This window comes from Scyliorhinus torazame, chromosome 12, assembly GCF_047496885.1.
Source record: "Scyliorhinus torazame isolate Kashiwa2021f chromosome 12, sScyTor2.1, whole genome shotgun sequence".
NCBI classification, from domain to species: Eukaryota; Metazoa; Chordata; class Chondrichthyes; order Carcharhiniformes; family Scyliorhinidae; genus Scyliorhinus; species Scyliorhinus torazame.
In genome coordinates, this window is record NC_092718.1 from 73,665,310 (window position 1) to 73,809,488 (window position 144,179).

General features: G+C 49.8%; 2 protein-coding genes across 3 annotated transcripts in view; one reads left to right on the forward strand and one right to left on the reverse strand.

Moving 5' to 3' along the window:
- The first annotated feature begins 55,514 nt into the window (after nt 1-55,514).
- Nucleotides 55,515-119,334, forward strand: LOC140386482 (TYRO protein tyrosine kinase-binding protein-like). 2 transcript variants are annotated; one of them, XM_072468867.1, is made up of 5 exons: nt 55,515-55,674; nt 75,079-75,099; nt 80,325-80,456; nt 100,423-100,481; nt 119,103-119,334. In XM_072468867.1, the coding sequence occupies exons 1-5, from the start codon at nt 55,608-55,610 to the stop codon at nt 119,160-119,162; spliced, it is 339 nt and encodes a 112-aa protein (XP_072324968.1). In that variant the 5' UTR covers nt 55,515-55,607; the 3' UTR covers nt 119,163-119,334. The 2 variants fall into 2 exon arrangements, with proteins under 2 accessions (XP_072324968.1, XP_072324969.1); XM_072468868.1 differs by lacking the exon at nt 119,103-119,334 and adding an exon at nt 108,603-109,628.
- Nucleotides 119,335-136,697: 17,363 nt separating this feature from the next.
- Nucleotides 136,698-144,179, reverse strand: part of gapdhs (glyceraldehyde-3-phosphate dehydrogenase, spermatogenic) — an 18,959-nt gene continuing 11,477 nt past the window's right edge. Inside the window, exons 6-9 of the mRNA XM_072470070.1 lie at nt 143,516-143,667; nt 142,952-143,114; nt 137,803-137,900; nt 136,698-137,102 (exon numbers count right to left, since the gene is read on the reverse strand). Coding sequence (XP_072326171.1) covers nt 137,030-137,102; nt 137,803-137,900; nt 142,952-143,114; nt 143,516-143,667 — 486 coding nt within the window. The 3' untranslated portion in view covers nt 136,698-137,029. The remainder of the gene's footprint in view (nt 137,103-137,802; nt 137,901-142,951; nt 143,115-143,515; nt 143,668-144,179) is intronic.

A 144,179-nucleotide genomic window follows, 5' to 3' on the forward strand; every position in this document is an offset into this window, starting at 1 on the left:
GACAAGGGAAACACCAATGTTTGAGGAGACTCCTCATTGCATCCACACCTTCTGGCCTTTCCAATGAAACCTGTGAAGAGGGAAGAAAGAACATTCGGAGAATGTCATTCAAACAAACAAAGAACAAAGAAATGTACAGCACAGGAACAGGCCCTTCGGCCCTCCAAGCCCGTGCCGACCATACTGCCCGACTAAACTACAATCTTCTACACTTCCTGGGTCCGTATCCTTCTATTCCCATCCTATTCATATATTTGTCAAGATGCCCCTTAAATGTCCCTATCGTCCCTGCCTCCACTACCTCCTCCGGTAGTGAGTTCCAGGCACCCACTACCCTCTGCGTAAAAAACTTGCCTCGTACATCTACTCTAAACTTTGCCCCTCTCACCTTAAACCTATGCCCCCTAGTAATTGACCCCTCTACCCTGGGGAAAAGCCTCTGACTATCCAAGTCACGGAACTTGTCAACCATGCCAGGTTATTATTTGTGAAAGGGGATTGAATGCGCAAGAACGGTCCCTCAATACAATGAATGCTTGTTGACTTTCATCGCTCACCACCTGTGTGAACACCTTATAACAACATATTGATAGTTATCAAGATCTGAAATCTATTTATAACTGGATTCCATCACATGTCAACTCACAACTCATCACTGCCAGTTAACCCTCAGGTCAACGTTTCAGTGGCAAGGTTTCAACAGCATTCATAACACGCGGAAACAACCCCGATGGGCTGTGTAACTGCATAATTGCCAGGGTACACAAAACAGGGTTAGATACTGAACTCCCTCTACACTGTCCCCAGCAAAGAGTCCCAGGACAGGTACAGCACGGGGTTAGATACAGAGTAAAGCTCCCTCGACACTGTTCCCTTCAAAAACTCCCAGGGCAAGTACAGCACAGGGTTAGATACAGAGTAAAGCTCCCTCAACACTGTCCCCATCAAACACTCCCAGGACAGGTACAGCACGGGGATAGATACAGAGTAAAGCTCCCTCCACACTGTCCCCATCGAACACTCCCAGGACAGGTACAGCACGGGGTTAGATACAGAGTAAAGCTCCCTCTACACCATCCCCATCAAACACTCCCAGGACATGTACAGCACGGGGTTAGATACAGAGTAAAGCTCCCTCCACACTGTCCCTATCAAACACTCTCAGGACAGGTACAGCACAGGGCTAGATACAGAGTAAAGCTCCCTCTACACTGTCCCCATCAAACACTCCCAGGACAGGTACAGCACGGGGCTAGATACCGAGTAAAGCTCCCACCACACTGTCCCCACCTAACACTGGCAGGACAGGTACAGCACGGGACTAGATACAGAGTAAAGCTCCCTCTACACTGTCCCCACCTAACACTCCCAGGATAGGTACAGCACGGGGTTAGATACAGAGTAAAGCTCCCTCTACTCTGTCCCCACCTAACACTCCCAGGACAGGTACAGCACGGGGTTAGATACAGAGTAAAGCTCCTTCTGCACTGTGGCCATCAAACACTCCCAGGACAGGTACAGCACGGGGTTAGATACAGAGTAAAGCTCCCTCTACACTGTCCCCATTAAACTCTCCCAGGACAGGAACAGCACGGGGTTAGATACAGAGTAAAGCTCCCTCTACACTGTCCCCATTAAACTCTCCCAGGACAGGTACAGCACGGGGTTAGATACAGAGTAAAGCTCCCTCTACACTGTCGCCATCAAACACTCCCAGGACAGGTACAGCACGGGGTTAGATACAGAGTAAAGCTCCCTCTGCACTGTCGCCATCAAACACTCCCAGGACAGGTACAGCACGGGGTTAGATACAGAGTAAAGCTCCCTCCACACTGTCCCCATTAACACTCCCAGGACAGGTACAGCACGGGGTTAGATACAGAGTCACGCTCCCTCTACACTGTCCCCATCAAACACTCCCAGGACAGGTATAGCACGGGGTTAGATACAGAGTAAAGCTCCCTCTACACTGTCCCCATTAACACTCCCAGGACAGGTACAGCATGGGGCTAGATACAGAGTCACGCTCCCTCTACACAGTCCCCATCAAACACTCCCAGGACAGGTACAGCACGGGGCTAGATACCGAGTAAAGCTCCCACCACACTGTCCCCACCTAACACTGGCAGGACAGGTACAGCACGGGACTAGATACAGAGTAAAGCTCCCTCTACACTGTCCCCACCTAACACTCCCAGGATAGGTACAGCACGGGGTTAGATACAGAGTAAAGCTCCCTCTACTCTGTCCCCACCTAACACTCCCAGGACAGGTACAGCACGGGGTTAGATACAGAGTAAAGCTCCTTCTGCACTGTCGCCATCAAACACTCCCAGGACAGGTACAGCACGGGGTTAGATACAGAGTAAAGCTCCCTCTACACTGTCCCCATTAAACTCTCCCAGGACAGGAACAGCACGGGGTTAGATACAGAGTAAAGCTCCCTCTACACTGTCCCCATTAAACTCTCCCAGGACAGGTACAGCACGGGGTTAGATACAGAGTAAAGCTCCCTCTACACTGTCGCCATCAAACACTCCCAGGACAGGTACAGCACGGGGTTAGATACAGAGTAAAGCTCCCTCTGCACTGTCGCCATCAAACACTCCCAGGACAGGTACAGCACGGGGTTAGATACAGAGTAAAGCTCCCTCCACACTGTCCCCATTAACACTCCCAGGACAGGTACAGCACGGGGTTAGATACAGAGTCACGCTCCCTCTACACTGTCCCCATCAAACACTCCCAGGACAGGTATAGCACGGGGTTAGATACAGAGTAAAGCTCCCTCTACACTGTCCCCATTAACACTCCCAGGACAGGTACAGCATGGGGCTAGATACAGAGTCACGCTCCCTCTACACAGTCCCCATCAAACACTCCCAGGGCAGGTACAGCACGGGGTTAGATACAGAGTAAAGCTCCCTCTACACTGTCCCCATCAAACACTCCCAGGACAGCTACAGCACGGGGTTAGATACAGAGTAAAGCTCCCTCTGCACTGTCCCCATCAAACACTCCCAGGACAGGTACAGCATGGGGTTAGATACAGAGTAAAGCTCCTTCTACACTGTCGCCATCAAACACTCCCAGGACAGGTACAGCACGGGGTTAGATACAGAGTAAAGCTCCCTCTACACTGCCCCCATCAAACTCTCCCAGGCAGGTACAGCACGGGGTTAGATACAGAGTAAAGCTCCCTCTGCACTGTCGCCATCAAACACTCCCAGGACAGGTACAGCACGGGGTTAGATACAGAGTAAAGCTCCTTCTACACTGTCGCCATCAAACACTCCCAGGACAGGTACAGCACGGGGTTAGATACAGAGTAAAGCTCCTTCTACACTGTCGCCATCAAACACTCCCAGGACAGGTACAGCACGGGGTTAGATACAGAGTAAAGCTCCCTCTACACTGTCCCCATCAAACACTCCCAGGACAGGTACAGCACGGGGTTAGATACAGAGTAAAGCTCCTTCTACACTGTCGCCATCAAACACTCCCAGGACAGGTACAGCACGGGGTTAGATACAGAGTAAAGCTCCCTCTGCACTGTCCCCATCAAACACTCCCAGGACAGGTACAGCATGGGGATGAAACCCCCTCTCCCCCTTTCTCCCGCTTTGCCTCTGGCTGTCCTGTGCACCCTGTCAGATGACCCCCGGAGGCCTCTCTGTGTTGACGTGGGTGTGTTGATTTGTTGGCGCCGGACACTGAGTCTGCGGAGGTCAGGTTGAGCACAGTCTGCCTGTTGGGTTTGACATGGAGAAATCAATGTGTTTATCTGAGGCGGGTTAGTTTTGGCCAATTTGACTGCCCTGATGACGCACCGGCTGGGCTCGCGGCTGAGCAACCCGGGAGTCAGTCAGCATTGCGGAGACAGCGCGCAGGCGCGTCACCTCTCCCGCCATTCCCCCCGACCCAGAGCACAGCTGCTGCTTAGCAACCAAGCACAGAGCGCAAGTCACCGTTTAGCTTCTCCTCGCCTGCAATGCGTACAACAGGTTTACCAGGCGGAGCAGGAAAATTTTAATTTTACACGGCGAGTTGTTGTGATTTGATCTCTCACTTGGCTGACGCTGCTGTTTCTCCGAAAGTAAAGTTTAAAATCTGACAGTTTGTTCAGGAGATGTCACTCCCCTCGCCACCGCCGCCCCACCTGCTGGGCCCAATCTCTCAGAAACTCCCCCAAACCCAGCCCAGAAGCCTCGACTGAGCCAACGTCCTCATCAATCACCTCGGTGGCTGCCTCGGGGGATGGGTCCTGGGCCTCCGAGATCAAGAGGGCTTCAGTTCACACTGAAAACTTGCACTTGAGCACAAGGCCCTTTGCAGGAATGTTAATCAGACAGAAACTGTCACTGAGTCGCATAGAATCATAGAAGTTGCAGTGCTGAAGGAGGCCATTCGGCCCATCGGGTCTGCACCGGCCTTTGGAAAGAGCACCCTACTTATGCTTATGCACCACCCTATCCCTGCAGCCCAGTAACCCCACCTAACCTTTTTGGACATTACGAGGCAATTTAGCATGGCCAATCCACCTAACCTGCACATCTTTGGACTGTGGGAGGAAACTAGAGTACCCGGAGGAAACCCCACACAGGCACCCGAGGTCGGTATCAAACCTGAGTCTCTGGCGCTGTGAGGCAGCCGTGCTAACCACTGTGCCACCATGCAGCCCTCACATCAGGTGAAAGTCAAGGACTGGTGACCCAGGTCGAAGAGGTTGGGTTGAAGGAGCGCCTTGAAGAATGAAAACCAGAGGGAGACAGAGAGGGGACGAGGGCATTCGGGAAGGCACAGGTGACAGGGATAGGCAGGATTGTAGGGGCTGGAGGAGGTTACAGATATGGATGGTCTTAGGGGCTGGAGGAGGTTACAGAGATAGAGGGCTGTAGTAGTTGGAAGAAGTTACAGAGACAGGGAGGGTTGTAGGGGCTGGAGGAGGTTACAGAGATGGGGAGGTTTGTTGGGGTTGAGGAAGTAACACAGATAGGGAGGATTGTATGGCCTGGAGGAGGTTTCAGGGTTAGGGAGTGTTGAAGGCGCTGGAGAAGGTTACAGAGGTGGAGGCCGTTGTAGGGCTGGAGGAGGTTACAGAGATAGAGAGGGTTGTAGGCCCCCATCAAACACTCCCAGGACAGGTACAGCACAGGGTTAGATACAGAGTAAAACTCCCTCTACACTGTCCTCATCATACACTCCCAGGACAGGTACAGCACGGGGTTAGATACAGAGTAAAGCTCCCTCTACACTGTCCCCATTAACACTCCCAGGACAGGTACAGCACGGGGTTAGATACAGAGTCACGCTCCCTCTACACTGTCCCCATCAAACACTCCCAGGACAGGTATAGCACGGGGTTAGATACAGAGTAAAGCTCCCTCTACACTGTCCCCATTAACACTCCCAGGACAGGTACAGCACGGGGCTAGATACAGAGTCACGCTCCCTCTACACAGTCCCCATCAAACACTCCCAGGGCAGGTACAACACGGGGTTAGATACAGAGTAAAGCTCCCTCTACACTGTCCCCATCAAACACTCCCAGGACAGCTACAGCACGGGGTTAGATACAGAGTAAAGCTTCCTCTACACTCTCCCCATCAAACACACCCAGGACAGGTACAGCACGGGGTTAGATACAGAGTAAAGCTCCTTCTACACTGTCGCCATCAAACTCTCCCAGGCAGGTACAGCATGGGGATGAAACCCCCTCTCCCCCTTTCTCCCGCTTTGCCTCTGGCTGTCCTGTGCACCCTGTCAGATGACCCCCGGAGGCCTCTCTGTGTTGACGTGGGTGTGTTGATTTGTTGGCGCCGGACACTGAGTCTGCGGAGGTCAGGTTGAGCACAGTCTGCCTGTTGGGTTTGACATGGAGAAATCAATGTGTTTATCTGAGGCGGGTTAGTTTTGGCCAATTTGACTGCCCTGATGACGCACCGGCTGGGCTCGCGGCTGAGCAACCCGGGAGTCAGTCAGCATTGCGGAGACAGCGCGCAGGCGCGTCACCTCTCCCGCCATTCCCCCCGACCCAGAGCACAGCTGCTGCTTAGCAACCAAGCACAGAGCGCAAGTCACCGTTTAGCTTCTCCTCGCCTGCAATGCGTACAACAGGTTTACCAGGCGGAGCAGGAAAATTTTAATTTTACACGGCGAGTTGTTGTGATTTGATCTCTCACTTGGCTGACGCTGCTGTTTCTCCGAAAGTAAAGTTTAAAATCTGACAGTTTGTTCAGGAGATGTCACTCCCCTCGCCACCGCCGCCCCACCTGCTGGGCCCAATCTCTCAGAAACTCCCCCAAACCCAGCCCAGAAGCCTCGACTGAGCCAACGTCCTCATCAATCACCTCGGTGGCTGCCTCGGGGGATGGGTCCTGGGCCTCCGAGATCAAGAGGGCTTCAGTTCATACTTGAAAACTTGCACTTGAGCACAAGGCCCTTTGCAGGAATGTTAATCAGACAGAAACTGTCACTGAGTCGCATAGAATCATAGAAGTTGCAGTGCTGAAGGAGGCCATTCGGCCCATCGGGTCTGCACCGGCCTTTGGAAAGAGCACCCTACTTATGCTTATGCACCACCCTATCCCTGCAGCCCAGTAACCCCACCTAACCTTTTTGGACATTACGAGGCAATTTAGCATGGCCAATCCACCTAACCTGCACATCTTTGGACTGTGGGAGGAAACTAGAGTACCCGGAGGAAACCCCACACAGGCACCCGAGGTCGGTATCAAACCTGAGTCTCTGGCGCTGTGAGGCAGCCGTGCTAACCACTGTGCCACCATGCAGCCCTCACATCAGGTGAAAGTCAAGGACTGGTGACCCAGGTCGAAGAGGTTGGGTTGAAGGAGTGCCTTGAAGAATGAAAACCAGAGGGAGACAGAGAGGGGACGAGGGCATTCGGGAAGGCACAGGTGACAGGGATAGGCAGGATTGTAGGGGCTGGAGGAGGTTACAGATATGGATGGTCTTAGGGGCTGGAGGAGGTTACAGAGATAGAGGGCTGTAGTAGTTGGAAGAAGTTACAGAGACAGGGAGGGTTGTAGGGGCTGGAGGAGGTTACAGAGATGGGGAGGTTTGTTGGGGTTGAGGAAGTAACACAGATAGGGAGGATTGTATGGCCTGGAGGAGGTTTCAGGGTTAGGGAGTGTTGAAGGCGCTGGAGAAGGTTACAGAGGTGGAGGCCGTTGTAGGGCTGGAGGAGGTTACAGAGATAGAGAGGGTTGTAGGCCTCCATCAAACACTCCCAGGACAGGTACAGCACAGGGTTAGATACAGAGTCACGCTCCCTCTACACTGTCCCCATCAAACACTCCCAGGACAGGTACAGCACGGGGTTAGATACAGAGTAAAGCTCCCTCTACACTGTCCCCATTAACACTCCCAGGACAGGTACAGCACGGGGTTAGATACAGAGTCACGCTCCCTCTACACTGTCCCCATCAAACACTCCCAGGACAGGTATAGCACGGGGTTAGATACAGAGTAAAGCTCCCTCTACACTGTCCCCATTAACACTCCCAGGACAGGTACAGCACGGGGCTAGATACAGAGTCACGCTCCCTCTACACAGTCCCCATCAAACACTCCCAGGGCAGGTACAGCACGGGGTTAGATACAGAGTAAAGCTCCCTCTACACTGTCCCCATCAAACACTCCCAGGACAGGTACAGCATGGGGTTAGAGACAGTGTAAAGCTCCCTCTGCACTGTCCCCATCGAACACTCCCAGGACAGGTACAGCACGGGGTTAGATACAGAGTCAAGCTCCCTCTACACTGTCCCCATTAACACACCCAGGACAGGTACAGCACGGGGTTAGATACAGAGTAAAGCTCCTTCTACACTGTCCCCATCAAACTCTCCCAGGCAGGTTCAGCATGGGGATGAAACCCCCTCTCCCCCTTTCTCCCGCTTTGCCTCTGGCTGTCCTGTGCACCCTGTCAGATGACCCCCGGAGGCCTCTCTGTGTTGACGTGGGTGTGTTGATTTGTTGGCGCCGGACACTGAGTCTGCGGAGGTCAGGTTGAGCACAGTCTGCCTGTTGGGTTTGACATGGAGAAATCAATGTGTTTATCTGAGGCGGGTTAGTTTTGGCCAATTTGACTGCCCTGATGACGCACCGGCTGGGCTCGCGGCTGAGCAACCCGGGAGTCAGTCAGCATTGCGGAGACAGCGCGCAGGCGCGTCACCTCTCCCGCCATTCCCCCCGACCCAGAGCACAGCTGCTGCTTAGCAACCAAGCACAGAGCGCAAGTCACCGTTTAGCTTCTCCTCGCCTGCAATGCGTACAACAGGTTTACCAGGCGGAGCAGGAAAATTTTAATTTTACACGGCGAGTTGTTGTGATTTGATCTCTCACTTGGCTGACGCTGCTGTTTCTCCGAAAGTAAAGTTTAAAATCTGACAGTTTGTTCAGGAGATGTCACTCCCCTCGCCACCGCCGCCCCACCTGCTGGGCCCAATCTCTCAGAAACTCCCCCAAACCCAGCCCAGAAGCCTCGACTGAGCCAACGTCCTCATCAATCACCTCGGTGGCTGCCTCGGGGGATGGGTCCTGGGCCTCCGAGATCAAGAGGGCTTCAGTTCACACTGAAAACTTGCACTTGAGCACAAGGCCCTTTGCAGGAATGTTAATCAGACAGAAACTGTCACTGAGTCGCATAGAATCATAGAAAAATAGGGAGAGATAGACAGAGAAGGGCGGAGAGGATTCGGGGCTGGAGGAGGCTACAGAGACAGGGAGGGTTGTAGGGTCTGGAGGAGGTTACACAGACAGGGAGGGTTGTAGGGTCTCTAGGAGGTTACACAGACAGGGAGGGTTGTAGGGTCTGGAGGAGGTTGCAGAGACGGAGGGTTGTAGGGTCTGGAGGAGGTTACACAGACAGGGAGGGTTGTAGGGTCTGGAGGAGGTTGCAAAGGCGGAGGGTTGTAGGGTCTGGAGGAGTTTACACAGACGGAGGGTTGTAGGGTCTGGAGGAGGTTACACAGACAGGGAGGGTTGTAGGGTCTGGAGGAGTTTACACAGATAGGGAGGGTTGTAGGGTCTGGAGGCGGTTGCAGAGACAGGGAGGTTTGTAGGGGCTGGAGGATGTTACAGAGATAGGAAGGGTTGAAGGGACTAGAGGTGTTACAGAGATAGGAAGATTTGGAGGGGCCGGTGTAGGTTACAGAGATAGGGAGAGTTGTAGGCACTGGAGGAGGTTACAGAGATAGGGAGGGTTGTAGGGGTTGGAGGAGGTTACAGAGATGGGGAGGGTTGGAGGAGGTGACAGAGATAGGGAGGGTTGTAGGGATGGGGAGGTTACAGAGATAGGGAGGTTTGTTGGGGCTGGAGCAGGCTACAGAGATAGGGAGGGTTGTAGGGGCTGGAGGAGGTTAAGACGACTGAGGATTGTAGGGGCTGTTGGAGGTTTTAGAGATAGGGAGGGTTGTATGGGCTGGAGGAGGTTACGGCGACAGGGAAGATTGTAGGGGCTGGAGGAGGTTACGGCGACCGGGTGGATTGTAGGGGCTGGAGGAGGTTTCAGAGATAGGGAGGGTTGTAGGGGCTGGAGTAGGTTACAGATATAGGGAGGGTTGTATGGGCTGGAGGCGGATGCAAAGATAGTGATACCAACCAAGGGGGAGTTGAAAACTGAGATAGAAGCGTTCATGGCCCGGAAATCAATGAAGGCTATTGAATGACAGGAGGTGGCGGGTGAAATTTATCAATCCGTTGAGTTCAGCGTTTCATCCCTCAATCAGAGTCTGTACAACCACAGAGAGATCGTGAAAATATAAGAATGATGTTTTGGTTTTAACGCAACTGTCAGGTGTCACTTTTTCTTGATTCATATGTGCGATGTGTGCATCACTGACTAGGCCCAGTATTTATTATTCATCCCTAATTGTCCCTCGAGAAGGTGGAGGGTGAGCGACCTTCTTGAACGGCTGAATTTCCCAGTGGCTGAGCCAGTTCAGTTTGTGGTCAATGGTAACCCCCTGGATGTGGATGGTGGGGAGATTCATAGATTCATAGAATTTACAGTGCAGAAGGAGGCCATTCAGCCCATCGAGTCTGCACCGGCTCTTGGAAAGAGCACCCTACCCAAAGTCAACACCTCCACCCTATCCCCATAACCCAGTAACCCCACCCAACACTAAGGGCAATTTTGGACACTAAGGGCAATTTATCACAGCCAATCCACCTAACCGGCACATCTTTGGACTGTGGGAGGAAACTGGAGCACCCGGAGGAAACCCACGCACACACGGGGAGGACGTGCAGACTCCGCACAGACAGTGACCCAAGCCGGGATCGAACCTGGGACCCTGGAGCTGTGAAGCAATTGTGCTATCCACAATGCTACCATGCTGCCCTCGATTCAGCGATGGTAATGACATTGAATGTCAAGGGGCGATGGTTAGATCCCCTCATTTGCACAGATGTGCTGGGCTCCATCATTGAGGATGGGGATATTTGTGGAGCCTCCCCCTCCAGTGAGTTGTTTAATTGCCCACCACCATTGACAACTAGATGTGGCAGGACTGCAGAGCTTAGATCTGACGTGTTTGTTGTGGGATCACTTAGCTCTGTCTACTACTTGCTGCTTATGCTGTTTGACACACAATTAGTCCTGTGTTGAAGGCTCACCAGATTGGCTCTTCATTTTTTGCTTTGTTTGGTGCTGCTCCTGGCATGCCCTCCTGCACTCTTCATTGAAAGTGTGTTGTCTCTGTCATGCAGTCACTGGGCTAGCAGGCCAGAGTATAGTGGTCCAGAGCCTTTTGCCTGGGGACCCGGGTTCGAATCCCACCCCAGCAGGTGGTGCAATTTGAATTCAATCAAATCTGGAATGAAAAATCTAATGATGAGCATGCAACCATTGTCGATTGTCGTAAAAACCCACCTGCCAGCTGGTCTGGCCGATATGTTTATTAGCTGAGGCACAGCTGAGGAACAATGTGATAGCACTGGAAAGGGTGCAGGGGAGACTTACCAGAATGTTTTCTGGGCTGGAGAGTTTTAGTTATTGTTACGACACCCTTTCCATTCTAGCCCTCACTTGACCCGGATTCACAACACAGGTGAATTAACCAATAAATCTTCGAAAAATACCCAAAGTCTTTGGCCCCTTGGGTGCACATTAATTACAGTCACCAGGTTTGTAAAAGTAAACACAATTACCATTTATTTACTACAAGAACTACAATGAAATATACAGTAACTACTATAACATTTCTAGTTCCCCACTTTAACTCCCCCCCCCCTTACATTCACACACAACAGCTGAACACAGAGGGGGAAGAAAGGTGTAAAAAAAAACATAAGTAAAAGGGAAGGGTCTTTCCAGCACCTTACTCCTCTTCAAACATTGTTTTAAGTTCGAGGGTTTTAGATTCATTCAGGCCTTGGTAGTTTCAGAAGCACAGAACTCACAGCCTTTCTAGAAAGAGAGAGCAGGTTCTGGTCTTTGTTTGCAGTCTGGATTGGTTTTCCTGTAGATTCATTCATTCAGGTTCTCTACAACTTCAGAAATACAGGTTTTGAGGAGAAAACATGGAGTAGAGAGAGCAAGTGGGAGCTTTTTGCTGTGTGTCTAGGACTCAACTGCTCCCTCAGGTCTCGGAGAAGCATCACACTGGATCCAATCACCACCTGTTAGCGGGCAGAGCACAGCTTTTTGGTCAATTCATTGGCTACCTGCCAATCAATCAAACTGAGTCCCACCCCATCTCTCTCTCTGATGCCAAAAAGTCTGAAGCTCTTGGTCAAACTAGCAGAGACTAGCAGAGTGTTCTCTCCTGTAACTTCTGAATTCCTCATTCACTGTGCTGCTTGGCCTGACTTGGAGATACATGTCCATTAATCATGCGTGGATCAAAAATGATAATTGCAATAAATAAAAGAAAGGGGATAATGGAATTGACAGGAAGGATTCTTACATAGTGAAGAGAGATTTGATAGACTGGGATTGTTTTCCTTGGAGCAGAGGGTGGACATGATTGAGATGTATAAAATTATGAGGGACATTGATAGAGTTAACACGAAGAAACTCTTCCCCTTGGTGGTGGGGTCAATGACCAAAGGGCATAGATTTAAAGTGAGGGGCAGGGGGTGGAGAGGGGATGTTAAGAAAACATTTACACCCAGAGGATGGTGGGAGTTTGGAACTCGCTGCCTGAAAGGGAGGTGGAGGAAGAAACCCTCATAAAATGGAAGAAGTATTTAGATGTGCACTTGGCAATGCCAAGGCCTACAAGGCTATGGGCCAAGTGCTGGAAAATTAGATTAGAATAGTTAGGTGGTTGTTTATGACTGGCACAGATGTGATGGGCTGGAGGACCTTTTCTGTGCTGTAGACCTGGTTTAGCTCAGTGGGCTAGACAGCTGGTTTGTGATTCAGAACGAGGCCAGCAGCGTGGGTTCAATTCCCGTACCAGCTGAGAATTCTGAATTCTCCCTCCGTGTACCCGAACAGGCGCTGGATTGTGGCGACTAGGGGCTTTGCACAGTAACTTCATTGCAGTATTAATGTAAGCCGACTTGTGACAATAAAGGTTATTTATTTATTGATTTTACCTCTATGACTCTATTACACATGACTCCAAATCCCACAGTGCTGTGGCTGACTCCTCACAGCCCCTCTCTGAAATAGCCGAGCGAGACACTGAACATTTGTTGGCCCAGCCGGCGATACCCACTTCGAACGAATGATAAAGTCGGAGCTCTGATTGAAATCTGTCTTGGCTATCCTAATCTGTTTGACTTTGCATTGTAGGAACGAGGGGGGATAGTTACTGAACACAGGAGCACAGGACTTCAGTAATAGCTTTTTAAGATATGGACAATTTAAATGCTTATCCCAAAAAAGGAACACATGCAATTAGAAATACCTTACAAAATAACCCCAAAATACTTTATCAAAGGTAGACAATGGACACTCCCATGGCAACAGCCCATAAAGAGCCATCAAATATTAAACACAGGGAATAGTAACCAATAGCTATAAATATATTTTCCTTTCAAGAGACGTACAATCCACACTGTCCTGGAACGAATCTACGCTGACGTGGCTTTTCCAAAGGGAGATTTAAAGCACTTGTTTCTCTCAGGACAAATATTCTCCTGGTACCAAGCAGAGTTTCTGTTCATAGGCTTTCACAGCTTATTAACGGTCTCCAAAATCCAGGAGGTGTTTTTTAATGCGACCTCCCGCACAGCAACTCCCTACAACAGAAAATCTTCTTGCCAGAAATATCCTCCTCTCCCACTTCACTTTAATCTTCCATTGTCCTTCAAATATCCCCTTTTGAAAACTCAGGTTCCCAAACATTCATCTCTCTCATTTTCCCCATTTTGCCTCTATATTGGGTCAATAAAATGTTAAACTCCTGCCCCCTTTAACTCTCCTGAATCTCATGTACAACGCAAATATTATTGGTGTGATGAATGTTTGAAATTGGTGTAGTATTTTATATCTGTTGCAATACTGTTAAAGAACCTAGCTTAAGGTATCCAGACTGTGTCTGTTAAAGATGTAATTAAGAGTTCATAAAGGTTGAGGTCGCGATTAATTTTAACCATTTACTTGGCTACAAAGAGATGCCGAATGGAACTTTGTTCAGATTCTGGAAATTTACATGGGCGGCACGGTGATGCAGTGGATAGCACTGCTGCCTCCTGGGGCCAAGGACCCGGGTTCGATCCTGGCCATGAGTCACTATCCGTGTGGAGTTTGCACATTCTCCCCATGTCTGCATCGGTCTCACCCCCACAATCCAAAGATGTGCAGGGTAGGTGGATTTGCCACACATATTGCTATTTTTTTTAAAATCTGGAATTTTACTGGAGAGCAGATAATTTCAGACATTGTGTTTAGTCCCAGCTAAGCAGTCATGCAACATAGTGGGATACAGCTGAGAGGAGCCAGGTCTGTAGCAAGCAGTTTTGGCTGTAGTATTCTTTTAGTCTGACAGGGACAGAAGGATTTGCAGGCTGTTCCTGGAAAGTTGTCTCTCTACTCTGCTGAAAGAAAATCTCTACACAATAGTACAGTAAATATCCCTGTGTGTGCTAACTTTATTTACCAGTGCCTTTTGACCTATAATGGGCTTTGATTGGAAATAGAGAAGGAAGATGGTAGTGGCTAAAGGGAGGGATTCTCCGGTCACACAGCAGCGTGTTTCTCAGCTGCGCGCCATTCGTTGCCGGCGGGATTCTTGCTTCCCACTGCTTATCAATAGGATTTCCCATTGTAGCCATCCCACGCTGTCGGGAAACCCAAGGGCGGGGGTGCGCTGGCGGCAGGAACAGAGATCCCGAACGGCTGGACAATTCCAGCCAAAATGTTTTCCTTTTTTTAAAGAACTTATTAATGTTAATTGTAGACCTGTTTTTCTGCGATGTTAATGTGGCTACTCCTGTGTTAATAATAAGATCTGTTTTAATATCAAAGAACCCAATACACCCGGGCGAAGAATCTTGGGTGGGATTCGCCGACCCCCCCGCCGGGTCGGAGAATCGGCGGGGGGCGGCGTGAATCCCGCCCCCGCTGGCTGCCGAATTCTCCAGTGCCGGGGCTTTGGCGGGGGCGGGAATCACGCTGCGCCAGTCGGCAGCTGCTGGCAGCCGCGCACCCGGCGATTCTCCGGCCCGTGATGGGCCGAGCGGCCGTCCGTTTTAGGCCGGTCCTGCCGGTGTAAATTAGACCTGGTACCTACCGGCGGGACCTAGCTCTGCGGGTGGTCTCCGGGGTCCTTGGGGGGTTGCAGGGGGATCTGGCCCTGGGGGGTGGCCCCACGGTGGCCTGGCCCGCGATCGGGGCCTACCGATCCGCGGGCAGGCCTGTGCCGTGGGGGCACTCTTTCCCTCCGCACTGGCTGCTGTGGACCTCCGTCTTGGCCGGTGCGGCGACGAACCCCCCTACGCATCTGCTGGGACGACGCCAGCACACGCTGGCGCTCCCGTGCATCCGCCAACTCGCACCGGCCGGCGGAGGCCCTTTGGCGCCGGTTGGCGTGGCGCCAAGCCCCTTCCGCACCAGTTTGCGCGGCGCCAACCCCGCCGCCGGCAGCCTAGCCCCTGAAGGTGTGGAGGATTCCGCACCTTCCGGGCGGCCCGAAGCCGGAGTGGTTCACGCCACACCTCGGCGCCGGGACCGCCCGCCTCGCCGGGTAGGGGAGAATCCCGCCCCCTGTTCTAAAAGTTTTACAAATTGAAAAAATGTCAGGGTCCAGTCCAGCTCCAAACATAAACTGGAGTCTCGTACGAGTATCGTAACATTTGTCAACTTTCACCTCCCTTGAGATGAAACAGCTACATTTTGATTTAAAATATTCTCCCCAAAGACAAATTGCCACTGTGTTTACTTGTCAGTTAAAACCCACCATAGAGGGATATCTAAGCCAGAGATCGGAGAGTACTATATTTAGCTTTCGCATTTCTATTAGAAATCTAGTGCTAGGAAACAGATAGTTAACAGTAACTTTGAAATTTAAAAAAAAATATTCAAAAAAAACCAAAACATTTTAATTTTAATTTGAATGAATTGACGCAATGTGAGTTAGAGGGGTGCTGTGCTCGGACTGTGAGATGTGGCAGGTCCGGGAGGCTTCCAGCGTCCCGGATGGCTTCATCTGCAGAAAGTGCACCCAACTGGAGCTCCGCACAGACCGCATGGTTCGGTTGGAGCAGCAATTGGATGCACTTAGGAGCATGCAGGTGGCGGAAAGCGTCATAGATCGCAGTTATGTAAATCTGGTCACACCCAAGGTGCAGGCAGAGAAATGGGTGACCACCAGAAAGGGCAGGCAGTCAGTGCAGGAATCCCCTGTGGTTGTCCCCCTCTCGAACAGATATACCCCTTTGGATACTGTCGGGGGGGGATAGCCTATCAGGGGAAAACAGCAGCAGCCAGAGCAGTGGCACCACGGCTGGCTCTGATGTTCAGAAGGGAGGGTCAAAGCGCAGAAGAGTAATAGTAATAGGGGACTCTATAGTCAGGGGCACAGATAGGCGCTTCTGTGGACGTGAAAGAGACTCCAGGATGGTATGTTGCCTCCCTGGTGCCAGGGTCCAGGATGTCTCCGAACGGGTAGAGGGCATCCTGAGGGGGGAGGGCAAACAGGCAGAGGTCGTTGTACATATTGGTACTAACGACATAGGCAGGAAGGGGCATGAGGTCCTGCAGCAGGAGTTCAGGGAGCTAGGCAGAAAGTTAAAAGACAGGACCTCGAGGGTCGTAATCTCGGGATTACTCCCTGTGCCACGTGCCAGTGAGGCTAGAAATAGGAAGATAGAGCAGCTAAACACGTGGCTAAACAGCTGGTGTAGGAGGGAGGGTTTCCATTATCTGGACCACTGGGAGCTCTTCCGGGGCAGGTGTGACCTGTATAAGAAGGACGGGTTGCATCTAAACCGGAGAGGCATAAATATCCTGGCCGCGAGGTTTGCTAGTGTCACACGGGAGGGTTTAAGCTAGTATGGCAGGGGGGTGGGCACGGGAGCAATAGGTCAGAAGGTGAGAGCATTGAGGGAGAACTAGGGAATAGGGACAGTGTGGCTCTGAGGCAGAGCAGACAGGGAGAAGTTGCTGAACACAGCGGGTCTGGTGGCCTGAAGTGCATATGTTTTAATGCAAGAAGTATTACGAGTAAGGCAGATGAACTTAGAGCTTGGATTAGTACTTGGAACTATGATGTTGTTGCCATTACAGAGACCTGGTTGAGGGAAGGGCAGGATTGGCAGCTAAACGTTCCAGGATTTAGATGTTTCAGGCGGGATAGAGGGGGATGTAAAAGGGGAGGCGGAGTTGTGCTACTGGTTCGGGAGAATATCACAGCTGTACTGCGAGAGGACACCTCAGAGGGCAGTGAGGCTATATGGGTAGAGATCAGGAATAAGAAGGGTGCAGTCACAATGTTGGGGGTTTACTACAGGCCTCCCAACAGCCAGCGGGAGATAGAGGAGCAGATAGGTAGACAGATTTTGGAAAAGAGTAAAAACAACAGGGTTGTGGTGATGGGAGACTTCAACTTCCCCAATATTGACTGGGACTCACTTAGTGCCAGGGGCTTAGACAGGGCGGAGTTTGTAAGGAGCATCCAGGAGGGCTTCTTAAAACAATATGTAGACAGTCCAACTAGGGAAGGGGCGGTACTGTACCTGGTATTGGGGAATGAGCCCGGCCAGGTGGTAGATGTTTCAGTAGGGGAGCATTTTGGTAACAGTGACCACAATTCAGTAAGTTTTAAAGTACTGGTGGACAAGGATAAGAGTGGTCCTAGGATGAATGTGCTAAATTGGGGCAAGGCTAATTATAACAATATTAGGCGGGAACTGAAGAACATAGATTGGGGGCGGATGTTTGAGGGCAAATCAACATCTGACATGTGGGAGGCTTTCAAGTGGCAGTTGACAGGAATTCAGGACCGGCATGTTCCTGTGAGGAAGAAGGATAAATACGGCAATTTTCAGGAACCTTGGATGACGAGAGATATTGTAGGCCTCGTCAAAAAGAAAAAGGAGGCATTTGTCAGGGCTAAAAGGCTGGGAACAGACGAAGCCTGCGTGGAATATAAGGAAAGTAGGAAGGAACTTAAGCAAGGAGTCAGGAGGGCTAGAAGGGGTCACGAAAAGTCATTGGCAAATAGGGTTAAGGAAAATCCCAAGGCTTTTTACACGTACATAAAAAGCAAGAGGGTAGCCAGGGAAAGGGTTGGCCCACTGAAGGATAGGCAAGGGAATCTATGTGTGGAGCCAGAGGAAATGGGCGAGGTACTAAATGAATACTTTGCATCAGTATTCACCAAAGAGAAGAAATTGGTAGATGTTGAGTCTGGAGAAGGGTGTGTAGATAGCCTGGGTCACATTGAGATCCAAAAAGACGAGGTGTTGGGTGTCTTAAAAAATATTAAGGTAGATAAGTCCCCAGGGTCTGATGGGATCTACCCCAGAATACTGAAGGAGGCTGGAGAGGAAATTGCTGAGGCCTTGACAGAAATCTTTGGATCCTCGCTGTCTTCACGGAATGTCCCGGAGGACTGGAGAATAGCCAATGTTGTTCCTCTGTTTAAGAAGGGTAGCAAGGATAATCCCGGGAACTACAGGCCGGTGAGCCTTACTTCAGTGGTAGGGAAATTACTGGAGAGAATTCTTCGAGACAGGATCTACTCCCATTTGGAAGCAAATGGACGTATTAGTGAGAGGCAGCACGGTTTTGTGACGGGGAGGTCGTGTCTCACTAACTTGATAGAGTTTTTCGAGGAGGTCACTAAGATGATTGATGCAGGTAGGGCAGTGGATGTTATCTATATGGACTTCAGTAAGGCCTTTGACAAGGTCTCTCATGGTAGACTAGTACAAAAGGTGAAGTCACACAGGATCAGGGGTGAGCTGGCAAGGTGGATACAGAACTGGCTAGGCCATAGATGGCAGAGAGTAGCAATGGAAGGATGCTTTTCTCATTGGAGGGCTGTGACCAGTGGTGTTCCACAGGGATCAGTGCTGGGACCTTTGCTCTTTGTAGTATATATAAATGATTTGGAGGAAAATGTAACTGGTCTGATTAGTAAGTTTGCAGACGACACAAAGGTTGGTGGAATTGCGGATAACGATGAGGACTGTCGGAGGATACAGCAGGATTTAGATTGTTTGGAGACTTGGGCGGAGAGATGGCAGATGGAGTTTAATCCGGACAAATGTGAGGTAATGCATTTTGGAAGGTCTAATGCAGGTAGGGAATATACAGTGAATGGTAGAACCCTCAAGAGTATTGAAAGCCAAAGAGATCTAGGAGTACAGGTCCACAGGTCATTGAAAGGGGCAACACAGGTGGAGAAGGTAGTCAAGAAGGCATACGGCATGCTTGCCTTCATTGGCCGGGGCATTGAGTATAAGAATTGGCAAGTCATGTTGCAGCTGTATAGAACCTTAGTTAGGCCACACTTGGAGTATAGTGTTCAATTCTGGTCGCCACACTACCAGAAGGATGTGGAGGCTTTAGAGAGGGTGCAGAAGAGATTTACCAGAATGTTGCCTGGTATGGAGGGCATTAGCTATGAGGAGCGGTTGAATAAACTCGGTTTGTTCTCACTGGAACGAAGGAGGTTGAGGGGAGACCTGATAGAGGTATACAAAATTATGAGGGGCATAGACAGAGTGGATAGTCAGAGGCTTTTCCCCAGGGTAGAGGGGTCAATTACTAGGGGGCATAGGTTTAAGGTGCGAGGGGCAAGGTTTAGAGTAGATGTACGAGGCAAGTTTTTTACGCAGAGGGTAGTGGGTGCCTGGAACTCGCTACTGGAGGAGGTAGTGGAAGCAGGGACGATAGTGACATTTAAGGGGCATCTTGACAAATACATGAATAGGATGGGAATAGAGGGATACGGACCCAGGAAGTGTAGAAGATTGTAGTTTAGTCGGGCAGCATGGTCGGCACGGGCTTGGAGGGCCGAAGGGCCTGTTCCTGTGCTGTACATTTCTTTGTTCTTTGTTGTAGGGCCTCATTGCAAAATGCAAGAAGATTACACATCTGGCCTTTCACCTCCAGCCTTTCACCTCAAGCCATTCATCCTTTAGATTCCACAGACTATCTGACTCCAAGAACCTGTCCTTTTATGAACACACACACACACAAATCTTCACCCTGAGTGACACAGAACAAGTACCTAAAAATTACTCCAGAAAAATGAATCCAGAGCCACTCTGGATATGATTCATTTGAAATTACAGGAAAGACAGGTTGGGTTGGAGGATGAGAAACAGAGGGGGAGGTACAGAGGGTTAGGCAACATTCATCTGAAACTGACATTCTCTCTGATTGTGGGAATCTGTCAGGTCACACTGACCCACCTCAGGCAAAAATAAAATTGTTGTCCTGAAGGCAGAGGCTCAGCGGGTAGGTCCTCTATCACGGTCTGGGCAGCACGGTAGCACAGTGGTTGGCACTTTTGCTTCACAGGGCCAGGTGCAATTCCCGGCTTGGGTCACTGTCTGTGTGGAGTCTGCACATTCTCCCCGTGCCTGCGTGGGTTTCCTCCGGGGGCTCCGGTTTCCTCCCACAAGTCCCCCAAAACGTTGTGTTGTTAGGTAATTCGGACATTCTGAATTCTCCCTCTGTGTACCCAAACAGGAGCCAGAATTGGCGACTTGGGGATTTTTACAATAACTTAATTGTAGTGTTAATGTAAGCCTACTTGTGGCAATAATAAAGATTATTATATTATAAAGCAAACGATCACCAGTCAGAGTCCAGGGTGTAGAGAAACCAACTGATTCTCAACTGAAAATATACTGCTGGGGGACCTCACTGTCAGAGGGTCAGAGCTGAGTGAGTGCTGCAGTGTCGGAGGGTCAGGACTGAGGGAGTGCTGCAGTGTCGGAGGGTCAGTACTGAGGGGGTGCTGCACTGTCAGAGGGTCAGTACTGAGGGAGCGCTGCAGTGTCGGAGGGTCAGGACTGAGGGAGTGCTGCACTGTCAGAGGGTCAGTACTGAGGGAGCGCTGCAGTGTCGGAGGGTCAGTACTGAGGGAGTGCTGCACTGTCAGAGGGTCAGTACTGAGGGAGTGCTGCAGTGTCGGAGGGTCAGTACTGAGGGAGTGCTGCACTGTCAGAGGGTCAGTACTGAGGGAGCGCTGCACTGTCGGAGGGTCAGCACCGAGGAAGGGCAGTACTGTCAGAAGGCAAGTACTGATGTATTGCTGCACTGTCAGGGGCAGTACTGTGGCAGTGCTGCACTGTTGGAGGGTTAGTACTGAGGGAGCGGTCCATTATCAGAGGGTCAGTATTAAGGGAGTGCTGTACTCAGAGGGTCAGTACTGAGTGCTGCATGGTCAGAGGGTCAGTACTGAGGGAGCACTGCCCTGTTAGAGGGGCAGTACTGAGGGAGTGCTGCACTCTCAGAGGGTTAGTACTGAGGGAATGTTGCACTTTTGGAGGGTCAGTACTGAGGGAATGTTGCACTTTTGGAGGGTCAGTACTGAGGGAGTGCTGCACTGTTGGAGGGTCAGTACTGAGGGAGTGCTGCACTGTTGGAGGGTCAGTACTGAGGGAGTGCTGCACTGTTGGAGGGTCAGTACTGAGGGCGTGCTGTTCTGTTGGAGGGTCAGTACTGAGGGAGTGTTGCACTGTTGGAGGGTCAGTACTGAGGGAGTGCTGCACTGTTGGAGGGTCAGTACTGAGGGAGTGCTGTTCTGTTGGAGGGTCAGTACTGAGGGAGTGCTGCACTGTTGGAGGGTCAGTACTGAGGGAGTGCTGCACTGTTGGAGGGTCAGTACTGAGGGAGTGCTGCACTGTTGGAGGGTCAGTACTGAGGGCGTGCTGTTCTGTTGGAGGGTCAGTACTGAGGGAGTGCTGCACTGTTGGAGGGTCAGTACTGAGGGAGTGCTGCACTGTTGGAGGGTCAGTACTGAGGGAGTGCTGTTCTGTTGGAGGGTCAGTACTGAGGGAGTGCTGTTCTGTTGGAGGGTCAGTACTGAGGGCGTGCTGTTCTGTTGGAGGGTCAGTACTGAGGGAGTGCTGCACTGTTGGAGGGTCAGTACTGAGGGAGTGCTGCACTGTTGGAGGGTCAGTACGGAGGGAGTGCTGCACTGTTGGAGGGTCAGTACTGAGGGAGTGCTGCACTGTCGGAGGGTCAGTACTGAGGGAGTGCTGCACTGTTGGAGAGTCAGTGCTGAGGGAGTGCTGCACTGTTGGAGGGTCAGTACTGAGGGAGTGCTGCACTGTTGGAGAGTCAGTGCTGAGGGAGTGCTGCACTGTTGGAGGGTCAGTACTGAGGGAGTGCTGCACTGTCGGAGGGTCAGTACTGAGGGAGTGCTGCACTGTTGGAGAGTCAGTGCTGAGGGAGTGCTGCACTGTTGGAGGGTCAGTACTGAGGGAGTGCTGCACTGTTGGAGGGTCAGTACTGAGGGCGTGCTGTTCTGTTGGAGGGTCAGTACTGAGGGAGTGCTGCACTGTTGGAGGGTCAGTACTGAGGGAGGGCTGCACTGTTGGAGAGTCAGTACTGAGGGAGTGCTGCACTGTCGGAGGGTCAGTACTGAGGGAGTGCTGCACTGTTGGAGCGTCAGTACTGAGGGCGTGCTGTTCTGTTGGAGGGTCAGTACTGAGGGAGTGCTGCACTGTTGGAGGGTCAGTACTGAGGGAGGGCTGCACTGTTGGAGGGTCAGTACTGAGGGAGGGCTGCACTGTTGGAGGGTCAGTACTGAGGGAGTGCTGCACTGTCAGAGGGTCAGTACTGAGGGAGTGCTGCACTGTCAGAGGGTCAGTACTGAGGGAGTGCTGCACTGTCAGAGGGTCAGTACTGAGGGAGTGCTGCACTGTCAGAGGGTCAGTACTGAGGGAGTGCTGCACTGTCAGAGAGTCAGTACTGAGGGAGTGCTGCACTGTCAGAGGGTCAGTACTGAGGGAGTGCTGCACTGTTGGAGAGTCAGTACTGAGGGAGTGCTGCACTGTTGGAGAGTGTACTTAAAGCACCGTACCGCCTGGCGCCTGAATTTTAAGATTTTAAGTTTGTTTTGGTTTCCATTCTCTATCCAGCCAGGAGTGCAGTGCCTTGAAGTGAATGAACATTACTTTGAACCTGGCATCATGTGGATCTGAGCAAAGCTGACCTCATAGAATCAAAGAATTTACAGTGTAGGAGAAGTCAATTCGGCCCATCGAGTCTGCACCGGTCCTTGGAAAGAGCACCCTACTTAAGCCCATGCCTCCACCCTATTCCCGTAATCCAGTAACCCCACCCAACTGTTTGAACATTAAGGGGCAATTTAGCGTGGCAAATCCACCTAACCTGCACATCTTTGGACTTTGGCATGTAGGAGACAATCAGAGCACCCGGAATAAACCCACACAGACATGGGGAGAAAGTGCAAACTCCACATAGATAGTCACTCTCATCGGTTGTGGCAAAGCTTAAACAACATAATGGGCTACAAACCAAAGCTGAGTAGAATAGAACATAGAACATAGAACAATACAGCGCAGTACAGGCCCTTCGGCCCACGATGTTGCACCGAAACAAAAGCCATCTAACCTACACTATGCCATTATCATCCATATGTTTATCCAATAAACTTTTAAATGCCCTCAATGTTGGCGAGTTCACTACTGTAGCAGGTAGGGCATTCCACGGCCTCACTACTCTTTGCGTAAAGAACCTACCTCTGACCTCTGTCCTATATCTATTACCCCTCAGTTTAAAGTTATGTCCCCTCGTGCCAGCCATATCCATCCGCGGGAGAAGGCTCTCACTGTCCACCCTATCCAACCCCCTGATCATTTTGTATGCCTCTATTAAGTCTCCTCTTAACCTTCTTCTCTCCAACGAAAACAACCTCAAGTCCATCAGCCTTTCCTCATAAGATTTTCCCTCCATACCAGGCAACATCCTGGTAAATCTCCTCTGCACCCGCTCCAAAGCCTCCACGTCCTTCCTATAATGCGGTGAACAGAACTGTACGCAATACTCCAAATGCGGCCGTACCAGAGTTCTGTACAGCTGCAACATGACCTCCCGACTCCGGAACTCAATCCCTCTACCAATAAAGGCCAACACTCCATAGGCCTTCTTCACAACCCTATCAACCTGGGTGGCAACTTTCAGGGATCTATGTACATGGACACCTAGATCCCTCTGCTCATCCACACTTTCAAGAACTTTACCATTAGCCAAATATTCCGCATTCCTGTTATTCCTTCCAAAGTGAATCACCTCACACTTCTCTACATTAAACTCCATTTGCCACCTCTCAGCCCAGCTCTGCAGCTTATCTATATCCCTCTGTAACCTGCTACATCCTTCCACACTATCGACAACACCACCGACTTTAGTATCGTCTGCAAATTTACTCACCCACCCTTCTGCGCCGTCCTCTAGGTCATTGATAAAAATGACAAACGGCAACTGGCCCAGAACAGATCCTTGTGGTACTCCACTTGTGACTGTACTCCATTCTGAACATTTCCCATCAACCACCACCCTCTGTCTTCTTTCAGCTAGCCAATTTCTGATCCACATCTCTAAATCACCCTCAATCCCCAGCCTCCGTATTTTTTGCAATAGCCTACCGTGGGGAACCTTATCAAACGCTTTGCTGAAATCCATATACACCACATCAACTGCTCTACCCTCGTCTACCTGTTCAGTCACCTTCTCAAAGAACTCAATAAGGTTTGTGAGGCATGACCTACCCTTCACAAAGCCATGCTGACTATCCCTGATCATATTATTCCTATCTAGATGATTATAAATCTTGTCTCTTATAATCCCCTCCAAGACTTTACCCACTACAGACGTGAGGCTCACCGGTCTATAGTTGCCGGGGTTGTCTCTGCTCCCCTTTTTGAACAAAGGGACCACATTTGCTGTCCTCCAGTCCTCTGGCACTATTCCTGTAGCCAATGATGACATAAAAATCAAAGCCAAAGGTCCAGCAATCTCTTCCCTGGCCTCCCAGAGAATCCTAGGATAAATCCCATCAGGTCCCGGGGACTTATCTATTTTCAGCCTGTCCAGAATATTTTCAGCCTGTCCAGAAGCTGGTGAGTCAGTTTCAGCGGGAGCACTGCGGAAGGAGGTTGCTGGGAGGTAAGTCAACCTTTAAAAGCACTTGTCTTTGCAGGGGCAGGCCAGTCGATTTCGGCCGCGCGAGAACAGCTGGCTGGTTAGTCAATTTCAGCAGGAGCTGAGAATTTTTCTTTTTTTTTAAAATTAGTTTTTTAGGCGGGATCAGGAAGTCGACCCGCGGACGTCTGAGAAGACCCCCACCGATAAATTCTGGTGGAGAGGAAACCCGAGACACTACACGTGTAGTGTCTCCCACCCGCCCTCCTCCTCTAACCTAACAACAAAACCCATTGGTCTGAGGTAAGCACCATATTTTATTATATTATATAATAAATCAAATAATTCAAAATCTCCGGCAGCAGCGCACCCCTCCCCAATGAACTCAATGCATTCTATGCTCAGTTCGAGCAGGAAACCATCAACCCATTGTCAACTGCCCCAACAGCCTCGGACATACCCATATCTACCGTCACAACTTCTGAAGTCAGATCGGCCTTCTTGAGAGTGAACCCTCGGAAAGCGATGGGACCTGATGGGGTCCCTGGTCGTGCACTCAAGTTCTGCGTGGACCATCTGGCGGGTGTGTACACGGATATCTCCAACCTCTCTCTACTCCGTTCCGAAGTTTCTACCTGCCTCAGGAATACCACCATCATAACAGTGCCAAAGAAGAACTAGGCAACGTACCTCAATGACTACCATCTGGTGGCCTTGACATCTATCATTATGAAGTGCTTTGAGAAGTTGGTTATGAGACACATCAACTGCATACTCCCAGAATGCCTTAATCCACTGCAATTCGCATACCGCCACAACCAATCCACAGACGCAATCTCCCTGGCCCTGCACTCATCCCTGGAGCATCTCGACAACAAAGGATCCTACGTCAGTCTCCTATTCATTGACTACAGCTCTGCCTTCAACACCATAATCCCAGCCAAGCTCATAACCAAACTCCAAAACATAAGACTCAGCTCCTCATAGAATTTACAGTGCAGAAGGAGGACATTAGGTCCATCGAGTCTGCACTGGCTCTTGGAAAGAACACCCTTCCCAACCGCACACCCTACCCCCATAACCCAGTTACCCCACCCAAGACTAAGGGCAATTTTGGGCACTGGGGGCAATTTAGCATGGCCAGTCCACCTAACCTGCACATCTTTGGACTGTGGGAGGAAACCGGAGCACCCAGAGGAAACCCACGCACACACGGGGAGAACGTGCAGACTCCGTACAGACAGTGACTGTGAAGCAATTGTGCTAATCACTATGCTACCGTGCTACCGTGCTCCTCGACTTCCTGATCCATAGACCGTAATCAGCAAGGATAAATGATAGACCTCAATACTGGGATCCAGCAAGCCCCTTAGTATGTTTCTATACATACACGACTTTGTCAAAATTTGGCTCCAACTCTATCGACAAGTTCTGATGACATGACCATAGTAGGTTGGATCTCAAACAATGATGAGTCAGAATATAGTAGGGAGATAGAGAATCTAGTGGAGTGGGGTAAAGACAACAATGTCTCTCTCAAGGGGCGGCATGGTTGGGCAGTGGTTAGCACTTCTGCCTCACGGCACCAAGGACCCGGGTTTGATCCCGGCCCCGGGTCACTGTCCGTGTGGAGTTGGCAAATCCTCCTGTGTCAGCATGGATCTCACCCCCACAACAAAAGGAGATTACAATGGGATGAGAGAAAAAGGTAGACTGGGAGCAAAGACTTTATGGTGAAACAGTTGAGGAACAGTGGAGAACCTTCCAAGCGATTTTTCACAGTGCTCAGCAAAGGTTTATACCAACAAAAAGGAAGGACGGTAGAAAGAGGGGAAATCGACCGTGGATATCTAAGGAAATAAGGGAGAGTATCAAATTGAAGGAAAAAGCATACAAAGTGGCAAAGATTAGTGGGAGACTAGAGGACTGGGAAATCTTGAGGGGCAACAGAAAGCTACTAAAAAAGCTATAAAGAAGAGTAAGATAGATTATGAGAGTAAACTTGCTCAGAATATAAAAACAGACAGTAAAAGTTTCTACAAATATATAAAACAAAAAAGAGTGGCTAAGGTAAATATTGGCCCTTTAGAGGATGAGAAGGGAGATTTAATAATGGGAGATGAGGAAATAGCTGAGGAACTGAACAGGTTTTTTGGGTCGGTCTTCACAGTGGAACACACAAATAACATGCCAGTGACTAATGGAAATGAGGCTATGACAGCTGAGGACCTTGAGATGTTTGTTATCACTAAGGAAGTAGTGATGGGTGTAAGGTTTTCGGGCAATTCGGCCCTTTTTGGACTGCCCAAGAATAAAACCCAGAGACTGTAAACTGACTTTTCAGCCAAGAGAACGTAACCAGATTTCCCAGCAGGCTTGGTCCGCTGAGCTGAGTAGGGGCATAGGTATTTACAAACCCCCCCCTAGGAGCTACAAGGAAGAAGGAGCCAGACAACGAGATAAGATTAAAACACAGACAAAGGGGCACGGGAATACACAGGGGGCCTGCCTGCAAGCAGGACAATGGGATGGTCATAGCCCCATGCAGATGTAAATGACCTGGCCTCCACCAGAGCAGAATCCAATTAACACCCCATCAACATAGCAAGGTGAGAATAGCAGCCATCTCCGGAGCAGCTGGAAGACCTTTTGAAAATCTTCACAAGAGAGCCTAACCTTGTTATCCTAAAAAGCAGACTGTCTGGGCTCAGTATATTGCGCTGGAAAAGCCCCTTGAAGATAAGCGGTAGAAAAAACCAAGTTGGAGGCGGACCTGGGGGAGGTACTCCAATCTTGACAGAAGCCACCGGCAGGAACTCACTGGGAGGAGGGGGCGGAGTCGGCGCCAAATTCGAATCGCGGCAGGTCTGCCTGGCTGGAAGGAGCGGACCTGCGAGGAATACCCGGAAGCAAACAGCTCTGACCGGCTCAAAGGGGGCGGGACCAGCGGGAACTTTAAACTTGGACTGATACAACGCAAAGGAGGAGGAAAACCCGGAAGTCGACAGCTCTGACCGGCTCAAAGGGGGCGGGACCAGCGGGAACTTTAAACCTTACCAATTCAATGCAAAAGGGGCTGGCCGAACACAGGAAAAGCCTGGTAAAACGGGTATAAAAGGGGCTGTGTTTCGATTGAGGGTCTCTTGGCTCGACCTCTCCACCTTTGACTTGACCTCTGCAGCCTGTGACTGTAAGTACCCTGCAGCAGCTTGCGAAACTCCCTTGACTTTGATAGTGGTTGAGGCTTTGGGGAAGGGGACTTGATTTGTGTTCTGTGTCATTGCTAAAACTGTGTAACAATAAGATTTTTCGTTGTGTCCGTTATAGTACTTTCTGAATAGACTTAGTTTGTGTTAGAGTTTAAGATTTTATTATAATTTCTTCTGTTTGATGATTTTGACCTGGGTTTTGCAATAAACCTTGATTTGCTGATAATTGGAGTCGTTTAAATTCTTCAATCTCTCACCAGCGATCTCTGACCAAGTCATTGTTAAAATATTCCTCACCTTAATTCCGGGTTCAAGAATCTAGGGTCATCTTGAGCGATTCACTCAGGACAGGCTGCTGGTTAGGTAATAAACAGCAGTGTCCTATTCTCTCTCTTGGGAAAGCTACTCCAGCGAAGTAGGAACCTCTACAATTGTAGAGGGTGCCATCTCTGCTACTCCACTACTGGGCCGATATCTGGGGTTTGAGTATCTGTGTGTGTCTCTCTCCAGCTGGCACTGAAACTTCAGAGGCCAGGGGATGCCGCACTGGGACACCTCCGCGGGAGAGAGCACTGAATCAAGCCTGCCGTTTATCCCTAACCGGAAGCCTGAGGCTTATATCACACAGATATCCAGACCCCTACCAATGCCCAGGTGATTCTCTCTCTTGCCGGTGGTGCAACGCCCACCCGGTTCCTACTTCGCTGGAGTAGCTTTCCCAAGAGAGAGAATAGGACACTGCTGTTTATTACCTAACCAGCAGCCTGTCCTGAGTGAATCGCTCAAGATGACCCTAGATTCTTGAACCCGGAATTAAGGTGAGGAATATTTTAACAATGACTTGGTCAGAGATCGCTGGTGAGAGATTGAAGAATTTAAACGACTCCAATTATCAGCAAATCAAGGTTTATTGCAAAACCCAGGTCAAAATCATCAAACAGAAGAAATTATAATAAAATCTTAAACTCTAACACAAACTAAGTCTATTCAGAAAGTACTATAACGGACACAACGAAAAATCTTATTGTTACACAGTTTTAGCAATGACACAGAACACAAATCAAGTCCCCTTCCCCAAAGCCTCAACCACTATCAAAGTCAAGGGAGTTTCGCAAGCTGCTGCAGGGTACTTACAGTCACAGGCTGCAGAGGTCAAGTCAAAGGTGGAGAGGTCGAGCCAAGAGACCCTCAATCGAAACACAGCCCCTTTTATACCCGTTTTACCAGGCTTTTCCTGTGTTCGGCCAGCCCCTTTTGCATTGAATTGGTAAGGTTTAAAGTTCCCGCTGGTCCCGCCCCCTTTGAGCCGGTCAGAGCTGTCGACTTCCGGGTTTTCCTCCTCCTTTGCGTTGTATCAGTCCAAGTTTAAAGTTCCCGCTGGTCCCGCCCCCTTTGAGCCGGTCAGAGCTGTTTGCTTCCGGGTATTCCTCGCAGGTCCGCTCCTTCCAGCCAGGCAGACCTGCCGCGATTCGAATTTGGCGCCGACTCCGCCCCCTCCTCCCAGTGAGTTCCTGCCGGTGGCTTCTGTCAAGATTGGAGTACCTCCCCCAGGTCCGCCTCCAACTTGGTTTTTTCTACCGCTTATCTTCAAGGGGCTTTTCCAGCGCAATATACTGAGCCCAGACAGTCTGCTTTTTAGGATAACAAGGTTAGGCTCTCTTGTGAAGATTTTCAAAAGGTCTTCCAGCTGCTCCGGAGATGGCTGCTATTCTCACCTTGCTATGTTGATGGGGTGTTAATTGGATTCTGCTCTGGTGGAGGCCAGGTCATTTACATCTGCATGGGGCTATGACCATCCCATTGTCCTGCTTGCAGGCAGGCCCCCTGTGTATTCCCGTGCCCCTTTGTCTGTGTTTTAATCTTATCTCGTTGTCTGGCTCCTTCTTCCTTGTAGCTCCTAGGGGGGGGTTTGTAAATACCTATGCCCCTACTCAGCTCAGCGGACCAAGCCTGCTGGGAAATCTGGTTACGTTCTCTTGGCTGAAAAGTCAGTTTACAGTCTCTGGGTTTTATTCTTGGGCAGTCCAAAAAGGGCCGAATTGCCCGAAAACCTTACATGGGTAAGCTAATGGGGCTAAAGGTAGACAAGTCTCCTGGCCCTGATGGAATGCATCCCAGAGTGCTCAAAGAGATGGCTAGGGAAATTGCAAATGCACTAGTGATAATTTACCAAAATGCACTACACTCTGGGGTGGTCCCGGCAGATTGGAAATTAGCAAACGTGACACCACTGTTTAAAAAAGGAGGTCGGCAGAAACTATAGGCCAGTTATCTTGACTTCGGCAGTAGGGAAGATGCTGGAATCTATCATCAAGAAAGAAATAGCGAGGCATCTGGATGGAAATTGTCCCATCGGGCAGACACAGCATGGGTTCATAAAGGGCAGGTCGTCCCTAACTAATTTAGTGGAATTTTTTGAGGGCATTACCAGTGTGGTAGATAACGGGGAGCCAATGGATGTGGTATATCTGGATTTCCAGAAAGCTTTTGACAAGGTGCCACACAAAAGATTGCTGCATAAGATAAAGATGCATGGCATTAAGGGTAAAGTAGTAGCATGGACAGAGGATTGGTTAATTAATAGAAAGCAAAGAGTGGGGATTAATGGGTGTTTCTCTGGTTGGCATTCAATAGCTAGTGGTGTCCCTCAGGGTTCAGTGTTGGGCCCACAATTGTTCACAATTTACATAGATGATTTGGAGTTGGGGACCAAGTGCAATGTGTCCAAGTTTGCAGACGACATTAAGATGAGTGGTAAAGCAAAAAGTGCAGACGATACCAGAAGTCTGCAGAGGGATTTAGACAGGTTAAGTGAATGGGCTAGGGTCTGGCAGATGGAATACAATGTTGACAAATGTGAGGTTATCCATTTTGGTTGGAATAATAGCACAAGGGATTATTATTTAAATGATAAAATATTAAAACATGCCGCTGTGCAGAGAGACCTGGGTGTGCTAGTGCATGAGTCGCAAAAAATTGGTTTATCGGTGCAACAGGTGATTAAGAAGGCAAATGGAATTTTGTCCTTCATTGCTAGACGGATGGAGTTTAAGACTAGGGAGGTTATGCTACAATTGTATAAGGTGTTAATGAGGCCACACCTGGAGTATTGTGTTCAGTTTTGGTCTCCTTACCTGAGAAAGGGCATACTGGCACTGGAGGGTGTGCAGAGGAGATTCACTAGGTTAATCCCAGAGTTGAAGGGGTTGGATTATGAGGAGAGGTTGAGTAGATTGGGACTGTACTCATTGGAATTTAGAAGGATGCGGGGAGATCTTACAGAAACGTATAAAATTATGAAGGAAATAGATAGGATAGATGTGGGCAGGTGTTTCCACTGGCGGGTGAAAGCAGAACTAGGGGACATAGCCTCAAAATAAGGGGAAGTAGATTTAGGACTGAGCTTAGGAGGAACTTCTTCACCCAAAGGGTTGTGAATCTATGGAATTCCTTGCCCAGTGAAGCAGTTGAGGCTCCTTCATTAAATGTTTTAAAGATAAAGATAGATAGTTTTTTGAAGAATAAAGGGATTAAGGGTTATGGAGTTTGGGCTGGAAAGTGGACCTGAGTCCAAAAAAGATCAGCCATGATCTCATTGAATGGCGGAGCAGGCTCGAGGGGCTTGATGGCCTACTGCTCCTAGTTCTTATGTTCTAACCCAAAGATGTGCAGGGTAGGTGGATTGGCCACGCTAAATTGCCCCTTAATTGGAAAAAAAAGTGAACCGGGTGCTCTAAATTTATTTTAAAAAACAATCTCTTAATGTCAGCAAAACTAAGGAGCTTGTCATTGACTTGAGGAAGCAAAGTATTGTACACACCCCTGTCAGCATCAACGGGGCCGGGGTGGAGATGGTTAGCAGTTTCAATCACCACCAATCTGTCCTGGTCCACCCACGCTGACGCCACGACCAAAGAAATCACAACAGCGCCTACACCTCCTCAGGAAACTAAGAAAATTCGGCATGTCCCCATTGACTCTTACCAACTTTTACAGATGCACCATAGAAAGCATCCTATCAGGCTGCATCACAGCCTGGTATGGCAACTGCTCAGCCGAAGAACGTAAGAAACTACAGAGAGTTGTGAACACAGCCCAGTCCATCACACGAACCTGCCTCCCATCGATTGACTCAGTCTACACCTCCCGCTGCTTTTGGAAAGCGGGCAGCATAATCAAAGATCCCACCCACCTGGCTTTTTCGCTCTTCCAACTTCTTCCATTGGGCAGGAGATACAAAAGCCTGAGAACATGCACTAACAGATTCAAAAACAGCTTCTTCCCTGCTTTTATCAGACTTCTGAATGACCCTCTGATGGACTGATCTGATCCCGTCACACATCTTCTCTACTGAGTACATAGAACATACAGTACAGAAGGAGGCCATTCGGCCCATTGAGTCTGCACCGACCCACTTAAGCCCTCACTTCCACCCTACCCCCGTAATCCAATAACCCCTCCTAACCTTTTTGGACACTGAGGGCAATTTATCACGGCCAATCCACCTAACCTGCACGTCTTTGGACTGTGGGAGGAAACCGGAGCACCCGGAGGAAACCCACGCCGACACGGGGAGAACGTGCAAACTCCACACAGACAGTGACCCAGCGGGGAATCGAACCTGGGACCCTGGCGCTGTGAAGCCACAGTGCTAACCACTATGCTACTATGATGCCCAAAATCAGTAGTACTACACTCCTGTATTGTTCACCCGATGCCCATGTCTATGTTTTAACGTTGTGTTTTCATGTGTGGAACTAACAGCCTGGACTGTAGGCAGAACAATACTTTTAACTGTACATGTGACAATAAACCAATGCAATCCAAGCCACCCGAGGTCAGAATTGAACTCGGGAGCTGTGAGGCAGCAGTGGTAACCATTGTGCCACCGTGACACCCAGAAGTGCTGAAAATTTCTGACACACTGGGCAGGAACATAGATGCTCCTATTTTGACTCGGCACAGGCATTAACAGTTCGGTCAATGTCGACAAATGCAGATCAGAGGCTGGGAATCCTGCAAAGAGTAACTCACCTCCTGACTCCACAAAACCTGCCCACCATCTACAAGGCACAAGTCAGGATTGTGATGGAATACCCACTTGCCTGGATGGGTGCAGGAACTCACTAAAGGCATCTTAGACAGCATCTTCCAAACCCAAGAGCCCGAGACCCTGGAAGTTTCCTCCCAAGCCACTCGCCGTCCTGGCTCGGAAATATATTGGCTGTTCCTTCACTGTCACTGGGACAAAATCCTGGAATTCCCACCTTAGCAGCGCTGTGGGTGTACCTACACCAATGGATTGCAGTGGTTCAAGAAGGGAGATCACCACCACCTTCTATTTTGCTAATAGCTATGGGCAATAAATGCTGGAGCAGCACGGTAGCACAAGTGGATAGCACTGTGGCTTCACAGCGCCAGGGTCCCAGGTTCGATTCCCCGTTGGGTCACTGTCTGTGTGGAGTTTGCACGTTCTCCCCATGTCTGCGTGGGTTTCCTCCGGGTGCTCCGGTTTCCTCCCACAGTCCAAAGACGTGCAGGTTAGGTGGATTGGCCATGATAAATTGCCCTTAGTGACCAAAGAGGGGTTATTGGGTTACGGGGACAGGGTGGAAGTGAGGGCTTAAGTGGGTCGGTGCAGACTCGATGGGCCGAATGGCCTCCTGACAGCTGCCTGAATCCACAATCATAGGGTCACATGAATGAGTGAATAGAGATAAGTAAATGTCCACTTCAAGCTTTTTGAAAATGTTTCGATTTTCTCGCGAACATATTGCTTCCCTGCAGTGTGAGCTCAGGTCCTCAAACCAAACCCAATATGAACCAATCCCGTCGTCTGGACCACAAAGAACTGAACAAAACCTGTCCATTGGTCAATAAGGAATAACATCAAAGGGCTCGGTGGGGATTTGTACCCGGGACGTCTCACAAATTCAGGAAGCACAAACTCCAAAGCGAGAATCCTACCCCCAGACCAACGAGCCAGCGCAAGGAAAGGTTTGAAACAAAATATATTTTCATTGCCACCCAAAGCCGATAGGTGTCTGAGGGATAAGTGGAAAATGCTGGGAAAACTCAGGAAGTTAGGCAGCATTTGTGGACAGGGAAACAAAGCTAAACTTTCACCTCCGTGGCCTTCCATTGGAGCCGGGAAAGGTTGGAAATGCAGAAAATTAGAAGCAAGTGAAATCCTGGAGTGGGAAACATTACAACGGGAAAGGGCTCTAATAGGGTGGAAGTCAGGAGAGATTAAATGTGGAAAGACTTTACGGTTTTCGGCCTCAGAGAGAGATTAACATCAAATCAGAGAGTGATTACACCACAGAATGAGGCCATTCGGACCGTCCTGTCTATGCCAGCTCTCGATAAGAGCAATGGAAGAAAGAAAGAAACAAAAGCTGAGTCTGGAGGAGTTGTCAATGGCAGATTGATCGACAACTGCCGCTCAAAAACAAAGAATAAATGGAAACAAGATTCAAACCCAAATCTGCGATGAAAAGGGAAACAAAATGGGGGCAGCATTTACAATGTGAAACTGTTGAACTCAATCTGAAAGCTGCAAAGGACACAGTGGAAAGATGCGCTGCTGTTCCTCGAGCGTATGCTGAATGTGGTAGTCACCACTGTTGTATGTATCACATACAAGCTGTAATACGGTAAGGCTCCTGTACTACAGATACGGGGGTAGATCCCTGCCTGCTGGCTCCGCCCAGTAGGCGGAGTATAAATGTGTGTGCTCACAGAGTTGCAGCCATTTCGGCAGCAGCTGCAGGAGGCAACACATCTCTGCTTAACAAAGCCTCGATTACTCTCTACTCTCATCTCGTCGTAATTAATAGTGCATCAATTTATTAAGCAGAGATTTTACAACGATTGACCTCCGCATCAAGCCGGATCGCCTGCAGCTGCACCCTCGAGCAGACAACGCCAAGTCGGCCTTCGCACATTGGCTGGCTTGCTTTGAAGCCTACATTGGATCTGCAACAGAACCACCCTCAGAGGCACAGAAGCTCCAGATCCTGTATACGCGGCTGAGCTCCGATATCTTTCCCCTCATCCCGGACGCGCCTCCCTATGCCGAGGCCATGGCGCTACTGAAAGAGAACTACGTCAGGCACCTCCTGTCCAAATGGGATCACCTCCCCGGTGAGGCTGTGGAAGATTTCTGGGGTGCCCTGCACGCCCTGGAGAGGGACTGCGATTGCCAAGCCGTTGAACATTCCGAACTCCTAACTAGGGACGCTTTCGTTACGGGCGTACATCTGCCAGTGCCTCTTAGAAGGGGCTACCCTCGACCTCGCGGCAACCAGGAAACTCGCAATCTCACTAACGGTCGCCTCCCGTAGTGTACAAGCGTACGCCCCTGACAGCTCGGCGGACCCCCTCCTGGACATCGTGGACCCCACCAGCGAACACCCCATCGTGGACCCCACCAGCGACCGTCCCCAGCCAACCCCAAGCCTGCGCCGCGCGGCAGGCAGCCAACCCCGGGAGACCCAAGTGCTATTTCTGTGGACAGACAAAGCACCCCCGGCAGCGCTGCCCGGCGCGGAGCGCACTCTGCAAGGCCTGCGGGAAGAAAGGACATTTCGCTGCTGTGCGTCAGGCCCACTCGATCGCCGCTGTAACCAGGACCATTGTTCCTGCACCCACCACATGCGACCCGTGGGCGCCGCCATTTTCACCCCCGCAACCCACCTGCGGTCCGTGGGAGCTGCCATCTTCCTCGCCTCAGACTACGTGCAGCCCGTGGGCGCCGCCATCTTGCTTGCCTCAGGGCACATGCGGTCCATGGGCTCCGCCATCTTCCCCCCATCAGGCCTCGTGCGGCCCGTGGGCGCCGCCATCTTTAACGGCGCCTGCCATGTGCGCCCCGTGGGCGCCGCCATCTTCCCCGCCTCAGGACCCCTGCTCGTCGGGCACCTCATCGGGCCGCTCATCGCCTGCCAACCAGCCAACACCAGGTACAGCTCACCTCCATCACGATCGACCAGTCCCGGCCGCACAACCTCGCAACCGCGTCGACAATGGTAAAGGTCGATGGGCACAAGATATCATGCCTTCTTGACTCCGGGAGCACAGAGAGCTTCATCCACCCCGATACGGTAAGGCGCTGTTCCCTCGCGGTACACCCCATTAACCAGAGAATCTCCCTGGCCTCCGGATCCCACTCCGTGAAGATCCGAGGGTACTGCACAGCCACCCTCACCATCCAGGGCGTAGAGTTCAGCGGCTTCCGGCTCTACGTCCTCCAGAACCTCTGCGCTGCCTTGCTACTCGGCCTCGACTTCCAGTGTAACCTCCAGAGCCTAACCCTGAAATTTGGCAGGCCCCTACCACCCCTTACTGTATGCAGTCTCACGACCCTTAAGGTCGACTCGCCTTCTCTGTTGGCAAACCTCATCCCGGATTGCAAACCCGTCACCACCAGGAGCAGACAGTATAGTGCCCAGGACAGGACCTTCATCAGATCCGAGGTCCAGCGGCTGCTGCGGGAAGGCATTATCGAAGCCAGCAACAGCCTCTGGAGAGCCCAAGTGGTAGTTGTGAAAACCGGGGAGAAAAACAGGATGGTCGATGACTACAGTCAGACCATCAATCGGTACACGCAGCTCGACGCGTTACCCCCTCCCACGTATATCCGATATGGTCAATTAGATTGCACAGTACCGGGTCTTCTCGACAGTAGACCTGAAATCTGCCTACCACCAGCTCCCCATTCGCAAGGCCGCCCATACACCGCGTTTGAAGCGGACGGCCCCCTTTACCACTTCCTTAGGGTTCCCTTCGGTGTCACTAATGGGGTCTCGGTCTTCCAACGGGAGATGGACTGAATGGTTGACCGGTACGGACTGCGGGCCACCTTCCTGTACCTGGATAACATCACCATCTGTGTCCATGACCAGCAGGACCACAACGCTAACCTTTCCAAATTCCTCCACACTGCCAAACTCCTCAACCTAACGTACAACAAAGAGAAGTGCGTGTTCAGCACCAACCCCTTAGCCATCCTCGGCTATGTGGTGCAAAATGGAGTTCTTGGGCCCGACCCCGATCGCATGCGCCCCCTCATGGAACTCCCCCTCCCCCACTTCCCCAAGGCCCTCAAACCATGCCTGGGGTTCTTCTCATACTACGCCCACTGGGTCCCTAACTATGCGGACAAGGCCCGCCCACTCTTTCACTCCACTGTTTTTCCCCTGACGGCCGAGGCTCACCAGGCCTTCAACCGTATCAAGGCCGACATCGCCAAGGCTGCGATGCACGCGGTCGATGAGACGCTCCCCTTCCAAGTCGAGAGCGATGCATCAGACGTCGCTCTGGCCGCCACCCTCAACCAGGCAGGCAGGCCCGTGGCATTCTTTTCACGCACCCTCCATGCCTCCGAAATTCGGCACTCCTCCATCGAGAAGGAGGTGCAAGCCATTGTAGAAGCTGTGTAGTATTGGAGGCATTACCTGGCTGGCAGGAGATTCACTCTCCTCACTGACCAACGGTCGGTTGCCTTCATGTTCAATAACACACAGTGGGGCAAGATCAAAAATGATAAAATCTTGAGGTGGAGGATCGAGCTCTCCACCTACAATTACGAGATTTTGTATCGCCTCGGTAAGCTCAACGAGCCCCCCGATGTCCTATCCCGAGGTACGTGTGCCAGCGCACAAGTGGACCGACTCCGGACCCTACACGACGCTCTCTGTCACCCAGCGGTCATCCAGTTCCTTCACTTCATAAAGACCTGCAATCTGCCCTACTCCATTGAGGAGGTCAGGGCTGTCACCAGAGACTGCCAGGTCTGCGCGGAGTGCAAACCGCACTTCTACCGGCCAGACCGTGCGTATCTAGTGAAGGCCTCCCACCCCTTTGAACGCCCCAGCATGGATTTCAAAGGGCCCCTCCCCTCCACAGACTGAAACACGTACTTCTTTAACGTGGTTGACGAATACTCCAGATTCCCCTTCGCCGTCCAATGCCCCGATATGATGTCTGCCACAAGGCGGACCCGTTGGCTGAGAGGGTACAGCTACTCCATGCAAACCCACAGTACGCCTACGTGGCATAACCTGACGGCCGCCAAGACACAGTCTCCCTCAGGGACCTGGCACCAGCTGGGTCTCCCCCCCCACCCCCCCCTCTGCCCCTGCGCCACCCTTCCTCCCCCGAGCTCCAGCCCCCGCTCCAGGATGATGTATCCTCCCATTGGTTCCACCCGGGGATGAAGATGAGGTCTACACGCTCCCGGAGTCACCGGCGACTGAGCCGACGCCTGCATCGCCACTGGGACTGTGGCGCTCACAACGGAGGATCAAGGCACCCGATCGGCTGAATTTGTGAACTTTCCCCAAAATATTAACCTTAAAATGCATGTAAATAGTTTTCCACCACCCCCGCTGGACTCTTTTTCAACAGGGGGTGAATGTGGTAGTCACCACTGTTTTATATATCACATACAAGATGTAATACAGTAAGGCTCCTGTAATACAGGTAAGGGGGTAGATATCTTGCCTGCTGGCTCTGCCCAGTAGGTGGAGTATAAATGTGTGTGCTCACCGAGCTGCAGCCATTTTGGCAGCAGCTGCAGGAGGCTACACATCTCTGCTCAATAAAGCCTTGATTACACTCTACTCTCGTCTCGTCGTAATTTGGGGCAGCACGGTAGCATTGTGGATAGCACAGTTGCTTCACCGCTCCAGGGTCCCAGGTTCGATTCCGGCTTGGGTCACTGTCTGTGCGGGAGTCTGCACATCCTCCCCGTGTGTGCGTGGGTTTCCTCCGGGTGCTCCGGTTTCCTCCCACAGTCCAAAGATGTGCAGGTTAGGTGGATTGGCCATGATAAATTGCCCTTAGTGTCCAAAATTGCCATTATTGTTGGGTGGAGGTGTTGACCTTGGGTAGGGTGCTCCTTCCAAGATCCAGTGCAGACTCAATGGGCCGAATGGCCTCCTTCTGCACTGTAAATTCTATGATTCTATGATAATTGATAGTGCATCACTGAGCTTCCTTCGAACACTGCAGGAGGCCAAGGGCCGGGAGTTCAGTGTTCAGATCCAGCTCTCCAGTCAGTTCAATTCTCCACTTTGGATCAGGATAATCAATTCCATCACAACAATCTCCTGCTCAGACGCTATCTGTCTGAATACATTTTAACTCATCAAAGTCTGGCACTTTGACACTTGCTGCCCAGCAATTGGTTTCAGTCCTGTCTGACATTCCTGAGCCTTTCATTCCCTATTCAGTAGAATGTCAAAGTGCAGGAAATGACTCACACTCTGCTAATTGTAACTCCTGGTATACGAGTAAATGGGAAGGAAAGTGAAGTTTTCCAGCTGTCAGCCCTCTTGCTGTCTCAGGCAGGATTAAAATTGTTTTTTGGAGATCAATCATCTCAGCTTCAGGACATCACTGCAGGAGTTCCTCAGGGTAGTGTCCTGGGCCCAGCCAACTTCCGCTGCTTCAACAATGACCTCCTTCCATCATCAGGTCAGAAGTATGGATGGTCTCTGATGACTGCACAATATTCAGCATCATTCGTGACTCCACAGGTACTGAAACAGCCCATGTCGGAATGCAGCATGACATGGAGAATGTTGAGGCTTGGGCAGACAAGAGGCATGTAACATTCACACCACACAAGTGTCAGGCAATGAGCAACTCAAACAAGAGAAAATGTAACCACCACCCTTTGACATTCAATGTCATGACAATCGCTGAACCCCCCCACTATCAACATGCTGGGAGTTACCATTGACCAGAAACTGAATTGGACTAGTCATAAAACCCTGTGGCTACAAGAGTGGGTCAGAGGCCTGGAATTCTGTGACAAGAAACATGGGGCTAAGTGGTGACGCCGTCGTAAACGGCAGAGCGTTTTACAATGGCGTCATCTGGCCGCTAGGAGCAGCGATCCCCCAACCCACAGGGGGCCAGCTCCATCTGCCGATACGTGCCCCAGCATTGCTGGCGTGGGTCCGCGCATGCTCGCCACGGCCGGAGCATGCGTGTGGGTTGCCGTTTTCGCGCCGTCCCCCACGCAACATGATGGAGCCCTACATGGGCCCGGCACGGAGGAACATAGCACCCCGCCCCCCTCCCGGAATTAACCGCTGATTTGTTATGTTGTAGGTGTAACATAAGCGGCTTCCTTGTGGTGCATTTGACAAAGGAAGGTTCAGACATGGAGATAACTTCAACACATTTATTAAACTATTTACACTTCTATTACTTGGGTTCGACGTTACTGCTAATCCTACTATAGCTACTCAGACTGACTAACCAGTTGCTGCAATCCACGTGGTGGGTGTAATATTGAATCAACTCTGTCTCTGTACTCACTGACTGTCTCCACTGGAAAGACGCAGATCATGTGTGTGGTGTCCTTTATATATGGGCTGGTGTAATGCTCCCCTGTGGTCGTGTCACCTCTGTGTGTATTGTGAATGTCTATTGGTCGTGTCCTAGCTACTTGATCTAATAGTTGAGTGTGTGCGTGTGATGTTTCTAGTGCTCCCTCTAATGTCTAGCTAGCCTACATGTATTTACATTGATGCACATCACCACAACTGCCTGCCGATCGGTAGCCCCCAATCGCGGGCCTGGCCACCGTGGAGGCCCCCCCTGAAGTTGGATCCCCCCTCCCCCCACCAGGACGGCCCCTGCAGCCAGAACGCCAAGGTCCCGCCGGGTAGGACCACACGCGGACGACGTCGGCAGGACTCGTCCGAACTCGGCGGGCACTCGGCCCATCGAGCACGGAGAATCGCCGGCGAGGGGGGCCGCGTTCAGTGGCCCCTGACCGGCGCCAACGCGACCACGGGCGCGCCATTGGCACCGATTCTCCGGCGAGAATCGACGGCCCAGCATCGGAGCGGCGCCGCGGGATTTGCACCCCCCCCCTCCCCCCGACGATTCTCCGACCCGATGCGGGATCAGAGAATCCCGCCCCCTATCTCCTGGCTCCCCAAAGCCTGTCCACCATCTACAAGGAGAGTGTGATGAAATACCTAGCAGTTGTCTGGGTGAGTACAGCTCCAACAATACTCAAGAAGCTCGACTGATTTGCACCCGTTCCACAAGCATTCCCTTACTCCACCAGCGACACACAGTCGCAAAAGTGTGAATCATTGACAAACTGTACTGCAGGAACTTACCAAGACTCCTTCGACAAAAGCTTCCTCACCCAAGACCAATACATTATCAATTGAAAGTTTCCCTCCAAGTATCTCACCACACTGACTTGGAAATATATCGCCGTCCCTTCACTGTTGCTGGGTCAAAATCCTGGAGCCCCAACAGGGCTGTGAGTGCATCTGCGCCAAAGGGACTGACGAGTTTGAAGAAGGCAGGTCACCACCATCTTCTCAAGGGCAATTAGTGATGGACTATAAATGTTGGCCTAGCCAGCGACGTCCACATCCCATGAATGAATAAAATGAAACACACAACCATCTGCCTGGACCTGCAAACGTGGAAACTCCTGAATTAGTGAATCGGGATGAAGTGGACATCCTCTTTCATAGTCAATACTTCGAAAAATGACTCGGTTTTTCAGCGAGCATGATGTGCTAGTAGATTCCCTGCAGGATGAGCTCAGGTTCTCAAACCAAACGGCACGTGAACCAATCCCGTAATCGGCACCGGAACGAAATGAACAAAAATTGTTGCTTGACCAACAAGTCTAGTTCCGTGCAGCTTGGGAGGATTCCAGTGGTTTACCACACTTCCTGGTTCTAATTCAGTTGATCTGAACATAGATTTTAAGACCAGTTCCCTTTTAGACAAAAACAGAACCAAGCCATTCTTAAACTAGGGGAAGGGCCATGTGTACTTGGGACATTCATCCGGTCTCTCTCTCTCTCTCACTTCCAATGGACTATATAGGTTTTTACCTACAATTTGCCTTGTGCCATGGTCACCCGTTACGCAGAGTAGTTTAATAATTCCGGATTTTACTAATTTGATTTGAACTCCACCAGATATCGTGGTGGGGATTTGGACCCCAGTCCCCAGATCACTAACCGGGCCCACTGGATGGCTGACCCAGTGAGAACACCCCTGCACCAATATCTCCCCGTGTGTCAGGCAGAGGTACCAGCTCAATATTGTCAGTAAATAGATTTTATGCTGGTCTGACCCCGAGGCTGGGTGACGGTTCACCTTCCTCACTGTTGATCCAAACGCAAATCCGCTGCTGATTGGAATTTCTCCATGAATCAGTCCAGCCCCGGTGGTGACAGCACTCCCACCCTCATCCGAATGGAATTACATGACATGCGGTGTGAGGAGTTGCAATAATTATCCACATTGTGGGAATGTGCGACATGTGGTTAAGCTCAGGGGTGATGGTGTTCCAGCTAGAATAAAAGGTCATGTGTCAGCCCCTACACCCCTCCCTATCGCCGAGACCTGCTCAGGCCCCTATACCCCTCTCTATCTCTGTAATCTCCTCCAGCCCCATAACCCTCCCTATCTCTGTAATGTCCTCCAGCCCCATAACCCTCCCTATCTCTAACCTCCTCCAGCCTCTACACCTCCCTATCTCTGTAACGTCCTCTAGCCCCTACAACCCTCCCTATCTCTCTAACCTCCTCCAGCCTCTACAACCCCCCCTATCTCGGTAACCTCCTCCAGCCTCTACAACCCTCCCTATCTCTGTAACCTCCTCCAGCCTCCTATAACCCTCCCTATCTCTGTAACCTCCTCCAGCCTCTACAACCTTCCCTATCTCTGTAATCTCATCCAGCTCCTTACACCCCTCCCTGCCTCTGTAACCGAACAGTTTGAGAACAGACCAGTCCGCCAGATTAATGAGCCCCCTCCCACCCCCCCCTACCGCTGGATTGTAATTTTTATAGTCTTGACAGGGCTGGATGTGTTTCCTCTTTATAATGATAATAATCTTTATTGTCACAAGAAGGCTTACATTAACACTGCAATGAAGTTAATGAGAAAAGCCTCAGTCGCCACACTCCGGCACCTGTTCGGGTACGCAGAGGGAGAATTCAGAATGTCCAAATTACCTACCAGCATGTCTTTTGGGACTTGTGGGAGGAAACTCACGCAGACACAGGGAGAACATGCAGACTCCGCACAGACAGTGACCCAAGCCGGGAATCGAACCTGGGATCCTGGCGCTGTGAAGCAACGGTGGTAACCACTGTGCTATCGTGATGCCCTTCTTGCAAGGGAAGCTAGAACTAGGGGCTCACTGTTTAAAAATAAGGGGTTGTGAGTCCATAGAATTAACCATAGAATTCCTACAATGCAGAAGGAGGCTATTCGGCCCATCGCCTCTGCACTGACCCTCTGAAAGAGCGTCCATTCCCCCGTCCTATTCCCATAACCCCATAGATATCTCTGGAACTCTCTTCATCAAAAGGCAGTGGAAGCAGAGTCTGTGAGTATTTTTAAGGCTGAGCTGGATAGATTCTTGATTGGCGAGGGGGGCGGGAATGAAAGGTGATCGGGAGAAGGCAGGAACGCGGAGTTGGGTTACAATCAGGTCAGCCAATGACCTTATTGAATGGGGGAGACAGAAGTGAGGCCCCTCCTGCTCCTAATTCATATGTCCGCATACCTCGTCAGCGTGCCTGATTCACGGAATTGTGGCGGGGCAGGAGGAGGCCATTTGGCCCTTTATCTCTGACATTGTGCCGTTCCCAGCCTTATCCCCCCGTACCCCTGCACATTGTTCCTATTCAATGTCCTCTCGAATGTCTCGATTGAAATGGCCTCCACCACACCCCCAGGTCTAGTGTTTCAGACCCCAACCACTCGCTGTGTGAAAAGGTTTATTCCCACATCACATTTGCTTCTTTTAAGAATCATTTTAAATCGGTGCCCTCTCGTCCTTGATCCTTTGAACATCTTTATCGAATCCCCTCTCAGCCTCCTTCTCTCCAAGGAGGACACAACCAACCTCTCCAATCTATCTTCATAACTGAAGTTTCTCATTTCCGGAACCATTCTTGTAAACCTACTCTGAACTCTCCCCAATGTGTACACATCCTTTCTAGAGTGTGGAGCCCAGAACTGTGCACAATATTCCAGCTGAGGTCTAACTAGTGTCTTGTATAAACTCAGCGTAATCTCCTTGCTCCTGTACCAATCCTATTAACTCACATGACCCTGGCTTTATCCTACTCCAAACCCATTGAGGCAGCATTGCCCAGGCTCTGGCCGACGTGCCACTGACCCAGAGGGGGGTGATGCAGTCACTGGCTGTTGTGGCATCGACCCAGACGGAGATGGCACAGTCACAAGGTGATGTCGCACAGTCCCAGAGAGAGGTAGTCCACTTCCTGTGCTCTACTGACGCGAGCATTGAGACCTTGGTCGAGACGGGAGCGGCCTCCAGGACTGGCAGCACCAGGTGGTGGGGGAGCCTCAGAGGTTAGCCCCGCTTGCACCCCCAACCCATGGAATAGCTTGGGGGCCATTGGGCACCTTGAGCGAGCAGGAGGTGACGGGGCCTGAGTCAGTGACTCCCGTAGGCAAGATGTATCTGATAGACAGCATGCAGAACTGGGTCGCGCCACGCCACCTGGGACACCTGAGCATCAGTGGGGCTCATCCAGGCCCGTCCACACCAGAAGAAAGGGCCAAAGGGGACCCAGGTCACAGAATGGGAATTGCAGCAGGCCGCCTCCACACCTGATGTACCGTCTGGAGTTCCACCCAGACGTAGCATTAGGGCCTCTAAGATTAGAATGATAGACATCAGTTAAGTTGGCATGGGTGCAGCACACAGTATAGTGTTAGGGGCTAGGGGACAAACCTGGAAATATGTTCACCATTGCACAATAAACACCTGTGCACAATATTTCAACCTGCCCCGATGCTCTGTCAAAAGGGTGTGAGGGATGGGCTGGGCTGGGATGGCTGCAGAGGGCGCGTTGGGGGCGGGAGGGAGATGGACAGATGTTGGGGGTGGACATGGGCCTGAGACACCAGTTCAGCCAGCGCACACTGGTCCGGTGCCCCACCACCATCCATCTCCACCCCGCCACCCCCCCTTCACTGTCCCTACCTTTGCCACCCGAAGGGCTTGATGGGGCAGTGTGATGGAATGGCCAGATCCCATGCAGGGATTACTCAGGTGTACGGTGGCAAGTGCTACCGTGTCAGCAGTCAGACATTGTCAAATGGTTCGTAGCACCAGAGCTCATCGCAGAGCGGGCTGTCTTCATCCCACGGACCACACACTCTGTTACTGCCAACCCAGGGCCCACACTCTGTAGTGAGGCAGGTAGGTAGGAATCATGGAGAGGGTAGCAAGGGGGGAGGGGTGGCACAAGGAGGGTAATCAAGGTAGGTGGTGGTTACCTAGGGTGGGGTGTTGGGGGTGGATGCCTGTACCAGGAGGGGGAGTGGCGGAGGTGGCACAGGGAGGGTGTTCATGGGAGGGTGTATATGGCTGGAGGGGGGAGGGGGGATGAGTTATCCATGCCATTGGCCACCCCCGTAGTTGGTGAACCTGAAGGTGATTTGAGTGTCCCGTACACGTCGACCCTGGCGCACACTTTGTGCACCCTTCTGTGCCTGCCCTGGCCCCATGCCCTGCCCATCCTCACCCTCTTCCATGTCCTCCTCAACAGACGAGGCCTGGCGTTCATCCGCCTCCTCCAGCCCGTCATCCCTCTGCTGTGTGAAGTTGTGTAGGACGGAGCAGGACACCACTATACTGGAGGGCACCTCCAGAGCGGCCCAGACACCTGAAGATGTCAGGAACTGCCAAGTGTGCCAGGATGAAGGCATTGTGCACACTGCCTGGGTATCGGGTGCAGGCGTGCATGATGTGCATCTCATGGTCACACACCAGCTGCACATTCATAGACTGAAATCTCTTTTGGTTTGTGAAGACCGGCCTGTCAGGGGCCATTGCTCGTAGGGTGACATGAATCCTGTTGATCACCTGGTACATCTCAGCGATGATGGGGAACCCCGCTGTCAGGGCTTCCTGTTAGTCTCGGTCCACATCGAATTTGGTGAACTGTGCCGCCCAGGCGTCTAGGGCCTCTGTGATGGCACAGATGCACCTGTGCAACGATGTCTGTGAGATCCCAGCCGGGTACCCACGAAGCGCCTGGAAGGACCCCCTGGCATAAAAGCTCAGGGTGACGTCACTTTGATGGTCACCGTGAACGGGTATCCTCCTCCATATGCCCACAGTGCCAGGTGCGCCATGATCCGGCAGATATGCCGCACTGTCCTCCTGATCAGCTGGAGTCTTTGATGGTATGCCCGGTCCGGCAGGTCCTTGAATGACAGGCGCTGATGGTACACTCGGGGCCTCATGCGGTGCCTCATTCCCACCACCTCCTCGGCCTTTTAGGCAGCTGGCTCTCCATCCTCACTGGCTGCCTCCAGTTCCTCTGGGACAGGCTCCACTGTGGCAGGTTCATGTTTTTTAAGGGGGAGGTGTGATGAAATTTCAGATGTATATTATCATAGGTATTTGCTGCTGTAAGTGTTAAAAGCCTGGGCTAGTGAGTGTGTGACACTGCTGCAATCATATGTTTGCCCATGTTTGAAACAATTCCTAGTTTGAAAGGCAAGTGTATTTTGGGAGTGAGGGGAGCAATTAAACCTCATAAAAAACTTAGGCTAATGCAAGTTTTTTTGATTAAGGGAATTGGATTAAGGTGCTTCCCTGTGGAGTTGATTAGATTTCAACTTGGAAGAATGATGACATTGCTGGGTGAAGCTAAGGCATCACGCATTTTTGCAGAACGCACTTTAGCTCTGATCTGAATGCAGTTGTGACCAGGGGCGTCATTCTCCGACCCCCCGCCGGGTCGGAGAATGGCCGTTGGCCGCCGTGAATCCCGCCCCCGCCGAAGTCTCCGCTCCCGGAGATTGGGCGGGGGCGGGAATCCGGCCGCGCCGGTTGGCGGGACCCCCCGCTGGATTCTCCGGCCCGGATGGGCCGAAGTCCCTCCCAGGAATTGCCTGTCCCGCCGACGTAAATCAAACCTGGTATTTACTGGCGGGACCAGGCGGCGTGGGCGGGCTCCGGGGTCCTGTGGGGGGGGGCGGGGCGACCTGACCCCGGGGGGTGCCCCCACGGTGGCCTGGCCCGCGATCGGGGCCCACCGATCCGCGGGCGGGCCTGTGCCGTGGGGGCACACTTTCCCTTCCGCCTCCGCCACGGCCTCCACCATGGCGGAGGCGGAAGAGACTCTCCCCACTGCGCATGCGCGGGAAACTGACTGCGGCTGCTGACGCTCCCGCGCATGCGCTGGGAAACTGACAGCGGCCGCGGCCGCTCCCGCGCATGCGCCGCATTTCCGCGCCAGCTGGCGGGGAAACAAACGCCATTTCCGCCAGCTGGCGGGGCGGAAATCCCTCCGGCGTCGGCCTAGCCCCTCAATGTTGGGTCTAGGCCGCCAAAGATGCGGAGCCTTCCGCACCTTTGGGCCAGCGCGATGCCCGTCTGATTGGCGCCGGCTTTGGCGCCAGTCGGCGGGCATCCTGCCGTTGGGGGAGAATTTCGCCCCAGAAGTCAAGCAGTTTTCTCTCAGTGCAGTTCAGTTAGAGGAGATTAACATACTTTAGAGCAGTGTAGAATTGTCTGAGAACCAGGGGAGCTGAGACAAGATGAAAAACATTTTCTGAAGAAATACAAGCAGAGTTTATTCTTGGGTCTGGCAGGGGTCAGATCTTGTCTTCAAAGCCATGTCAAAAAATCTTTGTTTCAGGCAAGTATGTCTGAGTGCCAATGGTTTAATAGTGAATTGAGAGCTGAGGTGATTTTTTTCCCCTAGTTGTTTGAGTGGGGATAAAGGCACCATTAAATGTTATTGTGTCACTGTATTGATAAGCATTGTTTAATCGGTAATTGTCAGCTATTTTCTGGTGTGATGATAAAAATATATTAATACTGTGTGAGTAATAAAGTTTGTTTTAATAAACCATATCCCTATTTCTTCATGAAATTACTCCTGAAGCGAGGTATCCTTTCCTCGATGTCTTGCAAAATTAAAATAATATATTGGGGTTTCTGTCTGGTATCCAAGTCACTGTTGGGCTCTGGTCCGGAATCATAATACGAGAGATAGAGAGAGAGCAAGTGGGAGGGTAGGAGGGTAGACAGAGAGGGAGACAGAAAGGGAGACAGAGAGGGAGGCAGAGAGGGAGGCAGAGAAGGAGGGACAAAGCAGTAAGTGGACAGGTTTAGAGAAAGGCAGGGAGAAATAGTAATTAAGAAAGAGATAGAGAAACAAAATGAGGGACAGAGAGGAACAATGAGAGTCAAATTCACAGCAACTCGATTTCCTCAGAGTGTCTCTGTCGCTGTCGTTGTGTCTCGGAGTCTTAGTGCCAGTGTCTCAGTGGCTCGGTGTTTTGGTGTCTTGGTGTACAATTGGCTCGGTATTCCCTGTGTCTTGGTGTATCCTGTGTCTTGGTGTACATTTGTCTCAGTGTTCCCTGCGTCTTGGTGTACAATTGTCTCGGTGTTCCCTGTGTCTTGGCATTCCCTGTGTCTTGGTGTACTCTGTTTCTTGGTGTACAATTGTCTCGGTGTTCCCTATGTCTTGGTGTACCCTGTGTCTTGGTCTACAATTGTCTTGGTGTTCCCTGTGTCTTGGTGTACAATTGTCTCGGAGTTCCCTGTGTCTCGGTGTCTCTGGTGTACCCCGTGTCTCGGTGTCTCGGTGTCCTGGTGTATCCCATGTCTCGGTGTCCTGGTATACCCCATGTCTCGGTGTCCTGGTGTACCCCGTGTCTCGGTGTCCTGGTGTACCCCGTGTCTCGGTGACTCGATGTCCTGGTGTACCCCGTGTCTCGGTGTCCTGGTGTACCCCGTGTCTCAGTGTCTCGGTGTCCTGGTGTACCTGTGTCTCAGTGTCTCGGTGTCCTGGTGTACCCCATATCTCAGTGTCCTGGTGTACCCCATATCTCAGTGTCCTGGTGTACCCCGTGTCTCGGTGTCTCGATGTCCTGGTGTACCCCGTGTCTCGGTGTCCTGGTGTACCTGTGTCTCAGTGTCTCGGTGTCCTGGTGTACCCCGTGTCTCGGTGTTTCGATGTCCTGGTGTACCCCGTGTCTCGGTGTCCTGGTGTACCTGTGTCTCGGTGTCTCGATGTCCTGGCGTACCCCATGTCTCAGTGTCTCGGTGTCCTGGTGTACCTGTGTCTCGGTGTCTCGGTGTCCTGGCGTACCCCATGTCTCGGTGTCTCAGTGTCCTGGTGTACCCCATGTCTCGGTGTCTCGGTGTCCTGGTGTACCCCATGTCTCGGTGTCCTGGTGTACCCCGTATCTCGGTGTCCTGGTGTACCCTATGTCCCTGTGTCTCGGTGTCCTGGTGTATCTGTATCTCGGTATCTCGATGTCCTGCTATACCCAGTGTCTCAGTGTCCTGGTGTACCCTATGTTTCAGTGTCTCGGTGTCCTGGTGTAACCCGTGTTTCAGTGTCTCAGTGTCCTGGTGTACCCCGTGTCTCGGTGTCTCGGTGTCCTGGTGTACCCCATGTCTCGGTGTCCTGGCGTACCCCATATCTCGGTGTCCTGGTGTACCCTATGTCCCTGTGTCTCGGTGTCCTGGTGTATCTGTATCTCGGTATCTCGATGTCCTGATATACCCAGTGTCTCAGTGTCCTGGTGTACCCTATGTTTCAGTGTCTCGGTGTCCTGGTGTAACCCGTGTTTCAGTGTCTCAGTGTCCTGGTGTACCCCGTGTCTCGGTGTCTCGGTGTCCTGGTGTACCCCATGTCTCGGTGTCCTGGCGTACCCCATATCTCGGTGTCCTGGTGTACCCTATGTCCCTGTGTCTCGGTGTCCTGGTGTATCTGTATCTCGGTATCTCGATGTCCTGCTATACCCAGTGTCTCAGTGTCCTGGTGTACCCTATGTTTCAGTGTCTCGGTGTCCTGGTGTAACCCGTGTTTCAGTGTCTCAGTGTCCTGGTGTACCCCGTGTCTCGGTGTCTCGGTGTCCTGGTGTACGCCGTGTCTCGGTGTCTCGGTGTCCTGGTGTACCTGTGTCTCAGTGTCTCGGTGTCCTGGTGTACCCCGTGTCTCAGTGTCCTGGTGTACCCCGTGTCTCGGTGTCTCGGTGTCCTGGTGTACCCTGTGTCCCAGTGTCTCGGTGTCCTGGTGTACCTGTGTCTCAGTGTCTCGGTGTCCTGGTGTACCCCGTGTCTCAGTGTCCTGGTGTACCCCGTGTCTCGGTGTCTCGGTGTCCTGGTGTACCCCGTGTCTCGGTGTCCTGGTGTACCCCATGTCTCAGTGTCTCGGTGTCCTGGTGTACCCCGTGTCTCAGTGTCCTGGTGTACCCCGTGTCTCGGTGTCTCGGTGTCCTGGTGTACCCCGTGTCTCGGTGTCCTGGTGTACCCCATGTCTCAGTGTCTCGGTGTCCTGGTGTACGCCGTGTCTCGGTGTCCTGGTGTACCCCGTGTCTCGGTGTCTCGGTGTCCTGGTGTACCCCGTGTCTCAGTGTCCTGGTGTACCCCATGTCTCAGTGTCTCAGTGTCCTGATGTACCCCGTGTCTCAGTGTCCTGTTGTACGTGTATCTCGGTGTCTCGGTGTCCTGGTGTACCGAGTGTCTCGGTGTCCTGGTGTACCCCGTGTCTCGGTTTCCTGGTGTACCTGTATCTCGATGTCTCGGTGTCCTGGTGTACCCAATGTCTCGGTGTCCTGGTGTACCCCGTGTCTCAGTGTCCTGGTGTACCTGTATCTCGGTGTCCTGGTGTACCCAGTGTCTCGGTGTCCTGGTGTACCTGTATCTCGGTGTCTCTGTGTCCTGGTGTACCTGTATCTTGGTGTCTCAGTGTCCTGGTGTAACCTTTGACTCTGTCTCTCTGTTTCTCAGTTGTATTATTACTCTCATTTTGTTTCACTGCACTCTGGACACTTGACCACAAACACTTCTGCCGGAATGGGTAAGGCTGCGTCAATAATACTTTCTGATAGTGAGGAACTTCCTCATGTCAGTGACTCAGTTCGAGTTTCAGACCGGAGCCTCACAGAACTCAGATAAAACATTGCTCTCTCCTGCTTCCCGTTTCCCCACCAGACTCACTTCCAAATAATCTCAGGGGTTTCAGGACCCCGGCGTCACATATCTCAGATCGAATAGCATGATGCAGATGTTTGGACATCCCACTGTGCTGACCCTCTCCCTGTTTCTCTTCAGTCTGCTGTTGGGTAAGTAATCATTTTAAAATTCTGATCGGTCCTTGATCTCGCCCAGCACTCTCCTCCAGCCCCTACAATCTTCCCTATCTCTGTAACCTCCTCCAGCCCCGAGAACCGTCCCTGTCTCTGTAACCTCCTCCAGCCCGTACAACCGTCCCTAGCTCTGTAACCTCCTCCAGCCCGTACACCCGTCCCTATCTCTGTAACCTCCTCCAGCCCGTACACCCGTCCTTAGCTCTGTAACCTCCTCCAGCCCGTACAACCGTCCCTATCTCTGTAACCTCCTCCAGCCCGTACAACCGCCCCTATCTCTGTAACCTCCTCCAGCCCGTACACCCGTCCCTATCTTTGTAACCTGCTCCAGCCCGTACACCCGTCCCTATCTCTGTAACCTCCTCCAGCCCGTACACCCGTCCCTATCTCTGTAACCTCCTCCAGCCCAAACAACCCACACTATCTCTGTAACTCCTCCAACCCCGAGAACGCTCCCTATCTCTGTAACCTCCTCGAGCCCCATGAAACCTCCCTATCTCTGTAACCTCCTCCAAACACAAGAATCCTCTTTATCTCTGTAATTCCCTCAAGCCCCAAGAACCCTCCCTATCTCTGTAACCCCCTCAAGCCCCGAGAAGCCTCCCTATCTCTGTAATCTCCTCCAACCCCCACATTGTTCCCGATCTCTGTAAGCTGCAGTCCTTAACTAACTCTATAACCTATTCCAGCCCCGACAATCCTCCTTATATCTGTAACCTCCTCCAGCCCCTTCAACTCTCCCTATCTCTGTAACCTCCTCCAGCCCCGACAACCCTCCCTATCTCTATAACATCCTCCAGCCCCAACAACCCTCCCTATCTCTGTAACCTCCCCCAGTCTTGACAACACTCCCTATCTCTGTAACCTACTTCAGCCCCAATGACCCTCCCTATCTCTGTAACCGCCTCCAGCCCCCACATCCCTCCCTATCTTTGTAACCTCCTACCCGGCCAACGCTCCCTATCTCTGTAACGTCCACCAGCCCCGCCGACCTTCCCTGTCTCTGTAACCTCCTCCAGTCCTGACCACCCTCCCTATCTCTATAACCTCCCCCAGCCCCGACGACCCTCCCTATCTCTGTAACATCTTCCAGCCCCGACAACCCTCCCTATCTTTGTAACCTCCTCCAGCCCCGACAACCCTCCCTATCTCTATAACCTACCCCAGCCCCGACGACCCTCCCTATCTCTGTAACCTCCTCCAGCCCCGACAACCCTCCCTATCTTTGTAACCTCCTCCAGCCCCAACAACCCTCCCTATCTCTGTAACCTCCTCCAGCCCCTACATTGCTGCCTATCTCTCTAAGCTCCAGTCCCTCACTACCTCTATAACCTATTCAGCCCCGACAATCCTCCGTTTATCTGTAACCTCCTCCAGCCCCAACAAACCTCCTTATCTCTGTAACCTTCTCAAGCTCCCACATCCCTCCCTATCATTGTAGCCTCCTCCTGCCCTGACAACCCTACCTAGCTCTGTAACGTCCTCCAGCCCCGACAACCCTCCCTATCTCTGTATCCTCCTCCACCCACCACATTCCTCCCTATCTCTGTAACCTCCTCGTACCCTGTCAACCCTCGTATCTTTGTAACCTCCCCCAGCACCGACAACCCTCCCTATCTCTGTAACGTCCACCAGCCCCGACGGCCTTCCCTATCTCTGTAACCTCCTCCAGCCCTGACTACACTCCTAAACTCTGTAACCTCCTCCAGACCCGACAACCCCAATTTCTGTAATCTCCTCCAGCCCCTTCAACTCTCCCTATCTAAGAACCATCAACACCAACAAACCTCCCTATCTCTGTAACCTCCTCCACCGCCTACACCTCTCCCTGTCTCTGCAACCTCCTCCAACCCCGACAATCACCTTATCTCTGTAACCTACTTCAGCCTCCACATCCCTCCCTATCTCTGTAACGTACTCCAGCCCCGACGACCGTTCCTATCTTTGTAACCTCCCCCAGCCTCGACAACCCTCCCTATCTCCGTAACCTCCTCCAGCCCCGAGAACTCTTCAATCTCTGTGACCTCCCCCAGCCTCGACAACATTCCCTATCTCCGTAACCTCCTCCAGGCCCGAGAACCCTTCAATCTCTGTAACTTCCCCCAGCCTTGACAACTCTCCCTATCTCTGTAACCTACTTCAGCCCCAATGACCTTCCCTACGTCTGTAACCTCCTCCAAACCCTACAACGCTCCCTATCTCAATAACCTCCTCCAGCCCTGAGATCCCTTCAATCTCTGTAACCTCCTCCAGCCCCGACTGATTTGTTATGTTGTAGGTGTAACATATGCGGCTTCCTTGTGATGCACTTGACAAAGGAAGGTTCGGACGTGGAGATAACTTCAACACGTTTATTAAACTATTTACACTTCTATTACTCGGGTTCGACGCTACTGCTAATCCTACTATAGCTACCCAGACTGACTAACCAGTTGATGCAATCCACGTGGTGGGTGTAATATTGAATCAACCCTGTGTCTGTACTCACTGACTGTCTCCACTGGAAAGAGGCAGATCATGTGTGGTGTCCTTTATATATGGGTTGGTGTAATGCCCTCCTGTGGTGGTGTCACCTCCTTGTGTATTATGAATGTCCAATGGTCGTGTCCTATCTAAATGATCTATTGGTTGAGTGTGTGTGATGTCACTGGTGCTCCCTCTAGTGTCTAGCTAGCCTACATGCATTTACATTGATGCACATTACCACATCCCCCCTTTTTTATATGTTACATATTTTCTGTACACTTTGAGAAAATTGAACAAAGAACAGGTAGATAAGGTAAGGTATATACAAGTCATGGGAACAATGATTAAACCATAAGTCCAAATCATTCGTGTGAGTCCAAAAACCATCAATCATCATGGTCAAATGTCTCTCTTGGTTATGAACGCCATCAACGTCCCTGTGTCTTGGTGTACTCTGTTTCTTGGTGTACAATTGTCTCGGTGTTCCCTATGTCTTGGTGTACCCTGTGTCTTGGTCTACAATTGTCTTGGTGTTCCCTGTGTCTTGGTGTACAATTGTCTCGGAGTTCCCTGTGTCTTGGTATACCCTGTGTCTTGGTGTACAATTGTCTTGGTGTTCCCTGTGTCTTGGTATACCCTGTGTCTTGGTGTACAATTGTCTTGGTGTTCCCTGTGTCTCGGTGTTCCCTGTGTCTCGGTGTCTCAGTATCTCAGTGTCCTGGTGTACCCCGTGTCTCGGTGTCCTGGTGTACCCCATGACTCGGTGTCCTGGTGTACCTCATGTCTCGGTGTCCTGGTGTACCCCATATCTCGGTGTCCTGGTGTACCCCGTGTCTCGGTGTCTCGATGTCCTGGTGTAACCCGTGTTTCAGTGACTCGGTGTCCTGGTGTACCCCGTGTCTCGGTGTCCTGGTGTACCCCGTGTCTCGGTGTCCTAATGTACCCCGTGTCTCAGTGTCCTGGTGTAACCCGTGTCTCGGTGTCCTGGTGTACCCCATGTCTCGGTGTCCTGGCGTACCCCATATCTCGGTGTCCTGGTGTACCCCATGTCTCGGTGTCCTGGCGTACCCCATATCTCGGTGTCCTGGTGTACCCCATGTCTCGGTGTCCTGGCGTACCCCATATCTCGGTGTCCTGGTGTACCCCATGTCCCTGTGTCTCGGTGTCCTGGTGTATCTGTATCTCGGTATCTCAATGTCCTGATATACCCAGTGTCTCAGTGTCCTGGTGTACCCCGTGTCTCGGTGTCTCGGTGTCCTGGTGTACCCTGTGTCTCAGTGTCTCGGTGTCCTGGTGTACCTGTGTCTCAGTGTCTCGGTGTCCTGGTGTACAATTGTCTTGGTGTTCCCTGTGTCTCGGTGTTCCCTGTGTCTCGGTGTCTCAGTGTCTCAGTGTCCTGGTGTACCCCGTGTCTCGGTTTCCTGGTGTACCTGTATCTCGGTGTCTCGGTGTCCTGGTGTACCCCGTGTCTCGGTGTCCTGGTGTACCTGTATCTCGGTGTCCTGGTGTACCTGTATCTCGGTGTCTCGGTGTCCTGGTGTACCCAGTGTCTCGGTGTCCTGGTGTACCCCGTGTCTCGGTTTCCTGGTGTACCTGTATCTCGGTGTCTCGGTGTCCTGGTGTACCCCGAGTCTCGGTGTCCTGGTGTACCCCGTGTCTCGGTGTCCTGGTGTACCCAGTGTCTCGGTGTCCTGGTGTACCCCGTGTCTCGGTGTCCTGGTGTACCTGTATCTCGGTGTCCTGGTGTACTCCGTGTCTCGGTGTCCTGGTGTACCTGTATATCGGTGTCTCAGTGTTCTGGTGTACCCAGTGTCTCGATGTCCTGGTGTACCCCGTGTCTCGATGTCCTGGTGTACCTGTATCTCGGTGTCTCTGTGTCCTGGTGTACCTGTATCTTGGTGTCTCAGTGTCCTGGTGTAACCTTTGACTCTGTCTCTCTGTTTCTCAGTTGTATTATTACTCTCATTTTGTTTCACTGCACTCTGGACACTTGACCACAAACACTTCTGCCGGAATGGGTAAGGCTGCGTCAATAATACTTTCTGATAGTGAGGAACTTCCTCATGTCAGTGACTCAGTTCGAGTTTCAGAACGGAGCCTCACAGAACTCAGATAAAACATTGCTCTCTCCTGCTTCCCGTTTCCCCACCAGACTCACTTCCAAATAATCTCAGGGGTTTCAGGACCCCGGCGTCACATATCTCAGATCGAATAGCATGATGCAGATGTTTGGACATCCCACTGTGCTGACCCTCTCCCTGTTTCTCTTCAGTCTGCTGTTGGGTAAGTAATCATTTTAAAATTCTGATCGGTCCTTGATCTCGCCCAGCACCCTCCTCCAGCCCGTACAACCGTCCCTATCTCTGTAACCTCCTCCAGCGCGTACACCCGTCCCTATCTCTGTAACCTCCTCCAGCCCGTACACCCGTCCTTAGCTCTGTAACCTCCTCCAGCACGTACACCCGTCCCTATCTCTGTAACCTCCTCCAGCCCAAACAACCGTCCCTATCTCTGTAACCTCCTCCAGCTCGTACACCCGTCCCTATCTCTGTGACATCCTCCAGCCCAAACAACCCACACTATCTCTGTAACTCCTCCAACCCCGAGAACCCTCCCTATCACTGTAACCCCCTCGAGCCCCATGAAGCCTCCCTATCTCTGTAACCTCCTCCAAACACAAGAATCCTCCTTATCTCTGTAATTCCCTCAAGCCCCAAGAACCCTCCCTATCTCTGTAACCCCCTCAAGCCCCGATAAGCCTCCCTATCTCTGTAATCTCCTCCAACCCCCACATTGTTCCCGATCTCTGAAAGCTGCAGTCCTTAACTAACTCTATAACCTATTCCAGCCCCGACAATCCTCCTTATATCTGTAACCTCCTCCAGCCCCTTCAACACTCCCTATCTCTGTAACCTCCTCCAGCCCGTACAACCGTCCCTGTCTCTGTAACCTCCTCCAGCCCCGAGAACCGTCCCTGTCTCTGTAACCTCCTCCAGCCCGTACAACCGTCCCTATCTCTGTAACCTCCTCCAGCCCCAACAACCCTCCCTATCTCTGTAACCGCCTCCAGCCCCCACATCCCTCCCTATCTTTGTAACCTCCTCCTACCCGGCCAACGCTCCCTATCTCTGTAACGTCCATCAGCCCCGACGTCCTTCCCTGTCTCTGTAACCTCCTCCAGCCCTTACAACCCTCCTTGGATAGAGTGGATAGCCCGAGACTTTTCCCCAGGGTGGAAATGGCTGTCACGAGGGGACATCATTTTAAGGTGATTGGAGGAAGGTATAGGGGAGATGTCAGAGGTAGGTTCTTTACACAGAGAGTGGTGGGTGAGTGGAATGCACTGCCAGCATAGGTGGTGGAGTCAGAGTCATTAGGGACATTTAAGCGACTCTTAGACAGGAACATGGACAGCAGTAAATTGAAGGGGTGTAGGTTAGGTTGATCTTAGACTCCCTATCTCCGTAACCTCCTCCAGGCCCGAGAACCCTTCAATCTCTGTAACCTCCCCCAGCCTTGACAACACTCCCTATCTCTGTAACCTACTTCAGCCCCAATGACCCTCCCTATCTCTGTAACCGCCTCCAGCCCCCACATCCCTCCCTATCTTTGTAACCTCCTACCCGGCCAACGCTCCCTATCTCTGTAACGTCCACCAGCCCCGCCGACCTTCCCTGTCTCTGTAACCTCCTCCAGTCCTGACCACCCTCCCTATCTCTATAACCTCCCCCAGCCCCGACGACCCTCCCTATCTCTGTAACATCTTCCAGCCCCGACAACCCTCCCTATCTTTGTAACCTCCTCCAGCCCCGACAACCCTCCCTATCTCTATAATCTACCCCAGCCCCGACGACCCTCCCTATCTCTGTAACCTCCTCCAGCCCCAACAACCCTCCCTATCTCTGTAACCTCCTCCAGCCCCTACATTGCTGTCTATCTCTCTAAGCTCCAGTCCCTCACTACCTCTATAACCTATTCAGCCCCGACAATCCTCCGTTTATCTGTAACCTCCTCCAGCCCCAACAAACCTCCTTATCTCTGTAACCTTCTCCAGCTCCCACATCCCTCCCTATCATTGTAGCCTCCTCCTGCCCTGACAACCCTACCTATCTCTGTAACGTCCTCCAGCCCCGACAACCCTCCCTATCTCTGTAACCTCCTCCACCCACCACATTCCTCCCTATCTTTGTAACCTCCTCGTACCCTGTCAACCCTCGTATCTTTGTAACCTCCCCCAGCACCGACAACCCTCCCTATCTCTGTAACGTCCACCAGCCCCGACGGCCTTCCCTATCTCTGTAACCTCCTCCAGCCTTGTAACTGTCCCAATCTCTATAATGTCCACCAGCCCCCTACACCTCTCCCTATCTCTATAACCTCTTCCAGCCCTGACTACACTCCTAAACTCTGTAACCTCCTCCAGACCCGACAACCCCAATTTCTGTAACCTCCTCCAGCCCCTTCAACTCTCCCTATCTAAGAACCATCAACACCAACAAACCTCCCTATCTCTGTAACCTCCTCCACAACCTACACATCTCCCTGTCTCTGCAACCTCCTCCAACCCCGACAATCACCTTATCTCTGTAACCTACTTCAGCCTCCACATCCCTCCCTATCTCTGTAACCTCCTCCAGCCCCGACGACCGTTCCTATCTTTGTAACCTCCCCTAGCCTCGACAACCCTCCCTATCTCCGTAACCTCCTCCAGCCCCGAGAACCCTTCAATCTCTGTAACCTCCCCCAGCCTCGACAACATTCCCTACCTCCGTAACCTCCTCCAGGCCTGAGAACCCTTCAATCTCTGTAACCTCCCCCAGCCTTGACAACACTCCCTATCTCTGTAACCTACTTCAGCCCCAATGATCCTCCCCATCTCTGTAACCGCCTCCAGCCCCCACATCCCTCCCTATCTTTGTAGCCTCCTACCCGGCCAACGCTCCCTATCTCTGTAACGTCCACCAGCCCCGCCGACCTTCCCTGTCTCTGTAACCTCCTCCAGTCCTGACCACCCTCCCTATCTCTGTAACCTCCTCCAGCCCCTACAACCCTCCTTGGATAGAGTGGATAGCCCGAGACTTTTCCCCAGGGTGGAAATGGCTGTCATGAGGGGACATCATTTTAAGGTGATTGGAGGAAGGTATAGGGGAGATGTCAGAGGTAGGTTCTTTACACAGAGAGTGGTGGGTGAGTGGAATGCACTGCCAGCAGAGGTGGTGGAGTCAGAGTCATTAGGGACATTTAAGCGACTCTTCGACAGGCACATGGACAGCAGTAAATTGAAGGGGTGTAGGTTAGGTTGATCTTAGATTAGGATAAATGGTCGGCACAACATCGTGGGCTGAAGGGCCTGTACTGTGCTGTACTGTTCTATGTTCTATGTTCTATCTCTGTAATCTCCTCCAGTGCCAAAAGCCCTCCCTATCTTTGTAACCTCCTCCAGCCCCAACAAACCTCCCTATCTCTGTAATCTCCTCCAGCCCCCACATCCCTCCCTATCTTTGTAACATCCTCCTGCCCTGACAGCCCTCCCTATATCTGTAACCTCCTCCAGCCCCTACATTGCTGCCTATCTCTCTAAGCTCCAGTCCATCACTACCTCTATCACCTATTCAGCCCCGACAATCCTCCGTTTATCTGTAACCTCCTCCAGATCCAACAAACCTCCTTATCTCCTGTAACCTTCTCCAGCCCCCACATCCCTCCCTATCATTGTAACCTCCTCCTGCCCTGACAACCCTACCTATCTCTGTAACGTCCTCCAGCCCCGACAACCCTCCCTATCTCTGTAACCTCCTCCACCCAACACATTCCTCCCTATCTTTGTAACCTCCTCGTACCCTGTCAACCCTCGTATCTTTGTAACCTCCCCCAGCACCGACAACCCTCCCTATCTCTGTAACGTCCACCAGCCCCGACGACCTTCCCTATCTCTGTAACCTCCTCTAGCCTTTGTAACTGTCCCAATCTCTATAATGTCCACCAGCCCCCTACACCTCTCCCTATCTCTATAACCTTTCCAGCCCTGACTACACTCCTAAACTCTGTAACCTCCTCCAGACCCGACAACCCCAATTTCTGTAATCTCCTCCAGCCCCTTCAACTCTCCCTATCTAAGAACCACCAACACCAACAAACCTCCCTATCTCTGTAACCTCCTCCACCGCCTACACCTCTCCCTGTCTCTGCAACCTCCTCCAACCCCGACAATCACCTTATCTCTGTAACCTACTTCAGCCTCCACATCCCTCCCTATCTCTGTAACGTACTCCAGCCCCGACGACCGTTCCTATCTTTGTAACCTCCCCTAGCCTCGACAACCCTCCCTATCTCCGTAACCTCCTCCAGCCCCGAGAACCCTTCAATCTCTGTAACCTCCCCCAGCCTCGACAACCCTCCCTCTCTCCGTAACCTCCTCCAGGTCCGAGAACCCTTCAATCTCTGTAACTTCCCCCAGCCTTGACAACTCTCCCTATCTCTGTAACCTACTTCAGCCCCAATGACCTTCCCTACGTCTGTAACCTCCTCCAAACCCTACAACGCTCCCTATCTCAATAACCTCCTCCAGCCCTGAGAACCCTTCAATCTCTGTAACCTCCTCCAGCCCCGACTGATTTGTTATGTTGTAGGTGTAACATATGCGGCTTCCTTGTGATGCACTTGACAAAGGAAGGTTCAGACGTGGAGATAACTTCAACACGTTTATTAAACTATTTACACTTCTATTACTCGGGTTCGACGCTACTGCTAATCCTACTATAGCTACCCAGACTGACTAACCAGTTGATGCAATCCACGAGTTGGGTGTAATATTGAATCATCCCTGTGTCTGTACTCACTGACTGCCTCCCCTGGAAAGAGGCAGATCATGTGTGGTGTCCTTTATATATGGGTTGGTGTAATGCCCTCCTGTGGTGGTGTCACCTCCTTGTGTATCATGAATGTCCAACGGTCGTGTCCTATCTAACTGATCTATTTGTTGAGTGTGTGTGTGTGATGTCACTGGTGCTCCCTCTAGTTTCTAGCTAGCCTACATGCATTTACATTGATGCACATTACCACATCCCCCCTTTTTTATATGTTACATATTTTCTGTACACTTTGAGAAAATTGAACAAAGAACAGGTAGATAAGGTAAGGTATATACAAGTCATGGGAACAATGATTAAACAATAAGTCCAAATCATTCGTGTGAGTCCAAAAACCATCAATCATCATGGTCAAATGTCTCTCTTGGTTATGAACGCCATCAACGTCCCTGTGCCACAGGAACCAAGAAGTTGTCAAATCACTTCGCTGTCTGATTTGGAGTCCCTTTCTTTTTTCGATGTATGTGAAGATGCTGTCGGATGGCATCTTGTAGCTGATAAGGTGTTGATGTTGGAGAGGTACCATCAACAGTATCATTCGAGGTCATGGATGTGCCATATGTTGAAGTTGGATAAGACTGTACATACTGGTTCTGGCCACGTGCTGTGCAGGAAGGATGATCCTGCTGAGAAGCGTTGAAGCTTGTCGAATTGGAAACAGAGTTGCTGCTCGCATAAATACCTGGTGATGGTGTGAAACTAGAACCTTGCATCTGATAGGAATATGCTGTCTGGCGAGGCTGTGGTGCAGCAAATCCTGGGCAGTAACTAAGGCATCCAGTCTGTGGTGCAGATTGCGCTTGCGGTAGTCCTCCTTCGGTCTTGATTCCATTAGTGGGCAATCCGTAGTGCTGGCCTGTTTGAGAATATGCTGCATAGACTGCTGGCTGCTGCATGCCTGGATATTGGGTTTGTCCAGCATGAGCTGTCATTGGCTGCACTGCTGGTGTGGAAACAATGTGTGGATATAGCTGTGGTGAATATTGGTGTATTCCTCTTGGACTGTAGCCGCTGCTTATTATTACTGACCCAGTGTAATTGTTAAGTGATCCATCTCCTGTCGTTGTGGCATTTGCTGTCACCCTGAGCGTACCATCACTGAGGTTGCGGCACTCCCTGTCTGGAGTAAAGTCCGGCTTACGTGAATCAGAGTCGGCGTTTGGTTGCTCCCCATCTGGAGTCTGGTCTGTTTTTATTGAGTCAGTGTTGGTTTGTTGATGCTCCCCGTCCGGAGTCTTAGCAGGTTCACTGGAGTCAGCTGAGATTTCTTGAAGCTGCACGTCTGGAGTCGGAACATGCAGGAATGCATTGACTTGTGGAGAGGTTCGAGCGAATGAGAGTGGAAGTATCGTGGTGTCACCGGAGTCACCAGTGGTCTCACAGTGATCGCCGAGTGCCTCTGTACACACTAGCTGAGTTCTGTCACTTTGCACATCTTGCATGGGAAGTGGGATGCTGTCGTCACTCGTCTTACATACCGTGGGTAGATCCTCAGTAGCTGCTTGTGTTCACTTGAGTTGGTGAAATTGTCAGAGTCTTCATCTGGTGGTGCAAACAATGTGGGTGGACTGTCATTGTCTTGCTGTTGTCATAGATTATCATAGAATTTACAGTGCAGAAGGAGGCCATTCGGCCCATCGAGTCTGCACCGGCTCTTGGAAAGAGCACCCTACCCAAGGTCAACACCTCCACCCTATCCCCATAACCCAGTAACCCCACCCAACACTAAGGCCTTAATTTGGGCTTGGCCTCATCGTCGCTTTGTTCTTCACTGTAGCATGATAGACCATCATGGTCGTCCTGCTGTGCACTGGAGCGTGGTAGACTGTCACAGTCTTCTGGCTGTTTAGTTGAGCATGGCAGAATCGCATCGTCTGCCGCTAGTTGGTCAGAGGAGGTTGCTAGACCCTCATGGTATTGTTCCTGCAAGGACTGCGCGTCGGAGTCTTGCGTTGCTTCTATCGTGGTGGCTGTCCACGAGCTTGCTGTGGAGGCTTGTGACACTGGAGTCACGTCTTGTGTGTGCAAGGACTGCGGTGTGGAGTCTTGCGTGTCTTCTTTCATAGAGTCGGGAACCCTGAGCAGTACGTGGACCACGCTCTGTGTGGCAGCAGGCCGCTCTCTGTGGGCTTGTACCACTCTCTGTCTCTTGGTTTCAGGCTGCAGCATCATCCTGCACTCACGAGTTGGGACGTCATATCTGCTGGGCTGAAGATCCTCAAATCCGAAGAACGAATCCGCGTCTGCGTCGGATTCAATACGGGGGTCGCCAACGTGCAACACGTCTAGTTGCGGTTCGGATTGAGTACTGGGGTAGCCTCCCAAGGTGAAAGGTTTGTCTGTGTCGTTGTCTTCTAGGACCATATCATCACTGTTTGCGCCGGAGCTGGCATTGGGCTCGCGAGGTCCAGAGAAAATGTAAAGGTCGGTATCGAAGTATTCAAGGTCGGAATCATCGGTTTGGGCGTAGGTAACTGCTTGTTGCAGGGTTCTTCGGAGGTTAATTTCATTTCCGGGTTCAATTTGAGGCATTGTGCTGCTCCCATTGCTCCACCATTGGCAGCCGTGCCTTCAGCAGCATGGCGGGGCCTCGAGTTCTGGAATTCCCTCCCTAAACATTTCCATCTCTCTCTCTCTCTCGCTCCTCCCTTGAGGTGCTCTATAAAATCTTGACTGAACATTACCTTAATAGTCATGCTGAGACAGATGCGCAATCATTGTACTGTTGTTTAGACTGGAACGTATCTAGTTTCCGATCAGCAGCAAGGGGGGGGTTATCACTTTTGGTCAATAAATCTGTTCCCTTCAAGGTGGAGAATTGTGGGAAGGACAAGGCAGGTAGATACGCAATTATTAGGAGGCTTGTAAGCGGAGAATCTGTCTCAATAATGAATGTGTATGGCCTTCCAAGTCACTCCCCGGAGATGGTTATCAAAGTCTTCATGGACTTTTGTGGGTGGGGGAACTTTAATTGTCATTTGAATTCCTTGATGGGAAAGCTCCCAGTAATCGGAAATCCCCACCCCCACCCGCACCCTACAGGCAAGGGCGCTGACGTTAGTTTGTGAGGAGTTTGGATACCCAGACGTGCGGGGGTCTCTACATCCTAGAGATAAAGAGTTACAGTTTTCTCAGCCCCTCAGCAGGGGCACACTAGAATTGACTGTTCCTTTGCGCTGGGGCAATCCTACATTTGGTATTGTCCTACTCCATTGGCAGCATGGTTATCTCTGACCATGCTCCTGTCTTCCTTTCACTCGAGGACCTGATAATTGTAAAGCGATTTATTTGATGTCAATGTGGTTGATTCTGCGTTTCCATTAAAGTTTGTTTTAACATGCAGGATACCAATTGGTCAGAGTCATCACTCCTGGGGTGATGTACCTTTCTCTCACAGTTTCATAAACAGGAAAATTGCGTGGGGTTCTCATCTGTTTTCCTAACAGATGATGAGGTCTGGTCCAGTATACTAACACATATTGGGATTGGTCCAGTATACTAACACATATTGGGATTGGTCCAGTATACTAACACATATTGGGATCTGGTCCAGTATACTAACAAATGTTGGGATTTGGTCCAGTATACTAACAAATGTTGGGATCTGGTCCAGTATCCTAACACATATTGGGATTTGGTCCGGTATTCTAACAAATGTTGGGGTTTGGTCCGGGATCCTAACAAAAGTTGGGATTTGATCCGGGATCCTAACAAATGTTGGGGTCTGATCCGGGATCCTAACAAATGTTGGGGTGTTGTCCGGGATCCTAACAAAAGTTGGGATTTGGTCCGGGATCCTAACAAATGTTGGGGTCTGGTCCGGGATCCTAACAAAAGTTGGGATTTGGTCCGGGATCCTTACAAATGTTGGGGTCTGGTCCGGGATCCTAACAAATGTTGGGGTCTGGTCCGGGATCCTAACAAAGTTGGGATTTGGTCCGGGATCCTAACAAATGTTGGGGTCTGGTCCGGGATCCTAACAAAGTTGGGATTTGGTCCGGGATCCTAACAAATGTTGGAGTCTGGTCCAGTATCCTAATAAATGTTGGGATTTAGTCCAGGATCCTAATAAATGTTTAGGTCTGGTCCAGGATCCTAACAAAAGTTGGGATTTGGTCCGGGATCCTTACAAATGTTGGGGTCTGGTCCGGGATCCTAACAAATGTTGGGGTCTGGTCCGGGATCCTAACAAAGTTGGGATTTGGTCCGGGATCCTAACAAATGTTGGGGTCTGGTCCGGGATCCTAACAAAGTTGGGATTTGGTCCGGGATCCTAACAAATGTTGGAGTCTGGTCCAGTATCCTAATAAATGTTGGGATTTAGTCCAGGATCCTAATAAATGTTTAGGTCTGGTCCAGGATCCTAACAAATGTTGGGATCTGGTCTGTGATATGGACCAGGGCTTAGTGTATTATGAAGTTCACCTGACCTATAACCTTTATGATGAATTTGGCTAGGACGAGCATAAAAACCTTCACTTCAGGTGTGATTCATCAGACTTCCTAGGTGCTTTCATCAAAACAAGGTTTATTCTAAGTATGTAGTTAACATAAACATATATAAAAAACACAAGATTATCAATTACAAACATAAAGACAACACAACAGCTACACTAATCTATGTACATAACACTTAATGAATCCCCCCTTAACTGTTCCAATTCAATAACAAAATCCTATAAACCAAAATCTCTTTAAAGGGCGTGGCCCAGCGCGCTGTATTCTCACTTGAATGGGATTGGTCCTTTCCCTGAGATTCTGATCCAGTTCCAACCAGCAGATTCAAACTCCTTCCGGAAAGCAACACTATCTTTAAAGTTACCAAGGCAGTTTGACACACCCAATGTGCTTTTTCACTGGAGCAGCTTTTAAAATGAAAACACAAAAAACAGGGAAACATTTCTTTTTCCATCTGCAGTCCAAAGCAACAAAATCGAAACTGAAACCCAAACACTAAAAACCCCTCTAACCTGACATCACAGCCCAGCTCCAACCACAAATGACATCACTGAAGCCATGCTATAAGTCACATGGTAAGAGAACAAATCTTTTTTAAAGGGACACCCACATGGCAGTCTGGTGTCCCAACACATGTTGGTCTCTGGTCTGGGATCCTAACAAATGTTGGGGTCTAGTCCAGGATCCAAACAAATGTTGGGATCTGGTCTGGGATCCTAACAAATGTTGGGATCTGGTCCGGGATCCTAACAAATGTTGGGGCCTGGTCAAGTATTCTAACAAATGCTGGGGCCTGGTCTAGTATTCTTTTTTAAAATAAATTTATTGGAGATAGCGCAGGTGTCGAGTTCAACAACAAGGTGTGTGATAAATAATGTCAAGAAAAATTTTGCGTGACAAGGCATTCCGGATGTGGTCATGACCGATACTGGTCCTTGCGTTGACTGTTATGAATGGATGGAATTTGCGCGCCAGTATGATTTCCAACATGTTACTTCTAGCCCGCATTGCCCACAGTCGAATGGCAAGGCTGAAAAGGAAACCCATATTGTCAAATAACTCTGAAAGAAAGCACTCGACAGTCAAGATGATGCATATCTTGCGCTACTCAGCTATTGTTCGGCATCGCTAGTCAATGGCTTCTCGCCTGCTCAACTGCTAATGATCAGTCAGCTATGCGCGACTCTACCTCGTCTTCCTACAGAGCCCATGAACCGCTCATTAGCAAGACAATTGGCCTCTCACAAAAAGGCAGAAGGAGTTCTATGATAGGTCTGCCAAAAGACTTCAATCTCTGCAGCTGGAGGATACAGTGAGAGTAGAAGACTACAAAGAGAATGGATGGTTTAAACAGGCAAAGGTAGTGCAGCCAGCAGGTCCAAACTCATATCTGGTTATGACGGATGAATGTGCTGTTTTGAGATAGAATAGGAGAGCTCACATCAAAGTACGGCAACCGTTTGTGATGCGACCACCAGAGCAAGAATACAACAGTCATAGATTATCATAGAATTTACAGTGCAGAAGGAGGCCATTCAGCCCATCGAGTCCGCACCGGCTCTTGGAAAGAGCACCCTACCCAAAGTCAACACCTCCACCCTATCCCCATAACCCAGTAACCCCACCCAACACTAAGGGCAATTTTGGACACTAAGGGCAATTTTAGCATGGCCAATCCACCTAACCTGCACATCTTTGGACTGTGGGAGGAAACCAGAGCACCCAGAGGAAACCCACGCACACACAGGGAGGATGTGCAGACTCCGCACAGACAGTGACCCAAGCCGGAATCGAACCTGGGACCCTGGAGCTGTGAAGCAATTGTGCTATCCACAATGCTACCGTGCTGCCCATATCTGTCCTCAAACATCTCAGGAAAACACGAAACCAACACAAGGAGAGGTGGAACCAACACAGCAAGAGGTGGAACCGACACAACAAGAGGTGGAACCAACACAACAGGAGGAGGAAGCAACACAACAAGAGGATGATACACATATGAACAACATCAAAATCAAACACAAAATATTAAAGAGCCTGTGCCAGTTTAGCAAACACTAAGAAGATCCACAAGAATACGGCGCAAGCCAGAAAGACTGAATTTGTAACTGACTGAAGTAAAACAAAAGGTATTTGGACATGTATATATTTATGCATATCATGATGTAATGTCAAAAGTAATCTAATGCTTGTAAATATCTTTCTTTTCCAAAGGAAAGGGGATGTGATGATATGCATAATATACGTTTGTACATAATGTTGTGCACAACCTCTGACCACGAGATGTGATTGTAAACCCATATGATCTGGGAGTTGGGAGTTGGTCGTGCTGGGAGACAGACATGTTTTCAGTAGTTCCACAAGAGTTGTTTAGTGTTAGTTGTTTGTTAGCTAATTTATCCTAGTTATCTTTACACAGATGGTTCTACAATAAATTATTTTAAACTACATGTTCTGTAGAACCTCTTTCACCAGTACCGGCCAGTCTACAGAACATGACAGCAGCAGACAGCAGACACAGAGCAGGCTGAGATAACCAACAGGATATATTAACAAGCTGACCGAGGGAGCGAGGGAGACACTGCAGCCTCTGCTTTGCCGAGAGATTTCCTCATTTTCAATCGGAATTGCAGGAAGCTGATTCCAATTACCGACAGATTCAAATTCATTTCATCCTCCACTCTCCAGTCACTCGCTGCAACACAAAGATTTTAAACTTCTCAAACTTATTTTTAAAACCCATACATCCCTCCCTATCTCTGTAACTTCCTAAGCCCCAACAACACCTCCCTCTTTCCGTAACCGTCTCCAGACCCTACAATTCTCCCGATCTATGTAACCTCCTCCAGCCACTACAGCCATCCCCATCTCTGTCCTGGGAGTGTTGAATCGGGACACTGTAGAAGGAGCTATACTCTGAATCTGACACAATGCTGTACTTGTCCTGGGAGTGTTTGTTGGGGACAGTGTAGGGGGAGCTTTACTCTGTATCTAACTCCGTGTTGTACCTGCCCTGGGAGTGTTTGATGGGGACAGTGTACAGGGAGCTTAACTCTGTATCTAACTCCGTGTTGTACCTGCCCTGGGAGTGTTTGATGGAGACAGTGGAGACGGAGCTTTACTCTGTATCTAACCCCGCACTGTACCTGTCCTGGGGGTGTTTGATGGAGACAGTGTAGACGGAGCTTTACTCTGTATCTAACCCCACGCTGTACCTGTCCTGGGAGTGTTTGATGGGGACAGTGCAGAGGGAGCTTTATTCTGTATCTAGCCCTATGCTATACCTGTGCTGGGAGTGTTTGATGGGGCATTGTAGACCTTTACTCTGTATCTAACCCTGTGCTGTACCTGTCCTGGGAGTGTTTGATTGGGACAGTGTTGAGAGATTTCCTCTGTGTCTAACCCCATGCTGTACCTGAGTGTTTGATGGGGACAGTGTAGAGGAAGCTTTACTCTGTATCTAACTGTCCTGGGAGTGTTTGATGGGGGCAGTGTAGAGGAAGCTTTACTCTGTATCTAACCCCGTGCTGTATCTGTCCTGGGAGTGTTTGATGGGGACAGTGTAGAGGAAGGTTTATTCTGTATCTAACCCCGTGCTGTACCTATCCTTGGAGTGTTTGATGGGACAGTGTAGAGGGACCTTTACTCTGTATCGAACCCCGTGTTGTACCTGTCCTGGGAGTGTTTGATGGGAACAGTGCAGAGGGATCGTTACTCTGTATCTACCCTGTGCAGTTCCTGTTCTGGGAGTGTTTGATGGGGGCAGTGTAGAGGGAACTTTACTCTGTATCTAACCCCGTGTTGTATCTGTCCTGGGAGTGTTTGATGGGGACAGTGCAGAGGGATCTTTACTCTGTATCTAGCCCTGTGCAGTTCCTATTCTGGGAGTGTTTGATGGGGCATTGTAGACCTTTACTCTGTATCTAACCCTGTGCTGTACCTGTCCTGGGAGTGTTTGATGGGGACAGTGTTGAGAGATTTCCTCTGTGTCTAACCCCATGCTGTACCTGTCCTGGGAGTGTTTGATGGGTACAGTGTAGAGGAAGCTTTACTCTGTATCTAACCCCGTGCTGTACCTGTCCTGGGGGTGTTTGATGGGGGCAGTATAGAGAAGGAACTTTACTCTGTATCTAACCCCGTGTTGTACCTATCCTTGGAGTGTTTGATGGGACAGTGTAGAGGGACCTTTACTCTGTATCTAACCCCGTGTTGTACCTGTCCTGGGAGTGTTTGATGGGAACAGTGCAGAGGGATCGTTACTCTGTATCTACCCTGTGCAGTTCCTGTTCTGGGAGTGTTTGATGGGGGCAGTGTAGAGGGAACTTTACTCTGTATCTAACCCCGTGTTGTATCTGTCCTGGGAGTGTTTGATGGGGACAGTGCAGAGGGATCTTTACTCTGTATCTAGCCCTGTGCAGTTCCTATTCTGGGAGTGTTTGATGGGGCATTGTAGACCTTTACTCTGTATCTAACCCTGTGCTGTACCTGTCCTGGGAGTGTTTGATGGGGACAGTGTTGAGAGATTTCCTCTGTGTCTAACCCCATGCTGTACCTGTCCTGGGAGTGTTTGATGGGTACAGTGTAGAGGAAGCTTTACTCTGTATCTAACCCCGTGCTGTACCTGTCCTGGGGGTGTTTGATGGGGGCAGTATAGAGAAGGAACTTTACTCTGTATCTAACCCCGTGTTGTACCTATCCTTGGAGTGTTTGATGGGACAGTGTAGAGGGACCTTTACTCTGTATCTAACCCCGTGTTGTACCTGTCCTGGGAGTGTTTGATGGGAACAGTGCAGAGGGATCGTTACTCTGTATCTACCCTGTGCAGTTCCTGTTCTGGGAGTGTTTGATGGGGGCAGTGTAGATGAGGGAGGCAGACCCTTCAAATGGGAGCCAGGACGTTTTGGGGGTGGATGTCAGGAAGTGCTTTCTCACAGAAAGGGGATGAGGAAATCTGGAACGTTCTCTCCCAAAATAAGCTGTCGAGATGTTAGGGGATAATAGGAAATTTCCAAATTGAGTGATAGGTTTCTGAGGACAAACTTACCTGGACTTGATAGGTTATGTCTGTCCTGTGGTGATGTGCATCACTGTAAATACATGTAAGCTAGACAGACACTAGAGGGAGCACCAGAAACATCACACACAAACGCACACTCAGCCAATAGCTAAGTTAGGTGGGAGGCGACCAATGGACATTCCCGATACACAAGGAGGTGAGATGACCACAGGGGGGCATGACACCAACCCATACATAAAGGACACCACACACATGATCAGCCCCCTTCGGCCAGTGGAGACAGTCAGTGAGGAGAGGCACAGGGTTGATTCATTATCACACCCAACACGTGGAAGACAGCAGCTGGTTAGTCAGTTTAGGTAGCTACAATAGGATTAGCAGTAGTGTCGAACTCAAGTTATAAAAGTGTACATAGTGTAAATAAATGAGTTGAAGTTATTTACACGTCTCGACCTTCCTTGACAAATGCAACACAAGGAAGCCGCTTATGTTACAAAGGAAACATAACAAAACATGGTACCAGTAGTGAACTGCTTAAATCCAGATAGCCATACCTCAGCGTACAGTGACAACCAGCAATACCCAGGCAAGATGTACGGGCTCCCGATTCCGCAGCCGCTCCAGTGCCACGGCGATCTCCGCGAGAACTGGCAGCGATTCCGGCAAACGTTTGAACTCTTCCTGGTGGCAGCCGAACTTAAAGACCTGGCCGATGATGAAAAAATACAGTTTCTCCTCACCATCGCCGGTGCAAGAGCAGAAGAAATCTTTTAAAAATTCAAGTTCTCCAAGGGGCAAAACAGGTACGATTTCCAGGCAGTCCTGGACAAACTCGCCAAATACTGTGAGGAAAACACACTCCAATCGACAAGGAAAGGTAAGAGAAGTGCCAGTACTCACCTCGAGGCCGAGGGCCCGGGCCAGAGAGCGATTTGGGTCGAGGTCGGCGGCCATCTTGCTAAAGGGATTACACTAGCGCAGTTGTGCGAGAAGTACGCAGAACCGGAAGGTTCGTTCGCGCATGCGCGAGACGCCGTGCATGCGCAATCAAGAAAACGGCCATCGGTAAAGGAACATCGATCTGCGCATGCGCAATCGCTTCCTACGTGCTATGTCACGCGCGTCATGACGTCAGAGGCCCCAGACCGCACCAATTTAAAGGGGAAACGTCCCAAATCAAAGAAAAAATCTTTTAAAGCTGTAAAACAACCTTCCTTCACCTGGAATGACAGCACAATGCTTCAAATTGAACCAGGAAATGAATTTAACCTCCGAAGAACCCTGCAACAAGCAGTTACCTACGCACAAACCGATGATACCGACCTTTACATTTTTTCTGGACCTCGCGAGCCCAATGACAGCTCCATGGTCCTAGACGACTACGACTCGGACGGACCTTTCGTGTTGCACATTGGCGACCCCCACATTGAATCCGACGCAGATGCGGATTCATTTTTCGGATCTGAGGATCTTCAACCCAGCAGATATGACGTCCCAACTCATCAGTGCAGGATGATGCTGCAGCCTGAAATTAAGAGACAGAAAGCGGTACAAGCCCACAGAGAGCGGCCTGCTGCCACACAGAGCGTGGTCCACGCCCTGCTCAGGGTTCCCGACTCTACGAAAGAAGAAATGCAAGACTCCACACCGCAGTCCTTGTAGGAACAAGACGTGACTCCAGTGTCACAAGACTCCACAGCGAGCTCGTGGACAGACTCCACGATAGAAGGAACGCAAGACTCCAGAGCGCAGTCCTTGCACGAACAAGGAGTGACTCCAGAGTCACAAGCCTCCACAGCGAGCTCGTGGACAGACTCCACGATAGAAGGAACGCAAGACTCCAGAGCGCAGTCCTTGCACGAACAAGAAGTGACTCCAGAGTCACAAGCCTCCACAGCAAGCTCGTGGACAGACTCCATGATAGAAGGAACGCAAGACTCCAGAGCGCAGTCCTTGCACGAACAAGAAGTGACTCCAGAGTCACAAGCCTCCACAGCGAGCTCGTGGACAGACTCCACGATAGAAGGAACGCAAGACTCCAGAGCGCAGTCCTTGCACGAACAAGAAGTGACTCCAGTGTCACAAGCCTCCACAGAGAGCTCGTGGACAGCCTCCACGATAGAAGCAACGCAAGACTCCAATGCGCAGTCCTTGCAGGAACAAGACCATGAGGGTCTAGCAACCTCCTCTGACCAACTAGCGGCAGACGATGCAAGTCTACCATGCTCACGTAAACAGCAAGAAGGCTATCACAGTCTACCACGCTCCACTGCACAGCAGGACGACCATGACGGTCTATCATGCTACAATGAAGGGCACAGCGCTGATGACTGTTCAAGCCAAAGGAATCGCCTCTTCCAAGCCCGAAGAAAAAAGGATTATGCGCTGATCTTCAGGATCATTCTAGCCGAAGAGATATTAATAATGCTGCACAGTCACAGAAGGATGCTGAGGATTTGCTAAAGAAATTACTTGTATGTCTAACTTGCAAGGAGCAGACTGAAAATTGCCATTGCTTTCGTACGGATCGAAAAAATGGACAAGACATTGATCCTCATTTAATGGAAATAACACAACCTGAATCATATCTACAGCAGGGACAACTGTCTCCCTTCAACACAAAACCGCAAAGTCCCAACTTCAGAGACCCGCAGTTAGTCAGTAGTGACTCTTCAACCCCTGATGGGAATATTAATCGCATTGAACCTCTGCACACTCCACTGATAAATGAGCAGAACTTTGGAGCAAGAATCCTGAGGACACCGACATCGAGTAGCCAGATAAAGCACTTAAAACCCGCAGCAGTTTCAAGTGAACCAATTGTGCTTTCCAGTGATGGTGAAGATGCAGATAAGGTCGACCCGATTATCCATTGTACCACATTAACTCCAGAGATTAAGCATTTATGTCTGGGGAGTAGAATGTGGGCAATTGAGAACAGTAAAAGAGAGACTGTGACTGTGCCAGTCCCCGCAAAATCAGAGCCAGAGACGATGAAGGCATGTACATTAGAAAAGTATATGAAGTAACTGAGAAGAAAATTGAAACGGACTGTTCTTTAGAAACTAGTACAATGACGAAAGAAACATTGGATCTAACATTTGATGCCCTACATATGGGAGAAATTGAGGGAAATGAACAAGGTTCTGTAATGTCTGGGGGAAGATTTAAAATTCCAAAGAAGAAAAGCCCAAATGAAGGACAACGGCAAGACAATGACAGTCCACCCACATTGTTTGCACCAACAGATGAAAACTCTGACAATTTACCCAACCCTAGTAAACAGCAAGCAGCTACTGAGGATCTACCCACGGGATGTGAAACGAGTGACGACAGAATCCCACTTCCCATGCAAAAGGTGCAAAGTGACAGACCTCAGCTAGTGCGTACAGAGGCACTCGACGATCACGGTGAGACCACTGGTGACTCCGGTGACACCACACTACTTCCATCCTCAATTGCTCAAACCTCTCCACTAGTCAATGCATTCCTGCATGTTCCGACTCCAGACGTGCAGCTTCAAGAAATCTCAGCTGACTCCAGTGAACCTGCTAAGACTCCGGACGGGGAGCATCAATAAAAAACAGACCAGACTCCAGATGGGGAGCAACCAAACGCCGACTCTGATTCACGTAAGCCAGACTTTACTCCAGACAGGCAGTGTCGCAACCTCAGTGATGGCACGCTCAGGGTGACAGCAGATGCCACAACGACAGGAGATGGATCACATGACAATCACACTGGGTCAGCAATAACAAGCAGCAGCTACAGTCCAAGAGGAATACACCAATTTTCACCACAGCTCTGACCGCACATTTGTTCCACACCGACAGTGCGGCCAATGACAGCTCATGCTGGACAAACCCAGTATTCAGGCATGCAGCAGCCAGCAGTCTATGCAGCATATTCTCAAACAGGCCAGCACTACGGATTGCCCACTAATGGAATCAAGACCGAAGGAGGACTACCGCCAGCGCAATCTGCACTACGGACTGGATGCCTTAGTTACAGCCCAGGATTTGCTGCACCACAGCCTGGCCAGACAGCATATTCCTATCAGATGCAAGGTTCTAGTTTCACACCATCACCAGACATTGATGCGAGCAGCAATTCTGTCTCCAAATTGACATGCTTCAACGCTTCTCAGCAGAATCACCCTTCCAGCACAGCATGTGGCCAGAACCAGCATGCACAGTCTCATCCGACTTCAACATCTGGCACATCCATGACCTCGAATGATACTGTTGATGGTACCTCTTCAATGTCAACGACCTATCAGCTACAAGATGCCATCCGACAGCACCACCACAAACACAAAAAGAAAAAGACTCCAAAGCAGACAGCGCAGTGATTCGACCACTTCTTGGTTCCTGTTGATGGCGTTCATAACCAAGAGAGACATTTGACCATGATGATTGATGGTTTATGGACTCACATGAGTGATTTGGACTTATTGTTTAATCACCGTTCCCATGACTTGTATATACCTTAACGTATCTACCTGTTCTTTGTTCAGTTTTTCTTCAAGTGTACAGAAAATATGAACATATAAAAAGGGGAGGATGTGGTGATGTGCATCACTGTAAATACATGTAAGCTAGACAAACACTAGAGGGAGCACCAGAAACATCACACACACACACTCAACCAATAGATAAGTTAGGTGGGAGGCGACCAATGGACATTCACGATACACAAGGAGGTGACACGACCACAGGGGGGCATTACACCAACCCATACATAAAGGACACCACACACATGATCAGCTCCTTCGGCCAGTGGAGACAGTCAGTGAGGAGAGGCACAGGGTTGATTCATTATCACACCCACCACGTGGAAGACAGCAGCTGGTTAGTCAGTTTAGCTAACTACAATAGGATTAGCAGTAGTGTCGAACTCAAGTTATAAAAGTGTACATAGTGTAAATAAATGAGTTGACGTTATTTACACGTCTCGACCTTCCTTGACAAATGCAACACAAGGAAACCGCTTATGTTACATGGAAACATAACAAAACATGTCCCTCTCTCCAAAGAAACATCCGGACTCGCTGAGATTATCCATTATCTATTTTTGAGCTTCAATCTCGGCTGAATTTTGCTTTTTGTGTTAAATTTTTTGTTGGGTTAGGGATTAAGAGTTACAGAAGCAAGGCGGGTCGAAGGAGCTAAGATCAAATAAAACACAATCCAATTGAATGGTGGGGCAGGCTGAATGGGTCTCCTCCTGTTCCCGCGTAACAGGCTCAAGGGGGGCAGAATCGGCCTCCTTCTTCTCCTGTGTCAGTCTATGTCTCTATCTGATGAATTTGTTATTAATTCATGTTCTTTGATTGTCTCACAGGTGCAGCGAATGGACAGAACGGTGAGTGTCGATATTACTGTTATCAACCCTTTATCATTGGGAATGGCTCACAGCCTGGTCTCTTTTACACTGCCTTCTCTGATCAGGAGCTGGTCATTTGGCCCATCTGCCCCACGCTGGTGTTTCTGCTCCACATCACCCTGCTTCCACGAACCTCCCCGACTCCCCCCATCACTTCACCACCACCACCCCCGAACCCCCATCACATCAGTGATAATCCTCAGGGGGTCCACGGGGGATAACAAATCGATTTCCCCGTGGAGCTCATGGACACAGGTTCCTGCTGGCGGACCCACCCACCTGAGACTTGTTAGTGAGCCCTTTAAGTGTTGCCTCCAGAGCGGGAATCCCAGCCCCGGACATTAGTGTTGTATGCTGAAATGGTGGGTTTATCCTTTGTGCTAAAATAAGCATGTCCAGCCTTCTTCGTGTGCCCCAGATTACTACCATTTCCTTGTATTTCCCTCTCCCTCATGTATTTAGACATTTTCCTTCTTAAATACGCCAACACGATTCACCTTAACCACTCCCTGAGGGAGCAAGTCCCACATTTCCCCACTCCCTGCGGAGTGAGTCCCACATTCTCCCGACTCCCTGAGGAAGCAAGTCCCACATTCTCACCACTCCCGGTGGGAGTGAGTCCCAAATTCTCCCGACTCCCTGAGGGAGCAAGTCCCACATTCTCCCCACTCCCTGTGGGAGAGAGTCCCACGTTCGACCCACTCCCTGAAGGAGCAAGTCCTATGTTCTCCCCATCCCACATTGTCCTCATCCCTATGGGAGTGAGTACCACATTCTCCCCACTCCCTTTGGGAGCGGGTCCCATGTTGTCCACACTTCCTGAGGGAGCAAGTCCCACATTGTCCCCACTCCCTGAGGGAGCAAGTCCCACATTCTCCCCACTTCAAGCTCGATTCCCAGCTTGGGTCACTGTCTGTGCAGAGTCTGCATGTTCTCCCTGTGTCTGCGTGGGTTTCCTCCGGGTGCTTCAGTTTCCTCCCACATGTCCCAAAAGACATGCTGCTAGATGAATTGCTCATTCTGAATTCCCCCTCGGTGTACCCGAACAGGCGCCTTAGTGTGGCGACGAGGGGATTTTCACATTAGCTTCATTGCAGTATTAATGTAAGCCTACTTGTGACACTAATAAAGATCATCCCTATGGGAGTGTGTCGCACATTCTTCCCACTCTCTGTGGGAATGAATCCCACATTCTCCCCACTCCCTGTGGAAGCAAGTTCCACGTTCACCGCGCTTCAAAGGCTATGGGCCCTGACAATATTCCAACAATAGTACTGAAGACTTCTGCTCCAGACCTTGCTGCGCCCTGAACCAACCTGTTCCAGTACAACTACAACATTGGCATTCCCCCGGCAATGTGCAAAATTGCCCAGGTGTATCCTGTACACAAAAACAGGACAAATCCAGCCTTGGTTCAAACATGGTTAAAAGAGCTGAATGCCAGAGGTAAGAGTGACTGCCCTTGACATAAAAACAACATTTGACTGTGCATGGCATTAAGGAGCCCCAACAACATTGGAGTCAATGGGAATCGGGGGAAAACTCTCCACTGGTTGGAGTCAAACCTGGCACAAAGGAAGAGGGTTGTGGTGGTTTGAGGTCAATCATCTCAGCTGTGGAACATCACTTCAGGAGTTCCTCAGGGTAGTGTCCTTGGCCCAACCACCTTCAGCTGCTTCATCAATACCCTTCCTTCCAACATAAGGTCAGATGTGGGGATGTTCGTTGATGACTGCACAATGTTCAGCACCATTCGCGACTCCTCAGACACTGAATCTGTCCATGTCCAAATGCAGCAAGACCTGGACAATATCCTTTTTAAAAAATTCATTCACGGGATGTGGGCGTCACTGGTTAAGCCCTAGTTGCCCTTCAGAAGGTGGTGGTGAGTTGCCTTCTTGAACCACTGCTTTCTTTCGGGTGTCAGTACACCCACTGTGCTGTTAGGGAGGGAGTTCCAGAATTTTGGCCCAGTGACAGCGAAGGAACGGCCGATATATTTCCAAGTCAGGGTGGTGAGTGACTTGGAGGGAAACCTTCAGATGATGGACTGACAAGTGGCAAGTTACAGTCGCACCACACAAGTGCCAGGAAACGTCCATCTCCAACAGGAGAGAATCTAATCTTCACCCCTTGACATTCAATGGCATTACCATCACTGAATCCCCCACAATCAACATCCTAGGGGTGACCATTGACCAGAAACTGAACTGGACCAGCCATATTAAAACTGTGGCTAGAAGAGCAGGTCAGAGGCTGGGAATCCTGTGGTGAGTAACTCACCTCCTGACTCCCCAAAGTCTGTCCACCTTCTACAAGGCACAAGCTAGGAGTGTGATCGAATATAAATTAGAAAGATCATATTGGCAGAGGTAGCAGGTAGCCATGAGGAAGAATTTATCAAGTGTTTCCGGGACAATTTCCTGGAACAATATGTTGTGGATCCAACCAGGGGTCAGGTTATTTTGGATTTGGTAATGTGTAATGAGGCAGGTTTAGTGAACAATCTCAGAGTAAAAGATCCCTGAGGAAACCGTGACCATAACATGGTGGAATTTAGCATTAAATTTGAGAGTGAGAAACCTGGGTCAGAAACAACTGTGCTGCATATAAATACAGTAGGAAGTCTTACAACACCAGGTTAAAGTCCAACTGGTTTGTTTCAAGCACTAGCTTTCGGAGCACCTCTCCTTCCTCAGGTGAATGAAGAGGTATGTTCCAGAAACATATATATAGACAAATTCAAAGATGCAAGACAATGCTTGGAATGCGAGCGTTTGCAGATAATTAAGTCTTTACAGATCCAGAGATAGGGGTAACCCCAGGTTTAAGGGGTACAAACCTGTTGGACTTTAACCTGGTGTTGTAAGACTTCTTACTGTGCTCACCCCCGTCCAACGCCGGCATCTCCACATCATGGCACTTAAATATGGGTAATTATAAAGGAATGAGGGCAGAGTTGGCTGGAGTGGACTGGGAAATCTTTGAAATGCGATGAACAAGTGCAGAAAATAATCAGCAAGGCTAATGGAATGCTGGCCTTTATACCTAGAGGATTGGAGTATAAAGACACAGGGGTTATGCTGCAGCTTTACAAAACCCTGGTTAGACCCCACTTAGAGTCACTGAGAGCAGTTATGGCACCACACCTTTGGAAGGATATTTTGGCCTTGGAGGGAGTGCCAAAAAGGATGACTAAAATGATATCTGGACTATAGGGGTTAAATTACAAAGAGAGATTACACAAATTAGGCCTGTTTTCTATAGAATTTAGGAGGTTAAGGGGTGATCTGATCGAAGTCTTCAATATATTAATTGGAAAAGACTAGGTAGATAAAGATAAACTATTTTTACTGGTTGGAGATTCTAAAACTAGGGGGCATAGTCTAAACATTAGGACCAGACCATTCCGGAGATGTTAGGAAGCACATATATGCAGGTATATGGAGTTAGGTCACAGATCAGCCATGATCTCATTGAATGGCAGGACAGGCTCAAGGGGGTGAATGGCCGACTCCTGTTCCTATGTTCCTATACAGAGAGGTGAGGAGAGTGGGAAAAAACTTGGCAGCTGGAATATAATGTGGGAAAATGTGAAGTTATGCACTTTGGTAGGAGGAATAAAAGAGTTGAATATTATTTAAATGGAGAAAGACTGCAGAAAGCTGCAGATCAGAGGGATTATGGGTCCTCGTGCATACATCACAAAAAGCTAGCATGCAAGTTCAGCAGGTCATAGGCAAGGCAAATAGAATGTTAGTCTTTTCTTTTCTTCAAAGTGAATGGAGTATAAAAATCTTGCTAAAACTACACAAGGTACCAGTTAGATCACACCTGGAATATAGTGAACAGTTTTGGTCCCCTTACCTTAGGAAGGATATACTGGCGTTGGAGGCAGTCCAGAGAAGGTTCACTAGGTTGATCCTGCGTCTTATGGTCTTATGGAATACTCTCCACTTGCCTGGATGAGAGCAGCTCCAATAGCACTCAAGAAGCTCAACACCATTAAGGACAAAGCAGCCACTCTTGATTGGCACCCCTTCCACAAACATTCACTCCCTCCACAACCGACGTTCAATGTCAGCCATGTGTACCATCTGCAAGATCCACTGCAGGAACTCACCAAGGCTTCAAAACCCACGACCACCACCATCTAGAAGTACAAGAGTAGCAGATACCTGGGAACCCCACCACCTGGGGGTTTCCTTCCAAATCATTCACCATCCTGACTTGGAAATATATCGACTGTTCCTTCATGGTGGCAGGGTCAAAATCCCAGAAATCCCTCCCGAACATCACAGTGGGTGTACCTAAACCGCACCGAATGTAGCGGTTCAAGAAGGCAGCTCCCCACCACCTTCTGAAGGGCAACAAGGGATTGGGATAAATGCTGGACCCAGCCAGGAATGCTCACATCCCATAAAAATAAATAATAAAAACAGAAAAGAGGCCCGGTTTGTTCGGCCTTGCATGATTGTCATAACTTTTCAAAGAACAAAGAAAAAAGAAAAGTACAGCACAGGAACAGGCCCTTCGGCCCTCCAAACCTGTGCCGACCGTGTTGCCCGTCTAAACTAAAATCTTCTACACTTCCTGGGTCCTTATCTCTCTATTCCCACCCTATTCATGTATTTGTCAAGATGCCCCTTAAATGTCACTATCGTCCCTGCTTCCACCACCTCCTCCGGTAGCGAGTTCCAGGCACCCACTACCCTCTGTGTAAAAAAACTTGCCTCGTTCATCTCCACTAAACCTTGCTTCTCGCACCTTAAACCTATGCCCCCTAGTAATTGACCCCTCTACCCTGGGAAAAAAGCTCAGACGATCGACCCTGTCTATGCCCCACATAATTTTGTAGACCTCTATCAGGTCTCCCCTCAACCTCTGTCGTTCCAGTGAGAACAAACCAAGTTTATTCAACCGCTCCTCACAGCTAATACCCTCCATACCAGGCAACATTCTGGTAAATCTCTTCTGCACCCTCTCTAAAGCCTCCACATCCTTCTGGTAGTGTGGCAACCAGAATTGAACACTATACTCCAAGTGTGGCCTAACTAAGGTTCTACACTGTTGTATTATCCCTCTGAAGAGCTTTTGTTGCTGTTAATGTTGGTTCTGGAGCTGCAAACTGTAAGTTTTATTGGTCTGTCCCAGGAGGATGGTTACGCACTGAGCTCTAACCTCGTCTTGTCATCATCTCCCAGGGTGTGAAGATTGCTACCGGATCGACGGTGGAGTTATCGCTGGAATAATTATTGGTGATGTCATCATTACCATCATGATCGCCATGACAATCTACTACTTTGCCAGAAGGGGTGTGAATAATGCAAAGAATGGTTTGAACCCATTTCATAAATTCTTAATCCTTCAGCCACTAATAAGAGGTCCCTGTCTCCTCAAACACCGTTAACTCCCACTGTACACAATCCCGATGGACGCAAACCCCTTCCCGTTCACTCCCACTGTACACATGCCCAATGGATTCAAACCCCTTTGCGTTCACTCCCACTGTACGCAATCCCAATGGATCCAAACCCCTTCCCATTCACTCCCACTGTACACAATCCCAATGGATCCAAAACCCTTCCCGTTCACTCCCACTGTACACAATCCCAATGGATCCAAAACCCTTCCCGTTCACTCCCACTGTACACAATCCCAATGGACCTAAACCCTTTCCCGTTCACTCCCACTGTACACAATCCCATTCGATCCAAACCCTGACCGTTCACTTCCACTGTACACAATCCAAATGGACCCAAACCCCTTACCGCTCACTCCCACTCTACACAATGGCAATCGACTCAAACCCCTTACCGTTGACTCCCACTATACACAATCCCAATGGACCCAAACCCCTTACCGTTCACTCCCACTATACACAATCCCAATGGACCAAAACCCCTCACCGTTCACGCCCACTGTACACAATTCCAATGGACCAAAACCCCTCACCGTTCACTCCCACTGTACACAATCCCAATGGACCGAAACCCCTCACCGTTCACTCGCACTGTACACAATAACAATGCACCCAAAACACTTCCCGATCACTCCCACTGTACGCAATCCCAATGCACCTAAACCTCTTCCCGTTTCCTCCCACTGTACACAATCCAAATGAACCCAAACCCCTTCCCGTTCACTCCCACTGTTCACAATCCCAATGGACACAAACGCCTTACCTCTCACTCCCACTGTAGACAATCCCAATGGACTCAAACCCCTGACCGCTCACCCCAGCTCTACCTAATCCCAATTGAAACAAACCCTTACCGTTCAATTCCACTGTACACATTCCCAATGGACCCAAACCCCTTACCGTCCACTTCCACTGTACACAATCCCAATAGACCCAAATGTTTACCATTAACATCCACTGTACACAATCCCAATGGACCCAAACCCCTTCCTGTTCACTCCTACTCTACACAAGCCCAATGGACCCAAACCCATTGACGTTCACTCCCACTGTACACAATCCCATTCGACCCAGACCCTTACCGATCACTTCAACTGTACACAATCCCAATGGACCCAAACCCCATCATGTACACTCCCACTGTACACAATCCCAATGAACCCAAACCCCTTACCGTTCACTCTCACTGTACACAATCCCAATGGACCCAAACCCCTTCCCATTCACTCCCACTGTACACAATCCCATTCGACCCAGACCCTTACCGTTCACTTCAACTGTACACAATCCCAATGGACCCAAACCCCATCTTGTACACTCCCACTGTACACAATCCCAATGAACCCAAACTCCTTACCGTTCACTTCAACTGTACACAATCCCAATGGACCCAAACCCCATCATGTACACTCCCACTGTACACAATCCCAATGAACCCAAACCCCTTACCGTTCACTCCCACTGTACACAATGCCAATGGGACCAACCCCTTCCCATTCACTCCCACTGTACACAGTCCCAATGGACCCAAACCACATCATGTACACTCCCACTGTACACAATCCCAATGGGACCAACCCCTTCCCATTCACTCCCACTGTACACAATCCCAATGGACCCAAACCCTTGCTGTTCACTTCCACTGTACACAATCCAAATGGCCCCACAACCCTTACCATTAACTCCCACTGTACACAATCCCAATGGCCCCACAACCCTTACCATTAACTCCCACTGTACACAATCCCAATGGACCCAAACCCCATCCTGTACACTCCCACTGTACACAATCCCAATGGACCCAAACCCCTCACCGTTCACTCCCACTGTACACAATCCCAATGGACCCAAAAACCTTCCCGTTCACTCTCACTGTACACAATCCCAATTCGGTCAAACCCCTTCCCATTCACTCACACTGTAGACAATCCCAACGGACCCAAACCCATTCCGTTCGCTCTCACTGTACACAATCCGAATGGATCCAAACCCCTTCCCATTTGCTCCTACTGTACACAAAGCCAATGGACCAAAGCACCTTCCCATTCGTTCCCACTGTACACAATCCCAAGGGACAAGTAGTCCTTCCCACCTCACTGCCCACTGTACCCTATCCCAATGGATGCAAACCCCTTCTTGTTCGCTCCCATTGTACACTATCCCAATGGACCCAAACCCCTAACCATTCACTCCCACTGTACACACTCCCAATGGATGCAAATCCCTCCCATTAACTTCCACTGTATACAATCCCATTGGACCCAAATGCCTTACCGCTCACTCCCATTCTACACAATCCCAATCGATCCAAACCACTGACTGTTCACTCCCACTACACACAATCCCATTCGACCCAAACCCTTACCGTTCACTCCAACTGTACACAATCCCAATGGACCCTCACCCTTACTGTTCACTCTCACTGTACACAATCCCAATGGACCAAAACCCCTTCCCGTTCACTCCCACTGCACACAATCCCAATGGACACAAACCCTTACCGTTCACTCCCACTGTACACAATTCCAATGGACTCAACCCCCTTACCGCTCACTCCAACTCTACACAATCCCAACAGACACAAACCCTTACCGTTCACTTCCACTGTATACAAGCCCAATGGACCCAAACCCTTACCGTTATCTTCCACTGTACACAATCCCAATGGACCCAAACCCTTAATGTTCAGTCCCAATGTACACAATCGCAATGGACCCAATCCCCATTCTGTTCACTCCCACTGTACACAACCCAAATGGATCCAAAACCCTTCCAGTTTACACCCACTGTACACAATCCAAATGGACCCAAACCCCTTACCGTTCACTCCCACTGTACACAATCCCAATGGACACACAACCCTTACCATTAACTCCCACTGTGCACAATCCCAATGGACCCAAACCCCTTCCCATTCACTCACACTGTAGACAATCCCAACGGACCCAAACCCATTCCATTCGCTCTCACTGTACACAATCTCAATGGGTCCAAACCCCTTCCCATTTGCTCCAACTGTACACAAAGCCAATGGACCAAAACACCTTCCCATTCATTCCCACTGTACACAATCCCAATTGACAAGTAGTCCTTCCCACCTCACTGCCCACTGTACCCTATCCCAATGGATGCAAACCCCTTCTTGTTCGCTCCCATTGTACACTATCCCAATGGACCCAAACTCCTTCCTGTTCACTCCCACTGTTCCCAATCCTAATGGATACGTAGCGCTTCCCACCACACTCCCCACTGTATGCAGTCCCAATAGACACAAACCCCTTCCCGTTCACTCCCACTGTACACCCAATGGACCCAAACCCTTCCCATTAACTTCCACTGTATACAATCCCAATGGACCCAAACGCCTTATCGCTCACTCCCATTCTACACAATCCCAATCGACCCAAACCACTTACCATTAACTCCCACTATATACAATCCCATTCGACCCAAACCCTTACCGTTCACTCCAACTGTACACAATCCTAATGGACCCTCACCCCTTACTGTTCACTCTCACTGTACACAATCCCAATGGACTCAAACCCCTTGCCGCTCACTCCAACTCGACACAATCCCAATTGACACAAACCCTTACCGTTATCTTCCACTCTACACAATCCCAATCGACCCAAACCCCTTACCGCTCACTCCCACTCTACACAATCCCAATCGACCCAAACCCCTTCCCATTCACTCCCACTGTACACAATCCCAATGGACCCAAACCCCTTACCGTTCACTCCCACTGTACACAATCCGAATGGACCCAAACGCCTTACCGCTCACTCCCACTCTAACAATCCCAATCGACCCAAATCCCTTACCGTTCACTCCCACTGTACACAATCCGAATGGACCCAAACGCCTTACCGCTCACTCCCACTCTGACAATCCCAATCGACCCAAAACCCTTACCGTTCACTCCCACTATACACAATCCCAATGGACCCAAACCCCTTCCCGTTCACTCCCACTGCACACAATGCCAATGGAGCCAAACCCCTTACCGTTCACTCCCACTGCACAAAATCCCAATGGACCCAAACCCCTTCCCGTTTACTCCCACTGCACAAAATCCCAATGGACCCAAACCCCATACCGTTCACTCCTACTATACACAACCCCAATGGACCCAAACCCCTTCCCGTTCACTACCACTGCACACAATCCCAATGGACCCAAACCCTTACCGTTCACTCCCACTGTACACAATCCCAATGGACCCAAACCCCTTCCCATTCACTCCCACTGCACACAATCCCAATGGACCCAAACCCTTACCGTTCACTCCCACTGGACACAATCCCAAAGGTCCCAAACCCTTTGCATTAACTTCCACTGCACACAATCCCAATGACACAAACGCCTTACCGCTCACTCCCACTCTACACAATCCCAATCGACCCAAAACCCTTACCGTTCACTCCCACTATACACAATCCCAATGGACCAAAACCCCTTACCGTTCACTCCCATTGTAGACAATCCCAATGGACCCAAACCCCATCCTGTACACTCCCACTGTACACCCAATGGACCCAAACCCCTTCCCGTTCACTCCCACTGCACACAATGCCAATGGAGCCAAACCCCTTACCGTTCACTCCCACTGTACACAATCCCAATGGACCCAAACCCCATCCTGTACACTCCCACTGTACACATTCCCAATGGACCCAAACCCCTTACCGTTCACTCTCACTGTACACAATCCCAATGGACACAAACCCCATCCTGTACACTCCCACTGTACACATTCCCAATGGACCCAAACCCCTTACCGTTCACTCCTACTGTACACAACCCCAATGGACCCAAACCCCTTCCCGTTCACTACCACTGCACACAATCCCAATGGACCCAAACCCTTACCGTTCACTCCCACTGCACACAATCCCAATGGACCCAAACCCCTTCCCGTTCACTCCCACTGCACACAATCCCAATGGACCCAAACCCTTACCGTTCACTCCCACTGTACACAATCCCAATGGACCCAAACCCCGTCCCGTTCACTCCCACTGCACACAATCTCAATGGACCCAAACCCTTACCGTTCACTCCCACTGTACACAATCCCAATGGACCCAAACCCCTTACCGTTCACTCCCACTGTACACAATCCGAATGGACCCAAACGCCTTACCGCTCACTCCCACTCTAACAATCCCAATCGACCCAAAACCCTTACCGTTCACTCCCACTATACACAATCCCAATGGACCCAAACCCCTTCCCGTTCACTCCCACTGCACACAATGCCAATGGAGCCAAACCCCTTACCGTTCACTCCCACTGCACAAAATCCCAATGGACCCAAACCCCTTCCCATTCACTCCCACTGTACACAATCCCAATGGACCCAAACCCCTTCCCGTTTACTCCCACTGCACAAAATCCCAATGGACCCAAACCCCTTACCGTTCACTCCTACTGTACACAACCCCAATGGACCCAAACCCCTTCCCGTTCACTACCACTGCACACAATCCCAATGGACCCAAACCCTTACCGTTCACTCCCACTGTACACAATCCCAATGGACCCAAACCCCTTCCCATTCACTCCCACTGCACACAATCCCAATGGACCCAAACACTTACCGTTCACTCCCACTGTACACAATCCCAATGGACCCAAACCCCTTCCCGTTCACTCCCACTGGACACAATCCCAAAGGTCCCAAACCCTTTGCATTAACTTCCACTGCACACAATCCCAATGACACAAACGCCTTACCGCTCACTCCCACTCTACACAATCCCAATCGACCCAAAACCCTTACCGTTCACTCCCACTATACTCAATCCCAATGGACCAAAACCCCTTACCGTTCACTCCCATTGTACACAATCCCAATGGACCCAAACCCCATCCTGTACACTCCCACTGTACACCCAATGGACCCAAACCCCTTCCCGTTCACTCCCACTGCACACAATGCCAATGGAGCCAAACCCCTTACCGTTCACTCCCACTGTACACAATCCCAATGGACCCAAACTCCATCCTGTACACTCCCACTGTACACATTCCCAATGGACCCAAACCCCTTACCGTTCACTCTCACTGTACGCAATCCCAATGGACCCAAACCCCATCCTGTACACTCCCACTGTACACATTCCCAATGGACCCAAACCCCTTACCGTTCACTCCTACTGTACACAACCCCAATGGACCCAAACCCCTTCCCATTCACTACCACTGCACACAATCCCAATGGACCCAAACCCTTACCGTTCACTCCCACTGCACACAATCCCAATGGACCCAAACCCCTTCCCGTTCACTCCCACTGCACACAATCCCAATGGACCCAAACCCTTACCGTTCACTCCCACTGTACACAATCCCAATGGACCCAAACCCCTTCCCGTTCACTCCCACTTGACACAATCCCAAAGGTCCCAAACCCTTTGCATTAACTTCCACTGCACACAATCCCAATGACACAAACGCCTTACCGCTCACTCCCACTCTACACAATCCCAATCTACCCAAAACCCTTACCATTCACTCCCACTATACACAATCCCAATGACCCAAACCCCATCCTGTACACTCCCACTGTACACCCAATGGACCCAAACCCCTTCCCGTTCACTCCCACTGCACACAATGCCAATGGAGCCAAACCCCTTACCGTTCACTCCCACTGTACACAATCCTAATGGACCCAAACCCCATCCTGTACACTCCCACTGTACACATTCCCAATGGACCCAAACCCCTTACCGTTCACTCTCACTGTACACAATCCCAATGGACCCAAACCCCATCCTGTACACTCCCACTGTACACATTCCCAATGGACCCAAACCCCTTCCCATTCACTCCCACTGCTCACAATGCCAATGGACCCAAACCCCTTCCTGTTCACTCCCACTGTACACAATTCCAATGGACCCTAACCCCATCCCGTTCGCTACCACTGCACACGATCCCATTGGACCCTCACCCCTTACCTTTCACTCCCACTGTACATAATCCCAATGGATCAAAACCCCTTACCGTTCACTCCCACTGTACACAATCACAATGGACCCAAACCCCTTACGGTTCACTCCCACTGTACACAATCCCAATGGTGCCAAACCGTTACGGTACACTCACACTGTACACAATCCCAATGGACCCAAACCCTTAACGTTCACTCCCACTGTACACAATCCCAATGGACTCAAACCCCTTCCCGTTCACTCCCACTGTGCACAACTCCAATGGACCCAAACCCTTACCGTTCACTCCCAATGTACACAATCCCAATGGACCCACACCCCTTACCGTTCACTCCCACTGTACACAATCCCAATGTACCCAAACCCCTTCCCGTTCACTCCCACTGTACACAATCCCAATAGGGTGAAACCCCTTCCCATTCACTCACACTGTAGAAAATTCCAACGGACCCAATCCCCTTCCATTCACTCTCACTGTACACAATCCCAATGGGTCCAAACCCCTTCCCATTTGCTCCTACAGTACACTAAGCCAATGGATCAAAACACCTTCCCATTCATTCGCACTGTACACAATCCCAATGGACAAGTAGCCCTTCCCACCTCACTCCCCACTGCACCCTTTCCCAATGGATGCAAACCCCTTCTTGTTCGCTCCCATTGTACAGTATCCCAATGGACCCAAATTCCTTCCTGTTCACTCGTACTGTTCACAATCCTAATGGATACGTAACCCTTCCCGCCTCACTCCCCACTGTACTTTTGCTCTTATTAGCCTTAGTTTTATTAGCTCTAATTCTGTCACCTTTGCTCACGAGTTGCCAGGTATCTTTCTGATACCGCCACGTGGTTCAAGCTGTAGTTATGATTAATAAGACAGCACACCGCTTAGTAAGATTAAATCAACGGTCATTTATTATGTACAGCAATAAATACTTACACAATAATCCTACTTTCTATATCACTACCTACCACTACTGGCCAATACTTAACTTTTGGGAATGGCCCACCAGGTCAGGGAAACGAATGGCTTATTGAATTGGGTCTGACCTGCGGGATTCAAAGGCTGATACAGGTCGATGGCTAGGAGTCTCTATCGGGTAGCGATCGCTGGAGTCAAACTTACGGTTGCTGGTCGTTGGTTCTTGCGAAGGTTGCGAGCAGGAGAAGAAGGGAGAGAAAGGTCGATCTGAACTTGGCCCCTATTTTTATAGTTCCCGGGGCCTCTCGGGGCAGACCATGACCCTGGTCCCAAGAGATTGGACTTGTTCCCAATCACTGGGTTTGATGTACTCCAATAATGGGGCGATTCCTTGATCGGGGGGTGGTTGTTCATCTTTCTTTGTCTCGGCCACTGCTGGCGCCGAGAGGTCTGGATCGGCTTTCAATTGCTAATATGTTGCAATTGTTCCCGGGGATAGCCGATTAAACTGCAGATGTCTGTGTTGATGTGCTGCTAATGGTCGCAGGTATCGATCTGGGCCGACTTCCCCAGAGCCGAATACACTGTTCTGTCTGCAGCTGTCCGTTTGTGCCCTGTTGGCTGCTTTTCCCATCAGACTTTTCGGTTAACCATTTTACATCGGGGTTTGGCCAAATTAATCGGGAATCAGCCATTATAGGTGGCTACAATCCCTACTTGTGATCCTAACGCGAAGCGTGAAGGATCACCTAAATTTTGTCCTTTCCGTTCCCTGACCGGGGGGGGGGGGGACACCTCCTACATGGCCACTATTCTGACCCTAGCTATGCACAAAATGTTTTTACCTAAACAATTCTAAGGGCGCTATGTCAGGCAGGGGCATGCATTTACAAAGTAAAAACTTGGAACCTCTAATTTTTACCTAAATACACTGTACGCATCAAACATTGCATTATCCTATCTTCCTAAAACATACAACAATCATATCATTCAATATACTCTTTCCTGGCTTGGCAGTCAAGCTCAGGATCATACATTTGTTTGTATATGGAGGTTTTGTACATCTTTTATTTACAGAAAAACGCAAGTGCATGTTCTTTATTATTGTGTTATAGGTCGCGGGGGTCGGGGGTCTGGTCATACCCGAATATAGGGGATCGGACCCGATATACCGGGGTTCGAGCGCGGTACGCTCTCCTTCTCCATTTGCGGAGGCGCATAGTCTGCACTGCACAGCAGAGTATCGCCAACGCTAACAGTGCTTCAATTACGTAAGACCTGGAGTACCAGGTTATGAACCTGTCACACCAGGAAGATGCAGTGTTGCTGGTGACTGGGCTTTGGGTACTGCGGGGCAGTGAAAGATTAACGGCAGGGGGGTTTGGAGTAATGGGGTCCGCGTTCCCGCGCAACCAAATGTCCAAAAAAAAGATGTTGAACACGATGAAAGAAGTCCTCATGGCTGTCCTCTTTCTTTTTCTTTCTTTGTGTTCTCTGTTTTCTCCGGTCCTGGAGCTTCTGGAGTCCTGTAAAACAAGCATAGTATCTGTAACTACCTTGGTATAATATCCGGTATGTTAGTGTGTCTGTCCTTTTTGGGGCTAATTATACCCTTATAATTGGTCACCATGTGTGACTCCCTCATTTTTTTTCAAAACAAATTTTAGGACACGGCACACTTCCCAGTGAGGGGCCAGTGCTGATTTACCATCCCAATGTTCTAGGATGTAAATAGCATATGGCAGCAACCTAAACGTCGCTAAAAAATAAATAAAACTTTTTGAAATGAAAATGCCAAATGAGGTGTGTATGGGCCGCGACGGATAAGATTTGGATGGAGTCCCCGGGTTGGACGGCTACCAATGCCGTATCTCCCCTACCCGAGCGTGTTTGACCAACGGGGGTTCCCCAGGCAGGGCGGGTCTCACGCCGTTTCTCCACTGCCTGAGCAACTGACAAGAACGGGCAAAAATGTAGTCATCAGGGTGAGGTTGCTGCTGTGATTCTACCCTCAAATCAGAACGGGCGTCTGATACCCGAACCAGTACCAGCTGAAAAGCTAGTTCCTCTGAACGAGCTTCTGGTCTGTTGACCAGGTATCTGTGGACAAGTTGGTACCGCTGAACAAGCGGGTGGAAAAATTCTCCTATCGGACGAACAACACTTAAACAAACGTACGAACAACATAAAACATCCTGCAGGTTCCATCAGGAAGGACAACACTTCTCCCAAGTGTCTCCTTTAAATCATCATGTGGACACCTCAGTTCTCTGTTGCGAACAGGGTCGCAAAGGGGTTGGCGGATTGGGGGTCCGACTCGAGGTCGTCCCCTTCTCCCGGGTGCCAAACTCTGGAGTGAATTAATGTTGAGAGGGCTGCGTGGTGTGAGTTGGGGTTGCTTTCGTCGTTGCGGACGAGTCTGCAGGAGTTGTCGCGGTGCCAATGAGTTTCGTCGAGTTGTGTGGGGACAAAGTCGGGGTCGTCCGTGTGGTTCGGTGGGTGGTGGTGTGGTTTGTTTAGAAAAGTGATCATGAAGGGATCACTGGAGTTGAAATCGGAGTCGCTGGGTGTGGGTCCGGTTGTATGGGGATAGTAGGTAGGTGTGCTGTGGCTATCGTCCGAGTCACAGTCGCTGTCTCTGCTGCTGCAGTCTGTGGACATACCGGGGCGGAGTGTAGATTTCGGGGGTGGAGTCGAGGTCGAGTCCGTGTCTGGGCTGGACGTGGTGGGGGTTGGTCTGGTTACGTTGGCTGTGGGCGGGGTGTGGTCTGCTGCGTCAAGCATGACGTGGTGGGCGTGGTTTGACTGGGCTCCATAAACCTTTAACTGGTTTATGTGAAACCATGCAGTCTTACCATTTGGGTATTTGATTTTAAATACCGATGGGCTTACTTTATCCGTAACGGAGTACGGACCCGAGTATTTCGGAGACAGGAATGTGCTGGGGTTATACACAGACAACATCACTTGTTGTCCTATATCATACTCCGTTGCATGTACTGCCTTATCAAAACAGGCCTTGCTCTGTTTCCTTTTGGTGCCCAATTTAACTGCGGCTGCTAACTGGGCCGTTTTTATATCCGCAACTGATTGCTCAACGGCTTTCTCGTGGGTGAGGGCCGTAACCTCACGGCTGGTCAGGTCTAAACCTAACAAGTATTCTGTCCCTTTCATGGGCCGTCCGGTCATGAGGGTGTGCGGGGTGAAACCTGTGGAGGTGGAAACAGTGTTACGCAAAAACATCAGCGCAAAGGGGAGGACAGAATCCCAAGTGGTGTTGTTTTGCTGGACCATTTTTCGGTGGTTTTTAGGGTCCGATTCATGCGCTCAACTATACCACTCGACTGTGGGTGGTACGCAATGTGAAATTTTTCGGTTATGCCAAATATCGTGAGGACGTTCTGCATGACCCGTCCCGTAAAGTGAGAACCTTGGTCCGATTCAATACTGCGGGGGAGTCCCCATCTTGTAAAGATGTGGAGGGTTAGGATTTTGGCTGTGGTTTTTGCGGTGTTGGTGCGAGCTGGAAATGCTTCCACCCACTTTGTAAAAGTGTCCATGACCGCCAGAACATATTTATAGCCATTCCCGCAAGGGGGCAATGGACCTATAAAATCGATCTGGAGGTTAGTCCAGGGGCCGTTAACGGGTCGGGTGTGGCTGAGTTGTGCCTTTTTGGCATATCTATCTGGGTTGTTCTGTGCGCAGATGAGGCAACTCTCAATGTAATGGGATACATCTTCCTTGAGATTTGGCCACCAACAAAGCTGTTTGAGGTGGGCTGTGGTGGGACCGATTCCCTGGTGTCCATGACCATCATGGAATAAACAAATTAATTGGTTCCTATCCTGCTCAGGAACTACATAAAGGGTGTCCTTGAACACCACACCGTCATGTGTGGTCATCGTATTTCTGAACCTCTCGTAGGAGGCTGGAAACTTCCCTTTCACGATCTCAGTGAGAGCGATATCCTGCTTCTGGGCCTCTACTAGATCTTCGATCCTAGTCTGCGTGACCTGAACTGCACTCACTGGTGCACTCACTGGCGCGCTTTCGGGGGGCTTCCAAAAGTGCCCATGCCTGGATCCTGCCTTAGCCAGTGCGTCGGCTTTTACATTTCCAGGGGGGGAGGAACGATGGTGGCTGCGGACTTTTATAATGCCAAAAGTCCTGTCCTTGGCTTTTTGCAAAATATGGCGGAGTAATGGGGCTGAGGGGAGGGGTTTCCCATCCGCGGAAACAAATCCACTTGTTTCCCAGAGGGGCAGAAATTTGATGAGGCTGTTGCAGACGTATAGGCTGTCTGAATATATGTCTGCCGGGCTGGGGAAGGAATCTGGGTGTTCTATAATGTAGGCGATGGCCGCAAGCTCTGCTGCCTGCGCGCCTAAGTGTCCGGGTAATTTTAATGCGATTTCCTCGAGGGCGCGTCCCTGCGCGTCCTCCACATAAATCCCACAACCTGTTGTGCGTTGCCCATCCAAGACTGTGGAAGATCCGTCCACATAGATCCTAATGGGGTCACACGTGTCCGGGTGAGGGGGGTGTGGTGTCGGGTGCTCTGATGCACAGATGAACCAACACAGTTGTATTTGGTACAACTCTATTTTATTTCAACTTCTATATACAATTCGGTCTGGATACTCTGCACGTTGTGTCTCCCTGAGTGTGTAGTGTAACAGGTCTGTCCTTGTCCTGGTCTCCAGCTAATACTGGCCACCAGGTGTCGTGTTTGTCCTTTTATACTGTCCCTGTCCTTGTCTGTGATTGGTTGTGGTGTTGCGTGTTCTGATTTGTCTGTTGGTGTGTCTATCATGATGTGTGTGTTTGAATATCATGACAGGGGGCTCTGAGATGGAGTGGCTAGTTTTCTGGGGGGTGTTTTAGCTATAAAGGGGCCTGTATTATGGTGGGCGAGATGATTTCACACTCATGGGGGATTCCGGGGTACTGTAAATTGTCCGCTAAGTATGTGTGAGTCTTTGTCCGTTTGACTGTGATGTCCCGTCCTTGTAAGAGAAGGGTCCACCTAGCAGCGCGGATTTGGCTGACGGTACCGTCTTTAAGTCGTCCGTCTAGTAAAAGTTGGGTGGTGGTGTGCTCGGTCAGGATGGTGATGGGGTTCAGTCCGGTAATGTATGAAAAGTACTGGACTGCCCAGAAAACTGCGAGCAGGTGCCTCTCACAGGCTGAGAATCCCTGCTCCACAGCATCTAAAATTCGGGAGGCATAAGCCACGTGTCTTAGCTGGTCGTGCCGTTCCTGCAGGAGCACGGCTGAAAGGGTGCGGTCTGTGGTCGCTACCTCTATGGCGTAAGGGGAAAGCGGGTCTGGAACTTGTAGTGCGGGGGCGGCTATGAGTGCCTGTTTTAATGATTCCACAGCATCCGTATGCTGCGGAAGCCACTCCCAGGGGGCTCCTTTCTTTAGGAGGTCTGAGAGGGGCGCTGCCTTGCTGGCGAAACCGTCAATGTGGTTTCGGCAGTCGCCAACCAGTCCTAAAAACGACCGGAGGGCTGAAACGTTCTGGGGAAGGGGCAATTTAGCGATCGAGTCAGTTCTTTTGTGCTCGATCTCGCGTTTGCCGTGTGTGATAATAGTACCCAAATATACCACTTTCTCTTCCAATATCTGGGCCTTTTTGGGGTTTACTTTACAGCCAATGGAATGTAGTAATTCCAGGACTTCGGACAGAAGCTCAATGTGCTCTTCCTTTGTGTCTGTCTGCAGTAGTAGATCATCTACATACTGTACCAGACATTCGGGGCGAGAAAATTTTGCTAGTCCATTTGCCAGCTGTCGGTGGAAAATGGAGGGGGAGTTGTGGAAGCCTTGTGGCAGGCATGTCCATGTGTACTGCTGCGCTCTGAAAGTGAAGGCAAATTTGTACTGGCACGCCTTTGCCAATGGAATGGACCAGAATCCATTACTGACGTCCAAAACCGTGAAATATCGGGCATGGAGTCCCTGTTTGAGCATGGTCTCGGGACTTGTTGCTACGGTGGGGGCTGCTGCGGGGGTGACTATTGAGTTCCCGATAATCAATGGTCAAGCGCCATGATCCGTCGGGCTTTCTCACTGGCCAAATCGGGGCATTATTAGTTGAGGCTACCGATCTTAGGACGCCCTGCTCTAATAAGCTCTCTATAACCTTTAGGATTTCTCCCTCTGCTTCTAGGGGGAATCCGTACTGCTTTTGGGGCCGAGGGTCCTGTCCTGTTATTTGTACGGAGCCAGTCATCCGTCCACAGTCGTGCTTGTGGGTCGCGAATGCTGCCCTGTTTTTTGCAGGACTGCCCTAACCTGTCGGTCCGTGCTGAGTGTGGTGGGGTTGAACCAAAACTCGCCTACTGCGCTAGTTTTGTTCATGTAGTCCCCTATGGTGAGCGTTGCGGGGGCTCTAGCGGATTTCGCCATCTTCCAGACACACTGGTTGACTGGATCGAAAGATAGGTGGTGGGAACTCATGAAGTCGATTCCTAAGATGTGTTCTGCTGTTTGGGGCAGGTCGACTAAAACTACGGGGTGTTTTGTGTTAATGGTTCCGATTTGGATGGGTACAGGGGCTGTGATGTGTCCCTGCTGTGAGTGGCTTGTGAAGCCACTGAGGGTGATAGTGGCTGTAGTGGGCCACGTGTCCTGACCAAGGGTGGAGGAATTTAAGGTGGTGCGGGACCCTCCTGTGTCCCAGAGAAGCTCGATAGGCTGTCCCCGAATTTTCGCTGCGACTACGGGTCGTCCTGACCTATCCCAAAGGGTATCACAGACCCAACTGGGGGAGCCTGTACACCGTCAGTCCGTTCCGGTCAAGTCTGTCTGATCCGATCGGGCGCTAACGCTATGTATGGGCTCTGCCTTTTTCTTACTGAGAGTGCCTGTCTGTTGGGCTCTCTGTGGCTTTTTAGGGGCATTGCACTCTTTGGCAAAATGTCCCAACTGTCCGCAGTTGTAACATTCTTGCGGTTTTGCTGGGGGGCTGCTCTTTCCCTCGTTTACCCAGGCGGGGTTGTGAAGAGTGGTTCTTACTGCCTGCATGTCTGCGGCGGCTTGCTTTTACTCGGGGGTTTTAGCGGTGGGTTTATTGTGAGCAGACTGTTCCCAAACGCGGGGCAATCTTTTTACCATCCACTTCTCATTATGAGCCTCCTCCGAGGGGTCATAATTACTACAGGCATTCTGTCCTGCTTCTGTGGCATGGGAGATAAGGGTGCGGGTCCAGTTGGCCATATTATCTGGGGACAAATGGGCACGGTCTACGTTTCCGAAAACGGCTTCAAAGTGAATCCACAAGCGTCCTGCGAAAGCTGTGGGGTGTTCAGACTTCTTCTGTCTGCACTTATTTAGGCCATCCACGGGATCACCCCCGTTATACCCGATCGCATCCAGGATCACGGTATGCATTTCTGCAAGGGTGCCTCCTCCTACGTTCTGTGGGTCGGGAAGGGCTGCTGCTACCGATGGGTCTAAGCTGAGGACCGTGAGCTTTACCTGCTCTTTCTCATCCAGGCCGTACAAGGTCGCCTGGTGTTTGACGGTGGCAAAGAAATGGTGTGGGTCTGAAGCGGGGAGGAACGGTGTGATTTTCGCACACGCGTCCCGTAGTTGAGTTACTGTGAGGGGGGTGGAATATAGGAATTCCGCCTCGTCTGCTGTGGCTGTGCAGTGGGTTGTTACAGGGTTCATCGGAGCCTGAACTACCTGCTGTGTGGGGGGTGGGGGTGCCGTTCTCCTTTGGGGCTTTCCCTGCGCACATGTCCCCTGAACATATCTCTGCGCTGTCTCCTGCAATTCTTCCCAATCAGGGCCGTCTTCCTGTTCTAAACTTTCCCCAAAGGTTTCTTGGAATTCCTTTTGGACAGAAAGCAGTGATTGCAGGTCTGCAATTTGCTTCCGGCACTTTGCATGATCTATGGTACTCTGTCTTTGTTCCGTGGTTGCAGTGTGGAGCGCTCTCAAGGCTGCCTTGAGATCACTACATTGCTTCTGTAGCGTCTCCACCTGCTTCTCTGTCTCTTTCTTTACCAGGACTGCACGCTGCGTGTCCTGATAAGCCTTCTCATACTGGGACTGGAAACTACTCAAATGCGCCAGACAAGACTGGTGACCCCGTTTGGCGTCAGCCACCTCTTCGTCCTTTGCCACTAATTTCCGCCTTAACTCCAGATTCTCTTTCTCCACCTCGCATACATCGACTTTGCTCATACGATGTATGCCCTCTACCTCTTTACGGAGCATCCTGAAGACCTCCTCTGTGCCTCGCAATTGTGCCAGACAGGACATAATTGCCATCGGCTTGCGCGCTTTTGCTAAGCTCTTCTTATGGATTTCACTCATGTTCTCCCACCAAGTATGCCCTATACTTCTGGAACCTGAGTCGTCATTACTGCAGAAATCATCCCACATGGGCCATCCTTTGCCCTTGAGATATTTCTGAATCGTCCCCTCCCAAATGGGACACTGTCCCACTCTACTGCTGCTGGTCGCTGCGACCGCAAATTCTTCGGGGTTCATGAGGCATTGCATTAGCGACATGGCCATCTCTCTTATCTGCTTGCTTCAGTCGAATTTGGAACAGGGAGCTAAGGTGGTGTCGTAGATGTGGGTACGGCTTGCGCTAATTTCCAAAAATACCGGCTTCCGACAGTTTTGACACGACAAAATCTGTCAGTTTTACCTTATAGCCGTGTTAGTTACACATGCATACACACACTTCTGAATTGTGAATTATTAACCAGAACCGCTTGAACACTTGTGGTTTTGTTTTGTTTCCAATTGGATCCTATTCAAATTTCTTGGGTTCTCCTGGAGTGGTTTTCCACTTCTATATCGGGTCCCACCAGAGTCGCCAATTTTTTGCTCTTATTAGCCTTAGTTTTATTAGCTCTAATTCTGTCAACTTTGCTCACGAGTTGCCAGGTATCTTTCTGATACCGCCACGTGGTTCAAGCTCTAGTTATGATTAATAAGACAGCACACCGCTTAGTAAGATTAAAATCAACGGTCATTTATTATGTACAGCAATAAATACTTACACAATAATCCTACTTTCTATATCACTACCTACCACTACTGGCCAATACTTAACTTTTGGGAATGGCCCACCAGGTCAGGGAAACGAATGGCTTATCGAACTGGGTCTGGCCTGCGGGATTCAAAGGCTGATACAGGTCGATGGCTAGGAGTCTCTATCGAGTAGCGATCGCTGGAGTCAAACTTACGGTTGCTGGTCGATGGTTCTTGCGAAGGCTGCGAGCAGGAGAAGAAGGGAGAGAAGGGTCGATCTGAACTTGACCCCTATTTTTATAGTTCCCGGGGGCTTCCTGCCTCTCGGGGCGGACCTTGACCCTGGTCCCAAGTGATTGGACTTGTTCCCAATCACTGGGTTTGATGTACTCCAATAATGGGGCGATTCCTTGATCGGGGTGTGTACTCCCACTGTACACAATCCCAATAGGGACAAACCCCTTCACATTCACTGACACTGTAGACAATCCCAACGGACCCAAACCCCTTCCATTCACTCTCACTGTACACAATCCCAATGGGTCCAAACCCCTTCCCATTTGCTCCCACTGTACACAAAGCCAATGGACGAAAACACCTTCCCATTCATTCCCACTGTACACAATCGCAATGGACAAGTAGCCCTTCCCACCTCACTCCCCACTGTACCCTATCCCAATGGATGCAAACCCCTTCTTGTTCGCTCCAATTGTACACTATCCCAATGGACCCAAACTCCTTCCTGTTCACTCCCCCTGTTCACAATCCTAATGGACACGTAGCCCTTCCCACCTGACTCCCACTGTGCACTAACCCAATGGATGCAAATCCCTTTTCGTTTGCTCCCATTGTACACTATCCCAGTGGATGCAAACCCCTTCTCCTTCACACACCACTGTTCACAATCCCAATGGACCCAAACCCCTTCCTGCTTACTCCCACTGTACGCAGTCCCAATGGACACAAATCCCTTCCCGTTCATTCCCACTGTACACAGTCTCAATGGACACAAACCCCTTCCCATTTACTCCCACTGTTCACAGTCCCAATGGACACAAACGCCTTCCCGTTCACTCCCACTGTTCACAGTCCCAATGGACCCAAACCCCTTCCTGTTCACTCCCACTGTACACAATACCAATGCCCCCAAATCCCTTCTTGTTCACTCGCACTGTACACAATCCCAATGGACACAAATCCCTTCCTGTTCACTCCCACTGTGCAGAATCCCAATGTACACAAATCTCTTCCCGTTCGCTTTCACTGTTCAAAATCCCAATGGCCACAAACCCCTTCCCGTTCACTCCCACGGTTCAAACTCCCAATGGACCCAAACCCCTTCCCGTTCACTCCCACTGTTCACAGTCCCAATGGACACAAACCCCTTCCCGTTCACTCCCACTGTACACCGTCCCAATGGACCCAAACCCCTTCCTGTTCACTCCCACTGTACACCGTCCCAATGGACCCAAACCCCTTCCTGTTCACTCCCACTGTACACAATCCCAATGGACACAACTCTCTTCCCGTTCGCTTGCACTGTTCAAAATCCCAATGGCCACAAACCCCTTCCCGTTCACTCCCATCATTCAAAATCCCAATGGACCCAAACCCCTTCCTGTTCACTCCCACTGTACACCGTCCCAATGGACCCAAACCCCTTCCTGTTCACTCCCACTGTACACAATCCCAATGGACACAACTCTCTTCCCGTTCACTCCCACTGTTCACAGTCCCAATGGACACAAACCCCTTCCCGTTCACTCCCACTGTACACAGTCCCAAAGGACCCAAACCCCTTCCTGTTAACTCCCACTGTACACAATAGCAATGCACCCAAACCCCTTCCTGTTCACTCCCACTGTACACAATCCCAATGGACACAAATCTCTTCCCGTTCGCTTGCACTGTTCAAAATCCCAATGGACACAAACCCCTTCCCGTTCACTCCCACCGTTCAAAATCCCAATGGACCCAAACCCCTTCCCGTTCATTCCCACTGCACACAATCCCAATGGACTCAAACCCCTTTCCACTCACTCCCACTCTACACAATCCCAATCGACCCAAACCCCTTACCGTTCACTCCCACTCTACACAATCCCAATTTACCCAAACCCTTACCGTTCACTCCCACTGTACACAATCCCAATGGACTCAAACCCCTTACCGCTCACTCCCACTCTACACAATCCCAATGAACCCAAACCCCTTACCATTCACTCCCACTCTACACAATCCCAATCGACCCAAACCCTTACCGTTCACTTCCACTGTACACAATCCCAATGGACCCAAACCCTTACCATTCACTTCCACTGTGCACAATCCCAATGGACACAAACCTCTTCCCGTTCGTTTGCACTGTTCAAAATCCCAATGGACACAAACCCCTTCCCATTCACTCCCACTGTACACAATCCCAATGCACCCAAACCCCTTCCTGCTTGCTCCCACTGTACACCATCCCAATGGACCCAAATCTCTTCCCGTTCACTCCCAATGAACATCACAACTTACTCATGTGATTTTTAATATTCTCCCAGCCCTAATGAAGGAAAACATGTGGGAGGAATAGTTGCAGAAGAAAGTTAGAATTGGAAAGAGAGAGAGGTGGGGAGAGGCAGAGATGTGAAGGATAGAAGCTGAAAGTGGGACAAAGTGAGAAGGACAGAATAAGTGTTAGGGATGGAAAATATTGAATAGAGAGGGATGGGGGAGTGGGTTTGGGTATATTAGACATTGAGCAACAAGAAGAAGCAGAGAGTGTCAATGTGGGGGAGAGGAACTTACAGAGAGTAATCGAGTAAGGAACAGAGACAAAGTGAGATAGATATGACAAAAGAGAGGGAGACAGAATGCAAATAGAGAGTGAGAGAAAGTGAGTGACAGAAAATGAGAGAGTGACAGGCTCAGGAAGAGTAGGATAGAGTGAAGGATGAAGAATCACGAAGGAGAGTGCGAGGACTAATCTAATTTCTGTTTTGCAGCTAAAAAGTTACAAATCTCAGACAACAAATCAAAACTGGAGCCAGAGTCACCCTATGAGGTTGGTATTGAGATGGTAGTTGTACCTTTTCACCATTATGCACAACCCCCCTTGCTATCTCTGTACCTTCCTCGATACCTTCCTCTAACCCCATCACCACTCCCTCTCTCTGTAACACCCCCAGCCCCGACAACCCTCCCTAACTCTGTATCCTCCAACAGCCCCTACAACCCATGTAAAAGCCATGTAAAATTGTCGGCTCCAACGCACCCCTCCCTGATGAGCTCAACGCATTCTATGCCCGCTTTGAGCAAAAGGTCAGTGAGAGCGAGCCCTCCATCCCAGAAGCCACCGATGAACTTGTATCTGAGATCACCACTGCAGACGTCAGAGCAGCCTTCTCGAAGGTCAACCTACGGAAAGCCACTTGCCCAGATGGGGTACCCGGACGGGCACTCAGGCCTTCTCCGATCAGCTGGCGGGGGTATTCGCAGTAATCTTCAACCTCTCTTTACAACAATCTGAGGTCCCTATCTGCTTCAAGAAGACAACCATCATCCTTGTACCAAAGAAAAGCCAAGCAGCGTGCTTTAATGCCTATCGTCCAGTGGCCCTGACATCCATCATCATGAAGTGCTTTGAAAGGTTAGTCATGGCACAAATCAATTCCAGTCTCCCGGATTGCCGTGATCCACTACAGTTCGCCTACCGCTGCAACAGGTCCACAGCAGACGCCATCTCCATGGCCCTGCACTCTACCCTGGAACACCCAGATAACAAAGACACCTATGTCAGACTCCTATTTATCGACTACAGCTCAGCCTTCAACACCATCATTCAATGAAACTCATCTCCAAACTCCGTGGCCTTGGCCTCGGCTCCTCCCTCTGCGACTGGATCCTGAACTTCCTAACCCACAGACCACAATCAGTAAGGATAGGCAACAACACGGGATCTTGATCAATTAGGCCAGTGGGCCGACGAATGGTAGATGGAGTTTAATTTAGATAAATGTGAGGTGATGCATTTTGGCAGATCGAATCAGGCCAGGACCTACTCAGTTAATGGTATGGCATTGGGGAGAGTTATAGAACAAAGAGATCTAGGAGTACAGGTTCATAGCTCCTTGAAGGTGGAGTTGCAGGTGGACAGGGTGGTGAAGAAGGCATTCGGCATGCTTGGTTTCATTGGTCAGAACATTGAATACAGGAGTTGGGACGTCTTGTTGAAATTGTACAAGACATTGGTACGGCCACACTTGGAATACTGTGTGCAGTTCTGGTCACCCTATTATAGAAAGGATATTATTGAACTAGAAAGAGTGCAGAAAGGATTTACTAGGATGTTACTGGGACTTGATGGTTTGAGTTATAAGGAGAGGCTGGATAGACTGGGACTTTTTTCCCTGGAGCGTAGGAGGCTTAGGGGTGATCTTATAGAGGTCTATAAAATAATGAGGGGCATAGATAAGGTAGATAGTCAACATCTTTTCCCAAAGGTAGGGGAGTCTAAAACTAGAGGGCATAGGTTTAAGGTGAGAGGGGAGAGATTCAGAAGGGCCCAGAGGGGCAATTTCTTCACTCAGAGGGTAGTGAGTGTCTGGAATGTGCTGCCGGAGGTAGTAGTAGAGGCGGGTACAATTGTGTCTTTTAAAAAGCATTTGGATAGTTACATGGGTAAGATGGGTATAGAGGGTTATGGGCCAAGTGCGGGCAACTGGGACTAGCTTAATGGTAAAAACTGGGCGGCATGGACTGGTTGGGCCGAAGGGCCTGTTTCCATGCTGTAAACTTCTATGATTCTATGATTCTAACACCTCCTCCACGATCATCCTCAACACCATTGCCCCACAAGGTTGTGTCCTCAGCCCCCTACTATACTCCTCATACACCTATGACTGTGTGGCCAAATTCCCCTCCAACTCGATTTTCAAATTTGCTGATGACACCACCGTAGTGGGCCGGATTTCAAACAATGACGAGACAGAGTACAGGAATGAGATGGAGAATCTGGTGAACTGGTGCGACGACAATAATCTCTACCTCAATGTCAACAAAACAAAGGAGATTATCATCGACTTCAGGAAGCGTAGTGGAGAACATGCCCCTGTCTACATCAATGGGAACGAAGTAGAAAGGGTCGAGAGCTTCTAGTTTTTCGGTGTACAGATCACAGTGTCCTCCAATGCCGACACTATAGTTAAGAAAGCCCACCAACGACTCTACTGTCTCAGAAGACTGAGGAAATTTGGCATGTCAGCTACGACCCTGACTAACTTCTACAGATGCACCATAGAAAGCATTCTTTCTGGTTGTATCACAGCTTGGTATGGAGCCTGCTCTGCCCAAGACCACAGAAAACTACAAAAGGTTGTGAATGTAGCCCAGTCCATCACGCAAACCAGCTTCCCATCCATTGACTCTATTTATAATTCCCGCTGCCTCAGAAAGGCAGCCAGCATAATTAAGGACCCCACGCACCCCGGACATACTCTCTTCCACCTCCTTCCGTCAGGAAAAATATACCAAAGTTTGAGGTCACGTACCAACCAACTCAAGAACAGCTTCTTCCCTACGGCCATCAGACTTTTGAATGGACCTACCTCGTATTAAGTTGATCTTTTCTCTACACCCTAGCTATGACTGTAACATTATATTCTGCAGTCTCTCCTTCCCTATGTCCGGTATGCATTGTTTGTATAGCATGCAAGAAACAATACTTTTCACTGTATACTAATACATGTGACAATAATAAATCAAATCAAATCAAATCAAACCCTCCCTACCTCTGTAACCTCCAACAGCCCTACAAACCTCCCTCTCTCTGTAACCTCCTCCAGTCCTACAACCCTCCCTCTCTCTCTAACACCCCCAGCCCCAACAATCCTCCCTAACTCAGTAACCTCCAACAGCCCTACAAGCCACCCTACCTCTGTAACCTCCAGCAGCCCTACAAACCTCCCTCTCCCTGTAACCTCCTCCAGCACCATCACCACTCCCTCTCTCTGTAACATCCCTCAGCCCCTACAACCTTCCTTAACTTTGTAACCTCCTCCAGCCCAACAACCCTCACTATCTATGTAATCTCCTCCAGCCCAACACCACTCCCTATCTCTGTAACCTCCTCCAGCCCCAACACCACTTCCTATCGCTGTAACCTCCTCCAGCTCTTACAACCCTCCTTATCTCCTGGGTAGCTCGGTAGCGCAGTGGTTAGCACTGTTGCTTCACAGTGCCAGGGTCCCAGGTTCAATTCCCAGCTTGGGTCACTGTCTGTGCGGAGTCTGCACGTTCTCCCTGTGTCTGCATGGGTTTCCTCCGGGTGCTCCGGATTCCTCCCACAAGTCCCCAAAGATGTGCTGTTAGGTGAATTGGACATTCTGAATTCTCCCTCTGTGTATCTGAACAGGCACTGGAATGTGGCAACTAGGGGCTTTTCACAGTAACTTCTTTGCAGTGTTTATGTAAGCCTACTTGTGACAATAGAAAAAAGATTATTATTTAGATTATCTTTGTCACCTCCTCCAGCCCCAACACCACTCCCTCTCTCTGTAACCTCTTCAAGCTGCTATGACCCTCCCTCTCTCTGTCACCTCCTCCAGATCCTACAACCCTCCCTATCTCTGTAACCTCCTCCAGCTCCTACAACCCTCCCTATCTCTTGTCATGTCTGACCAACTTGATTGAATTTTTTGAAGAGGTGACCAGGTGTGTAGATGAGGGCAATATACTTGACATTGTCTACTTGGACTTCAGCAAAGCTCATGATCAGGTCCCACATGGGAGACTGATGGCGAAGGTAAGAGCCCAAGGGATCCAAGGAAATTTGGCAAATTGGATCCAGAATTGGCTGAGTGGCAGGAAGCAGAGGGTGATGGTTGAGGGCGGGTTTCTGACTGGAATCCTGCGTCCAGTGGAGTCCCGCAGGGATCAGTATTGGGGCCATAAACCATAAAGTTTATGGTTTATATAAATGATTTGGACATGAATGTAGGAGGGTTGATCAGTAAGTTAGAACATAGAACATAGAACATTACAGCGCAGTACAGGCCCTTCGGCCCTCGATGTGGCGCCGACATGTGAAACCACTCTAAAGTGGTTCCCTTATTGTCCATATGTCTATCCAATGACCATTTGAATGTCCTTAGTGTTGGCGAGTCCACTACTGTTGCAGGCAGGGCATTCCACGCCCTTGCTACTCTCTGAGTAAAGAACCTACCTCTGATATCTGTCTTATATCTATCTCCCCTCAATTTAAAGGTATGTCCCCTCGTGCTAGACATCACCATCCGAGGAAAAAGGCTCTCACTGTCCACCCTATCCAATCCTCTGATCATCTTATATGCCTCAATTAAGTCACCTCTTGACCTACTTCTCTCTAACGAAAACAGCCTCAAGTCCCTCAGCCTTTCCTCATAAGATCTTCCCTCCATACCAGGCAACATTCTGGTAAATCTCCTCTGCACCCTTTCAAATGCTTCCACATCCTTCCTATAATGCGGAGACCAGAATTGCACGCAATACTCCAAATGCGGCCGCACCAGAGTGTTGTATAGCTGCAACATGACCTCATGGCTCCGAAACTCAATCCCTCTACCAATAAAAGCTAACACACCGTACGCCTTCTTAACAACCCTCTGAACCTGGGTGGCAACTTTCAGGGATCTATGTACATGGACACCGAGATCTCTCTGCTCATCCACACTGCCAAGAATCTTACCATTAGCCCAGTACTCAGTCTTCCTGTTATTCCTTCCAAAATGAATCACCTCACACTTTTCTGCATTAAACGCCATTTGCCACCTCTCAGCCCAGCGCTGCAGCTTATCTATGTCCCTCTGTAACTTGTAACATCCTTCCGCACTGTCCACAACTCCACCGACTTTAGTGTCATCTGCAAATTTACTCACCCATCCTTCTACGTCCTCCTCGAGGTCATTTATAAAAATGACAAACAGCAGTGGCCCCAAAACAGATCCTTGTGGTACACCACTAGTAACTGGACTCCAGTCTGAATATTTCCCATCAACCACCACCCTTTGTCTTCTTCCAGCTAGCCAATTTCTGATCCAAACTGCTAAATCACCCTGAATCCCATGCCTCTGTATTTTCTGCAGTAGCCTACCATGGGGAACCTTATCAAATGCTTTACTGAAATCCATATACACCACATCAACTGCTTTACCCTCATCCACCTGTTTGGTCACCTTCTCAAAGAACTCTATAAGGTTTGTGAGGCACGACCTACCCTTCACAAAACCGTGTTGGCTATCTCTAATCAAATTATTACTTTCCAGATGATTATACATCCTATCTCTTATAAACCTTTCCAAGATTTTTCCCACAACAGAAGTAAGGCTCACTGGTCTATAGTTACCGGGGTTATCTCAACTCCCCTTCTTGAACAAGGGGACAACATTTGCTATCCTCCAGTCTTCTGGCACTATTCCTGTAGACAAAGATGACTTAAAGATCAAAGCCAAAGGCTCAGCAATCTCCTCCCTAGCTTCCCAGAGAATCCGAGGATAAATCCCATCCGGCCCAGGTGACTTATCTATTTTCACACTTTCCAGAATTGCTAACACCTCCTCCTTATGAACCTCAAGCCCTTCTAGTCTAGTAGCCTGAATCTCATTCTCCTCGACAACATTGTCTTTTTCCTGTGTGAATACTGACAAAAAATATTCATTTAGCACCTCTCCTATCTCCTTGGACACCAAGCACAACTTCCCACTACTGTCCTTGACTGGCCCTACTCTTACCCTAGTCATTCTTTTATTCCTGACATATCTATAGAAAGCTTTAGGGTTATCCTTGATCCTACCTGCCAAAGACTTTTCATGTCACCTCCTGGCTCTTCTTAGCTCTCTCTTTAGGTCCTTCCTAGCTAACTTATAACTCTTGAGCACCCTAACTGAACCTTCATGACTCATCTTTACATAAGTCTCCTTCTTCCTCTTGACAAGTGTTTCGACTGCTTTAGTAAACCACGGTTCCCTCACTCGACCACTTCCTCCCTGCCTGACAGGTACATACTTATCAAGGACACGCAGTAGCTGTGCCTTGAACAAGCTCCACATTTCCATTGTGCCCAACCCCTGCAGTTTTCTTCTCCATCCGATGTATCCTAAGTCTTGCCTCATCGCATCATAATTGCCTTTCCCCCAGATATAACTCTTGCCCTGCGGTATATACCTATCCCTTTCCATCACTAAAATGAACGTAATCGAATTGTGGTCACTATCATCAAAGTGCTCACCTACCTCCAAATCTAACACCTGTCCTGGTTCATTACCCAGTACCAAATCCAATATGGCCTCGCCTCTTGTTGGGCTATCTACATACTGTGCCAGGAAACCCTCCTGCACACATTGGACAAAAACGGACCCATCTAATGTACTCGAACTATAGCATTTCCAGTCAATATTTGGAAAGTTAAAGTCCCCAATAACAACTACCCTGTTGCTTTCGCTCCTATTCAGAATCATCTTTGCAATCCTTTCCTCTACATCTCTGGAACGTTTTGGAGGCCTATAGAAAACTCCTAACAGGGTGACCTCTCCTTTCCTGTTTCTAACCTCAGCCCATACTTACCTCAGTAGACGAGTCCTCATCAAACGTCCTTTCTGCATATATAAGTTTGCAAAACACGAGAATTGGGGTAGTAAATAAAGAGGAGGACAGCCTCAGATTACAGGAGGATGTAGAGGGGCTGGTCAGGTAGCTGATCAGTGGCAAATGGCATTCAATCCGGATAAGTGAGAGGTGATGTAGTTGGGCAGGACAAACAAGGCACAGGAATACATGATAAATGGCAGGACGCTGGGAAGCACCGAGGGTCAGAGGGACCTTGGTGTGCACATACACCTGTCCCTTAAGGTAGCAGGGAAAGTGGATACAGTAGTTAAGAAGTCATATGGTACACTTGTCTTTATTGGCCAAGGCATAGAGTTCAATTGCAAGGAGATTATGCTGGAAATGTGTAAAATGTTGTTTAGGCCAAAGCTAGAGTATTCCGTCCAGTTCTGGAATCCGGATGTGATAGCACTCAAAATGGTGCAGAGGAGGTTTACCAGAATGTTGCTTGGGCTGGAGAGGTTTAGCTATAAAGAGAAATTGGACAGACTGGGGTTGTTTTCCTTGCACTGTGGAGGGTCAGTACTGAGGGAGTGCTGCACTGTCAGAGGGTCAGTGCTGAGGGAGTGATGCACTGTCAGAGGTTCAGTACTGAGGGAGTGCTGTACTGTCAGAGAATCAGTACTGAGGGAGTGCTGCACTGTCAGAGGGTCAGTACTGAGGGAGTGCTGCACTGTCAGAGGGTCAGTACTGAGGGAGTGCTGCACTGTCAGCGGGTCAGTAGTGAGGGAGTGCTGTACTGTCAGAGAATCAGTACTGAGGGAGTGCTGCACTGTCAGAGGGTCAGTACTGAGGGAGTGCTGCACTGTCAGAGGGTCAGTACTGAGGGAGTGCTGCACTGTTGGAGGGTCAGTACTGAGGGAGAGCTGCACTGTCAGAGCGTCAGTACTGAGGGAGTGCTGCACTGTTGGAGTGTCAGAACTGAGGAAGTGCTGCACTGTCAGAGGGTCAGTTCTGAGGGAATGCTGCACTGTCAGAGGGTCAGTACTGATGGAGCGCTGCACTGTCAGAGGGTCAGTACTGAGGGAGTGCTGCACTGTCAGAGGGTCAGTACTGAGGGAGCGCTGCACTGTCAGAGGGTCAGCACTGAGGGAGCATTGCACTGTCAGAGGGTCAGTACTGAGGGAGTGCTGCACAGTCAGAGGGTCAGTACTGAGGGAGTGCTGCACTGTCAGAGGGTCAGTACTGAGCGAGTGCTGCACTGTCAGAGGGTCAGTACTGAGGGAGTTCTGCATTGTCAGAGGGTCAGTACTGAGGGAGTGCTGCACTGTCAGAGGGTCAGTACTGAGGGAGTGTTGCACTGTCAGAGGGTCAGTACTGAGCGAGTGCTGCACTGTCAGAGGGTCAGTACTGAGTGAGTGCTGCACTGTCAGAGGGTCAGTACTGAGGGAGTGCTGCACTGTCGGAGGCCCTGTGCCGTGGTGGGCTGGTGGTATAGTGGTTGTTTCTGTGGTCCAGTAATCCATGGAGGAATGCAAGCTGGTTTTGAATTACGATGGGTGGCTGGAACTTTGCAATGCTTTATCCACTATCTCCATTCCCACAGGAACTGCAGGGTCAAGACCGTGGTTTCTACAGCGAGTTAAGGCTCAACCGCAAATAAGACAAACCCTCTGATATCCCTGCTGGAGTCCGGTCCACACTCATCAGAACCCAGTTAAGGGCAACTCTCCTTCCATCTCACCCTGCAGCCCACCTGCTGATGGCACGTTATCCTGTGTATATCTCACTCTCAGTGACGTGCTATTCTGTGTATGAAGCACTTCCAGGAGCACGTTTTTCTGTGTACATCTCAATCGGAGTGATGCTTTATTCTGTGTATAACTCACTCCCAGTGAGGTGTTGCATGTATATCTCAATCGAGTGACGCATTAATCTGTGTATAACTCACTCGCAGTGACCCGTCATTCTGTGTATAACTCACTCCCAGTGACACATTATTTTGTGCATAACTCAATTTCAGTGATACATTGTTTTGTGTATAACTCACTCCCAGTGGTGTGTTATGCTGTGTGCAACTCACTCCCAAGGATGTGTTATCCCGTGTGCAACTCACTCCAAGTGATGTGTTATTCTGTGTGTAACTCACTCCCAGTGATGTGTTACTGTGTGTGTAACTCACACCCAGTGACGTGTTATCCTGTGTGTAAATCACTCCCAGTGATGTGTTTTCCTGTATGTAACTCACTCCCAGTGATGTGTTTTCCTGTGTGTAACTCACTCCACATGATGTGTTATCCTGTGTAACTCATTCACAGGAATGTGTTATCCTGCGTAACTCACTCCCAGTGACGCGTTATCCTGTGTAACTCACTCCCAGTGATGTGTTTTCCTGTATGTAACTCACTCCCAGTGATATGTTTTCCTGTGTGTAACTCACTCCCAGTGATGTGTTATCCTGTGTGCAACTCACTCCACATGATGTGTTATCCTGGATAACTCATTCCCAGTAATGTGTTATCCTGCATAACTCACTCCCAGTGACGCGTTAGCCTGTGTAACTCACTCCCAGTGATGTGTTTTCCTGTATGTAACTCACTCCTAGTGATGTGTTTTCCTGTGTGTAACTCACTCCCAGTGTCACGTTATCCTGCGTAACTCACTCCCAGTGATGTGGTATCCTGTGTGTAACTCGCTCCCAGCGATATGTTATCCTGTGTGTAACTCACTCCCAGCGATATGTTATCCTGTGTGTAACTCACACCCAGTGATGTGTTATCCTGTGTGTAACTCACACCCAGTGATGTGTTATCCTGTGTGTAGCTCACACCCAGTGATGTGTTATCCTGTGTGTAACTCACACCCAGTGATGTGTTATCCTGTGTGTAACTCACACCCAGTGTTGTGTTATCCTGTGTGAAACTCGCTCCCAGTGATGTGTTATCCTGAGTGTAACTCGCTCACAGTGAAGGGTTATCCAGTGTGCAACTCACTCCCAGTGATGTGTTATCCTGTGTAACTCACTCCCAGTGATGTGTTATCCTGTGTGTAACCCACTCCGAGTGATGTGTTATCCTGTGTGTAACTCACTCCCAGTGATGAGTTATTCTGTGTAACTCACTCCCAGTGATGTGTTTTCCTGTGTGTAACTGACTCCCAGTGATGTGTTATCCTATGTGTAATTTACTCCCAGTGATGTGTTATCCTGTGCGTAACTCATTCCCAGTGATGTGTTATCCTATGTGTAATTTACTCCCAGTGATGTGTTATCCTGTGTGTAACGCACTCTCAGTGATGTGTTATCCTGTGTCTAACTCATTCCCAGTGATGTGTATCCTTTGTAACTCACTCCCAGTGATGTGTTATCCTGTGTGCAACTCACTCCCAGTGATGTGATATCCTGTGTGCAACTCACCCCCAGTGATGTGTTATCCAGTGTAACTCATTCCCAGTGATGTGTTATCCTGTGTGAAACTCATTCCCAGTGATGTGTTATCCTGTGTGTAACTCGCTCCCAGTGATGTGTTATCCTGTGTGTAACTCGCTCCCAGTGATGTGTTATCCTGTGTGTAACTCACTCCCAGTGAAGGGTTATCCTGTGTGCAACTCACTCCCAGTGATATGTTATCCTGTGTAACTCACTCCCAGTGCGGTGTTATCCTGTGTGTAACTCACTCCCAGCGATATGTTATCCTGTGTGTAACTCGCTCCCAGTGAAGGGTTATCCTGTGTGCAACTCACTCCCAGTGATGTGTTCTCCTGTGTAACTCACTCCCAGTGATGTGTTATCCTGTGTGTAACTCACTCCCAGCGATATGTTATCCTGTGTGTAACTCGCTCCCAGTGAAGGGTTATCCTGTGTGCAACTCACTCCCAGTGATGTGTTATCCAGTGTAACTCATTCCCAGTGATGTGTTATCCTGTGTAACTCACTCCCAGTGATGTGTTATCCTGTGTGTAACTCATTCCCAGTGATGTGTTATCCTGGGTGCAACTCACTCCCAGTGATGTGTTATCTTGTGTGTAACTCACTTCCAGTGATGCATTATTCTGTGTGTAATTGACTCCCAGTGATGCGTTATTCTGTGTGTAACTCACTCCCAATGATGCGTTATTCTGTGTATAACTCACTCCCAGTGATGTGTTATCCTGTGTGTAACTCACACCCAGTGATGTGTTATCCTGTGTGTAACCCACTCCGAGTGATGTGTTATCCTGTGTGTAACTCACTCCCAGTGATGAGTTATTCTGTGTAACTCACTCCCAGTGATGTGTTTTCCTGTGTGTAACTGACTCCCAGTGATGTGTTATCCTATGTGTAATTTACTATAGTGATGTGTTATCCTGTGCATAACTCATTCCCAGTGATGTGTTATCCTATGTGTAATTTACTCCCAGTGATGTGTTATCCTGTGTGTAACTCACTCTCAGTGATGTGTTATCCTGTGTGTAACTCACTCCCAGTGATGCGTAATTCTGTGTATAACTCACTCCCAGTGACACATTATTCTGTGTATATCTCATTCCAAATGACGCATTATTCTGTGTGTAACTCACTCCCAGTGTTGTGTTATCCTGTGTGTAACTCACTCCCAGTGATGTGTTATCCGGTGTATAACTCATTCCCAGTGATGTCTTATCCTGTGTGTAACTCACACCCAGTGATGTGTTATCCTGTGTGTAACCCACTCCCAGTGATGTGTTATCCTGTGTGTAACTCACTCCCATTGATGTGTTATCCTGTGTGTAACTCACTCCCAGTGATGTGTTATCCTGTGTGTAACTCACACCCAGTGATGTGTAATCCTGTGTGTAACCCACTCCCAGTGATGTGTTATCCTGTGTGTTACTCACTCCCAGTGATGTGTTATCCTGTGTGTAACTCACACCCAGTGATGTGTTATCCTGTGTGTAACCCACACCCAGTGATGTGTCATCCTGTGTGTAACCCACACCCAGTGATGTGTCATCCTGTGTGTAACTCACTCCCAGTGATGTGTTATCCTGTGTGTAACTCACTCCCAGTGCTGTGTTATCCTGTGTGTAACTCACTCCCAGCGATATGTTATCCGGTGTGTAACTCGCTCCCAGTGAAAGTTTATCCTGTGTGCAACTCACTCCCAGTGATGTGTTATCCTGTGTAACTCACTCCCAGTGATGTGTTATCCTGTGTGTAACTCACTCCCAGCGATATGTTATCCTGTGTGTAACTCGCTCCCAGTGAAGGGTTATCCTGTGTGCAACTCACTCCCAGTGATGTGTTATCCTGTGTAACTCACACCCAGTGATGTGTTATCCTCTGTAACTCATTCCCGGTGATATGTTATCCTGTGTAACTCACTCCCAGTGATGTGTTATCCTGTGTGTAACTCATTCCCAGTGATGTGTTATCCTGTGTGCAACTCACTCCCAGTGATGTGTTATCTTGTGTGTAACTCACTCCCAGTGATGCATTATTCTGTGTGTAAATGACTCCCAGTGATGCGTTATTCTGTGTATAACTCACTCCCAGTGACACATTATTCTGTGTATATCTCATTCCAAATGACGCATTATTCTGTGTATAACTCACACCCAGTGATGTGTTATTCTGTGTGTAACTCACTCCCAGTGATGTGTTATCATGTGTGTAACTCACTCCCAGTGACACATTATTCTGTGTATATCTCATTCCAAATGACGCATTATTCTGTGTATAACTCACACCCAGTGATGTGTTATCCTGTGTGTAACTCACTCCCAGTGATGCGTTATTCTGTGTATAACTCACTCCCAGTGACACATTATTCTGTGTATATCTCATTCCAAATGACGCATTATTCTGTGTGTAACTCACTCCCAGTGTTGTGTTATCCTGTGTGTAACTCACTCCCAGTGATGTGTTATCCGGTGTATAACTCATTCCCAGTGATGTCTTATCCTGTGTGTAACTCACACCCAGTGATGTGTTATCCTGTGTGTAACCCACTCCCAGTGATGTGTTATCCTGTGTGTAACTCACACCCAGTGATGTGTTATCCTGTGTGTAACCCACTCCCAGTGATGTGTTATCCTGTGTGTAACTCACACCCAGTGATGTGTTATCCTGTGTGTAACCCACACCCAGTGATGTGTCATCCTGTGTGTAACTCACTCCCAGTGATGTGTTATCCTGTGTGTAACTCACTCCCAGTGATCCGTTATTCTGTGTATAACTCACTCCCAGTGACACATTATTCTGTGTATATCTCATTCCAAATGACGCATTATTCTGTGTGTAACTCACTCCCAGTGTTGTGTTATCCTGTGTGTAACTCACTCCCAGTGATGTGTTATCCGGTGTATAACTCATTCCCAGTGATGTCTTATCCTGTGTGTAACTCACACCCAGTGATGTGTTATCCTGTGTGTAACCCACTCCCAGTGATGTGTTATCCTGTGTGTAACTCACTCCCAGTGATGTGTTATCCTGTGTGTAACTCACTCCCAGTGATGTGTTATCCTGTGTGTAACTCACACCCAGTGATGTGTTATCCTGTGTGTAACCCACTCCCAGTGATGTGTTATCCTGTGTGTTACTCACTCCCAGTGATGTGTTATCCTGTGTGTAACTCACACCCAGTGATGTGTTATCCTGTGTGTAACCCACACCCAGTGATGTGTCATCCTGTGTGTAACTCACTCCCAGTGATGTGTTATCCTGTGTGTAACTCACTCCCAGTGATGTGTTATCCTGTGTGTAACTCACTCCCAGTGATGTGTTATCCTGTGTGTAACCCACTCCCAGTGATGTGTTATCCTGTGTGTAACTCACTCCCAGTGATGTGTTACCTGTGTGTAACTCACTCCCAGTGATGTGTTATCCTGTGTGTAACTCACACCCAGTGATGTGTTATCCTGTGTGTAACCCACTCCCAGTGATGTGTTATCCTGTGTGTAACTCACTCCCAGTGATGTGTTATCCTGTGTGTAACTCAATCCCAGTGATGTGTTATCCTGTGTGTAACCCACACCCAGTGATGTGTTATCCTGTGTGTAACTCACTCCCAGTGATGCATTATTCTGTGTGTAATTGACTCCCAGTGATGCGTTAATCTGTGTATATCTCACTCCCAGTGACGTGTTATTCTGTGTATAACTCACTCCCAGTGACACATTATTCTGTGTATATCTCATTCCAAATGACGCATTATTGTGTATAACTCACACCGTGATGTGTTATCCTGTGTGTAACTCACTCCCAGTGTTGTGTTATCCTGTGTGTAACTCACTCCCAGTGATGTGTTATCCTGTGTGTAACTCACTCCCAGTGATGTGTTATCCTGTGTGTAACTCACATCCAGTGATGTGTTATCCTGTGTGTAACCCACTCCCAGTGATGTGTTATCCTGTGTGTAACTCACACCCAGTGATGTGTTATCCTGTGTGTAACCCACTCCCAGTGATGTGTTATCCTGTGTGTAACTCACATCCAGTGATGTGTTATCCTGTGTGTAACTCACACCCAGTGATGTGTTATCCTGTGTGTAACTCACTCCCAGTGATGTGTTATCCTGTGTGTAACTCACACCCAGTGATGTGTTATCCTGTGTGTAACTCTCTCCCAGTGATGTACTGGGGCTGGTTTAGCACAGGGCTAAAGAGTTGGCTTTTAAAGCAGACCAAGTCAGGCCAACAGCATGGTAGAATTCCCATACCAGCCTCCCCAAACAGGCGCCGCAATGTGGCGACTAGGGGCTTTTCACAGTGTCTTCATTTGAAGCCTACTTGTGACAAAAAGTGATTTTCAATTTCATTTTCGTGTTATCCTGTGAGTAACGCACTATGAGTTTATCAATATGTTATTAAGCAGTGTGTGTCTCAATGACCTTGAAAGGGATCCGTGAGTTAAAAATGTAACATTGATCAATCTATACATACAGACCGCTTGCAACACTTTGGGGCAAAAGCTTCTTGTGGGTTCGTTGCAAAAGGAAGTGACTTACAATAAATTTTCCTTGAACTTAAAAGACCTGACTGGATTGATTCTTCCGCCGTAGTCCCTGGTTGCAAGTATCACCAATGATGCGTTATCCTGTGACGATGATGCTCCTCATTTTCCTTCCTACCACATCCTACCACATTGGGGCTGGTTCAGCACAAGGCTAAAGTGTTGGCTTTTGAAAGTAGACCAAGGCAGGCCAGCAGCACGGTTCAATTCCCATACCAGCCTCCCCGAACAGGCGCCGGAATGTGGTGACTAGGGGCTTTTCACAGTAGCTTCATTTGAAGCCTACTTGTGACAATAAGTGATTTTCATTTTCTTGATGCATCGGAGATCTCACAACCTTCAAATGGTTCCATCTTCCCTATTTTCAGTAAACCATGCTGAATCTCAACTTATTTGCCTGTAATTTTTATTTATGTATTGTTAATGCCATTCCTTCTCTGCCTCTCTCTGTCAGTCTCCCCCCTGCCCTATCTCTCTCTATATATTATGCTGTCAGTTTTAAAATTTATTTCACAGGATATAGGTGTCGCTGGCTGAGCACAGCATTTATTGCCCATCTCTAATTGCCCCTAGAGAAGGTGGTGGGTGAGCTGCCTTCTTGAACCGCTGCAGTCCCGTTGGGTGTAAGTACGCCCACAGTGCTGTTAGGGTGGGAGTACCAGGATTTTGACCCAGCGACAGTGAAGGAACGGCCGGTAGATTTCCAAGTCGGAGTAGTGAGTGACTTGGAGGGGAACATCCATGCCGTTCCCAGGTACCTGTTGCTCTTGTCCTTCTAGATGGTAGTGGCCGTGGGTTTGGAAGGTGCTGCCTAAGCAGCCTCAGTGAGTTCCTGCAGTGCATCTTGTAGATGGTACACACGGCTGCCACTGTTAGTCGATGGTGGAGGGAGTGAATGTTTCTGGATTGGGTGCTAATCAAGCGGGGCTTCTTTGTCCTGGATGGTGTTGACCTTCTTGAGTGTTGCTCGAGCTGCACTCATCCAGGCAAGTGGAGAGTATTCCATCACACTCCTGCCTTGTGTCCTTGTGGATGGTGGACAGGCTTTGGGGGGTCAGGAGGTGAGTTACTCACCTGCTCTTGTAGCCACAGTATTTATATGGCTGGGTCCAGTTCAGTTTCTAGAATGTTGACTGTGGGGGATTCAGTAATGGTAATGCCATTGAACGTTAAGGGGTGATGGTTAGATCCTCTCTTGTCGGAGACAGTCATTGCCTGGCACTTGTGTAGCACAAATGTAACTTGCCACTTGTCAGCCCAAGCCTGGATATTGTCCAGGTCTTGCTGCATTTAGACATGGACTGCTTCATTTTCTGAGGAGTCGCGAATGGTGCTGAACATTGTGCAGTCATCCGTCAACATCCCCGTTTCTGACCTGAGGATGGAAGGGAGGTCATTGATGAAGCAGCTGAAGATGGTTGGGCCTAGGACACTACCCTGAGGAACTCCTGCAGTGATGCCCTGCAGTTGAGATAATTGACCTCCAGCCACCACAACCATCTTACTTTGTGCCAGATATGATTCCAACCAATGGAGAGTGTTCCCTCTGATTCCCATTGACTCCAGTTTAGCTAGGACTCCTTGATGCCATACTTGATCAAATGCTGCCTTGATGTCAAGGGCAGTCACTCTCCCCTCACCTCTGGAGTTCAGCTTTTTTGCCCATGTTGGAGAAAAGTTGTAATGAGGTCAGGCACTGAGTGAACCTGGTGGAACCCAAACTGAGCGCCCGTGAGCAGATTATTGCTCAGTAAGTGTTGCTTGATCGCACTGTTGCGAACTCCTTCCATCACTTTGCTGATGATGGAGAGTAGACTGATAGGGCAGTAAGGGCAGTAATTGGCTGAGTTGGATTTGTCCTGCTTTTTATGTACAGGACACACCTGGGCAATTTTTCACTTTGCCGGGTAGATGCCAGTGTTGTAGCTGTACTGGAACAGCTTGGCTCGGGGCGCGGTTAGTTCAGGAGCACAAGTCCTCAGCACTTGATAGTCTCGGAGTTTAGAAGAACATGAGACGGTTTCATTGAAATGTCTAAAATTCTCAGATTTTGGCGGGCTTGATGGTGAGACACGATTTTTCCCATTCCACATTCTAGAGAGTTTGTACGTGGGGAGGTGGGGGGGAAACGGGTTGCAGTCCCATGCTCCGGAGTCGGATATTTTTGATTGAGTGAAGGGGAAATGTTTTCGTTCTAAGGATGGTGAATCTTTGGAATTCTCCAGTGGGGAGGGGAGGCATCGCTGAGTGTACACCGGGCCGGGAGATCGATGGATTGTTGGGCATTGAGGGAGTGAGGATTGAGGTAGATGGTCAACCACAGCCATATTGAATGGGGGGGGGGGGGGGGAGCTGGATTGAGGGCTGTTCCTCGATGTTCTATTTTTCTGTCTCCCCCTCTACCTCTGTGTCTTTCTCTCTTCTCTCTTTCTTTACCTGTACATTTCCCTCCTTCTCCCTCTCCCCCTCTCTCGCTCTCGATCTCTCTGCCTGCCCTGTGGCGAACTGTAAATGTGAACACGCTCGGACTGTGAACTGCTGTTATTTCCTGCGGTCATAATGGGCACTCGTTTCCTGGAAATACGACTTCACACCTACACACGTGACCCAATTAGAAACATTCTGCCGACATAGGTCTGACATTTAACCTTTCTGTAAATTCCACGCTCGGAGATCAGCAGTGACCGCACTGCAGAGGCGGCTTAGTTTAGTGATGGGGAGAATAATCCCACCCCTCCCTTTACCCAGTCTGCAGCAAGGAGTGGTGGGCCTGTCCCAGGAACACCCAGCCCACAGTCCAGCTTGCAGAGGGGCAGGAAGCCTGGTCGTTCTGGAGGGTTGGCTGACAGGAACACTCACTCTGGGGAAATTGCAAAACTCAAGAACCTGAGACAACAATTAGCCAACACACTGCATTCCTGATCTAACCACATGACTGCCGGCTCACACACACACACAGCGTGGGTTGGATTAATGCCCACAGAAAGGGTTTGCCAGTGACACCCACAAATTAAATAAACTCCCCACACACGTCGAGAGTGAATACACACAAAAATGATGGAACTGCCTGGCCATCATGTGTACATGTTGGGCCCCATTCTCCAGAAAGAATTCTATTTTTAAAAAAATGTAGAGTATCCAATTAAGGGGAAATTTAGCGTGGCCAATTCACATCTTTTTGGGTTGTGGGGGTGAGACCCACGCAGACACGTGGAGAATGTGCAGAAATAATTCTAAGTGTGGTAGCAAGCGGGAACTGCCACGGACTTCTCGGAAGCTCGGTCTGGTCAGGCCAGCAGCACGGTGAAACGTTAATTGGTCCACTTAACGCAAATGAAGGCTCACCATCCAATTCACCGGGACCGCGCTCGCCAACCCCCTGCTAACAAGGTCGAGCAGCACTTAAACAGCACTTGCACAGCCAACCCCATTCAGCTCGCAGCCACCGTGCCAAGACATCCAGCCCCAAGATTTGGGGATGCAGACCTAGGGAGGCTCCTAGATGCAGTTGAGGCCTGGAGGGATGTACTTTTCCCCCCAAGGGGAGGGTGAGCCACAGGGTAGCCAGTGCCACCTGGGATGAAGTGGCAGTGGCGGTCAGCTCAGGCACTGACTAAGAGGACTGGTCCAAAGAGGATTGGTCCCACAGTGCAAAGATGCGCAGGTTAGGTGGATAGGACATAATAAATAGCCTTTAGTGTCCAAAAAGGTTGGGTGGGGTGCTCTTTCCAAGGGCCGGTGCAGACTCGATGGGCCAAATGGCCTCCTTCTGCACTGTAAATTCTTTTTTTTCTTTAAAAAAAAAAAATAATTTAGAATACTCAATTCATTGTTTCCAATTAATGGACAATTTAACGTGTCCAATCCACCAATCTTTGGGTTGGGGGGGGGGGGGCGCGAAAACCACGCAAACACGGGGAGAATGTGCAAACTCCACACGGACAGTGACCCAGAGCCAGGATCGAACCTGGCACCTTGGCGCCGTGAGACAGCAGGGCTCACCCACTGCGCCACCATGGTGTCTCCCTGCACTGTAATTTCTATGAGATAATTCTATAACCCTTCCTTCACCACCACCCCCCCCCACCACTGTGAACCACGCGAGGGGCTAACGATGCTCTCTGTGTGTCTCCGCAGGAGAAGCTCTCTCACAATCGCGGGAGAGGGCCCAGACCGGTGGAGGGGTGCCGGACATAAGAATACTCATGACCTTTAAGATACGGGCCCTGGGAGGTGGCAGGGTGGCCGAGGACAAAGTGGTCACCAATGCAGAGGTTGGCGCACGCTGTAGAGGTAAGGATCCACCAGGCCCCACCGGAGGACCTGTCAAACGTAAATTGTTAATGTCTTACTGACTGACCCATCTCTCTCCCACTGACCACATGCCCATTCTCCTGCAGCTTCTCAAGCCGACGGCTCCGGCCCATCCAGGGTGGCCCCAGCCTCGGCTTCCCAGGAGACCACCTCGGAGGAGAGCCTCTAGGAAGCCACAATCGATGTGTCACAGCTGTCACCCCTATCCTCCACCAACGCAGAGGCACAGGGCGTGACCTTCCTGCCTCGTTACACTCACGCTCAAGTGTAACAAGGCTGGTGAATAGTGGGAGAGGCCAAAAACGAGAACTGCACCAGGCACCAAACAGTTTGCAATGCAACTGGCCCGCTTCCCATAGGCAAAATCGGGATCTCGCCGTAGCGAGAAACCATTATCACTACTTAAGCCCAATTTCCATACAATCGATGGGAGCCACCCCTTATCCAACGGCCTCCCCTCATTCGTTGGCCTCCCCAGCAAGTGCTCACTCTGGCTCCAATTAGTACTCCTTTTGAAAAATATGAACCTGGTGGAAGGGCTCCTGTGGGGAGCTGAGGAGGGGAGTACCATCTTTACTCACAGGCAAAAAGCCCGGGGGCACTGGGCTTGCTACCCCACTGCTCGGCGGGGGTGGGGGAAATAGGGGGTCAATCGCTCGTGGTACCACCACGCCAACCCTGGATCCCAACCCCATTCCGGGGGCAACCCTTGTCCCTGCCCGCCTGCCCCACCAATTACCCATAGCCCCACCGACTGATATGGCCTCTGGCTGTGCGGCTGAAGGCAATCGCTAATAGGGAATTGGCAACCGTGGTTAAGTGAGCACTTGACACATGCCAAGTGGATTCCCGTGGGTAGGCGGGCCATGTAGCATGTGCGAGTCAGTGCCTAACATTCCAATCGCACCTTAATGCCTGGACAGTGTACCTGAACACTGTGGGAGGCAACACCACACACGCAGCAGCGAACATACAAACACCCAGGGGATGGGACACAGCTCCTGGACATGACCACAGCCGGAACATGGGTGGGTGCCACAGGGAGGGGGGGTTGCCTGGAGAGATGTGCAAAGGGACCGGGGGTCAGCCCGCATTGCGGAAGAAAGTGACAGAGGCATCATAATGATTGTGCAAAAAGTTGTTTAATGTGCTGTACAATACCCCACTCCCGGTAGTGCCGCCGCCCCCCCCCCCCCCCCCCCCAACCCCCAACCTAACATTAGGGAGTGGCCGGGACATTCAGAGGGAGATGTCAGCGACAGTCCAGCAGGTCTATAGCTGATTGGAGGATTCCCAGAAGCTGCGGGTGCAGGAGATGTCGGCGGCAATGAGTGGCACCGAGGCCAACACTGCTAGGATGGTGACCGCAGTGGAGAGCCTGGTGAAAAGCATTGCGCAGTCGGTGACGGCCATGGCTGAGGGTCTCAGCAGAATGTCCTGCTCACTGGGCGATGTTACCCAGTGCCAGGGCGACCTTGATGAATTTCTGTGGGATATGTCCCGCTCTCAGATGGGAATGGCCGAGGCGCTGCAGAGCATGGCCCAATCACTGAGGAGCATCGCTGAGGGCATTGGCAAACTGGAGCAGACATTGGGGAGCCGCCAGGGCTGGCAGAGCAAGATGATGCAGGGGCAGCCGAGGCTCGAACCAGCTGCCACTCCGTTCCAAGGTGAATCCCATGGACCTATGGACACCGACCGGGAGGAGGGGGCGCTGGGTGCCAACCTGGACCCATCCCATGGAGTGGGGATACTGGCCACCAGCTCTCATGAGTTCCACCCCTCTGATGAGGCAGTGTCTTGCAGTGATCTCTAGACGGCAGCACTAGAAAGGGGTATATAAGACAGACTCAATCCGAGTTCCCGCCTCTTCGTGTGTATTGTGACCAGTGACAAGAGGTAGATAAAGTTAGCTCAGAGTGCAAGTGTAGTTAATCAGTTATTCTTATTCAATCTTGTCTATTTGATATCTAGTAAAAGTATTAGAAAGAGAACAAACTCACAGTTTATTTGTTTAAGTTACTCAATTAATAATTTGCTTTCATTGGAAGACTATGCGTATTAATCAACGAGCTTAAGAGCATCTCGGTCAGAAGCAAATGGATAACTTTTATTACAGCAAGTAATATAACATGGTGCCAGGGAATTGAATTCAAGAAAGCTTTCTAGATAGATTAGATAAGAATTAGCAAGAAAAAAAAAGAGAAATTTTGTACCGACTATTCGGCTTTGAAAGGCTTTGCAGCATTCAGATCCCTCGAAGAACAATCGACTCGATGGACCATATTCAAGCTCCACATCAACTAAAAACTACCGGTAATCTTAACTCAAATTGGAAATTTTTCAAACAGTAATTCCAAATTTACCTTGCGGCACATGATTTGACCACCGCTTCTGAAGCTAGAAAAATAGCACTGCTATTATCCATGGCTGGATAGCGGGCTATTGAAATATACAACTCTTTCATTTTCTCTGAAGGGAAGGACAAAAGCAAATTTAGTTTGATAGTCGCAAAACTTGACGACCACTGCAAAACACAGATAGGGGAGATCTTGGAAAGATTTAGATTTCACAAAAGGCTGCAGAAACATGGCAAACCGATCACCAAATTTGTCACCGACCTAAAATTGCTAGCACAGACATGTGACTACGTAGATTTGCATGATTCGCTGACAAGGGATCAAATTGTATATGGCCTATGTGATGAAAGATTAAGGGAAGCATTATTAAGGCAAAACAATTTAACGCTGAAAATCGCGTTTGAGAAATGTATATCTCACGAACAAAGCAAGAATCAATATCTAGAATTTTATCACCGTGAAAAGGGCGTGAAAGTCAACCACGAGGTCGAGAATGTTAAAATGGTGTCACAGGGCAGCACGGTGGCACAGTGGTTAGCACTGCAGTCTCACGGTGCCGAGGTCCCAGGTTCGATCCCGGCTCTGGGTCACTGTCCATGTGGAGTTTGCACATTCTCCCCGTGTTTGTGTGGGTTTCGCCCCCAACACAAAGATATGCAGGGTAGATGAATCGAACACGCTAAAAATTGCCATTTAAAGGTAGCAAATAAGACGGTCAAGAAGGCACTATGGGTTGAGGTCGTCGACAACCAGAAATCTTCACTGTTAGGTGCTCAGGCCTGCAAGAACTTGCGGCTTGTTCAGAGAATTTTTATGAATACTCAGGATATATCACACGTATGGCAGATGAGATCCAGCAGATACTTCAAGAATACGCTGACGTATTTGGAGGTATGGGTACTTTACCTAACCAACATAAGATTTTGCTGAAAAAAGATGCAAAAGTTCCAGCTCCTTTGCGCAAGAGGCTAAAATTAGAGCTAGAAAGGCTACAGTCACAAGGGATCATATCCAGGTTCACGCAACTGACTGACTGGGTCAGTTCAATCGTTTTGTGTTAAGAAACCATATGGACATCTCAGAATCTGTTTAGATCCAAAGGATCTGAACAAAAATATTTGTACGGAAAATTAACCTATCCCTGAGCATGAAGAGATAACGTGCGAGATGGCGAATGCTCGCATTGTTACTAAACTCGACGCTTCGCAAGGATTCTGGCAGATGCAGCTTGATGATTCAAGTAAATTGCTTTGCACGTTCAACACTCCATTTGGACGCTTCTGTTTTAACCACATGCCTTTTGGGATCATCTCCACTTCAGAAATTTTCCACAGAATAATGGAGCAGATGGCTGAGGGTATTGATGGTGTAAGAGTCGATGTCGATGACACAATAAGATGGTCACCAACAGGTGACCATGAAAAAGGTGTTTCAAAGAATCCACCAGTATGGATTGAAACTAAACCACTCTAAGTGCACGTTTGCACAAACATCTTTAAACTTCTTGGGAGATGCAATATCACCTCAAGGTGTCGGACCAGATGATGCTAAAATTTCTGCAATCCAGAACATGAAACAACCACAGGATAAAAAGGCTGTGTTCAGATTTCTGGGCTTCGTAAACTTCATGGGAAAGTTCTGTATCCAACCTGTCGACGAGGACGTCAGCTTTACACAATTTGATAAGGAAGACCACTGAATTCGAAGGAAACAGCATCACCAAGATGAATGGGTGCATCCAAGTGACAGCTCCAATTCTTACTTTCTTTGACCCAACTAGAAGTACCAGGATCTCCACCGACGCCAGTCAAGACGGGATAGGTGCAATGCTTCTTCAACAAAATGATCAATCAGATTGGGTTCCAGTTGCATATGCATCAAGAGCAATGACTACCACGGAGTGCAGGTTTGCACAGGTCGAAAAGGAATGACTGGGACTGCTCACAGGAATAATGAAATTCCATGACTATGTGTATGGGCTTCCTATATTTATAATGGAAACAGATCACAGACCATTAGTTCACATAATAGATACGAATCTGAATATGACTCCTCGCCTACAATGCATAATGATGAAGTTAAGGAGGTATGACTTCACCTTGGTCTACATTCCAGGAAAGGAACTCATCATAGCTGATACGTTATCAAGATCAATTGACACTGCAAGTTCACCACCAGAGTATATTGGACACATCGAGGCTCAAACGCAGTTATGCATGGAGAATCTTCTCACCATCTGATGAGAAGCTACAACTGATTCGTCAAGAAACAAAGAAAGATGCAACTTTGCTAAGAGTGATGCGCCATCTCCAGCCTGGTTGGCCAAAGGACGATGTCCACAATATCAGAACATACAGACAGAGCTAACAGCATTTCATGGACTATTGTTAGGCAATTACCAAATTGTCATTCCGCTGAGTCTACACTCAGAGATGCTATTCATTAGGGACATCTCGGAATCGAGAAATGCAAGAGGAGAGCACAACAGGCAGTTTACTGGCCTGGCATCAACAAAGAAATAACTGACATGATCATGACATGTGACACTTGTCAGAAACATCAACAGTGCATAGAGACACTTCAGCAGCACGAGTTAACAATGTCACCGTGGACAAAATTTGTTTCATGCTACGGGTCGTGACTATGTTCTAATCATGGACTACTATTCAAATTTTCCTGAGGTTATGAAACTTCCGGATCTTACGTCTTCATCCGTAATAAAGATTTGTAAGGAAACATTTTTGAGACATGGGATTACACATACAGTAATGTCCAATAATGGTCCTTGCTTCGCGAGCTGGGAATGGACAGAGTTTTCCAATCATTACAACTTTTGTCATGTGACTTTGAATCCACACTTTCCACTGTCTAATGGGAAAGTTGAGAAAGGTGTTCACATCATCAAGCAACTCATAAACAAGGCGAATGACTCACAATCAGACATTCACTTGGCTTTACTATTGTACCGAGCAACACCATTAAGCTCAGGGCTTTCACCGGCTCAGGTGCTCTTTAACAGAGACATTAGAACGTTACCTGTAATTCGACTCAAGGATCCTGATCATTCATATGTCCTCAACAAAATCAAAGAGCAACGCACTAAACAAAGGCAGTATTATGATCAGCACGCGATTCAGCTCAAACCACTGACAAAGGATGACACCGTCAGACTGAGAAATCCAGAAGGAGGATAGTCTGCTCCAGCCACAGTACTCAGGCAAGCAGCACCGCTATCCTACATCGTAAAGTCTGCAGAGGGAGTGCTTTTTCAACGTAATCGGCGAGGCCTACTGAAGGTGCAACTTCAAACACCAGTCTTTCCTACGTTGAATCTAAATGAATCACTTATTAGACAAACCTTAATTCACAACAAAATACCAGACGACATTCACAAGGACATAAAAACATCCACACCACTCCAGCCAAGAAGATCCAATAGAAGAAGAAAACCCAACCATTTAAATTTATAAAGATTGGACTCATTAATAAAATATTAATTGGCTTTGTATAAACATCAGTATCGCTACAACTTGTACAGATATTCACATCATTGTTTCTTATTGTACAATTTTCTTTGAACAGTAAAGAAAATATGTAAAAGAGGGGGGGGAATGTAGTGATCTGCATATCCGCATATACACAATGGGTTAATGTATAGTCATAACAGCTAAGTGATCACTAGATGGTAGCACTAGAAAGGGCATATAAGACAGACTCAATCCAAATTCCCTCCTCTTTGTAGTGACCAGAGGGCGAGAGAGTTAGCTCAGAATATAGTTAATCATGGTTATTCTTATTCAATCTTGTTTATTTAATATCTAGTAAAGTATTGGAAAGAATGAACTCACAGTTTATTTGTTTGTTACTTAATAAATTATTTGCTTTCATTGGAAGACGACGACTGTTAATCAACATCGAGTTTAAGAACATCTTGGTAAGAAGCAAATGAGTAACATATATTGCAGCAAGTAATATAACAGGTATAAAGAACCCATGATTGGTTCCTGCATGGGTGCAGACGGCTCTGCTTTTTGAGGAGCAGACTGCTTTGCATCTTTGAGAGCCTCGGGAGTTGAGCGTGCCCAAACATGCTGTGGAGAATTTATCTTGAACTCTGATGGTAACCGTGCTCAATTACCGCAGGGGAAAGGTGAGCACTATCTTACCACATTTTCAAAGCCTTGTCCCGCCTCCACTGGTGGGGCTTATAAGAGCCATCTAGTTATGTCTTGTAAGGATCCTCCTGTTTAAACCTGGTCTCCCTTGTGCATTGCCTTTATTTTCTGTTTAAACTTGCGTGCTTGGACAGATGCTGGGACTTGGATTTGTTTATTGTCACGTGTACCGAGGTACAGTGAAAAGTATTTTTCTGCGAACAGCTCAAACACTACATGAAAATAAAATAAAATAATATGAAAATACATAAAAGGGCAACACAAGGTACACAATATAAATACATAGACACCGGCATCGGATGAAGCTACGGGAGTGTAGCATTAATTCGGTCAGTCCATAAGACGGTCGTCTAGGAGTCTGGTAACAGCGGGGAAGAAGCTGTTTTTGAATCCGGAAGCTGTTTTTGAATCTACGCCTTTCAGATGGACTGCACTTTCAGCAAAATTGGACAGAATAGCAGAGGTGCTTTTGGTTTGACCTTGGGACACCTGGGCAGATGTGCTGTTTAGTATGGTCCAGTAATGCCATATTTTGATGGACTTGGCTGGCAGCCAATAGGCTACTTATTTTCCCGTGTCTTGGCCCATAGTCTGTGCTTGTTTTCTTGAATGTTCTGCCAAACTAAGGCTACATTTCGTAGAGTGAAGTTCACTTTTTAATTGGAGAGGCGTAGTTCTCATTTCTCTCTCTCCACAGCCAGTTAAACCTGCAGGATGATCCAGGCCAGCTGCAGGCATGGTGGGTTATTTGAAAACCTCCTTTTAAAATCTGACAATTGGAGAACTCCAATCTTACCTCAGGCGAAGCTGATAATTGCAAATTCTGACTGAATACACATGGCAGAATGTCCAGTCCAACTAGTAGCTTCCAACACTCCTCGTCCTGAGAAGGTAACCGACTCCAAAGACTTGCACACTTTTTTTTGTTTTGTTTCGATGCTTGTGGTGGTACTTCTTGATGACATCTGTCCTGAAAGCCAGGTTGCCTGTTGGTAGTGCAGCAAACGTGAATTGGGAAGATGCATCGTCCTGCTATGGCATGTCATTGTACTGAGCTGAGCAGTAACAGTGTCTCTCATTTGCAGAGTTGTACCATGTCGTCCCAGTCGTAGTTCCATTGGTGTTTTTGTCGACGTTGTTGCCTTTGGTACGCTTCTTGCTACTGTCTTTGATGTTGCTGTTGTGGTGGTTGGTTTTGTTGCCGTGTTTGCTGCGCTCAAGGACCACACTCTGGATAATACGAGTCCTTCACACGGTTACTCGTGTTAGCGTGCTTTGTGGTATCTGCCGTCTCCTTGAGCGTGCCGTCACTGAATTTGCAGCGCTCCCCGTCTGGAGTCATAGAACATAGAACATTACAGCGCAGTACAGGCCCTTCGGCCCTCGATGTTGCGCCAACCTTTGAAACCACTCTAAAGCCCATCTACACTATTCCCTTATCGTCCATATGTTTACCCAATGACCATTTAAATGCCCTTAATGTTGGTGAGTCCACTACTGTTACAGGCAGGGCATTCCATGCCCTTATTACTGAGTAAAGAACCTACCTCTCACATCAGCACGGTAGCCTTGTGGATAGCACAATTGCTTCACAGCTCCAGGGTCCCAGGTTCGATTCCGGCTTGGGTCACTGTCTGTGCGGAGTCTGCACGTCATCCCCGTCTGTGCGTGGGTTTCCTCCGGGTGCTCCGGTTTGCTCCCACAGTCCAAAGATGTGCAGGTTAGGTGGATTGGCCATGGTAAATTGCCCTTAGTGTCCAAAATTGCCCTTAGTGTTGGGTGGGGTTACTGGGTTATGGGGATAGGGTGGAGGTGTTGACTTTGGGTAGGGTGCTCTTTCCAAGAGCCGGTGCAGACTCGATGGGCCGAATGGCCTCCTTCTGCACTGTAAATTCTATGATAATAATCTATGATAATCTGTCCTATATCTATCACCCCTCAATTTAAAACTATGTCCCCTCGTGCTCGACATCACCATCCGAGGAAAAAGGCTCTCACTGTCCACCCTATCTAATCCTCTGATCATCATGTATGCCTCAATTAAGTCACCTCTTGACCATCTTCTTTCTAAAGAAAATAACCTCAAGTCCCTCAGCCTTCCCTCATAAGACCTTCCCTCCAGACCAGGCAACATCCTGGTAAATCTCCTCTGCACCCTTTCCAATGCTTCCACATCCTTCCTATAATGCGGCGACCAGAACTGCACGCAATACTCCAAATGCGGCCGCACCAGAGTTTTGTACAGCCGCAACATGACCTCATGGCTCCGAAACTCAATCCCTCTACCAATAATAGCTAACACACCGTTTTCCTTCTTAACAACCCTCTCAACCTGGGTGGCATCTTTCAGGGATCTATGTACATGGACACCAAGATCTCTCTGCTCATCCACACTGCCAAGAATCTTACCATTTGCCCAGTACTCTTGTCTTCCTGCTATTCCTTCCAAAATGAATTACCTCACATTTTTCTGCATTAAACTCCATTTGCCACCTCTCAGTCCAGCGCTGCAGCTTATCTATGTCCCTCTGTAACGTGTTACATCCTTCCGCACTGTCCACAACTCCACAGACTTTAGTGTCATCGGCAAATTTACTCACCCATCCTTCCATGCCATCCTCCAGGTCATTTATAAAAATGACAAACAGCAGTGGCCCCAAAACAGATCCTTGTGGTACACCACTAGTAACTGGACTCCAGGCTGAACATTTCCCATCAACCACCACCCTTTGCCTTCTTCCAGCTAGCCAATTTCTGATCCAAACTCATAATCACCCTGAATCCCATGCCGCTGTATTTTCTGCAATAGCCTACCGTGGGGAACCTTATCAAACGCTTTACTGAAACCCATATACACCACATCAACTGCTTTACCCTCGTCCACCTGTTTGGTCACCTTCTCAAAGATCTCAATAAGACCGTGTTGACTATCTCTAATTAAATTATTCCTTTCCAGATGATTGTACATCCTATCTCTTATCAACCTTTCCAAGACTTTGCCCACAACAGAAGTAAGGCTCACTGGTCTATAGTTACCGGGGTTGTCTCTACTCCCCTTCTTGAACAAGGGGACAACATTTGCTATCCTCCAGTCTTCTGGCACTATTCCTGTAGACAATGATGACATAAAGATCAAAGCCAAAGGCTCAGCAATCTCCTCCCTAGCTTCCCAGAGAATCCGAGGATAAATCCCATCCGGCCCAGGCCACTTAACTATTTTCACACTTTCCAGAATTGCTAACACCTCCTCCTTAAGAACCTCAAGCCAATCTAGTCTAGTAGCCTGTATCTCAGTATTCTCCTCAACAACATTGTCTTTTTCCTGTGTGAATACTGACGAAAAATATTCATTTAGCACCTCTCCTATCTCCTCGGACTCCACGCACAACTTCTCATTACTGTCCTTGACTGGCCCCATTCTTACCCTAGTCAGTCATTCTTTTATTCCTGACATATCTATAGAAAGCTTCAGGGTTATCCTTGATCCTACCTGCCAAAGACTGCTCATGTCCCCTCCTGGCTCTTCTTGGCTCTCTCTTTAGATCCTTCCGAACTGACTTGTAACTCTCGAGCGCCTTAACTGAACCTTCACGTCTCACCTTTACATAAGCCTCCTTCTTCCTCTTAACAAGTGATTCAACTACTTTAGTAAGCCATGGTTCCCTCGCTCGACCACTTCCACCCTGCCTGACAGGGACATACTTATCAAGGACACGCAGTAGCTGTTCCTTGAACCAGCTCCACATTTCCATTGTGCCCATCCCCTGCAGTTTCCCTCCCCATCCTATGCATCCTAAGTCTTGCCTTATCGCATCATAATTGCCTTTCCCAGCTATAACTCTTGCCCTGTGGTATATACCTATCCTTTTCCATCGCTAAAGTAAATGTAATCGAATTGTGGTCACCATCACCAAAGTGCTCACCTACCTCCAAATCTAACACCTGTCCAGGTTCATTTCCCAGTACCAAATCCAATATGGCCTCGCCTCTCGTTGGCCTATCTACATACTGTGTCAGGAAACCCTCCTGCACACATTGGACAAAAAAGGACCCATCTAACATGCTCAAACTATAGCGTTTCCAGTCAATATTTGGAAAGTTAAAGTCCCCCATAACAACTATCCTATTACTTTCGCTCCTATCCGGAATCATCTTAGCAATCCTTTCCTCTACATCTCTGGAACTTTTTGGAGGCCTATAGAAAACTCTCAGAAGGGTGACCGCCTTTCCTATTTCTGACCTCAGCCCATACCTCCTCAGTAGACGAGTCCTCATCGAACATCCTTTCTGCCACCGTAATACTGTCCTTGACTAACAATGCCACCCCTCCCCCTCTTATACCACCTTCTCTGAGCTTACTGAAATATCTAAACCGCAGTACATGTAACAACCATTCCTGTCCCTGCTCTATCCAGGTCTCCGAAATGGCCACAACATCGAAGTCCCAGGTACCAACCCATGCCGCAAGTTAACCCACCTTATTCCGGATGCTCCTGGCATTAAAGTAGACACACTTTAAACTACCTTCCTGCCTGCAGGTACACTCCTGCAACTTTGAAACCTTACTCCTGACCTCACTACTCTCAACTGCCTGTATATTGGAGCTACAATTCAGGTTCCCAGACCCCTGCTGAACTAGTTTAAACCCTCCCGAAGAGCATTCGCAAATTTCCCCCCCAGGATATTGGTACCCCTCTGGTCCAGGTGTAGACCATCCTGTTTGTAGAGGTCCCACCTACCCCAGAATGAGCCCCAATTATTCAGGTATCTGAAACCCTCCCTCCTGCACCATTCCTGTAGCCATGTGTTCAACTGCTCTCTCTCCCTATTCCTCGTCTCGCTAGCACGTGGCATGGGTAACAACCCAGAGATAATAACTTGGTTTGTTCTCGATCTAAGTTTCCACCCTAGCTCCCCGAATTCCTGCCTTACATCCCTGTCCCTTTTCCTACCCATGTCATTGGTGCCTATGTGGACCACGACTTGGGGCTACTCCCCCTCCCCTTAAGGATCCTGAAAACACGATCCGAGACATCGCGGACCCTGGCACCTGGGAGGCAACACACCAACCGCGGGTCTCTCCCGTTCCCACAGAATCTCCTATCTATCCCTCTAACTATTGAGTCACCAATGACTAATGCTCTATTCCTCTCCCCCCTTCCCATCTGAGCAACAGGACAGACTCTATGCCAGAGACCTGTACCCCATGGCTTACCCCTGGTAAATCATCCTCCCAACAGTATCCAAAGCGGTATACTTGTTATTCAGGGGAACGACCACCGGGGATCCCTGTACTGACTGCTTCCTCCCAGCCCCTCTCACCGTCACCCATCTATCTTTATTCTTTGGAGTAACTACATCCCTAATGCTTCTATCTATGACCACCTCTGCATCCCGAATGATCCGAAGTTCATCCAACTCCAACTCCAGTTCCCTAACGCGGTTTCTGAGGAGCTGGAGATGGGTGCACTTCCCACAGATGAAATCAGCAGGGACACTGACGGTGTCCCTCACCTCAACATTCTGCAGGAGGAACATTGCACTGCCTTCCCCGTCATCCCCTCTAGATAAAACAAGAAGAAGAGCAAGCGCCCAACTTATATACAGAACCTACCTGATTCCCAAGCTGCACTCCGGCTCCCTCTCTCTCCCGCTCCCAGAAATGAAGGCCGCTGGAACCTGGGGGTAAGTTTAAGCACTTACCTGCTTCCCAAGCTGCACACCGGCTCCCTCTCTTTCCCGGAAATGAAGGCCGCTGGAACCTGGGGGTAAGTTTAAACACTTACCTGCTTCACAAGCTGCACTCTGGCTCCCTCTCTCTCTCTCTCTCTCCCACTCCCGGAAATCATGTCCGGCTTACTTGAATCAGCTTTGGCTTGTCGATGCTCCCCGTCTGGAGTCTGGGCTGTTTCACCTGAGTCAGTTTTGGCTTGTCGATGCTCCCAGTCTGGAGCACCTTTTGGTTCACCTGAATCAGCTTTGGTTTCTTGACGCTCCCTGTCCGGAGTCATTGCAGGCTCACTCGAGTCAGCTGAGGTTTCTTGATGCTCCACGTCCGGAGTCAAAACATTCAGGAATGCATTTGCTTGTGGAGAGGCTCGAGCGAATGAGGTTTGAATTAACGTGGTGTCACCAGTGGTCTCACTGTGATTGTCGAGTCCCTCTGTACATTCTAGCTGAGGTCTGTCACGTTGCACATCTGGTATGCGAAGTGTGATGCCGTCGTCACTTGTCTCACATACAGTGGGTAGAGCCTCAGTAGCTTCTTGTCGTTCACTTGAGCTGGGTAGACCGTCAGAGTCTTCTTCTGGTGGCTCAAACAATCTGGGTGGACTGTCATAGTCTGCTTGCTGTGCACGTGAGCGTGGTAGTCTGCTTGCTGTGCACGTGAGCGTGGTAGACTGTCAGAACCTTCGTCTTGTTCACTGGAGTGTGGTAGACTGTCATAGCCTGCTTGCTGTACACTTGAGCGTGGTAGACTGTCATAGTCCTGCTGTTGTTCACTTGAGCATGGCAGACTTGCATTGTCTGCTGCTGGTTGCTCAGAGGTGGTTGCTGGACCCCCATGGTCTTTTTCATGCAAGGTCTGCGCTGTGGAGTCTTGCGTGCCTTCCATCGTGGAGTCCGTCCATGAGCTCACTGTGGAGGCTTGTGTCACTCCCTCTGTGGAGTCTTGCAGCTTTCCTTGTGTGGAATCGTGCATTGGTCTCGCTGTGGAGACTGTCATCACTTCTTGTTCATGCAAGGACTGAGCTCTGGAGTCTTGCATTGCTTCTATCGTGGAGTCTGTCCACGAGCTCGCTGTGGAGTCTTTCATCGCTTTCTGTGTGGAGTTGGGGACCCTTCGCGGTGCTTGAACTACCGTGTGGCAGCAGGCCGCTCTCTGTGGGCTTGTACCGCTCTCTGTCTCTTGGTGTCAGGCCGCAGCATAATCCTGCACGAGTCGGGATGTCGTATATGCTGGGCTGAAGATCCGAAGAACACATCCGCGTCGTGTCGGATTCTTCACTGTACAACACATCTCGTTGCGGTTCGGATTTGGTACTGGGGTCGCCATCTCCAATAGTGAAATCATCGTCTGAGTCGTAGTCTTCTAGGACCATATCATCACGTTTGTGTCGGAGCTGGCATTGGGCTTGCGACGTCCAAAGAAGAATTCAAGGTCTGAGTCATAGTCTTCAAGGGCTGCATCATCTCTTTCGGCGGTGCTTACTGCTTGTTGCAGGGTTCTGCAGCGGTTACTTTCAGCTACTGGTCGAATTTCAGGCATTGCGCTGTCGTTCCAGGTGAAAGAATCTGGTTTTGAGGTTTTAAAATTTCCCTCCCTGGTTTTGAGACATTTTCCCTTTAAGTGGGCGTGGTCCAGGGCCTCTAACGTCACAACGCTTGAGACATGGAGCGTAGGAAGCGATTGCACATGCGCAGATCGCTGTTCCTTTACTTTGCGCATTTCTCTCAACTGCGCTTGTGCGGTACCTTTTCCAAGATGGCCGCTGATCAAAATTGCTGTTTGTTTCTCCGGGACCTCGGCCTCGTGGTGAGTACTGGCGCCTCTCTTACCATTTTCTGTTGGTTTGTTTGTGTTTTCCTCGCAGTATTGTTCGAATTTGTCCAGGACTGCCTGGAAGTCACTCCGGTTTTGCCCTTTGGAGAACTTGAATGTTTTGAAGATTTCTTCTGCTCTGGCACCCGCGATGGTGAGCAGAAGCTCTGTCTTTTCAGCACCGGCCGCATCTTGTAGGTCGGTGCTACCAGGCAGATCTCAAACCTTTGCCTGAATGCCTGCCAGTTTGCACTGAGATTGCCGTGGCACCTGAGCCGCTGTGGAATCGGAATCTCGATCATCTTGCCTGGGTGTTGTTGCTGGTTGTCACTGTTTGCTGAGTTGTAACTATATGGATTTAAACAGCCACTCCTGGGTACCAGGTTTTGTTATTCTCTTGATGTAGCACAAGCTGCTTCCTTGATGTGCACTCTGACAAAGGCAGGTTCAGATTTGGAGATAGCTTTAACACGTTTATTAAACTATTTACAATTCTCCTACTTGGATTCGACGCTACAGTTAATCCTGCTATAGCTACTCAGACTGACGAACCAGTCTGCTACAATCCACGTGGTGTGTGTGATGTTCAATCAACCCTGTGTCTGTACTCACCGAGTGTCTCCACTGGAAAGAGACTGAGCATGTGTGATGTGTCCTTTTATATGAAAATGAAAATCGCTTATTGTCACAAGTAGGCTTCAAATGAAGTTACTGTGAAAAGCCCCTAGTCGCCACATTCCGGCGCCTGTTCGGGGAGGCTGTTACAGGAATTGAACCGTGCTGCTGGCCTGCCTTGGTCTGCTTTCAAAGCCAGCGATTTAGCCCTGTGCTAAACAGCCCCGTGAAAATGAAAATCGCTTATTGTCACGAGTAGGCTTCAATGAAGTTACTGTGAAAAGCCCCTAGTTGGTGTAATGCCCTCCTGTGGTAGTGTCACCTCTATGTGTATCGTGAATGCCCATTGGTTCCTGTCCTATTGGTTGACTGTCTATGTGTCATGTCTCTGGTGTTCCCTCTAGTGTCTAGATAGGTGTATATGTACATTAACCCTTTGTGTACACAGTGATGTATATCACCACACACGGTAGCACAGTGGTTAGAACTATGGCTTCACAGTGCCAGGGTCCCAGGTTCGATTCCCGGCTTGGGTCCCTGTCTGTGCGGAGTCTGCACGTTCTCCCAGTGTCTGCGTGGGTTTCCTCCGGGTGCTCCGGTTTCCTCCCACAAGTCCCGAAAGGCATGCTTCTTGGGTGAATTGAACATTCTGAATTCTCCCTCAGTGCACCTGAACAGGTGCCGGAATGTGGCGACTAGGGGTTTTTCCACAGTGACTTCATTGCAGTATTAATGTAGGCTTACAATAAAGATTATATTAAAAAATATATCGGTTGCGCTGTTAGTTAAAATGTAGCAGCTCAGGTACTTTTTTAAAAAACATGGTGGCCACAAAATCTTTGGCCTCTGCCCAAGTGGGCAGATGTTTAACGGGCTGGATTCTCTGCGGCATGATTCTTGGTGGTACGCTGTTCGCTGGCAGCGGAATGGTCTCTGCCCGCCGCTCATCAATGGGATTTCCTACTGACGCCATGGGAAAACCACAGGCAGGAACAGAGAATCCCAAAGGCCAGAGAATTCCGGCCAATATCTCTCCCAAAAGACTGCCTGCTGACCTTTTCCCGCCACACGGCACCCACTCCAAAATCCTAGAAATCCCTCCCTAACAGCACTGAGAGTATACCTACATCACACAGTTGGCAGTGGTTTTAAGATAGCAGCACCCACCCCTATATCCTGGAAATCCCTCCCTAACAGCATTGTGGGTACACCTAAACCACACGGGTGGCAGCACCCTCTCCGAACTCCTGAAAATCCCTCCCTACCAGCACTGTGGGTATGCCTACACCACATAAGATTATTGAATTTACAGTGCAGGAGGCTATTCAGCCCATCGAGTCTGCATTGGCCCTTGGAAAGAGCACTCTACCCAAACTCACACATTCTCATAGATAATGGCATAGTGTAGGTTAGATGGCTTTTGTTTCGGTGCAACATCGTGGGCCGAAGGGCCTGTACTGCGCTGTATTGTTCTATGTTCTATTCTCGTAAGCTAGTAACCCCATCCAACCTTCTTGGACACCAAGGACCAATCCACCTTACCCGCACATCTTTAGACTGTGGGAGGAAACCGGAGCACCCGGAGTAAAGCCACGCAGACGCAGGGAGAACGTGTAGACTCCGCACAGACAGTGACCCAAGGATGGCAGCAGTTCAAGGCAGCACCTGTTCCTAAATCCTGTCCAACAGCACTGTGGATATACACACATCACACAGACAGCAGCGGTTCAAGGCAGCAGCGAACCCAGCACCCTCTCAAGAGGCAATTAGGGATGGGCAATAAGTGCTGGGCCTGGCCAGTGACACCCACAAACTGAGACGCAAACTGATTTGAAGACTGTTGAGATAAGACATCCCCTTTAGGTTCTGTGGCAGGACCCATGATGTCATCAGCTTGTTTGACATCTGGGCCTTGGACCACTCGTTTGGGATTGGTGGGGAGCCAGCTCCATTTGATCAGTTCAAAGAGCCCTGATGCAGCTTGAAGGTTTTCTCGGTTCTTCTCACTGCCAGGGGCTCAGAAGCTGAAGGCTCTCTGGTTTAAAAGACAGGCAGCAAGCTGAAACGTGAAAGAGATCTCGGAAATGAGAAAGTGCAAACCGTTTTATCTCAGGTCTGTAACATTACTTTTCTGTCGGAGGGGCTGGAAGAGCTCAAATTGAAGCTTAAACTGAGAGCATTCTTCAGAGTTTCAGTTCAGTAATCAGGCAAACGAAAGGTCTGCAAATGTTCTGATTTAAAGCCCAGTAATATCTCAGGGAGCAGAGGCTCCATCTGGTGGTACAGGGTTGGAATTGAATCTACCCAAATCCTGTGTAAAATGCCATCCAGTGGTTGAAGGTCAAAGCTGCACCGACCTGACTCTCTTGAATGTATTCCTGGAGGCCACAACCGCAGCAGCGAAGATGGACCTCAAACATTTTCTCTTAATTCTCACTTCTTAAAACACTCTCCATCCCTTACCATGCGTCTGTCTTGTGTGTTTGGGTGGGACAGTGTATTGGGGCGAGGTAGACCACTGTCCTGTTAAAACAGTTTCTTAATGGTTTACTTATAAATCTGTGTCTGTAACTGAGCAGTTAGGGGTAAATCTCAGGAAAACATGAATTATTGATTAATTCACTTATGTTGGTACTCGGAGGTTTATGAGGCTAGAGCTCACCGTGCACTTGCCCTGGGTGTCGTAACAAGATGCATAGCCATATTCAACCAAAACAATTAAGAATAGAGTGTTCATGAGGAGCTTTTTATTTAGAGACATATACGGTTACCCATCTCAGGAATGTTTGTGATAGAATACAATATTTTCACACATACACACAAGAATGCAGACACACACACACACACCCACCACAAACAGCAGAGGAACTCGTGAGCTGACATCGCAGAGTAAAAGGTGGTGATTTAAATTGGGAGCCAAGCAGCCTCATGACAGCTTTGGTCTGGTTCATCTACACGGGACGCGACAGAGCTGGAAAGTTCCACACTTTCCTGTCCTACTAACCCACTCTCCTCCACCCCACCTGGGGGACACCGCCACCTCAGCACTGCCCCAGCTCAGTTTTCCATGTTGAACATGTAGTTGAGGAGGTCGACCACACGATTGCTGTATGCAAACTCGTTATCGTACCTGTGGAGAAGTGAAACAAAAAACCCGGTTAATCGTCCTCTCAAAATCTTCCTGTGCACCTTTGCAAGCGCCTAAACCTCCTTTTTGTAATATGGAGACCAGAACAGTGCACAGTGCTCCCAGTGCAGTCCAACAGAGGGATATGGAGACCAGAACTGTGCACAGTGCTCCCAGTGTGGTCTAACCGAGGGAGTTGGAGACCAGAACAGTGCACAGTGCTCCCAGTGTGGTCCAACCGAGGGAGTTGGAGACCAGAACAGTGCACAGTGCTCCCAGTGTGGTCCAACCGAGGGATATGGAGACCAGAACTATGCACAGTGCTCCCAGTGTGGTCTAACCGAGGGATATGGAGACCGGAACTTACAAAGATGGATATGCACAAGTGACAGCTGTAGAATGGGAGATGGGATAGGAATAATTTGTGGGTCGCACAAGCCCCAGGAAGGGCCAGATTCTTGGATCGGGTGTTGGTTTTTAAGTCAGCTCTCGGCAGCTGTTTGAACAGAAACCAGCAGCAACAGCCCCACCCACCGTTGGATAGCAGAATGAATGATTCCTCTACCCCCCCTTTCCTGCAATTGAAGCATTTTACAGCAAGGAGAGCAGCACGCACAGCAGGGACCTAGTGGAGTCACACTTGGTGCTGAGCAGAGTTTTAGAGGGGAAGGGGGGGGGGGGGGGGGGGGCAGCTGGAACTCACCAGGAAATTAGCTTTACAAAGTTGTCATTGAGAGAGATCCCGGCGCCAGCATCAAAGATGGAGGAGTGAGTGTCTCCCACAAAGTCAGAGGAAACCACCTGGATTTAGAACACAAAATATCATCAGGAACGGGATGGCTTCACAAACCACCTCCCCCCCACTCCCACCACCAATCGCTTCCCACTACAACACCACTCTAGACCTCCGCCCCAAACCCCACCCTGACCTCAGCACATCCCAAAAACCAACCACAGCCAATGAAGGACTGTTTCTGAAGTGAGGTGGCTGTTGAAATGTGGGAAACGCAGTGGCCCATTCGCACACAGCACCATCTCACAAACAGCAATGCGATAACCACCCAGGATGTTCGTCAATGGATGAATATTGGGCCCAGGACTCCAGGAAAGAAATCCTTCCCCCCACCCCCCCCCCTCAACTCTTCTTCCAAATAGTGGCCTTGGGATCTTTTACACCCACCCGTGGGGGAAGACAGGGGCCTCCCATTGGAAAAAAAAGGAACTTCCTATTATGGTCCCCCCCATGCACACCGTGCTTCACACACATATACATAGAATCCCTAGTGTAGAAGGAGGCCATTCAGCCAGTCAAGTCTGCACCAACACCACCCCCCCCCCCACCTCTCGAATGAGGGGGCTCAATCTCCCACCCTAACCCCATAACTCCACCTAACCTGCACATCTTTGGACACCAAGAGCAGTGAATTCCACAGATTTACAACCCTTTGGGTAAAGAAGTTCTTTCTCGAATCAGTCCTAAATCTGCTCCCCCTTTGAGGCTATGCCCCTAGTCCTAGGTTTACCCACCAGTGGAAACAACCTTCCTGCTTCGATCTTATCTATTTCCTTCATAATTTTGTATGTTTCTATCAAGTTTCCTCCCATTCTTTTAAATTCCAATGAGTATAGTCCCAGTCTACTCAGTCGCTCCTCATAAGCCAATCCTCTCAACTTCAGATCAAACTAGCGAATCTCCTCTGCACCCCCTCCAGTGCCAGTACATCTTTTATCAATAAGGAGGCCAACACTGTACACAGTACTCCAGGTGTAGCCTCACCAGCACCCTATACAGCTTTTTTAAAAAATGTGTTCATGGGACATGTGCGTCGCTGGCTGTGTCAGCATTTATTACCCATCCCTAATTGCCCTGGAGGGGGCAGTTAGAGTGAACCACATTGCTGTGGGTCTGGAGTCACATGTAGGCCAGACCAGGTAAGGACGGCAGATTTCCTTCCTTAAAAGGACATTAGTGAACCTGATGGGTTTTTAAGGACAATCGGCAATGGTTATATGGTCACCATTAGATATTTAATTCCATCACCTGCCGTGGTGTGATTCGAACCCGGGTCCCCAGATTATCACCCTGGGCCTCTGGATTATTAGTCCAGCAACAAGTCCACTATGCCACTGCTGCAACATAACCAACTTCCTCCCTGTTTTTGAACTCTTATCCCTTTAGCAAATAGCAATGGAAGACAAGAAGTCCATTTGCCGCCTTAATTACCTGCTGCACCAAACCAACTTTTTGTGATTCCATGCACAAGGACACCCAGGTCCCTCTGCACAGCAGCATGCTGCAATTATTTAACATTTCCATTTTGCTGTTGTTCGTACCAAAATGGATGACCTCACATTTACCAACATTGTACTCCATCTGCTAGACCGTTGTCCACTCACTTAAACTATCTATATCTCTCTGCAGATTGTGTCCTCTGCACACTTTGCTCTACCACTCATCTTAGTGTCATCTGCGAGCTTTGACACATTACACCTCCAAATCATCTCTGTAAATTGTAAATAATTGCAGTCCAAACGTATTGGGTTACGGGAATAGGGTGAAAGTGAGGGTTTAAGTGGGTCGGTGCAGACTCGATGGGCCAATTGGCCCCCTTCTGCACTGTATGTTCTATGTTCCATGAGCCCTGAGGCACACCACTAGCCACTGATCGCCAACTAGAAAAACACCAATATCCCCACTCTTTGCTTTCTGTTAGTTAACCAGAGTGGGGATGTGCTTTTCTTGTTGGTGATGCTATCCAGGCGAAATTGCCCCAGTGAAGCAGTTTGAGTCTGCCTCGTTGAATGTTTTTAAAGCATAGATAGATAGATATTTGAACATTCAAGGAATTAAGGGTTATGGTGAGCGGGCGGGTAAGTGGAGCAGAGTCCACAAAAAGATCAGCCATGATCTTACTGAATGACGGAGCAGGCTTGAGGGACCAGATGACCTACTCCTGCTCCTAGTTCTTATGTTCTTATAATGCTTAGGCCAGTACTGAATGTTTAAACTTTGGCTTTTCAAGTGTTAATAAATTCAAGGTTCCTGTTGGCTTTTACAACCTTCTGAACTGGTCTGGTCACCTTCAATGTTTTGGTAAACACTAATTGCAGGTGTCTCAGCCCCTGCCTCCCTATCAGAAACAAGCCCCCGCCTCCCTATCAGAAACAAGCCCCCATCCACATTGCAGCTCTTGTCGCACATAAAGGATTAATGTTCCCCCATAAAAGATCAACTTCTGTCACGGCTGGTTAGACCACAGCAAAATATTATACCGATGAATGATATGAAAATCACTTATTGTCACAAGTAGGCTTCAATGAAGTTACTGTGAAAAACCCCTAGTCGCCACATTCAGGCACCTGTTACGGGAATTGAACCGTGCTGCTGGCCTGCCCTGGTCTGCTTCCAAAGCCAGCAATTTAGCCCTGTGCTAAACAGCCCCTGACTCCTATAGAGTGCATTTGCTTTCAAAGATACTGAAAACTGAATCTAAACACTGTTAATAACTTCATTCCCCACACTCGGGCTGCATTCTCGTCAGAGCTCAGAGGAGGCCACCCCCTCTGCCCATCCCCCTACTCCATCCACAGCGAGGAGGCCAGGCACCACTACATATCCCCCTACTCCATCCACAGCGAGGAGGCCAGGCCACACTACATATCCCCCTACTCCATCCACAGCGAGGAGGCCAGGCCCCACTACATATCCCCCTACTCCATCCACAGCGAGGAGGCCAAGCCCCACTACATATCCCCCTACTCCATCCACAGCGAGGAGGCCAGGCCCCACTACATATCCCCCTACTCCATCCACAGCTAGGAGGCCAGGCACCACTACAACTCCCCCTACTCCATCCACAGCGAGGAGGCCAGGCACCACTACATATCCCCCTACTCCATCCACAGCGAGGAGGCCAGGCCCCACTACATATCCCCCTACTCCATCCACAGTGAGGAGGCCAGGCCCCATTGCCCATCCCCCTACTCCATCCACAGCGAGGAGGCCAGGCCCCACTACATATCCCCCTACTCCATCCACAGCTAGGAGGCCAGGCCCCACTGCATATCCCCCTACTCCATCCACAGCGAGGAGGGCAGGCCCCATTGCCCATCCCCCTACTCCATCCACAGCAAGGAGGCCAGGCCCCACTACATATCCCCCTACTCCATCCACAGCTAGGAGGCCAGGCCCCACTGCATATCCCCCTACTCCATCCACAGCGAGGAGGCCAGGCCCCATTGCCCATCCCCCTACTCCATCCACAGCGAGGAGGCCAGGCCCCACTACATATGCCCCTACTCCATCCACAGCGAGGAGGCCAGGCCCCACTGCATATCCCCCTACTCCATCCACTGCGAGGAAACCAGGCCCCATTGCCCATCCCCCTACTCCATCCACAGCGAGGAGGCCAGGCCCCACTACATATGCCCCTACTCCATCCACAGCGAGGAAACCAGGCCCCATTGCCCATCCCTCTACTCCATCCACAGCAAGGAGGCCAGGCCCCATTGCCCATCCCCCTACTCCATCCACTGCGAGGAGGCCAGGCCCCACTTGCATACCCCCCTACCCCATCCACAGCGAGGAGGCCAGGCCCCACTACATATCCCCCTACTCCATCCACAGCGAGGAAACCAGGCCCCATTGCTCATCCCTCTACTCCATCCACAGCAAGGTAGCCAGGCCCCACTTGCATACCCCCCTACCCCATCCACAGCGAGGAGGCCAGGACCAACTGCCGATCCCCCTACCCCATCGGGCTGGTTTAGCACAGAGCTAAATCACTGGCTTTGAAAGCAGACCGAGGCAGGCCAGCAGCACAGTTCAATTCCCGTACCAGCCTCCCCGAACAGGCGCCGGAATGTGGCGACTAGGGGCTTTTCAAAGTAACTTCATTTGAAGCCTACTTGTGACAATGAGCGATTTTCATTTCATTTCACAGCGAGGAGACCAGGCCCCACTGCCATCCCCCTATCCCATCCACAGCTAGGAAGCCAGGCCCCACTGCCCATCCCCCTACCCCATCCACAGCTAGGAGGCCAGGCCCCACTGCCCATCCCCCTACCCCACCCACAGCGAGGAGGCCAGGGCCCCATCCCCCTACTCCATCCACAGCGAGGAGGACTGGCCCCACTGCATATCCCCCTACCCCATCCACAGCTAGGAGGCCAGGCCCCACTGCATATCCCCCTACCCCATCCACAGCTAGGAGGCCAGGCCCCACTGCATATCCCCCTACTCCATCCACAGCGAGGAGACCAGGCCCCACTGCCATCCCCCTATCCCATCCACAGCTAGGACGCCAGGCCCCACTGCATATCCACCATCCTCCTACTCCATCCACAGCGAGGAGACCAGGCCCCACTGCCCATCCCCCTACCCCATCCACAGCTAGGAGGCCAGGCCCCACTGCCCATCCCCCTACCCCACCCACAGCTCAAAGGTCAGGCCCCACTGCCCACCCCCCCTACCCCATCCACAGCGAGGAGGCCAGGCCCCACTGCCCATCCCCCTACCCCATCCACAGCGAGGAGGCCAGGCCCCACTGCCCATCCCCCTAACCGTATCCACAAGGGGGCCAGGCCCCAGCTACATCCCCCTACCCAATCCACAGCTAGGCGGGCAGGCCCTACTTCACACTCTCCCAAACCCATCCACAGCTAGGAGGCCAGGCCTCTCTGCACCCCCCCCCCCACCTCAAAACCCATCCACAGCTAGGAGGCCAGGCCTCTCTGCACCCCTCCCCCACCTCAAAACCCATCCACAGCTAGGAGGCCAGACCTTTCTGCTGCCCCCCCCCCCCACCCCACCCCATCCTTCAGAGATAGAAAGGGGTACCGCCGTCCGGCACCTGGTGGTCTGTGTATCCCAGGATTCCTTTCAGTGGCCCCTCAGAGGCTTTCTTCACAGCTTCCTTGATCTCAGCGTAGGAGGCAGACTTGGCAAGGCGGCACGTCAGGTCCACGACAGACACATCAGCTACTGGTACACGGAACGCCATCCCAGTCAACTTCCTAGAGGGGGAGAGAGAGACACTGCTGAGATTATCTGACATTTCCTGTTTTATTTAGGATCTCCAGCATGCGTGGGTATTTTGCTTTTAAACACAGGAAGACCGCAGCCCAATGTCCCCCGATTCTATTGATGCCACCTCAAAGTTTACCAGATACAGGATGCGGCACCTTCTGAACATTCACGCCCTCCACCGGTGACACACCATCGATACCCAGATCCCTCTGCAATCTCTCCCCATTTAAATAATTTGCTGCTTCCCTATCCCTCCCCTCAGGAGGTGAACAGTCCCAATTTCTTGTAAATGTCACGATGGGCAAGGTCACATTGACCAACTCCTCGAGGGCACTCGTCGAGATCGCACACAAAGTGGCCTGGCCAGGCTCGGTTCCTGGTTACCTACCCATTGAGCTCCGGGATGACTTTGCCCACGGCCTTAGCAGCACCGGTGGAGGCTGGGATGATGTTCTGGTTGGCACCTCGCCCATCGCGCCACGCCTTGGAGGAAGGGCCATCCACAGTCTTCTGGGTCGCAGTGTACGCGTGAACCGTTGTCTGTCATGAAGCATCAGAAGAGACGCAAAGAAAAATCGGATTACACAGAAACCAAACCGAAAGAGAAAAAAAAAAAAATGGAGCAGAGCGAACAACACAGAATCAGACCATTCGGCCCATCCCTCGTGATTCTGCCCCACGCGAACCTCCTTCCAACCCCCTCATCTCCCCCCCCCCCCAACCTGTCGTCACCATTTCAATCTATTCCTCGCTCCCTCATGTGTTTATCAAGCTTCCCCCCCGAAATACTCAACACTATTCACCTCAATCACTCCCTGTGGGAGCGAGTCCCCCATTTTCTGGGAAAAGAGGATTCTCCTGAATCCCCCATTGGGCGATCAGTGACCGTCACATATCAACGGCTCCGAGTTCCGGTCTATTCCACGTCTTAAAGGAAGGATGTGCAGGCTCAGTTTCCCTAGAGACCCTCGCACAACTACAAAAACGATCCATCTCCAAGTTTCAAAAGTCTCAACCACCTCTCCCAACCTCAGCACCGTTTTTGTTTTTGG

What these genes read in the sequence shown, in the direction of transcription:
- LOC140386482 (XM_072468867.1), top strand. Translation starts at nt 55,608, where the DNA reads ATGATGCAGATGTTTGGACATCCCACTGTGCTGACCCTCTCCCTGTTT. An exon ending in TCTCTTCAGTCTGCTGTTGG is followed by an intron (nt 55,675 to 75,078) that starts GTAAGTAATCAT and finishes ATTGTCTCACAG; the next exon opens with GTGCAGCGAATGGACAGAAC. An exon ending in TGTGAATAATGCAAAGAATG is followed by an intron (nt 80,457 to 100,422) that starts GTTTGAACCCAT and finishes TCTGTTTTGCAG; the next exon opens with CTAAAAAGTTACAAATCTCA.